The sequence below is a fragment of the Asterias rubens genome, chromosome 3, assembly GCF_902459465.1.
Source record: "Asterias rubens chromosome 3, eAstRub1.3, whole genome shotgun sequence".
Lineage (NCBI taxonomy): Eukaryota > Metazoa > Echinodermata > Asteroidea > Forcipulatida > Asteriidae > Asterias > Asterias rubens.
Window position 1 is genome coordinate 20,954,982 of NC_047064.1, and position 133,636 is coordinate 21,088,617.

Genomic DNA, 133,636 nt, shown 5'->3' on the forward strand with positions numbered 1-133,636 from the left:
TTATAGATGGACATTATTCAAACATGGCATACAGTATAAACATATAGAACTATACAAACAATTAAAGCTATAAAAACACAAAATAGGCATTGTACAGATTTGTTACTTTACGCATGTTGGAATACACCAAGTGAGAATACTGGCCTTTTTTTCTTTTCTTTTTCTTTTTTGACAATAACAGGTGTCTGTTCCTTTAAACAAGATTTGACCTTGATCGTCGAGTGCACGAAGCAACCAAGCAATGGGAAGGTGCGTGTCAGTCAGATCACTAGCTCTATGGTCAGAGAGACTTAAGCATTCACCACAAAAATACCCATGGCTAACAAAAGCAATACTATTATTCAAGTCATTCCGTTACAAATCTACACAGCGGGGAAGTGGGGACTAGCTTCTGCTCGACAATCTGCTTGGTGGGAAAATATTCAATTATACCATGGAGTTAGAAACAGCTCCATGATTTTTAACGGAGTTAAGCTGGTTGGTTGGCGAGTATATGAACACGTTTAGCTCTGCGAGGGTTGTGTGATCCGAGTTGAAGTATTTTAGTTGTGCGGTGTACTGGCGGGAAGGTTAGCAGGGGGTCGGGAGTTTTTTGGAACCACTCGTCTTAACACAGCTAGCTGTTGTAGTAGTAGCTACATTTGGTGATCGGTTACGAACCATCCAAAAGACAGAGTGGAAATAATCAGTTTGGAGAAGATTTTCTGTCGTTAACAACGTGAGTTGACTTGTTATGCAATAAGTCGACCTGGCCGGCAACTTTCAATGATACACAAATCATGAATATACAGACAATTGCGGAGCCCCGTACAACGGAGAAATGAGTTTACAGTGAGAAATAAACAGCAACTCCACGTTGAGTCCAACTGAATCAGACTTCCATTTGACCATCCTAGCTAGTAATCAAGATGCATTTCGACGAGATCCTCAACCATATTGGTACTTTTGGTCGCTACCAAAAGATGATTTTCTTCTTCGTGTGCGTGTTCTCCCTTCCTATGAGTTATCATCAATTCGCCCAGGTGTTTCTCGCTCCAGACACGGCACACTGGTGTGCCACCCCGCAGCTGACCGAGCCGAACTGCAGCCTCTACTCCAAGGTGTCTGATGACTACTCACTGTGCCTCGAAGAAAGGAAGAACTTGAGCATTCCTAGAGATGAGAAAGGAAAGTTTGATGGATGTCTTAGATACCGCCATTTTGGTGAAGAGGATGCTTTACTTTATGAGAATGAGACCGAAGGATTTTGGAATGAAACCATTGGGTGCGATGCGGGATGGGAGTACGATCGCTCACAGTATCACACAACCGTCGTTCAAGATGTGAGTTTTTCTATCTTTAATATTTCCCGCTTCTTTTTCTTTAAAACTCCTACTCATATATATTTATGGTAACGCAAACAAGGATGCCTCATTATAAAGTGAACTTACTTGCAAACCTCAGCAAACCTGTAAACAAGGGTGCGTAAAGATGAATTGTTCAATGATGATACAAGTGTCATGGCACTACCACGTGCATTCTGCTGATCAGAAACACCAGAGCTCGAGTCCTGCATGCGCCCTTTTTCTCAACCACTCGGCTACGACACACCACAAACATCGACTTCAACGCAACATTATTTATAAATATCCCCGATGTCCTAACCTCACAAATACGGAATAGTTTTGGGTTAACAATTTGTACTTGTGCTTTAATGAAGTTGTTAATTTGTCGGCACCTTCGCAATTATGCTTCGTATATCTTTTTAACGGACCACAAGGTAAAACTGGTTGCAACAGCTAAGTCGATTTTCGCATTATTAAAGTTCCTGTTCATGTTCTGCATTTCGTTGGATTTAGGTCATGAATTTTACAAGATTGCATAATGTGACTCGTGTAGAAAGTGTACCTTGTGTGTAAACATAGAGTGTGTAAAAGAGGCATAGAAGTTGATGTAATTGTGTTTGGGGAGGTTGTGACCTCGTGTTTCTTCATATAATGGTTGGGTGGGACACAAAAGGTGGATAAATAGGCTTTAGGAGCAATACGGACCACCACTTTGTATAGATTTAGGATCCATGAGTATGGCCTCGTTGGTTACATCAAGCAATGTTAAATTACTTTGGTAATTACTCAAAATAATTGCTAGCATAAAAACTTACTTGGTACAAGCTATTGAGAGCTCTTGGTAGAATCAAACGTTGTAAGAAACGGCTCCCTCTGAAAATATATTTTTGGAGAAAGAGGCAATTTCTTGCTCAAATATTAAAAGACTTTAGGCCTGAAGTCTTTTGTAAATCTGAAAGCACACAAATTTGTACAACAAGGGTATGTTTTCTTCTTTCAAATTCGACGACCAATTGATTTCCAATTCTCACAGATTTGTTATTGTATGCATATGTTGAGTAGACCAAGTGAGAGTACTGCCGTCGATTTCACAAAGAGTTAGGACTCGTCTTATCTCGAGTTAGGACGAGTAACTCGTCCTAGCTAGCCATAGGTATGCTAGCCATAGGTATGCGCCGTCACAAACATTCTAAAAAGAAGGTGTCCATAACTTTGTTGTTTCTTTCCGTCTGTAACCCTTATCAGCCACTTTGACAAAGTCATGTTCGTTAGAGAATTATTGAAAGGGTCTGACATCGTTTCAGTCTCAAACCAAATAAAAACATTTACCCACCGTCTAATGAAAATAAGAGCATGTGATTGTGAAGTTTTATTTCATTGTGCAGCAGAGAACCAGAAGTGATTCGTCTACCAATATGTGGCGATAATGTTGCCATTTAGAGTTGGACTTGACAAAAATGAACATTCCACTCTCGTGAGACATCTATCATATGCCATATTTTATTGTAAAAAAAGAGTGTGAATTTTGTTCATCGAGTCAACTTCACACCACACCAGGGGGCCGTGGAACGTCAGACCGTAGTAGCGCCAACCCAACAATAGACATTATTGTCACATGGTTATCAAAGGTCGATCCGCATAAATATTCCAGGGTGTCACGCTGAGCTAAATAATTTGAATATATTTTCATAAAAAAGAATATTCTTTTACTCAGAACCGTATACCACTGATAGAGTGGTTTAAGATTGTTATGATTTCCGTTTGAAGTTATATAGCCAACTTGGTTTCAGTTTGCAGTTGCATATATCCACGGTTGACTTTGTAGTAACTTGTCAAGTCTTATTGTATGCACTTCTTGCATAGAAACTTTTTTCCCCCTGCAAACTGGACCTACCAGTTAAACTGGTAGTAACGTTAACAGTCTAAGTAGTTATATTAACAATGCCATAATAAGGGAATCAATGTGTGGTGAAGAGGTTTTAAACTAGTCGTTTAAACCCGCCAAAGCCTGGTTCTTGATAGTTTTACCGAGACGAAGTCGAGGTAAATTATCAAGAACTCGGCGAGTAGTCCACTTTTCAGTCGAGTGCCAAGTAGGGCCTATATAGGATACCAAGCAATAGTACTTGAGTTCGAGTACTAGCTATAGTAAGGGCCAATGACCCTGCTCGACTTACATTGAAGCAGCATATAGTTTGGCCACGTGTGTCTGGCCTACATTTTCAGTGGAGTATCGAGTTGAGGGGAGTACTTCGCACGCCACAAAATCGGAAGAAATCAAACTTGATTAAAAAGTCTTGAGTGTTCAACCTGGGCCCAATTTCATAGAGCTTATGCAGAAATGAGCAGGAAACCAGTCACAATAATTAACATGTGACATTGTAGTTGGGCTGGTGTTCTTAGTCTGGTAAGCATAATTTTGTTGTGCTTACTGCTTTCTGTGCTTAAGCAGCTATCCTGCTGTTGAAACAGCTTGATCCAATAGTCACAGCGCTTATGCATTATATTTCCTGCCAATCCGCAATGGGTCTTGCTCAAGGGCACTGCCGAATTCCTCTCACGCTTGGATCATGAACTCTTCTGACCTTTCTTACTCCATGAAAAGCACCTGGGGCGAAAATCATATCAAGTTGGTGTCAAAGGAAACTAAAGTTAGGACCATTTTTAGACTTGTGGACAAGTCGTAAAAATGTCTGTCGCGGTGATAGCGAAACAGTTCGCTACTGGGAACTATTATGTCGTGTGCGTGCTGCTGCATGCGTGCGAGACTACAACGTTTGAATTAACACACGTCGCGAGCAGCAGTCATGTTCCGGAAGGTTTTTTTGACGAGACTGCTTTACGAAAGTCAGCGTCCATGAGAAATATTTTGTTATTTATTAAAACAAAAACTTAATTATTACCAGTAGAAACTATGAATCCACTCCTGTTTATGTCCATGCCCCTTTGAAATCTGGAACCTTGAAACGTTAAAAGTTATCTGATTAAATGTTGAAATTTATATGCAGCATTATTCAGCCATTTTTACAAGTGCAACGATATGTTTGCCTTCCGGCCACGTCAAACTAGTGCATTGAGCCAATGGCTGAGAAGGGGATCGTTTTATGGGAAAACCTGAAAGTGCACCCCCCCCCCCCCAATACATCCCTCCATAATTATAAAAAAATTAGTCAACCCTTAAAATAAACAGTCAACTCTTTATGACCGAGAACAAAAATGCAATCCAAGTAAAAAGTTTGCCGGTGTGGACAGTACAGTCTGAATTCGAGACTTATAAACATAATTGATATATCATATTTTAAATTTGTAGATTTGCGTCTCTTTAATTTAATTCCTTCCACGGAATGAAAGTTTATTCTGAGATGACTCCGAGCACATTTTTTTGATATGAGAACGCATTGTGCCAACCACGTTTGATTCTTTTGAATTTTCCCGAGGTCATGTTTTGCTGAATAGAATTTAATGCTTTCCCAAGAGACGAGACACAATGCTTATTAAAGGCACTAGGCACTATTTATAATTGTCAAAGACCAGTCCTGTCACTTGGTGTATCTCAACGTATGCATAAAATAACAAACATGTTAAAATTTGAGCTCAATTGGTCGTCGAAGTTGCGAGATGAAAGAAAAAACACCCTTGTCGCATAAGTTTTGTGTTGACAGATGCTTGAATTCAATTCAAAAATTTAAGTGGGAATTTACCTTTTTCTCAAAAACTGCGTTACTTCAGAGAGGGCCGTTTATCACAATGTTTTATACTATCAACAGCTCTCCTTTGCTCGTTTCCAGTAGGTTGTATGCTCACAATTATTTTGAGTAATTACCAATGTGTCTAGCGCCTTTAAAACGATAACTGCACTCTCCTGCTTATTGTTGTGCTAGATTTATGTTGCTGTCATTTCATAATAAAATGACTGGATACTACACAAGCCATAGTGGTATATAGAGTAAATAATATGCTGGCAGTGGCAAAACTCAAAACTACTACCGAGGTTTTTTTTTTTTTTTTATCATTAAAAAAAATATGTTTGTATTTGGTACAAGTTTGACCCTTATGTATTGTTTATTCTGACGAATGTCTTACGTAAAAAAAAAAACCATGAAAATCATTATTTCTTAAAGGAACATATGACAGTCTTGTAAACGTTCTGGTTAGCGAAGAAAGATAAATCGCTTCACTCCTTCCACTTCTATAACTGAAATGTGTTCATTGTCTTCTTTAGAAAAAGTTGGTGCGATGTTTCCAGAAGGATTAACATTCAGATTATGATTAAAATCAACACATTTTGATTCATAACTTTTGTTAAACGTGCTTGAAGATAATTGATTTGATAACAATAATGTCAACAAATATAAACATTTTTTCTTTTTCTGTTGACAGTTCGATGTTGTCTGCGACCAAAAAAACATACCGGAGATGGCCCAGTCGTTGTTCTTTGCCGGTGTGTTGGTCAGTTCTCTCATCAGTGGTTTCTTCGCTGACTGGTAAGGGGTATTTTTTATTCAGGCTTGATGTTCTTCCAACTTTTTTCTGTAATCCCGTTTGTGTTTATCCTTTGAAAAGTTGTTAATTAACAGCCTGAGATGTCTAATGAAGACATTATTGGTAATCACTCAAAATAATGGTCAGCATAAAAACTTACTTGGAAACGAGCAATGGAGAGCGGTTGATAAAATATTATGAGAAGCGACTCCCTCTGGAGTCACGTAGTTTTTTTGAGAAAGAGCTAACTTCTCAAAAAAAGAAAATATACTTCAGGCCTGAAGCCTTTTCGAGGCAATTGAAAGCTCACAAATTAGTAAGCTTGTAAGCTTGTGCATATGTTGGGATACACCAAGTGTTGAAACTGGTTTTTGACGAATTACCAAAGGTGTCCATGCCTTTAAATACACTTTTAAACAAAATCGCATATTGAAATTATTGTCATTCTAAATTTCTTTCAGGTTGGGGCGTCATCGGACATTATTTCTGTGTCTTGGATTCCAGTTTATCTTCAGCTTGGTCACAGTGTTTGCTCCTACGATGTCTGCTTTCATAGTATTGCGTTTCTTTCTGGCTGTATCTAACATGGGGGTCTACATCATGGCGTTTGTTATAGGTAAGGAAGTTTTAAACGAAATGTTTTTAAAGGAACGGTATAAGGTTTGGTTATCACTCTTAAATTAATGGCAATAAAAAACTGTTGGTTTTTGAAGCCCACAACAAAAGCTTTCGATAGTTTAAAGCATGTGGAAAAACTCTTTAGTTCGAAGCTATATGGGGTTAAGGAAAACGATAAGGTTGTTATCCTTAAACATTTGAATTTGAGGAGCGCAACTGTCAGTAATGCTTATCAGATTGTGTATGAATTCTTCATGCGTGGATATTAAACCACTCCGGATTTACGGCGATATCTCAAAAACGCGACCACCTTTTGCAATGAATTTGTGTTCACGTTGTTTATAGTTTTATGGTCAAGGCCTACATCTCGTTTATACAATAATCGAGCGGTTTCAAAACCAAAGGCATGCTTTGCCTTTAATGACAAAGAATCTGAATTGATTTTTGATTTTCTTTGAGTATTATAAAGTTACTTTTACAAAGTAATACCTTTAAATGTTTATTTTCTTGCTACACGTACTGACCTCCACACAAGTTGAAGGAAAACTCATTCAAAGTGATGGTAGATACGGTTTGTGTAGGCCCCTATATATTATTAAACTTAATTTTGACTATGTACAGGAGTAACAAAATGGTCGCAATGTACATGTTACCACAGTCCCACCCGGGGTTATTTTGAAAACCTTTTGGAATCCTACAAACAAACTGTTATCGAACAATATGCCTACTTATAGAATTAGTCTCCATTTCAGTCGGAACCTGAGATCTACTATATACTGGACAGTAATGTATAGGGCCAGTGGATCCATTCCCACGCTCATTCTCAGTAGGTGGGCTATAATGTTTCTCAATTTGTACCCCCAACAAAATGTATATTCATTTGTGTTTTCTATTAGCGAAATATTCAAGGAGATACATGTTCCTCTAATTTGAGTTTGTGGTTTTTCAGGGTAGGTACCACGACCCTGGACAATAATTTTTATTAAAATTTATTAAACACCCCCACTGAAAAATAGCATGGATCAAACATCTGCATGGCCCTTTTCGAAACTACGTTTCGGCTTTGGATTCAGCTTCAGGCTCCTTTCCCTTGTCCGAAGCCCTTAGCACGTATACGCAAAGCACACGCAAAATTTCAAAACGCTCGCTTGGCCAAGCTATCCTGAGCCGAATCTGGAGCCGTATGCCATGGTTTCGAAAAGGGCGCATGATTCAAATAAGACATGTGGTGGTGGTCCAATGCGCTGAATGTGGGGTTCGATTCTCGAAGTAACGGAAACCAAGTCCAATTTACGAATGCTTAGATTCATAATCTAATAAACAATGGATGCACCTTATAGTTGATTTAACCCTCAGGGATCGAGGTTGTTGGTTGTGCAGACGGCGCCGCGTCAAACTGAGAACCTTCCGCGAAATAGTTTCAGAAACCTATGTCAAGGTTATAGTTGACCGTATTTTGTTAAAAGGCACTATATACCCTTGGTAATTTTCAAAGACCAGTGCTCTCACTTAGTGTATCTCAACATTATGCATAACTTAATATCAAATTTTGAATCAATAATTGGTAATCAAAGTTGCAAGTACAAAAATGAAAGAAAAAGGTTACCCCATTGTTGCACAATCTTGTGTGTGTTTCCAGATGCCTGTAAACAATACTGCTTCAGGCCTGAAGTTTTTTGTTCAGTTTTCAACATTTCAGTGAGGAATTACCTTTTTCTCAAAAAAACCACGTTGCTGCAGAGGGAGTTTGTTTCTCACAATGTTGCTCAATATTGTTTAGTCATTACCAGTCCAGTACCATTTAAAGAAACGGTATATTCGTCATTCCATGATTGATGCAGCGTGTTTTCCCGCCAGTTTTAAGCTGGTAGCATCTGTTCATTTTGAGACGGGTTATAAATTTCGAAAAGCACCGGCGTGGGAATTAGGTTCGACCTCTCTGGTGATGAAGGGTTCATGCTCCATTGTGCAGCCCCCCCCCCCCCCAAAAAAAAAAAAAAAAAAAAGGAAATAATAAGAAACTGAAGAAGAATGAACATAATTGTTTTTATATTATTTCAAAGACCCTCTTTCAGCATTATTAAAATATTGGTAATATTTTAAAACAATTGTTATCATAACAATTACTTGGTAACGAGCAATGGAGAGCTGGTGATGTTTTTTTAATTGTAAGAAACGGTTCCCTCTGTTTGAGAAAGAGGTAATTTCTCACTCAAATAATAAAAGACTTCATCCGGAGCCTTTTATTACGCATCTGAAAGCACCTCTTGCAAATTCGATGACCACTTGAGCCCAAGTTTTTCACGGGTTGTTGTTGTACGCATGTTGGTGGGATACACCAAGAGAGAAAACTGGTATTTGACACCTACCAAACGTGTCCAGTGCCTTTAAAGACACTGGACACTATTGGTAATTGTCAAAGACCAGTGTTCAAAGACCAGTGTTATGCATAAAATAACAAACCTGTGAAAATTTGAGCTCAATTGGTCGTCGAAAGTTGCGAGATAATAATGAAAGAAAAACACCCTTGTCACACGAAGTTGTGTGTGTTTAGATGGTTGATTTCGAGACCTAAAATTCTTTATCTGAGGTCTCGAAATCAAATTCGTGGAAAATTACTTCTTTCTCGAAAACTACTCAACTTCAGAGGGAGCCGTTTCTCACAATGTTTTATACCATCAACCTCTCCCCATTACTCGTCACCAAGTAAGGTTTTATGATAATAATTACCAATAGTGTCCAGTGCCTTTTAGACAAAAGAGAATCAAACCCATTTGGAACCACTCCCTGATGACATAATCCAAACCTCACCCTGCCCCCATCCCCCGAATGCCGTTTCCAACATTTCCTTTCTCCATCTCCTCACCAGGTACGGAGCTCGTAGGACCCGAGTGGCGCACCTTTATAGGAGTTTGTGCAGAATGTGCCTTTGCGATGGGTTACATGCTACTAGCCGTCGTTGCCTACTTTGTTCGTGACTGGAGAACATTGCAACTAATCGGAGCCATACCAATTGCAGCCTTCTTTCTTCTCATTCGGTAAATCTTCTTATTATGCATTATTTGTTTTAGTCTGAAAGCTTACTGATAATAAAGTTCAGGTCTGATATTTCTGAGGCGAAAGCAACTACCTCCTTGCCCCCTTGTCGTTGCCTTTGTGCCCTTTAAATGCTCGGGTTTAGAAATTTACAATTATTTCCTCTTAGGGTGCCCTTTACCAAAGGGAAAATGCCTCAGTGCCCTTGCCCTTTCAAAAAAGAAGCAGGCCTGTAAAAAAATCATACTAAAACCAAATGTTCTGTGTCATTGGAGAAAAATGTGTCTTAAAACCTGTTTTAAAAACAGCTGATTTCAGTTTTTATAACTAAATTACGGAATTGATTACATTCTGAAAAAAATATTGCTGTGCATTGTTTTCTCACTATTTTCTCCTGCTCGAAATTGATTAAGCCCAAATTTTCACGGGTTTGTTATTTCATAGTTAACTGAAACATATATCTAGGACTATTTTTGTTACAGGCGCCTCACGTTTCATGCATCATTCAGTCCCAACAGTGACACTAGTATACAAATATTGACTGCTTCGAGTGCTATGGTTAAAACTATGACTCCCGAGGTGATCCCCGGAGCGTTCTATTTTCAACTATGACTCCCGAAGTGATCCCCGGAGCGTTCTGTTTTCCCGAGGCGAAGCTGAGGGAAAATAGAACGCTACGGGGATCACCGAGGGAGTCATAGTTTTAACCATTGCACGAGAGTACAAACAGTCAATATTTTTCTTATAACACCCCAAACATTTCTAAATACTGCAGTACTATTAAGTTACAGACCTGAATGCTACAATCCACGGACGACGGGAATACAGATTGCAAAAACGTTTACTGTGCTGTATGTAGTGTCGTGCAATCCGAAATGGTTACAGACTATTAATTAACCATCCTACTACACGCAACGGACGTCTGGGTACTGCACAAACCAATGCATTATCAAACGGCCGTCGTCTAGCAAAACTAAGACATGTCATGTGACGCGCTCTAAACCAATGAGCAGGCAGAATATTTGTAAGGGGTGTTATAATGTTCAATATTTAGCTACATAAATACATCGCTGTTTGAAAACGAAACAGACCAATCAAATTATGGATCCGTGTCATAGCACACATTGTCTTCAACAATTAACTCCATTATATGGACATAAGGATATTGGTGTTTCAGTACAAGATGCACCTTTAAAGAGTAATTACAAACTAAAGTTAAACTTGAAACCCTTTCCGTGCCAATGAAAGTAGAAACTAGATCTGGACAATGTTTTCTCGATTAATGTTGTTGGGTTTCATTTTCAACTAATTGTTCATTGCAACGACATTTTACAAAAGTTTTTTTAAACCGATTACACAGTGCAGATCGAAGGAATATTTACGGGCAATTTGTGCCTGTAAGAATGCAAGCATGGAATTTGGCATAATACAGAGTGTGATGTCCTGAATGTTATGAACAGCCTCCGGGAAAAACGTCATTCGCGGGTTAGGGTTTCTGTTTAGGATTATGAAAATGCATAAAGGTCGTCAAAATAAAGAGGGGGCCTGAACCATAGGCCTAACTACAATTTTATAAATGGTTGACATTGCTTGTTATTATACCATATTTTTTCTTTCTTGTGACATTTCTGACAGGTTTTGCCAAATTCCATGCTTGCATTAATCATAGGAGGCACACCCCCCATCATGCCGTACTAAAAAGACTAATACAAGTACATAACACAAGGCTCTACTTCTTCATTTATTACAATTTGATCTTTACACAAATATCTCGTTATATACCAAGGACTCCCAGAAAGTAGCTGACCATTACTGCATTTCAAATCCTACTGGTCATGTCTGCTCACCTATGACGTCACTGTCGATTGTCTGTTGCTGCTCCCTTCCTCTTTATAATTCTTTGGTCTTTTTCATATTTTGTGTGTTGTCATTTACTCTTCGAGAAAGACTCTAGGTCGAAACGTCAGACTAACTATATTTTTTATTTGTTTCCATTTTTTTTTTTTGACAGCGTAATTCCTGAGTCTGCCCGTTGGCTGATCACCCAAGGCAGGCTGGCGGAAGCTGAGGTCATTATCCGTAAAATTGCCAAAGTCAACAAGGCCAAACTGCCAGAACAACTCTTTAGTGAGGCAGATCGAATGCAGGTGGGAAAACCTATAGAGAATGTTGCAATAAATATTCAGAAAAAATGAAATTAATAATCAATCTGAAAATGAAAAGTTAAATAAAACAGGCATAATTACACTCGTTTTAAATATTATATAGTCACTTTTTATTGGTTGAAAAGAAACGAAAGACATTGAACATTCTTACATTTTAATGTTTTTACCATGATTTTTACAAAATTTAGAAAACAAAATTAGAATAAAGTAAAACAAATAAATTGTTGAATATGCAAAAGACTTTTTACAGGCATCTTAGAGCACACACAGTCGTGGCAACAAGGGTGTTTTTCTTTCATTATTTCCTTGCAACTTTGATGACCAATAGAGCACTTTTATCCTAAGATTTGTTATTTTATGCAAAAGTTTAGAAACACCGAGCGAGCTTACTGGTTTTTGAAGTCTACCCTGTCTTTAAAGATACATATAGGATTTTGTATTTGTCCGCATCATAACAAATACACTGAGCTTCTATTGGCTGTAAATTACAATAAAATGTAAACACTATGTAGGAAAGGTTAACACACCCTTCACTTTTAAATTAATATTGAAGGTTTTCAAGGCTTGGATTGAAAAGCAATACAAAAAAATATTGAAATCATCTAAGTTAATTTTTTTTCTTTCTATTTTCACCAAATTTTAGGTAGTGGTTAGAAGATCATTTATTGATTTGTTCCGCACTCCAAACCTAAGAAAGAGAACATTTAATGTTATGTTCAACTGGTGAGTAATGTTTCCACCCTCCCCTAAATTGTTGTGGTTATACTGCATTTTGCATGTTTGAAACTTGTTAGTCAACTTTTATTATTAAACAAAGACAGTATGTTTTTCGTTTTGGCAGCATTTCTAATGACCATTTTTTTGTATATACATTATAAATACTGTTTCAAATGTTTATCAACTAAATACATTTATATCGCTTTCGAGTAGCGTTTGTTATAAAAAGAACTGGTGGTTAACGACACAACGTTTCGGTCAGTATGCTCTGATTGTCTTCAGGAAAAGCAAATAACTCTTATAGACATGCAACGTTTAAAATCGTACTTGATTTTAACCTAGAATTGTATTACTCATCGTTCTTGTAACTTCACAGGTTTGTCAATGCTGCAGTTTACTACGGCCTATCGTTGAGCACCTCCAACCTCGGAACCGACGACTACTTAGCGTTTTTTATCGGTGGCTTTGTAGAGATCCCAGCATGCATTGCTGTCTTGTTGACTATCGACAGGTTTGGTCGTCGCTTCATCCTGTTCTTATCTTTACTCCTTGGAGGTATTTCCTGCCTGGCAACCATCTTTATTGGTAAGAAACTAAAATCTTAAGCAAATGGCAAACATTTTTGCAAGATCATCAGACATTCTTATTTCATTGCTGTCCTTCACCAAGTTGAGGTTCGTGACTATGAGGTGAGAAACATCATGAGGTGGGTTCGAATCCCAGAATCACTTTATGTGTCATGGGAAAGACACTCAACTACAATTGCTTCTCTTCACCCATGTTTTTTGTCAGGTAAATGGGCACCTGTGAGGGCAGAGATGGTTCTTGTGATTGATTTAGCTTGGTGCGCTACATATTCCTTAGGGAACTGATGAAATGCTTTTAGTGAATAGCAAAACAAATGGCCCAGTGGCTCTTCAAATTTCCAAAAGGGATATTTTATAAAAAGCAAAAAAAAAAAAAAAAAATGCAAGGCTTGTGATTGATCAAAATGTTATAATGTTTGTAAAGCTTCGAAGTAGGGATATTTTAGTATTTTGTGGGTTTTGACTCAGAGAGAACATTGGTGGTTGAGATTGGGGGGGGGGCAAGACCTAAACGTTTGGAGCACTGAAGTATCTTTGTCATGACGACAAATATATTCTTGTATTAACCAATCATCCAAATGGAATTTATTGCAGAGGCTGGAGCAGGAAGAACGACCGTAGCGATGATTGGAAAGTTTGGTATCTCGGCTTCTTTTCTTCTCATCTACATATTCTCAGCAGAGATCTTCCCTACCCCTGTCAGGTACCATACTCACAAATTATATTTCTATTTTCATTTAAAATTGTAGAGAAAATAGAAATATGTTACTGACATAAGTCTAGCAGTGCTTTAAATAGTTGCGATAATCGTAACCCTCCATCCTCTCCGACCGTCGGGAGGATGGAGGGTTACGATTATCGCAACTATGCTTTAAAATACTCAACCATAGTGTGAAGGTTGCACTCAAAAGGAATAAGAATTAGAAAGTAGGCATTTTTTGGTTGACAGAATTGCACTTTTTTATAAACAACAGGGTTGAAATAAATGCACTCTTCCAAAATTCCATTGCATATACCACGGTAACTTGTATGTAGTACCAGTTGTTCATATACAAACATCACTTATTGATTGGTTACCAAGGATAAAGTCAGTTTCTGATAGTCTGACATTAATGATGACACCAAATTTAAAAGGTCACACTGTTAATTTTTAGGAAACAATAACTATATGTCAGGGCATCAGCCTGAGGCAACACATTAGGGACACACGTAAAGCCTCTCATTTTTAATTAACAACCAGTCAATGGATGGGCTGGTTTTTAAAAGGGCAAAAGGGAAAATCAATGGCTTGCCACCACGCAAAATGCAAAACAAAATCTATAATTCAGCAAAACCGGGCAATTAAAAACAGATACTGATGCCTACAATTCCAGCTGGTTCTTGTTGGGCCCCCGCCCCCTAGCCCTGTCAATGTTGACTCTCAACTTTTTGATATGTGATTGTGAAAATATGCAAAATTCTACCCAATTTCTCCTGGTTTGAGTGACTGACACAAGAAGAATAAAGAAAAACCCAATCCACAGGGACTGAAAACCCAATCCATATGCAAGGCTCTCGTCTGAGGTAGGATTCGAACCGGGGTCAACAGAGGTGAAGGGCCGGGAAAGAAGCCGCTGAGCAAACCTGATCCATCATGAACTCATTATCTGTAGTTAAGTCTGGGAGTCATATTGCTGTGATGCTGTCTTGCCTCGCCTTCCACCTCCGCTATCCAGGTGCGAATCCCACTGTTGGGCACTAAGTGGATTGGGTTTTCAGTCCCTACGTCTGTGTGGGTTGAATTTCTCTGGAATAATTCTCTGGGGTTTTCCTCCCACATATAAAACTAAAATTTCTTCATTGTTTTCACTCTTCTTGTTTTGCTCTAATAAGAGCATTAATGGGAAGGTACACGTTTGGTAATTTATCAAAATTAATATTAACTTAAAAACTGACTTGGTATCGCGCATTGGAGAGCTGTTAATAGTATAAAATATTGTGAGAATTGGCTCCCTCTGAAGTAGCGCAGATTTTGAGAAAGAGGTAATTTCTCACTAAAATAATAAAAGACTTCTAGCCAGAAGTCTTTTATTCCTGTCTGAAAGCACACAAACTTGTCCAACAAGGGCATTTTTTCACTCATCATTTTCTCGCAACTTCAATGACTAATTTAGCTCAAGTTTTCACAGGCTTGTTATTTTATGCTTATGTTGGGATACACCAAGATAGAAGACTGGTCTTTGACAATTACCAAACGTGTTCCTTCCCTTTTAGAAGATTATATCCAAATTAATAAAAATTCTCTGTTTTGTTTTCAGGAGTATTGGTATTGGTCTTTCGTCCATGTGTGCCCGTTTTGGAAGCATCATGGCTCCGCCTCTGTTGGTACTTCGCAGTCTATGGGAACCACTTCCACTCTTAGTATTTGGCTGTCTCGCTGTGCTTGCAAGCTTCTTGAGTCTTTTACTCCCTGAGACGTTGGGTCTTAACATGCCCGAGACCATCAAACAAGGAGAAGAGATGGGAGGTGGGTTAACTTTAAAATACTTTATGTCATCCATTGGGCCATAATGAGGAACTTTCAACTCACACAATTGTTAAAGAATGTTACAGAATTGGTAAGAAACAAAAATCGTGAGGATCACACAGATTTACATAAAACTTACATGGTCTGATGATGATGATAGTAGAAAACATCATTCAGTATTTCTGTATGAAGAGTCAAATTTGATGAGAAACAAATAATCAAATTTCCTGTTTTTGCATCGATGTCATGCAAAATGTGTACCAGATGGCCTATCGCTCTCAAACTTCTACAGGTTTGTCAGTTTATGTATAATATGGTGGATTACAAAAAATGCTTACACTGTTTTGTTTGCAAAACCAATTCTGTAATGTTCCTTTAACCAGTAAAGTAAAGTAAGATTTTTTTTGAACCAGCACAATTTATAATATGATCTTCCAACAATTTGAGTCCTCTTCAAATCAGCAGAGTGCTCTCTAAACCAGTCAAATCACTCAGTTGGAATTCAAACCCTTGACCTTTGCTTTATACTAGAGCCAAGATAGCCTGGTCGTTATAGGCAGTTCGAACAGCGGGTACTGCAAAGATTATTATGTGAAATCATGGATAAGGAAAGTGTTCTGACCCAATTGCAGGCTAGCTCAGTGGTCTAGTGGTAAGACATCTGCTCTAGCATTTTGAAGGTTGTGGGTTCACATCCCACCTGAGTGATTTGCCATGTATTTTCGAGCACATACAGCGCCAGGGCCGGTGCTACCGTCAACGCTTCATGGCGGGACGTGTTGGAGAGGGGGTATTCTGCCTACTGAATACACGTCGGTGTAAGGGTACACAAATAAAATTAAAAAACCTTTATCTTGATTTTCTTTCTATAGCTGGAGTACCATTCAGGCTTCCCCACTGGCGAGGTTGGAAACATGGACAAGGTGTGACCCGTGACGATGACAAGACCTACAAGCCCGTTGATACCAACCAGAACGGAAAGAGTGATGACATCAGCGGCGATGAGAGAGGGAGTAAGGATGATGGATGTAAGGTTGATGAGGACGAAGGTAAAGTTGGTAATGCTTTAGTGTAAATTTAGTTTGCATAGGGGATGAAGAATACCAATCTTGGTTTTTACCCATTATTACACACCGATGTGAATTAGCACTGTATACTCAGTACTTTATGGTTCTCTGTGAAAACAAATTACAGGCTTATTACTCTGGTGGGATTCGAACCCACGACCTTTGCAATTCTAAAGCAGTGTCTTACTGATTAGACCTCTATTAAATTTGCTTGGCTGGATATGATTCAAGCACATAATTTCAATGACTGAAATTCTTGGAGAAATATATCTTATTGGATAGATATTTTACTGCCATAAAACAAAATAGTTAAATGTATATTTTGTTATAGTTAACTTTCTATTAACTATAACTTTTTATATAACACCCAAGCAGATCCTTGCCATTTGATTGGAGGATTGTCCGTCACGTGATAGCAAATAAAAGTACCATTGCACGCTGAGTCACTCGCCGTGCTTTTTCGTTCCATCCGAAAAGTACCATTGCACGCTGGCACGCTGCCAGCGAGCAATGGTACTTTTCGGATGGAACGAAAAAGCTGAGTAAAAACATCACTGCGTGCGCGTGTCTTTGGTAACGCAGCAGGTGTTACTGCAAGAAGGCATAGTAAAATTACTAGCATTCGGCTTCTACAGTTGAAATTGTTTGTTTTGAAAGTTGTTTCTTTCAATCAAAATGACAAAGTTCTACTTGGATGTTATATAAAACAAATAATGAATGTTTTTCATTCGTGCAATGGTGCGAATATGTTCATTCGTTGAAAGCTGGAATGTTCCATTCAACTCGGCTCCGCCTCGTTGAATAGAACATTCCATCTTTCAACTCATGAACATATTCGCACCATTGCACTCATAAACATTCATTATGTGTATAATAATGTTTTTTGGGGGGAATACTTATAATTAATCACACTTTTGACTAACGTAACAACATATGGATTAAAAATCACATTTTGGCAACTTTCTTATTTACAAAGGATTTGCTTGTACGATGTAGACAATACAAATAAGGAATGTTTATGGGTGCAATGGTTAGAACATTTTCATTTGAAATTTGGAATGTTCCATGTGACGAAGTGACGCTCGTTGAAAATTAGTCTAAGTTACCAAGTAGAGACAACTTTAAGATGATTAAGATGGAGCAAGTATCCAAATAAATATTTTGTTTTTATTGTAAACATAACTGTATAGAATTCCTTACAATGAAAATTTGACTTTTGTAGTCTCAACTCATATGTTTGTCTTTGTTACTAATAATGGAGTAGCATTAATCTTTACTATTGCTGAAATCATAATGTCTGAACGTTTTAATAGTTAAAATATAATTTTGAAAAGAGACACTGTTCATTTTTAGTTCAACAAAGTAATGTAGAATGAAGGATATGTTTATAAGTGCATCACAGACGGGAAGACATAACTTGGTTACCATGAAGCCCAACTAACAAGATATTTGATCAGTCTCCTCTGGTATACTTTTACATGTTGACCTTTAAGCTTAGTAGGATTTAAAACTTTGCGACTGTGTCTCAAAACGCTGACACCATCTAGACTCATTGGTAACTTTACATCTGTATTGTTATATTAACAATTTGGATGTCAAGTTCTATTTGCCATTTACTTAAGTACAATTATTGTAACATATCAATTTGGGTATCATGTTTAATGTGTGAAGTATTGTTTAATGACAACTTAGACACCAAAATTCATCAGACATGTACAAGTATTGTAAATGAGCAATTTGGACAAATGTTTTGAAGGTATAATTTAGACACAATGTTTCCAGTTCCTAGTACTTACATGCACTGTACTTTGTTTTAGCCCTCCAGTGTAATTATTTTAAAGACAAAAAGTATGCTGTTAATTTGCTTTCCTTGGCCTAACCAATGATATAGGTCTAAATGTACATATGCAGCCTCAAATACATATCTTAACTTGGATTGTACTACCACTTTACAGTCTGCCATTTTGAGAGTCAAAATGCATAATACATGTACAGATACGGTGTGAGTTTCACTGCATTCTTGGACCCAGAACGAAATTCATAGTAACCCACCAGGGAACAATTTCATACAGCCAGTAAACACAGAAACCTGCTAAGCAAAGAAAAGTATTGCTTAATGACAGAAACAGGTTTACACTGTTGCCCCACTCAATTTTTGCTTGGCAATGACGTTTGTCAAGCAGTATTTTCTGCTAAATAGCTTCATGAAATTTGGACCCTGTGATCTGACTCTCAGAATAGTGCAGCCAAGACATGTCATGAGAAGACTTCAGATGAACTGGTTTAATATTCTGTATAGTTCCGCTATCTGTATAGTTTGTAAGTTTTAAAATGAATATATACCTCAGTTTAGGTGGATACATTGTAGACGATTTAGAGAAAAGTAGTAATGGGTTTACATTTAGTGACATTTTCATATACCATAGTAGTTGTATGAATTAGTTATCTGTTTGAAATATTTTAACAAGTTTGTAACAGGGTATTAAACATCGATTGAATGTGGAAATATTTATGGATTCATAACACTTGGTTAACAATTCTAACTAAAATTTTCATAACCCTCCATGAAAAGTTTGTAAAAAACACAAAGGGTAATTCCAGCTTTTTTATCAAGATTTGGGCCAAAACTTACAAAGAATTGCAGGCAAAAATAGAAAAAAATCACAAGGGGTAAGTCCAGCAATTTTATCACATTTTGGGCCAAAATTGCAAAAGATCACAAGGGGCAAGTCCAGCATTTTTATCAAATTTTGACTTTGAATTGAAAAAATCACAAGGGGTAAGTCCAGCATTTTTATCAAATTTTGGGCCAAAATTGAAAAAATCACAAGGGATAAGTCCAGCATTTTTATCAAATTTTGGCTTTGAATTGAAAAAATCACAAGGGGTAAGTCCAGCATTTTATCAAATTTTTGGCCAAAATTGAAAAAATCACAAGGGTTAAGTCCACATGTTTATCAAATTAAGGGCCAAAATTAAGTCCAGCATTTTTATCAAATTTAAGGCCAAAATTGAAAAAATCACAAGGGTATTTCCAGCATTTTTATCAAATTTAGGGCCAAAATTTAAAAAGAGTCACAAGGGGTTAAGTCAATATTTTTAATCATTTTTTTTTGCCAAAATTGTAAAAAATCATAAGTCTATCTTTTTAATCAAATTTTTGGCCCAAACTTAAAAAAATCACAAAGGGTTAGTCCAGCATTTTTATCAAATTTAGGGCCAAAATTTATGAATTCACTTCAGCAATGCTTCCTTTGCATTTTAAACCATAGTAAAAAATACAAATTGGTCAAAATTGGAAGAAATCACAAGGGATATAATAAGGTCAAAGGGTACAGTGCAAGACGCAACAAAACTTTGTATTTTTCTGATGATATAGCTGAGAAACCAAAAATGCGGATCAGCTGTTTAGAGCCCAATTTCATAGAGCTGCTTAAGCACAAAAAGAAGCTATAAGCACAACAAAATTATGCTTATCAGAATATAAAGGTTACCAGCCAGATTACCATACTGCATGTAAAATTTGTGACAGGTATCCTGCTTATTTTTGCTAAGGAGAAAATGTTAAGCATCATTTTCTGCTTCAGCAGCTCTGTGAAATTGGACCCAGCTGATTAGGGGTATGCCTGGATTCTTAAAAAAAAGCACCTACAATAAAAACATTGCATACATCCGTCACACAGTGGAAACTGACACATGTGTACGCACCACGCACATCTCTCAGCAAATGAGGGCGCTGTTTGCATTGATGACATCAAATACAGGGAGTTTAAACATCAACATTGCTTTCCAGCATCTTCAAGATGTCCTTAAACTGCTTAGCGATGGAATCAGAGAGGAGTTGGCTTGAAGATCGTATCCAAACATGAAGAGACGTACTACTTGGAAGTTTGAGATGAAGAAGACTGATGGACCCGTTGACTAGACTCCCACAAGCTATACCTTCATTACCTGAACAAATAAGAAGAAGACATTGATTGGCTGGATATACATTTGATTTGGTGAGCTGGACCCAATTTCATGGCTCTGCTTACCGCTGAATTCTGCGCTTACGATCACCACTCTAAGCTTAAAGGGCAAGCGCCGAATTTCTGCACTAGCTTTGCGAACGAAGAATGACTAATAACGTGGAGTAAACGCAAACAAACCAAAATTCCCAGTCAAACTGTGAAATAATGATTGACATAAGCACGAAATTCCTAGCTTCCACAAGTGCCGATTCTTTCCTTACGGCGAAGGTAAACAGAGCCATGAAATTAGGCCCCAAGTCTGAATAAATTTGCTCAATAGCCCATATGCAGTTCCCAATGTCCCAACGGATGAAATCAAAGCCCCACCAGTAACCATCATGGCGTGCTGATTTTGAAGCAATGCAGTACACAACTATAAAAGTTGGTTGGCACCTGATGTCACCTCCACCTAAATGTGGAGAGAATCGACGTTCTTGTGAAAATACTGTGACAGTTTTTTGCTAGTTTCTCAATAAGTATACACTGCATTAAGCTGATACCTTCACAAGTAACTTTTGTATTTTCATTCAAAATATTCCCTTTTAATCAGTATAAAGTTAACAAAAACCAATCCATCACCAATAACAAGCATTTTGGGTTGGTGTTAGGGTAAAGTCAGTATTTATACAGTAGTGTAGAGTAAAGGGGTCAAATGTAAGGCAGCAGCAGCAGTCCAGCATTCTCCTGCAGAAGAGCAGAGTTCGCTGTCCGGAATGTCAAAACAACAAGCAATAAATATCATAATTTAAAACGAATAAAACAACATGGTTTGTTGACACAATCAAAAGGAAGATTTAGTTCACATTTACTCACCAATTATTTCAACAAGGTGGAGGTTCAGTTCATGGGTCATCAAGGTCATGACCTTTGACATTGTGACAGCTGGGCTGACATCGGCATCTAACTTGCAATCATGGGTTTGTCGTTGCCACTGCTCACCAAAGTCAGACGTTTGGAGTTTCAGCGGTCTGTCAGAGAAAACAGTCAGAGTTACAGTGAATACAGAAAACAGGTCCCAAATTTGGGGGTGGGGTAAATCAACAAGAACGCAGGAATTGAAGTGCAGAACCTTTACCATGGGCAGCGCGCCGTAACGATACCTCTCGTCACTAACCCCTGGGAGGGATGTACTGGGAAACGACGCTGATTGGCTCAGGAAAATGGGTAAGCATTAGAAGTCAAGTGCGTGCGCGCATAGTTTTAAGATATTTTAATGTTTATCACGACCATGTTTTTTTATGACACAAACACGTTTTTTTAAAACAAAAACAAAAAAATTCTTTAAAACGAAAGACATGCGTGCGCGCGTAGAAAAGACAGAATATACGCTCATTTATGGCTCATGTAAATGTACTAGCATATAGCACATCTAAATTTGCCAATTCCAGGGGGTATGATCGAGCAAGGCATGCTAGGAAAAAAGTGGCGCGACGAGATCGATAACCCTTTTGGAACGAGGTTGGCTTTAGGTTTAATCATGGTTCTATATCCCCTTGAGTAGTGCCCCCTGCAGGATTTGAACCGGACTCTCAGAGCGAGAAAGCAAGGAAAGAAACCAGTACACTAACCCGACCACCCGGATGGATAGTTTTAAGATCATCTTAACAACAACAAACAACAACAACAAACAACAACAACAACAACAACAACAAACAACAACAAACAACAACAACAACAAACAACAACAACACTTGACCTGAGCTGAAGCTTTTTTTGATAAGTAGAAGCCTGGGTTTGGGATCTTCAAAATATTTTTGGTTTTTTTACCTCACGAGGCAGAGTGAAAACTTCAAGGTGACAGTTGATTGGGTCGACAGCCCAAGTAGGGGAGGGCTACACTTACCTGATTTGGACTGTCGACCCAAAATTACTGTCACCTAGGCTGGATTTCACAAAGCACTAAAATTCATCTTGTGATGAGTTGTCAGTATCACCATAGTAATTTGTATTGTGACGTCAGACTTTGCTTAGCAGTTAAGATTGATTCACAGTTAGGATCTTTTTTAAATCAGCCCCAGGGGAACCTGCTCTGTGGGCGGTGCAGGGCGGGCCTACCCAGAACTAAACATTTTCACCCAACACTCTCAGCAAAATACACTGCGCTGCCCAGCACAGATTTGCCCCAGATTGCACTTCAGCAATGATGACCCCATATCTAAACATGAATGGATGGGTTGAACCTCTCACCCTTGGTGGACTGAAACGGACGTAAAGCCCACCACTAAAATTGGTCTAGCTACAACACCGAGGGTTACCCCCCGATGTTCGCTGATTGAGTGCAACACCTACCTTAAGAGGTCACTGACGAGGATGGGAGAACTAAAGAAGAGTCTACGATTTGTCTTGGTGTAATCTTTATAAGATATTTCTCCGCCTAGCCTCATGGTCTGGGCCGAAGAGACACAGTTCAGCTCTGCAGTTAGAATCCCTGTTGTATTTGGCTCGATGGTTTCTTTGGACAGAGAATTGGCCGTAGAATTTGTACATACCTGACGGGGAAAAAAGAAACGGTTTGTTAACAGGGTTTTATGTCTAACACAAAACACAAAGGTTCACAGATTTACATTTGACTTACACGATTTAAAGATAACCGTAACTAAAAAACTTGCTCTCTGATTTTTACTTTTTTTTCTAAAAAACTTGGTCGACTAATGAAGCTGAAACTTCTACAGGTAAATTATATACACTCATTTACAGTGAGTAGGGATTCATGTAATGCCCACAAACTTTATTAACTAAAATGATCCATGGTATAACTGTAGAAAATTGTGAATGGCATCATATTCCAATCCTAGCAGGGCCTTAGTCTACAAAGAACGATGTCAGACTTAAACGTCTATAATTTGCAGCACCAAAGCAAGATTTTTGAAGAATTACTCAGTTATAATAAATTGTTGCCCTACCTTCAAATTAGATGAAATATCAAGTTTAATGTTAACTCCAGTCACCGTCTCTTTGGGATTTGGATTTGTAACGTTAAACACCAAACCCAAAGCATCTGGTTTCCAGACTTTAAGTAGAGTCACACCCAGTGAGGTATCCTGGCATAGATGAATTCTCTCACTAGCTCTTGGGTAGTCCGACCAATCCAGCGGGACGCTGATCGGTAAGTCATCTGCAAGTCTCGTGAAGGGAGAGTCCCCTACGCTTGAGCCCAAGATTGAGATTTCCGTAGTTGTTGGCGTTTTCAAGGTGGGGTTGTCTCCGGGATTCAACTGATCCTTTGACTCCATGAGGTTCAAACCAGATTTATTATTTGATAACGAAGAGAGGTCTCCGTGAGTGGTAAGATTAGGATTGGCGTTACTAGCGAGACATTCCTCCTCGGAAATTTCTGAAGATTGGTTCATCCTTTCTCCATGTCCCTCCTTAGTTTCCGTCACAGAAATATTGTCATTATTTCTTGTTAAACTGTTGGCAGAGTCATCATTGAAATCTTTAAACTCTTCATACATGCTTTGTTGTTTAGCCCCAAGACCCTGTGTCAGCCCCTGAACATTATCAGTTTTCCTCTGTTCTAAATCTTCAGTCCCATTAACGGAAATATTTCCATTGTTTATGTCATGGTGGATGACATTGTCTTTAATGAGTTGATTTTGTTGACATGCGGTTTGTTTTTTTGTGGGTTGATTCAATTCTGTTCGGTTTACAAAGACATTTTCTTGCTCGTCAGAAAAACCTTCTATAAGTTTATTTGTCCCTCCATGGGATGGATTTATATTATTAATTTCCATGTTCTGCACTCCGTGTGATGCCAACTGGACATTCAAAGGATCTGGATGGCGAAATGTGGAGTCCTGTTCTGATAATGTGAGTAAATCAGGCAAACTTTTATCCATATGAAATTGATCTGCATTTGAGGAATGTGACGCTGATGCTTGATGTGTGGCTCCTGAAAGTTGCGGTTTTCTGTCCAGAGGTTGCTAAAAAATTGAAACAAAAATACAAAATATAAATACATCACTGGTGTCACAAACAGGGGTATTCTGTTTTTTGTTTACATACACTAGGCCTACCTTTCCCAGTTTGTTTGTTTGTTTGTTTGTTAACTTGCTTGTAGTACATGGGACCTATAGCTCAATTTTCCATCTAAAGGACAAAGCATCAAAGGTACAGTTTTTTTTTTAAGGTTTTTTTCTATGCAAGGCATGAAGGCCACTTCAAGGTGTGGGCTACAATAGTTGCCACCTACTCCTAGGGCTGAAACAGGGTTACCCCTTTTACAGTCCATACGGATGTAGGCTTGGGTATCATCAGTTCGAAGCCTGGCCGGTAAAACACTACCTCCCCAATTTTCGGAGCAAGTGTCACGACTGGGATATGCACCCACACTCTGCTGATCAAACACTTGAGCTTGAATCCGGTGCTCTTTACCACTCGGCCATGACACACCACAAGATAATAAGTGCTACGTAAGACCTGGACATGAGCACACACTCTGCTGATCAGAAACACCAGAGCTTACGCCTTGTGACAACACAATAACCAGTGATGGTCCTTCAAACTATAACCACAATGTGCTCTAAGGAGGAGGGGGCGGGGCAAGGGGATTGAAGGAAGAGGGTGGCTGTACCTTACTACTGCTTGTTGTCATTGTCTTCTGTAGTCCTCCAAACAAAGCCTTGGCAAGTTCCTTCTTCCGATTTTCTTCCGGTGACCCAACGTCTGCTGCTGATGAGGTTGTTACTCCTACAGCTGTAGCTGAACTTAACTGTGGAAACGAAAATGCATTATACATGAAGACTTCAACTCAATTGGTCATCGAAGTTGCAAGAAAATAATGAAAAAAAAAAACAATTGTTGCACAAACTTGTGTCATGTGTGTGCTTTCAGATGGCTAAAGTCTTTAAATATTTGAGTGAGAAATTACCTCTTTCTCAAAAAATACGTTACCACAGAGGTACCACATTGTTTCTCACAATGTTTTATACTACCAACAGCTCTCCATTACTCATTACCAAGTAAGTTTTTATGCTAATAATTAGTTAGCTTCCCAATAGGCATTGAATTTGAACTTTTGACTGATGCAAAAATTTCTCTTTGGAATGTACAAATCCATTTGGTGTTTTTTTGCTCTGAAAGAGTTATATTTGACACCGTTTCAACAGAGTACAGTTTTGTAACTTTTCTCGTACTTTCCTGAGGACTCTATTCGAGAATGAGTACCTGACAAAACTCAACTTGGCCTTGGAGCCCCTCGTTAAAGTCAGTGGACACTATTGGTAATTGTCAAAGACTAGCCTTCACAGTTGGTGTATCTCAACATAAGCATAAAATAACAAACCTGTGAAAATTTTAGCTCAATCGGTCATCGAACTTGCGAGATAATAATGAAAGAAAAAAACACCCTTGTCACACGAAGTTGTGTGCGTTTAGATGGTTGATTTCAAGACCTCAAGCTCTAAATCTGAGGTCTCTAAATCAAATTTGTGGAAAATTACGTCTTTGTCTAAAACTATGGCACTTCAGAGGGAGCCGTTTCTCACAATGTTTTGTATCATCAACCTCCCCCCATTACTCTTCACCAAGTACGGTTTTATGCTAATAATTACTTTGAGTAATTACCAATAGTGTCCACTGCCTTTAAAACTACAAAAACTGAATTGATCAACCAACCTGGACAGTTGGAGCGACGCCTCTGCTTGGGCTGCTGGGTGTGGCTTGGCTGGATGAGGGGAGTGGCCTGTGACCTCCTTGAGAATGTGGCTGTGTCTTTGCATCCGATGACGTCTTAGTGTACCCTTTCTGTCCCCAGACTCTCTTTACACCCTGTAGCTTCAGACCTGATGAACTTCAAGGAGGATCAATGAGAAGTCAGTCGCAGAGTTAAGATGGAAAAAAGGATTGTTGGTCAGTGGTGCTATGAAATGTTATTTCGAGTTTAACTGGACAAACAAAATACAGTGGAACCAAAGACATGTTTGAGTGAGCTCTTTTAAAGCTGGACACACCACGTGAAACACTTTGCTCCTCTACTCGCCTGCAACCCGTCAACAAAATGAAATGATAATTTTTACCAAATGAAAAGTAGACTGAATACTGGGCACACACACAATCTACAACTTTGTCATAAAATTGTTACAGCAATCCAGAATGTCCTTATACTAGAGGTAAATTGAGTTTGTGTTTTTTAAACATTTTCCCATTTTTTGCCTATTGATCTAATCAGCAAAAGCAACATCCATGTATTTTAAATGTTAAAGCTCCCTTTCATGGTCAGGTTTAACAGATTCATATTCGACCAATCAAAATTGGATGTAGACTGGACTCTGTCCAGCCACAATCGACGGCTTTGGTTGTAGACTGGTCTTGTATGGGGCAATTTTGCAGAATGTTAAACGCCTTATCTTTATAGCCTTTGTAGCCACTGGGGCTGATTTCACAAAACAATCAAATTCATCGCAAGACAAATTGTCTGTATTACCATAGTGATTTGTATTGTGTCATCACACTTTACTTAGCAACTACGATTGATTTGCCGTTACATTCAATCTAAGTTCTTTGTGAAATCGGCCCCCTGCTGAAGTAAACACGGTACAACAATACCTACCTCTCTGACGGTCTGGGCTCAGCACTGTTCCCTGACGCACCAGAGCTCAGTGAAGGTTCTGGGGAGGAGGTTGACTTGATTGTAGTTCTACCCTCTGGGGTAGAGGTTGAGACAGTGTGACCGCTCACCATGGACGATGTCGGGCTTCGGTACGGCACGAAATTGAGTCCAGCGAACTGAGGTTGTAAAACTTAAGGACAACGGATATAATAATCAAATGTATTTGGTTTAATTGGTTAATGATTTATTGTATTTAATTTGTAACAAATACTAATTCTATTTTGGATATTATTTCCTCTAAAGATTTGAGAACTTGAAGAAGAATAAAGGAAGATTTCCAGATATAACTGCAGACGTTACTACTGTAATCTCATTGCACAAACCACACTAAACTTTATCTTTAACTTAACTAAAAGTTCTGATTAAAAACCAGTGATCCACCTTACAGTTTCACAACTGCTATGTTGGGCAGACCCAACAACTTGTCTTGACTTCTCTTTGACCTTATTTCACCAAATAGACTTTGCAATAGACTTTGCAAGTCTCACAGGTGTTCAAATATTTTTGGGACCACTTTTCTCCACGTCCATTGCTTTAAAGGCAAGGTATACTTTTTTTGAGCAGTTTGATTGTCTTAATCTTATATAAATGTATATGTATACAATAAAACTAATGTGGTTTATATTGATATGTGAACATTTCATTACTCAAGGTAGTCACGTTTTTTAGATATCGCTAAAAATCAAGAGCAAATAAGTCCCTGCAGGTAAAATAATCCATAATAGGCAAACAAAAACGGAGAAGCGCTACTGACAGTAACACTTTTCATATTCAAACTTTGGGGCATATATCCATTTATTGTAAGAGTGATTAAAAAACGTATAACTTTCCTAAAAAAGGAGACAAACTCGCACACTTTAACAGGTCCCAATATTTGAATCTGTGAGAGACTTGCACTAGTCTCTGATCTCACATCTGAGTCAGCCAGGAATTCTACTTCACACTGGTGCACAGAGTCTTCGATCTTTACCTTGTGTGGTATCCTGTTTCTCAGCATGGCGTTGCTGTTTAGGTTTGTAAGGTGCCACTCCTTGGGATAAGGCGTCCGAGACGTACTGATCCAAGAATGATAGACTCCAATCAAACTATACACAAAAATCAATCTAGATTGATCAATATTGAGTAATCACTTAATCAATAAAGTATTCAATCAATGTATTGAGTTTTACGGCAATACCCTTTACACAGGTAACAAAGACTTGGTACCATACGAAGTATTAATAATAATTAGAAGACTTGTAATGCGCACGTATTCACCCTGCTGGGTGTTCAAGGCGCAGTAAAAACCAACAGCAAACAAAAAAAAACAGAAAAAGAAAAACAGACACAACAAAATTAGCCCTTGAAAACTTGTGACATAAGATACTAGGCTAGCATTGGGTGCAGGGGCGTCTTCTGTTTGTACATCTCACAGTGGTACTACAGACTGCAACAAACTCCAATTAGCTTTCAGGAATAACCTCATCACCACTTGAGAAGTGGATCAAAGAGCTGGGCCCAATTTCATGGCTCTGCTTACCGTGAGCACGGAATCGGCGCTTACGGAAGCAGGGAATTCTGTGCTTACGGAAGGCGTATTTCACGGGTTAGAGGCGAATTTTGGCTTCTGCGCTTGTGTACTCTGCGTTACTAGACATTCGAGGCTAGCGCAGAAATTCCGCGCTTGCACATAAGCGGGGAATCTAGATTGTAAGCGCAGAATTCGGCGGTAAGCAGAGCCATGAAATTGGGCCAAGGACTCATTTGCATCCTGAGAATATAAACCCTGTTTTTTTTTTCACCAGGCAAACATGAACAAGTCTCAATTCAGATAGATAGGTTCTGAAAATTCTCAACTCGCTTTACCCCTTCCCTAAGAAAACAATCATCAAACAAATATCAACAACAAAAAACATCAAGAAGGAACAAAGTTTAATTTGTCTGCAAAACACTCAAATAAGAAAAACAAATCATAGAACAGTAGCAACAAAAAGGAAATAAATCGATCACTTTATACCTGCAGTTCATCAGATGATGTCCATGGGTGAGCTTCAGTCATCAAGTCTACGCTATTGCACAATTTCTGTAACTCAAATGCTCTCTGTAACCGTGAAGACAAATCGTTATTATTTGGTTTCACTATTTCACCCATGAATGACAAACACTGAATTTACATTTTTTGTACATGTTTCCCAACTGTTACAATAACAACTGTTTCTTGAGAATTGTATCATGTCATATTAAACATTTTCTTCATGCAAGAGTCGACCTCCGATCATCAACAGATATGAAACTGGTAGAGATAAGAACTAAAAGATCATGGGGAATGGGAGACTTTCTGGGACGATAGAGGGCAGCAGACTTACCGGGTAAATCCATTGTTTTCAGAATTATGCGCATGTTCAGAACTACGTAAACAATGGAAATTTACCCGGTATGTCTGCTTCCACCTAGCGTTGGAAAGTCTCCTATAGGGCCTAGTTGCTTTAGCAGCCCCTCATCTCTGCAATTATTTACCATCACCATTGAGGTCATGCTCCAGCATATCAGCATTTAAGAGACAACTTTAAATGGTTTCTTAAATAAAATGTTTGTTTTTTTGTTTTCAGGATTTTCTTGTTGGCACCTTGGAGCATTTGTAATGAATATGTGCGCCCATAAGATGAGAAAATAGAACTAGCTGTTGCAAACAACTTACCAGCCAAACAGACTTATGGTATAAATGCAAACAAAACTTAATGGCCTGAAGTTTCGCCCCTACATGTAGCAGTTTTTCTTGAAGAAAGAAACATCAGGCCAGTAACAACTATTTTTTTTTGTATTGTTATTATTTTTACCTGTCTAAGCTGCATTGATGGTCCTACCAGACACGTCTCGATCACCCTCTGTACATCAGCCGTGACACCGCCACCCCTCCCTACCACCTTGGTCAACGCCCCCATCACCCATATCTCTAAGTCTTCATCTAGTCTCCTCTCAAGGTGTGAACAAAGAGTTGCAAGGATTTCCGAGGCTGGTGGCGCAGTGTCTAGGTCAGAAAACTCACCGAGTATCTGATTCAGAAATAAGAATATAGCTGTAAGAATGTGTCTTTTTAAAAATTTACAAGTACTGCTAAAAGGTTAACTTTTTCGTATTTGTTGCTCACACCTCATGAATAGAACTCTAGAGAAAGCATAAATCAATTTCACATAATATTACATATTTTCATTGGAGACTAATATATCATTATTAATGAATTGAATAAAATGTTCATTTATTCTTTTGATGAACAGAATAATTCTATCAGGTTTTCAGGTTGGTTCAGTGGTTTCTTTCCTGCATTTCTCTAGACCCCGGTTTAGAGTCCCGGACTAGAGCTTTGCAAGTGGAGTGGGTGTACAGTCCCAACCTGATTGGTGGGTGTTCTCTATTTGTGAAAAGCAAAATGTCAACTGTTTGTGTATTGACTTGAAGTGTAACAAAAGTCTGACCATTCAAAATCATCCACTGTCCAGTAGATTTTTTTAAGTTTCAAATCTGACTTACCCAACAGCCAATTTTCAAGAGTTTATGTGAGGTGTTATTCTTGGTGAGGAGTGGCAGGTATAACTGAAGGGCGTGGCTTCCAATGTGAGAGCTACATCTGGATTCTGTAAAATAATAAAACCGAACGGGAGAGTTCAAATGGTGATTGCAAGATGTGTCTAACAATCATGTAACAATAGACCTTATGCATTGATGTCATCCAGCCGCCATCTTTGAGGTCAAACGGTGACAAAACGATCGAAGAGCACATAGATTGGCCAATGAACAACCTCCTTTTGAACTCAAGGTGAGGGCGCCGTACTGAAATGACGTCATGTGCATAAGATCTATTTATTTGTATTATAACATCATACTTTACTTAGCAACTATGATTTTTTTGCAGTTGAGATCAATCTTAGCTCTTTGTGAAGTCTGTCTCTGGACCCTCACTACAAGATGGAGAAGTCTCTGGATGGGTGTTATACAAGGATGCTTGGGGTGGCCCTGAACATCTCATAATGTAGACCTCAATGCTGGCATGCCGAAGATGACAAAAAAGATCCGCCAATACCCTCTCAAGCTTGCAGGGCACTGCGTCCGTAACATTGTAACATGTAGCTAGGCCAACCATAGATTTGATAGCCCTAATGTCGGCAGTCTCCTCTATAGATGAAACATTAAATAATAAGCCTACCTTTTGATATTGCACTAATGATGTGGTTGACGACGTTATCAGGCGCTTCGTCAGTAATAGTAACTAATCGGGTCATGGTGTTCAGATACCACATTACTGACGGCTGAAATGTTTAGAAGTCGTTAAAGAATTCTCATACAATTGTTCATCCTGACATTTACTTTGGGAAAAAAAAGGAAACAAATTATTTCATAGAGCTGCTTTATCACAAAAAATATTGTGCTTCTTGGATACCAAAAAAAAGTATGATTTCAGAGTGGTACAAGAACATCCTCTTGATGGAAGACAATTTTTTCCAAGTTAAGCAGCTCAGATTGCAAGCATCTGACCAAAAGGTGACCATTTTTAAAACTCTCTAAATAAAGCACTTTCTGGGAAAAATTACTTGAAAAAAAATGTAAAACACTTCTAAACAAACAACAAAACTGTTCACAATTGTTTATTATAGTTTCTTTTTGTCCAAGGGTGGACTCCGCCTCAGTTATCTAAACCTCTCCCCCCCCCTCCAAATAAGAAGAACAATACAAACCCTGAACAAACCCCAAGTCAACTTTGGGGACCGACCATTTGACACCCTTAAAACAAACATTTGGGGACCATTATGTATGGGTGAATGCAAACACCCAAACATCCATACAAAACATACAGTTAAACAAAAAAGCAAAAAAAAAACATCCCCACTACACAATTTTTCTTTTTTTTAATAATCCCAGGGGCTTCTTATTTATTACACAATTTCAATCATAACAATTATAACAATAATACCGACATTTATTTCACAAAGGATATCTTTCAGTGAGCTGGATGATTTTTGACAATAGATCCTGCCTGGTAAACATCTCCCTGGTATCCATCAGTACCGTCAACAGCTTCTCACAAATCACTTCAACGTTGGACATGGTTGTCATTTGGAACAAAAGATCTAAAGTCTGTCATAAAATAAAATAAAAAATTAAATGGAACAAGATCACAATAAAACTGTCTACACAAATTAAATCTATAATTAAGAATTTCCCACCTGGGCCCAATTTCATGGTTCTGCTTATCATAAGTAAATAATAAGCCCTTACGGAAGCAGGGAATTCCGCGTTTACGTCAAGCGTATTTCATTGGTTGGCAGGGAATTTGTGCTTGTACGCGTGCTTACTCCACGTAACGAGGCATTCTTCGCTTACACAGCTAGTTCAGACAAATCAGCACTTACACAGTAAGCATAGAATGGTGATTGCAAGTGCAGAATATGGCAGAAAGCAGAGCCATAAAGTAAGGGCCTGATGGTTGACGTGTTGAAAATTTTTGTTTTGGTAAAAAGCAAAAGTTTATAATATCTTTAGAAAAACCAACTTCAAATTGAACATTAAGAACATTCCTGGGATAATCCAAACCAAAGTACAACTGTGTGACCTCAACAGACCTTTAACGCCCCCCTAGTGACCTTCAAAGACCTCCACTGACCTTTAATCGTATAGTATCATCAGCATCCTCCAAGCAGTCGATGACAGTCAGTTGATGCTCTTCCGCACAGCTCGGCAAGACCTTTAAAATTGCACTTAAAGCGCAGATACCTGGATGATAAAATAAGCAGATCCAAAAATGTTCAAACAAACACACAGTTCAGAGAAGGAGGTTGACAAGAATTAGTTTCGCCGCCCCCCCCCCCCACTCCCTCCCCCAAAAAAAATAAAATAAATAAAATAAAATAAAAAAAAGACATGAGGACCTAGGTAAAGCCAATGGCATGGACAAAAAACAGGACCAAGTGTCTTCGTTTCTATAATTTCTTGGCTTTACAGTAATCTGTAAGTACTGGTGGCTAGGTCATCAGGGTGTGGGGTCGAATCCCGGTCATGAAACTTGTGTCCTTGAGCAAAACACTTAACTATAAATACTTCTCATCACCCAGGGGTAAATGGGTACCTGTGAGGGCAGAGTATTTTTTGTGATTGATTTAGCTTCTCGCTCTACAATCTTAGCAGCACAGGCTGTATTCTCCCCAGGGAGCTGAGATGATTTACAAAATGAAACAAATGGCCCAGTAATATGGTTCAAAGTGCACAGATCATTCTTAAGGAATTTCGCTTTATGAGAGTCAACAACTCACACCACTGTAACGAAAGGTTAGAAACTATAAATACTTCTCATCACCCAGGTGTACGGCGGGCAGAAATGGTTCTAGTGATTGATTTAGCTTTGTGGGCTTTACGTGGCAGCATAGGCTGAACACTCTTGAGGGAGCTGAGATGGTTTAAGGAATGAAAAATATGGCCCAGATAATAATGTTTTAAATGCAACGATCATTCTTTTGGAGTGGGCTGTATAAGAGGCATTATCTTTATAACAAAAGGAGGTATTCTTACCCATGTATTTCAGATTATAATTGAAGGATTTGAGGAACTTGCCGATGCACTGAGCGGCTTTTATAAGAAGTGGTTCATTTGGATGAATAGTAGCTACTGTAATGAGACACTCGTATTGCACCGCTGAAAATAATCAAGATATGGAAATATGATAAAATATTGAACAAAAAATCCCATAATCACTACATCATTTGAGAATTAATGATCTTAATATGCGTTTAAGGCCAATGTTTATAACCAAACTATTTTTCCTCTACCATCAGCATGAACATGATCAATCCATTTTTTTTTTAAGTAAAATTAAAATAAAGTGCATGACCAAACCAGAGACCTCACACTGGTATCAGAAGCAATAGCCTTCTTTGCCCCTGGTCATTGCCTTGGTGCCCCTTTATATATTCCGACATGGAAATTGACAATTTCCCCATAGAGGCGTCCTTTCTTCTTGAAGGAGTGTTCAAAAAGCGATTCTTACCGAAAGCAATGTTATGGCTTAGTGAGGCAGACTGCTGGAGAATGTCTTCCAGAATATCGTACATCAAACTGCTGTAGCTAAAAGACAAACATAATAGCGATAATAATCTGCATTCTTTATATTTAAATTCTTCCTGTAATGGGTGCAGTCCATAGCATGTTCCCCAGTTCTCGCCAGTGACCATTAGTACTCAAAATCATTGTTAGCATAAAAACTTACTTGGTAACAGACTATGGAGGACTGTTGATAGTACAAAACATTGTGAGAAACGGCTCCCTCTGAAGTAAAATAGTTTTTGAGAAAGAGGTAATTTTGAAAAAGACTTCAGGCCTGAAGCCTTTTTTAAGGCATCTGAAAGCAAACATATACTGGGATACACCAACTGAGAATACTGGTCTTTGACAATTACTAAACGAGTCCAGTGCCTTTAAGACATCTTTTAAGACTTACTGTATATCTTCAGCACCGAGTCTTGCTAGCATCCTGAGTAGTTTGATTTGCATCCAGGGAGCCGAGACGCCATGGTACTCATACTCAGACGAAAGCTTCCTCTGGAACACCTGTCTGAGTATGGTCACAAGGGGGCGCACTAACTGCTTGTTAGCGGCGGGTTCTTCCTTTAAGATGGAACGAAAAATAAGAACGAGCTTAGGTTCTGTTTCTCACATTTAATTCTGGTGTATATGGGTAATAAACCAAAATGAATATTCTTTATCCCCGATGCAAATTTAACATCAATTAAATGGTTTCCAGTCCCCGCTGCTACAATGTAAACATAGGATTCGAACTGCCTCTATAGTCACCGGGCAATCTCGTTGGTCTAGTTGGTACGCACTGCTCTAGAATTGCAAAGGTCATGGGTTTGAATCTCACCCGAGTAATATGCCTGTGATTTTTTTTCACAGAACTCTGGTAAGTACTGAGTATACAGTGCTAAACACACATTGGTGTGAATGGGTAAAAAAACAAAAAGAATATTCTTTATCCCCGATGCAAATTTAACATTTATTAATTCTAGTTTTGTTAAAAATATTTTTAAAAAATTGGTCAAAAAGCAGGTTTTTACCTTAATAAGATCATTATGAATGTGAAGAGCAGCGCTCATTACTGCCACATCGCGATCACATACTGCCTGCTTAAACAGGTCCTCTGGGTTGGTCACCATGTGTGGAGCTTTCAGGTACAACGAGCGCAGGGCCAAGACTGCCTTCTTCCTCACAAGAGCTCTGTCAAAGGTCAAAGGCAAAAGGTCAGTGGTAAAGAAATGGTCATCAGGTCAACGGTAAAAAGGTGACTCGTAGGGTGAGTTGTACAAGTTCCTAAAACAAAATGAAACCTTTTGCAACTTGGCACTTTCAAACAGTTGTGAAGGTTGGTGTGGAGGTATCTTTCCTTCACCGTCTTCATCTAAGACCCCGGCTCGAATCAGGTCGGGGCACTATGTGGATTGGGTGTTCAGTCCCTACAAGTACCTGCTGACTGTGTGGGTTTTAAATAATAATAATAATAAATAATAACAGTATTTATAAAGCGCCAAATTGCCAAAGGATACAAGGCGCTGAGAAGGAAAGAAGAGGGAAAAAGACAGAACAAAGATAAAGACGACCAGCTACGAAGAGGCAAAAAGGTGGGTTTTGAGAGCACGTTTGAAGGCTGGGACACTGTTAGAGCTTCTGGTTAGGGTAGGTAGAGAATTCCATAGTCGGGGAGCAGCAATTGAAAATGCCCTATCACCTGCAAGTTTATGGGTTTTGTGAACTGATAGGGATTTACCAGTAGTAGAGCGAAGAGAGTATGAAGATGTCTGGAGTGAAAGGAGAGAGGAGAGATAATCTGGGGCACAGTGATTGAGGGATTTATATGTGTGGACCATTGTACGGAATTGAATGCGTTGGGCAACTGGAAGCCAGTGTAATTGCTTGAGAAGTGGAGATGAGTGAGTGAATTTGGGCAGCTTAAAGATAAGTCTGACACAGCGGTTTTGGAGCCGTTGAAGGCGGGAAACATCTTTCTGTGAAACGCCATTCAGGAGGCAGCAGCCATAGTCCAGCTTGGACAGAATTAGGGCACGGACAGCATTATGGCAGGCGCTGAAATCAAGAAACCTCCTGATACGACTTAGGTTGCGTATATGCCAGTTTTCCATGGAACAGTTCTCTGGCGCTTACCACCCACATCTGCAACTTAAACTTCCTTCCTCATCTTCTCTCCATTTGGTTCTAGGCTATTTTTTACAGTGAATAAGTTTTGCTTTTCTGAGAGACTTTGGCTTCACAACCAGAATAAATTAGATTAATCGAAATGTAAAACAATAACGGCATCATGAATAAAAGATAGGAAAGCCCCTGCAAGCATAACTTGAGTCACAACTACTCACTTCGGATGTTTGAGTTTCTCTTCCACCAATGGGAGGACAGCAGGGACCATCTCTGAGCCAATCAGCTTGCAGACGGCGCTCAGCGCCATGCAGTTGTGCAACATGTTGGTGCTGGATAGATCTCGCTGGATTGTGTTGACGAGGAGGAGTATTAACTCATGATCCTCGTGGAGAAACAGGGAGATTGCCAAGTAACCTTCAAGGAGGAAAAAACAAAGATGAAGTGACGAGATGCTAGAGTTTAGATTGGTTGCCTGAAAATTATTCACTCAAACCGTCTCCTCATGAAGACAAGTTTCAATTCAAGAAAATTCTCAAGAGATGACCGCTTTCTTGTTTTTTTTTTTTTTTTGAGGGGGGGTTTCAACCTCTTGTGGTTAAACCAGCCTCCCCCCCCCCCTTCGTCTCCTCCTTCATCCTTCATCATTCATCCCTGGCTTTGTCTGTGTAAATTATGTTGCTGTCTCTTTACATCCTCTTTTGTCTTCACTATTTTGGTTTTACCAGTACACCTGCAATATGTTTGTTGTGTTGTCATCAAGCTTTCAAGAAAAGACTCTGCTGAGGTAAAAAAGGTCAGGACTACTATTATTTTGCATTTGACACATGTGTCACCATAGGTCCCTTTGGTTGGTAAGCAGTTTGCACCAGCTTATTGTATTTCCTTATAAACTTGTTAAAGCCATTACACACTCTCGGTAAACAGTATTTTCCAAGTCCCACACCTCGTGTATCACAACTTCTATATAAAATAACAAACCTGTGAAAATTTAGGCTCAATCGGTCATCGGAGTCGGGAGAAAATAATGGGAAAACCCACTCTTGTTTCCGCACGTTTCGCCGTGTCATGACATGTGTTTAAAATAAATCCGTAATTCTCGCTATCGAGAATTTATATTGTTTTACTGTTTTCTCAAAAAGTAAAGCATTTCATGGACTAATATTTCAAGAGAAGTCTTTTACCATTACCTTCAGTAAAGCCTGTAAGTTATTTGTAAATCTGTGAACTTTTGGGTTTTTTTCTGTACCGAAAGTGTATAATGGCTTTAAGTCTTTAAATTTGTATCCAATGATTCAGTTTGGAGGAATCAAATTTTGCTTCTGCTCCCTTTGTTCTTCATTCTACTTACCGACACGCTTGGTAGCCAGTGAGCCTTGCTGGGCAAGTTTAATGGCGTGAATATAACTGAACGAAGCACTGTAGCCCAGAACCTCACAGTAAATGATCCGAACCAAAAACTCCTTCACTTTGATCTGAAGTGGAAGAATAAAGCACAAGAATGTCTTTCGAGAAATGGTTTCATTCAATTTTGCATTCCACACTGTTTTACAGTATTTATCCGGTAGTTTTCCAGTGCTTTTCGATAGTTTTCCGGTGTAATTTTCTTGTATTTTTTCCTGTGTTTTAATGAATTCACGGTATCCAGGAACACCCTTACCACACTTGTATCTGGTTGTTGAAGTTTTAATTTCAGAAGTTCCAACTCCCTCTGAATGGCTTTCTCTTCCTCCTTAAATGCAAAAAATACAAACAAACAAATTTCATTTAAAACACAACAATACATTTCTGCTTCTTGTCAGTTTTAAGCGACGTCCATCATGTCTGTGTGATTTGGTATTATACAACCTCAGACTGGCTCCCTCAAGCTGGGACTTCAACCAACAAAGGCCTATCCCAACGGTTGTTGATATGTTTACTTTGACCTTAGCTACAAAAACAGTAACCCCTGGGAACATTTTGTCAGATACTGTACAATTTCCATTAACCCAACCCTTCCACATTATACATTTTTTAAGATCTGACCTGATAATTGTAATATATTTCAAAATTGGTGATAATTGTAAACCTCAACCAATTCTTCAGACGCAAACCATACTGTAGATTAAAAATATGATTAAAAGTAAACTTTCACCTTTTCAACATTATGCATGCATCAACTTTTTGTAGATTTTTTTAATGTTGGCAATTGGGACTGTATTAAAAAAAATGGGGGATAATTGGGCGATAATTGTAGCATTATCCCATGCTTTATCACAGCTACATAATGCAGTGGTGCACAAACATGTGAACCACTGGAAGCAATTATTATTAAAATAAATGATGCTGAATCTGCTGACCACAACTTTTTAATTTGATGACAAGAGATGAGAATTTACATAGACAGTACCAGTTCAATATCGAATTAGAAATCTGCCCCTCCTACCCCCTCCCCAAACAATGCAAAAGCCTTCCCCTTTTTACCACTAAGAAAATAAGATTAAAACTAAGCGAGTTAGAGGTAATTAAAATATTCTTACAGTTTTTGAACGGGCTTTTCTGATGCTCCGAATGAGGTTGTGAAATCCAGGCGAAACATCCATGTTCCTGGAGCCGATGCTGTTCATAATGAACCCGGACACCGAGGAAAATGTCTTCTCCATCACGTCTGACATGGTCTAACCTTGCCTTTGCAGAAACGACATCACTCAATTTGCGATTAAGTAGTGAAAACAAAAATAAGTTCTGTCAAGATCCTTGTTTACTATCGATGACTAACATTTTATCATTAGCTCATCGTAGCATGAGGATCCGACTAAAACTGTATTGAGACACGTACAAAACATAGTCTGAACACTAGACTGCAACACTCAGTAAAAATCTATTATGTGAACGCTAAGACCATGCAGTTGAAGGAGTTTTGTTGAGCTGTCACCATTGTATGAATACGGAGGATAAATTTGACCTCCCAAGGAAGGATGGATTTATTTTAGATAAAGAATTTTTTATCATAATTTCAGAGGAAAGCGAAGGAGAAGGATCGATCAGAACCAAAACAAACCTTTGATTTTGTTTTATTTGATTGTAAAGAGAATCGGTTTATCAGATTCTTGAATGGTGAGTAAGTTTTTGATCTGACATAAGAGCAGATAATTTGTAAGACTAACTAAGTAAGAGCAGCCAATAAACCGGCTAGGAGGAAAATGACGAGTAACATTTATTTAATTTAACTATGTTTTTCTTTTTTGTCATGTTTGTCCCTACTACTACTAGTACTAGGCTACATATAAATTAAATAATTATATTAATAATATTTTTGTGTAGCCTGCTGTAACAAATAATGGAAATAAGTTTCTGTATGGCGCCACCACTTTTTCATTTGATATGAAATAATATAGTATATCTAATTTACCTCAATGAGATATCCCTTTTGTTTGGTAAAAATGAGTGAAAAAGTGGTGGCGCCATACGGAAAGTTATCCAAATGACGTATCAGATTGCCACTGTCTCGCTCCTCATGACCAAGACCAAAAGTTGACAGTCGGTAACCAGGTCTCGTTTTTTGCAGAATTAATTTACTCAAATCAAATCAACCTTCAGATGACCTTCAGAATCCTGTAGACAGATTTCTCCATGGGAACACAGTGTGACAACAACTCCAAACCTTGAAAACATTAAGTTCTGATTTTAACTCAGCAAGATCTTCAAGATGGATGCGGGTCTACTGCGAGAGAGGGAAGCGTTCCGCAAACGTGCGTTGGCGCAGCCTGTGGTTGAGAAGAGACCAAAGCCATCATCTCAGCAGCAAGCCAAGAGGAAAAGACTCAATGACTCAAGAGCACAAGGTAACGGGGACAGGTTTTTTTTCCATTACATCACCCAGGGCAGGCTCTGGAATTCACTTCCTGAAAACCTCAGGGAAATACATAACATCTCCAGCTTTCAGCAGCAACTCAAGACACACCTGTTCACACTTGCTTTCCATATCACTTGAAATTTCCCTCCTTTCCATCTTGACCGGCGCCTTTAAAAATGCTGTTCAAATAACATTTATCATCATTTCCATGTCTTCAATGTACATTGAAGAATAGCAAGTAAACAAGCTGTTTTGCCAAACACCAAGTCAAAATAGACTATAGATTACACCCTTGTTCAGTTGTTTTAATTCAGCATGCTTCGGCCAAACTCTCAAAATTTGTGACCAGTATGTCCCTCGGTTTTCTAAAGAGAACCATGAATAGAATTTTTTACTTGAATTTTTGAGAAAAGAAAATACTCTGAGCGCAGCAAGTTTAGGCTTTCATAGATTCCACAAGTTTGACAGTTCAGTTCATAGATTCTGATCGATTCAAAACGTCACTGGAAATGATTCCATGGTAGTCTAAGCTGAAAGAATGATATTTGTCATAATCCCACAGCTCGTAGCCATGGGTCTGCTTCAAGCTCCAGCGGACAAAACTACAGAATGATGCAGGGAAGCTCCAAGTATAAATTTGGAGTACTCGCTAAGATTGTGGATCACATGAAGGTAAAAGTGCTGATCATTTCATATAGAGTTTGAAAACAATTTTTTTTAACCCTCCTACTATTTGACCATTCAATATCAGCCACTGTGATTTGAAACAGTGGATACATTATGTCGACCGCAGGGCCGGCCATCCTATGGGGTCACCAATATTCTATACAAAAGGAGTGAACAAATCTCACAAAGGAACAAAACAGTTATACTTCAGGTAATCCCTCCCCTGCAGCTTCCAAGGTTGTATCAGAAACTTGGGTGTGATCCCTGGCTACATGGCAGTTACATTTTGAATGACTTCTGACTGGCACGCCAAACAAAGCCATTGACAAAAATCGGAGACCGCCAACATAGGGCTAGATAACTCAGTTTGTAGAACACTGACATGTTAATCTGGAGGTCGCAGGTTCAAGTTCACTCTAGTCGATTTTGTTTGTTCATATTTCCTTGTGGTTCTTTTCCTTCACACAGCAACGTCATCAGCAAGGCGATACCTTTCCTCTCAGCATAGAAGAAATCCTAGATGAGACAAAACAACTTGACGCAGCTCCCAAGCAGAAGATGTGGCTCATCAATGAGGTAAACTTAGGGACCTTGCTTAGCACAGAAGAATCCTGCTTAGCAGATACAGGCTACCGGCTAAAATGTCATGCAATGTATACTGTGTTTGTGTACTGTTTGGTTCCCAGCTGAAGTACCAATTAGTTGTGACAAGGACCCTTACAAGATCCACTCGGGGAAGATCGATTGCGAAAATTGTTTCAAACATTGTAGTTTGCTTTGGGATATTTTATAAAGATCTTTGGTTTGGTAAAAAAGATGATTTATTGTAAAGATTAAGAGAGGTTTCTAGTAACGCCAGAACATTGTATGAATTTCTCTTTTGAGTAGTGTTGGTTCTGAAAAGAACCAGCGGTTCAGAAACACCACTACTTGAAAGAGATATTCACATGGTGTTCATGGTGTTACCGCACACCTCTCCAAAGTTATATTTCCACCATGCAAAGTTTCAAATCCTACTTATTATTAAGATCTGTGACCTTTTGATTGGCTTTCACTCAGGCTCTTCCGAACAATCCTAAGATTGGAATCGAAGATGGCAAGTACTTCTACAAAGCAACCTTCCATCTAAGGAATCGTAAAGCTTTACTCCGTCTTCTCACCAAGTATGATCAACAAGGTCTTGGCGGGATAATGATGGACGATATTCAGGAGAGCTTACCAAACTATGAGAATTGTATTAAGGTAATTCTGCCTGTCAAGTCCACTTCACAATCAGTTTTATTTTAGTTTGAACAAAGAAAAAATTGACTGGAGCTGGACTTGAACCTGTTGGCGTAGTGGTGTCTTTTCTCGCCTTCCACCTCTAGGACCCCTGTTCCAACCCCACCAAAGGGCATTATGACGACTGGGCTTTCAGTCCCTTCCTGACTTCATGGGTTTCCCTGGAATAGTTCTCTGGGGTTTTCCTCCCACATCTTAAACTGAACCTTCTTTCCTTGTCTTCTCTCCATTGGGTTCGTGGCTAGTACAGTGATGAAGTTCGTTTTTTTTGAGAGTCCCTAGCTTCACAATCAGAATAGTTGAAATAAAATTAAATAAAATTGATGATCATGGCCTGGTGGCTACGAGTGACTGTTTTCAGCATATCAAATCCATCTAATTCCCACATCCAGCAGAACCCATGACAAGCTGGATTTTATAGGATTTTGGAGGTGAGGGAAAGAATCGCCAGTTTTGATTATTACAGTTTTGGAGCCAACTAAGTAAATTTTCTTTCCTCTCCTAGCGACATAGGCTTTTAACCCAAACCAAAAGTAAAACAGGAGCCGAATGTTTTGACCTGTATCGTAACTGAGGCACCCTTTCCTTTCATTTCAGAATCTTGGTGACTTGGTGATCATTATCACCAGGCAAGATAAGAAGAGAGTAGTCTTCTTTAACGACAAGTCTTGCCAGCTTAATGTAGATGAAGGTATGTCAGTGTATGTAGTAACAAATCCAACAACTGAATGTCCTTTGATACAAAGTAGTAACACTTCAGAAAAGTTTTGAAACATGATTTAAACATTGGGAGACAACGCTTCGATCAAACTTCAACAACTGGCATTAGTTGACATGCGCCCTGACATCAGTTTATTGTTGATCTATGATGTTAAGATCTCAATTGACATAGATTCCTAGTGTGTTGAAAGGCAGTAGATTCCATTGGTCATGTTTTTGAACCCAATAATCAACCCTCCTAATCTTTCGTCTCATTTTCCAGCGAGTTGTTTCTACCATTTTCTTTAACAACACAGGTTGTATCTTGTGGCACAACTGTGCAGAGAGCTTACTTTGGACATGATACTGAATGCAGGCATTGCAAGTTTGCATGTAAAAACAAGTTTCAAAACATGATTTAAAAATTGGGAGGCAATACTAAGATCAAACTTTAACTACTGGCAGTAGCTGACATGCACCGACCTGTGCCACAACATGTGTCTACTGTTAATATTTGGCTTAAAGATCTCAATTGACATAGATTCCCTAGTATTGACAGGCAGTAGATTCCACTCATAGAAATAGAACCCGGAGAACGCTTAGCTCGGCCACCCTCTGTGTCGTCTGTGGACGCGGCGTATCGATACCGCGTGATACATGTGTATGGCAAAATGATCATCGCGTCACACGTGTGTATGGCCAAATGAGCATCACGTGACACGCGTGTATGGCAAAATGGCAAGATGTCAGCGCACATAGACCATTTCTAGTGTGTTCATTGGTCAATGATGATGTCATTGTATGAACAAAAATGGCGTATGCGCGTCCATAAAAATGGTCTCACAACGAAACCGCACGCACAATGAGACACTCGGCGTTCTCCGGGTTGTATTTCTATGATTCCATTCCATAGTGGTTCTTTGTAGGAAGGAGATTTTGAGACGGTCCTTTGTTCCTAATGAAGCAATGTTCTGTTATTTAGAATTGAAGGAATTATGGAACACCACAGCGGTAGACTCCATTGATGAGAGTAAAATTGAAGAACATTTGAAGAAACAAGGAATATCCTCCATGGAAGATCTCAGCTTAAAACATGTGAGTATTCAATCAATCAATCAATCAATCAATCAAAAGTCATTTATAACCAAAATCAACATTTGCTTGAAGACAATGACCCACAGTTGAATAGTTGGTGAGCCGGCTGAAACAGGTGAGCTTTAAGGAGTGTCTTGAATGTAGGTCAGCCCTTGTACTCAATTAAATTTCCCTACTTTTTTCAAAGGAACAAATTCCCTGAAAAAAAACTGAAAACAAAATGAGATGGAATTTGTACGGTATAATTTGTACGGTATAATTTGTCCTCAAAAAAACTATTGCATTGAGTAACAGTAAACTACACTTTCTTATCACCTATTCCCTAAATGTTTTGAGTTTTTTTTTAGTTCAATCATTTTTTTTATTTTTTCGACAGGTGCATCAAAGGAAGAAGAGACTAGGTCGGAAAGGACCCAGGAAATTTAAAACGCACAACGATCATTTATCGGGAGTGCTTCAGGATTATACGCAGGATCCCGCAAAACCAAAGTGAAAACTAAACATCAAGGAATGAAGTGATGACTGGACATCCATCATGAACAATTTGGTTCAACATGACCTTAATGTGTATTGGCAAAGAGAACTCAAGACTGGTCCCCTGTCCTAATCCGCAAGGACTGGTATTAGTTTAACAGAACCAGCTATATATTTGGACAAATGTTGGATACAACATACATGTGTAGCAGTACGTACATCCTTATAAGGATGTTTTATATGTAAACATGTATGTACAATTTGACTCTGAAATGAATGCGAAATCAACAGTACACCCATACCACATGACTGTCGGGACCTTTACATCTAGGCTCAAGGCCACTTTCTTGAGTAATTTACAAGCCTCAAAGTGTGACAACAGACTGATGTTCAGGTTATAAAAACTCAAGTTCTGCTGGAGGCCAAGTCATCGGGGTGTGGGTTCAAGTCCCATCTGCGACACTTGTGACCTTGAGCAAGATGCTGTAATTGCTTCTCTTCAACCAGGGGAACTAAATGGCTACCGGTGAGGGTACAGAATATTGATGTAAAAGAGTGGCACTCTGTATACTGATTTGACTGACGATGCTGCATACTCCTATTAGGAGTTGAGATCCTTTAAAGCCGTTGGACCCTTTCGCTGCAGAAAAAAAGTTCACAGATTTAAAAAATAACTTTCAGGGTTTACATAAGGTAATGGTGGAAGACTTCTCTTGAAATATTATTCCATGCTTTACTTTTTGAGAAAACATTAAAACAATATCAATTCTCGATATCGAGAATTACAGATTTATTTAAAACACATCTCATGACACGGCGAAATGGGCGGAAACAAGGGTGGGTTTTCCGGTATTTTCTCCCGACTCCGATGACCGATTGAGCCTAAATTTTCACAGGTTTGTTATTTTATATAGAAGTTGTGATACATGAAGTGTGTTCCTTGGACATTACTGTTTACCGAAAGGTTCCAATGGCTTTAAGGAATACTTACAGGATTGTAGAATTTCGAGGTCCTTTGAGCCTACTTGGCTCAAATAAATGCTTATTAAATACATATTTGTGTTATTAGTTTTATGAATTGTAAAATGCAACTGCAGACCATAATCCTGAATTACAGTATTTTTATGATCAGAAATGGAGCAAATAAAGTTTTGAATCCCTGACATTGATTTTAGTTTTGATACTTATCAAACATTTTTCAGACATTTTTCTTTTACATAGTCTTATCAGAGATCAGGGATCGATTTCACAAAGAGTTAGGACTAGTCCTAGGAGATATTAAAAACGTATGGCTAGTCCTAAGTTAGGACGAGTAACTCGTCCTAACTTTGTGAAATCCAGGTCCCATTCTTCTGTTCAAGTTGATCTTTATACAGGATTGGTGGAGCTGACAAAAATAGTCGCAGAGAGTGTTTATGTTTTTTTGTGACTGAACATACATGGAATAAACAAACTTGTGAAAAAAATTGATAAACAATGAACAATTTTCATTGACTTCCTTTCAGAGGGAAATATTTCACAGAAAAAAACACGGTTCTTGTATGATCTTTCCAATCAGTCGGCTTTCTTACTCAAATTAAACAATGAATTTATTTTATTCTTACCACTCCTGTGTAACACCTTTTCATTCTCAGTTAAATTTTTCATTGATGTCATGGACTTAGATCCCTTCTCAGAATAATACAAAAACTGTATATAAAAAAAAGGTGATGTGAGATATGTAAATAAACTAGTTTTAGATATTACAAGTTAAATGTGTATTGGAAATCTACTGTCCTGTTGTGTGACTGAATTGATGAAAACTCCTCTGCACCAACTGAAAAACTACCACTGTGCCTTCGAACCAACAAATCATCAGATTACGAACTCTTTTTCATTTGGCTTTAAAAATATAAATTCTTTTAATTTAAGGCAAAGTATACCCCTGGTTTTTTAAACCGCTTTACTGTTTTGATCCTACAAGGTATTATAAGGGTTCAGATTCAGGGGGGGGGGGGCTAAAACCTAAATGTTTCTCCATAACAACATTTCTTTTCCTCTAAGCTATCATGACAAATTTTACACAAAAATAAAAAATTCTTCAAAGTAGTGAAATCTTCAGATTTATTCATCCATGCCATTTGCAGATGATTCATGTACAAAATAAAAAGGTTTAAAACAAACCTTGTTGGGATATTGAAGAACAAAGAGGATCTCAAATTCTTAAACTTGTGCTACATGTAAGTTCCTGAAGTGAGATTAAGTTGGGAGAGCAGAGTAACTATTACTAGTTAATATTGCGGATACAATGCTAGAAACTCAATTCCAGTCTCGGACTCAAGCTGGTTTTGAGTCCATAGTTGTTCACTCAGACTCGGACTCCCTTTCAAACTGCCCTTTGGTACAATGTTTCGCAATGCCTAATAAATGCCTATTAGTATTATTATAATTCATGCTTGAGGTATAATGGAAAACATTCAAATGTTTTAAAGGCGTACATTTGATACAAGATTAGTATAAAAGCTTTTCAGAAGTTAGTTGGCCGAAAAGACTTATAAATAAAACATAGAATACATGGGTGTAATTTTGCATTCATTGTTATGGTTACGGTGTCTTTTAAACCACTGGAAGAAGTATTACTCAAGGGAAAGTTTACTTTAACAAACTGAGTCAAGACATCAAGATACCAAATTATTGAATTTCTCTTTAGAAAAAGAGGAACAGAAAACATGTTATGCATGGACATATTATCTGCAAGGCAGATAGTCATTCATTGAAAGTTAAAATGTAGGCTGAGGTCCATGGATGGTTACCCATGTCATGCATGGATGGATACCCGTCTCATGCATGGACGATTAGGAACAACACAGCCTTGAATACTCATGTCTTAAACTCGGACGGTGTACAGGAACTCCTCTGCACAAAACTGTTAATATATTCCAAAAGGTTTTTATAAACCATGACAAACCGACTCCTAATTTGGCGGAAATTGCTGGGGTTGGATAACTTAATCATCATACGTTGAAGTATAGATGTGACCTCTGACGTCACTCAAACCATAACATGATTTGCGCACATACCGCCGGGCAAAACCTTTGTGTTTCGGCAGCCAGCTAGAAAGTGTATGCAATCTTACCATGACTACGGGTCTATTTGCCCGGCGAAACATGATGTACAGTGTTTTGTCAACAGAGGGCGGTTTGAATGTAAACATAGGTCACATCGTCTATACATGCAGGCATTCTTAGCAAAATGTTGTGGTTCACTGACAACAACAGACAGTATCTTGGACCAAGACTAGAACCAAATACCAGGGCTAAACTTCATAGAGCTGCTAAAGCACAAAAAGTTGCTAAGCACAATAAAATTATGCTTACTAGACTAAGTTTCCCAAGCCAAAATATCATGTCATGTGTACAATTTGTGACTAGTACATGTATATTACTCATTTTCGCTTAACAGCATAAATCAATTTTTTTCTGCCCGAGCAGGTCTATGAAATTGAGCCCAGTTTATTTGTTGGGTCGAGTTCCTCGAACACTCATAATTTATCAAAAACAAAAGAACTAAACTGTTATTTTTACAGAAGCTGATGTTTATAAAAAGGTCCTTGTCTGGAAATTGTTGGCTTTTCAGTGACTCTCTCCTTTCTTGCCAGCGATCTGTAAATAAAAACACAATTAATCATAAAGTCTTGTTGAAATAATATCACTAGCAAAACATCAATGTCTATATTTTGTATGAATAAAAAAGTTTCATCCCCTTAAGGTGATCCCCTGGCTGCCGCCTCCCAGGTTGTATCATAAACTTGGGAGTTATCCCTGGCTACACAACAGTTAACGGTTACATGGCTTCTGACTGGCCCCAAAACAAAGATATTGAAAAAATAGGGAGACTTCCAGCATATGGCTAGATAGCTCATTTGGAAGAGCACCGACACGCTTAAAAATGAATGCACAACAAAACTCAATTTGTAAAGCATGAGTTTATCTTCTACCATAAGTGTCTATTTTTCCACTTACAGTAAGCAGAGCACAGAACTACTACCATCGACACATTATCTTACCCTTTTAAATTCTCCCATGTTGGTTGTGTTGACAGGCATTCCAATAAACGCAAGCTGATTAATCTGAGTTACATCTCCTCCACCCTGGTTGTCTTTCACAAATAACTAATAGAAAAGCAAAGTCAACAAGTTTTAAAGGCAGTGGACACTACTGGTAAGTGTCAAAGACTAGCCTTCACAGTTGGTGTATCTCAACATATGCATAAAATAACAAACCTGTGAAAATTTGAGCTCAATCGGTCATCGAACTTGCGAGATGATAATGAAAGAAAAAACACCCTTGTCACACGAAGTTGTGTGCGCTTAGATGGTTGATTTCGAGACCTCAAGTTCTAAATACGAGTTCTCGAGATCAAATTCGTGGAAAATTACTTCTTTCTCGAAAACTATGGCACTTCAGAGGGAGCCCTTTCTCACAATGTTTTATACCATCAATCCTCTCCCCATTACTCGTCACAAAGAAAGGTTTTATGCTAATAATTATTTTGAGTAATTACCAACAGTGTCCACTGCCTTTAATCTAGAATTGTAAGGTAAAGGTCGTGGGTTCGAATCCCACCCAATTAATATGCCTGTGACGAAGTCAAGTTGCTCAAGACACAAGCCCCGCATCCATGTCTCCTCCAACTGTAAACGATGACAGGAAAAATACTTACTGTGACAGAAGAAACATTCTGGTATTTGACGAAGCGTAGCGGGATTGCGACATCGTCAACCACTTCATCCTTTGTCAGCCTATTACAGAAATAAAAAAAACAGTGATAGGAAATGTTTGATGATTTGCATGATGTGGAAAATACTTGGTAACTATAACATTTGGCAACGTCTTTAAAAAAAACTACCACTTTTTCAAATGACGTTTTCACAGGTTAGTTACAGATAAATAGGATTAAAACAATCTAACAGTTCAAAAAACCCTCTTTCCCTTTAAAGACACTGGACACTATTGGTAATTGTCAAACACCAGTCTTCTCACTCAGTGCATCTCAACATATGCACCTGTGAAAATTTGAGCTCTATTGGTTGTCGAATTTGCGTGATATGAATGAAATAAATAACACCCTTGTCACACAAAGTTGTGTGCTTTCGGATGCTTCATTTCAAGACCTCAAAATCTAATTCTGAGGTCTCAAAATCAAATTCTTGGAAAATTACTTCTTTTTTGAAAATTACTTCTTTTTTGAAAACGTTACTTCAGAGGGAGCCGTTTCTCACAATGTTTTATACTATCAACTTCTCCCCATTACTCGTTACCAAGTAAGTTTTTATGCTAATAATTATTTTGAGTAATTAGTAGTGTCCACTGCATTTAAGCCATTAAACAAAAAATTAATCAAAGGAACACATTCCACTTACACCAATTCTTGAATTGGTTGCATCCTCTCAGCAGAATCAAAGTCCATCGTCTTAAATTGATTGGTGAAGATCTTGATGGTCTTAGGTACAGCGTCTTCAGGTCCGTTGATCTTCAAGGAGTGTAACTTAATGTTCTGATTGAATCCTATATTGATAATAAGCTGGAGGGGAGAAGAAGAAAAAAAAACATTGAGAAAGAATTATTGTAAAGCACATCTTTATGTAATAGTTTATTGTAAACTGCGTTACATAAGAACTATAATTTTTTTTATTTATTATTAACCCTCCTGAAATGGCAAAGGTCATGGGTTCGAATCCCACCAAAGGAATATGCCAGTGGTTTTTTTTTCACAGAACTCAGGATAGTACTGAGTACACAGTGCTAACACACATCGGTGTAAGGGTAAACCAATTTATATTTTTTCTCCGGTTTTCCCTGATGCAAATTTAACATCTATTATCCCAAGTAATGTGCCTTTCCTTTTTTTTTTTTTTTTCAGAACTCAGGAAAGTACAGAGTATAAAAAGCTTTTCACATATCGATTATCTCTAAGAAACATTGTAAAGAATTAGCTATACAGTACTTCACACATCCGTTTGAGGATTAAACCAAATAATACTGTACGAGATGTAGAATCTACTCCTACCTGTTCATCACAGTCCGATTCGAGGTAACCGTCTTCTTTTCTCAGACAAGCTTCCAAGTCGTGCTCGTTACTCTGGTTTAAACATTCCATTGAACGCTTATCAATGAACTGATATAGATCCATCTTGAGGAAGAATAGAAAAGCAAGTAACGATGAAAGTTATCGTCAAGACGTGAGGTAGTTGCGAAGGTGAGTTGCATCCCTACATGGTCATTCCTAATAGACCAACTTAGAATGTGTGACAGCTAATTAGCCTAAGTATTCATTCAGCCCTGTGAAAGTGGGTTCCAATCCTGCCATGACTACTTCTAATAGACCAACTTAACATGTATAGAATTTGCATGGTGCGGTATTGCATGGTGCGGTATCAATGTATATTTGGTTTGCGGTAACACCAGGTAGAGTTTGTTCTTAGAGAATTTTCTTGCTTAATTCTACTACCGCGGAGTAGATTTTTTTGGGTGTTTGGGAGACTTCTCAGTTCTGAAAAGAACTGTCCTGCTTATTAACTATTACCTCGGCGGCTTAGACTAGGACTACTACTTTAGCATAAGGGATCGTAATTAACTGTACTACCGCGCGATAGTACAGTTAATTGTTATTATATAACACCCAAGCAGATCCTTGCCATTTGATTGGAGGATTGTCCATCACGTGATAGCAAATAAAAGTACCATTGCACGCTGAGTCACTCACCGTGCTTTTTCGTTCCATCCGAAAAGTACCATTGCACGCTGGCAGCGTGCAACGGTACTTTTCGGATGGAACGAAAAAGCTGAGTAAAAACATCACTGCGTGCGCGTGTCTTTGGTAACGCAGCAGGTGTTACTGCAAGAAGGCATAGTAAAATTACTAGCATTCGGCTTCTACAGTTGAAATTGTTTGTTTTGAAAGTTGTATCTTTCAATCAAAATGACAAAGATCTACTTGGATGTTATATAAAACAAATAATGAATGTTTTTCATTCGTGCAATGGTGCGAATATGTTCATTCGTTGAAAGCTGGAATGTTCCATTCAACTCGGCTCCGCCTCGTTGAATAGAACATTCCATCTTTCAACTCATGAACATATTCGCGCCATTGCACTCATAAACATTCATTATGTGTATATTATTATTTCAACGGAAATGTTAACAATTATAAAAAAAATTATGCCGGTCGGAGTTTGTTATTTTTGGTCCTACTACTTGTGCCGTCAACTCGCCTTCAACTCGCTTGTGCCGTCTACTCGCCATCAGTTCGATCACTACGCAGATGGCAGGTATGAATTAGTCTTCACCCAAGACGTCAGCAATCAGTTAACATGACGCGAGTAAATAAGACACTATGCGGTACCCGTCATTGACATCTTGGGCCTAGACTAACCATATGCAGGAAGGCGCCCTCTGTTGTCCATATTGTGTAAGGTCTGTAAAAAGCAAAATAGCGCGACGGTTTTGCTGCTTCAAGGTAATTTTTAATGAGAAAAAACTCAATTTTTTATACTGAAATGTAACCTAAAACTTATGAAAATTCTCCTTTAGCTAATACTTTACAGTTCTTTGCCTCTTTTTGTGAATTATAAATGTATTATTGGAGGAGTTGAGGACAAGTTGACGGCACCAAGCGAGTTAAAGGGGAGTTGACGGCAAGTATAAGGACCCCACTTAAAAATGCAAGGCCCCCCTCTCTTTGTGGGCTCGTGACTGCAGTTTATTTGCCGGGCGGTTTAAACGCCGACACTTAAATATTTTGTATCTATATTTTTGGGAAGTGCGGTTTATACGCCGGGCGGTTTATAATCCGAAAATTACGGAATTCTCATTATTGTTTTGCAGTTTGCAAGGGGGTCTAATTAGTCTTATTTCGCTTCTGAATCTGACTTACATATCCGCCTTTTAGTTTGTCGTCCGACTGATCTCCGTCTGTGTTAAGCCACTTCTCAAGTTTGCTTTTCAGCCCATCAAGCTTTGCACCACAAAACTCATCAATCTTTGCCTTGCTTCGGAAAAATACAAAAGTAGGCATGGCAGTGATGCCATATTTGGAACTGGAGTTCTGTGTAGACAAAAAACAAAAAATAAAAAAAAAGCTGAACAGATTATGTGTTGTTAACCACTATGGACACTTTCATTGCCAAGGTAATACATTTACATGTACCGGTACATGTATGATCTACTGTATGTTATGCACTTTTTTTTTCTTTTTTTTTACCCATTTTACCCATACACCGGTGTGTTAGCACTGTATACTCAGTACTTTCCCCAAGTCCTGTGAACAAATATCACAGGCATATTTACTCGGGTCGGATTCAAACCCAAAAGTATTTTATCATTGGTATCGTTGGCATGTCTGCCAACGATACCTAAAAGGTGGTTACCTACCGGGTTATCATCGACATCACATTTAATAAATAAAGCCTTCGGGTAGGTTGAAGCAAGCGTGACAAATTCTGGAGCGATCCGCTGACATGGTCCACACCTATTAAAAATAAATTATTAACGAGTAGAGTAATTAAACAATACAAAATTTCTTTATATATTACCACACATACACATACATGTACACAGGTTATATATATAGTTAAATTATATAGTTTATTTACCAGTGGTTACTACTTACTACTTGAATGACTTAATGGCTAGATTAATTCGGCATAGTCTTTGTGACCCCATACCCTATATTTTCCTCCTTCCAGTGAAAATCCATATTTTTCTTAAATGTTACAGTTTTGGCATCCACTATAGCTTGTGGAAGGGTGTTCCATAATGTTTATCACTCTTTGGGTGAAGAAACTCTTCCTGCATCTAATGTTTTTCTTCAGGGGTGTAGAGTTTAAGAGAGTGACCTCTTGTCCAACAACGTGTGTATGTTGCATTCTGTCAGACTCCAGTCTGTGTACCGTTGGTAACCGCCCAAAATAAAACGCTTTGCTGTAGCCAAGGATTCAACTTAGCGACACAAGTGGGGCTAAGGTGGAGTAGCGAAGTACAGGACTTTGACAACTCTTTGTTAACGATGCTATGTAAGATTTTTGGCCGATTTGACCAAAAAGATTTTGATTTAAAATTCAAAAGGTATTTTGATGGGGGTCGAGAAAGTTACAAGCTTTCATTTGAGCATTTGCTCGAAAAAGTCCGCCAATTATTAGTAGCTGTGAAATAAAGTGCTCCCGACAATACCACGTGACCAATTCTTATGTGTTTTATAAGGGAAGTTTTAAATTTTTGTCATGGTTCCTGACCATTAAAAGTAAAAGTTACACTTTTTTTCGTTAGAGTTGGGTGATAATCTTTGAAATACCTGTCACTCCAAAAAATCTATTTTTTAATGTCTGGGGCCAAAAATCTGACATAGCATCTTTAAATACGGATATCCAGATAGAGTAAACACAATCAATGAACTAGCAATAATACTTTAGGCCTCCTCAAAAATTAAATTTGCCATATTCCTAATTGAGTGATTGTCATAAATGCTTCCTTTTTTCTTATTCCCTTAAAAAAGAAGAAGAAGATCCACCACCACACACTACACAACATTCCCTCGCATACTTCTATGTTCTAGAAAGCAGAAGGCTCCCTGTACCGGCTCCCCATGACTATGAGCTTAAGAGTAAAACATAATGAGCCGTACAATAAAAGTGTTGTTAATGTATGTAAACGGTACTGTAAGTTGTAAGACTGAGTTGACACTGACACTGAAAGTGTAGTGTGTCTGTTGAAAAAGTTTTAGGTGTGAAATACAAAGGACCTATACTATAGGAAAATCATAAAAAATGAAGTGTGAATAACTTTCCGTATGGCGCCACCACTTTTTCACTCATTTTGACATAAAGAAAAACAGGGCCTATATCATTGAGGTAAATTGAGGTAAATTAACTACTATATTATTATTTCATACGGAAACTTTTCCTGAAGTGTTTGCTATCTTAAAAAAATATAAATTAAAAGACCAGACAATATACAGTACACAAGTGAGAACGTGTCATGTCAATGAATAATGAATGACATGTTTGATCTAGTAATAGTATACTATCAATGACCATTTTGACAACGCATTGTGTTACGGAAGCACGACATGAAATGAATGTTGTTGTATAGATAATGAATATGTTTGACTCCTACACGGGGAACCTTAGTTGCTAATTCTAGAAATATCCCTCATGTTTCATCATTGTTTTCAACTCAAATCCCTTGTTTTTGTGTCACCCTCTTGTTGTCACTCGATCAACAACTCCCAACTAACTGCAACTCGACCTGTTTGAAACCTCCTCCCACATTTAGTTGTTTAACTTCCTTTCAAATACATTACCAAGAAGCAGTGAAATCAACAACGACGGGCTTGCTCCCTGCTTTTGTCAGCTCATCATCCAAATCGTCTTTTTCCACGACTTTCATATTACTTGGGAGTTGTTTTTGTGCCATTTTTATTGCTAGACGCGACGTGACTCTCAAATTTCGTTTATTTCGCAGAGACCGAATGTACGTTGAGACCTGGACTTCACAGGAGCTATTTACTTCGTTGATTTCACTACATTGAGAGGCCAGTCTAAAGCACTTGCCTAAAGTGATAGCGCCCTCTCTTGGTCCTTCCTGAATAATTATTGTCGAGTCATAACAAACCTTTGTGGCTAGCTCCAACGCTGAGAATATTGTGGTTGATGTCATGATGACACATGTTTTTTTGCTTCATATAATATGACGCATGAATTTATTTTTGCTACCAGGAATCACAATCCACTCTCGCTCCAAATACCGTCATCCAAGACGACCAAGTGCCACCAGAAGTCGTTTTTCACAAACACGGCAAGAGACTGGTGAAACCACTGAGCTACTACTAGTAATAGGGCGCCTACACTTGTATACTCCACCACCAGTATCACAAACTCTGCTAAATTCCAGTTATCTGCTGGGCACAGAACGGGACACACGACTAACAATCCCCCATGTCAATCTCTAATCACCCATGAGTTTTTCAACTAGCAATCAAAGTAAATCAAATCAAGGGTTCGTTAAGTGTTAGCGTTAACAGATTCCCGAATGCAAGTTTATTATCACAGTTGTTGAATAGTAAAGGAGCTGATTTGTATTAGGCCTAAATGCAGCTTTCTTCGTCATTATTGCAACAATTTGGGTAGTACGATCTCGAATGACATCTTTAACATCTCTAGTGATGCAACTTGAACTTTCAAATTATGACTGACATGACATCAACAAGCTGGAGACGGGACTAATTGGTGGGTTTCTGCATGCTAAAATAGTTTTCATCGCACTGAGACGAGGATTGTGATGTGACTTGTTTTACTCATTTCTCGGGAGCTGTAGCGCCTCAGTGGGTGGTGTTTGCTTTTTTTTTTTTAAAGTTGTTTTAGTCCATTCTTTGTTCTTAATTATTATATTGTTGTCCCTTCCTCTTATTGCTACGGTGTTTTGTTGTGGGTGTAGGTTTTTTTTCAATAGTCTGGTTTTGCTTGTGTTTTAATGTTTTCTTTTGTGTGATTTTTAAATGTTTCAGTGCAATTACCTTTTTGTATTGTATAATTATATTTTTATCGTTGGCAGGGATCTGGTTTTATACATCTTTTGATGACAGTTTCTATACTTTTGTTTTAACCTTGACAGCCCCTGTACAACTTGTAACTATTGTGTATGTCTAAAGATTTAACATAAATAAATTAATAAATAACAACACCAAGGGCGGGTTTTAACGAGAACACTCAAACGATGGTGGTTGCGTGCCGCTGGTAACGAACAATGGAGAGCTGGTGACATTGTTAAAAAACGGTTCCCTCTGAAACAACGGAGTTCTTGAGAAGAAGTAACCTCGCTGAAATTATTTGAATTGATATAATAAATATACATGAATTCGAGACCTCAGCTGGATGAAAACACACATCTTGTTCAACAATGGTGGTTTTTCTTCCATTGTTCTCTCGCAACTTCCACGACCAATTGAGTTCAAAATTTCACAGATTTGTTATTTTATGCATTATATGTTGAGATAAACCAAGTGAGAAGACTGGTCTGCGACAATTACCAAAAGTGACGTGTCCAGTGCTTCTAAACAAAGATGTCCCTTCTATTTCCCGCTGAAAAGGGCATCTTTAAGTTACACTATAGGCCTACACCGTATCATCCTTTTGAGTAATCGAAACAGTCGTGAAAAAATCTCCAGAGATGTTAAGCAATATGATTCTGAATACTCAAAGAGGAAAAGAAACGGAATATGTTTTCATAACACAGATAACAGAGAAGCTGGAGCAACAAATGGGTTATGTCAACTCGTAACACAAGAAGAGTTATCAACATTTGTTATATTTCAAACAACACACATTAAGGACTATATAAATCCACCGATCAGAAATTGATTCCTTCAAATAACCAATTGTTGTAACACAAGATGCAAACATGATGATTCCATCCAGGTTTTTTTTTTTTTCTCTTTTTGATGAGTGGTCTACATCATGCAAAATGCAAGTCAACAATTTGGGGCTTGGGATATGACATGAACCGACTCCTTACCGTCAAGTACGGGGCGAGCAGCGTGATTTCACCTGCTCCGGAAGCCGTCCACTGATGAGAAATCCCCCCATGCCCTGGGCGCTGTTCCAACGACGAAGGCTTAATTCCAGCTCATCATGAAAGAATAATTGCCGATGGGTCGCAGAATGGATATTTTTTTTATTATAAATCTCACTCTGTTTGAGGGGGGAAATTAGGGCTGAGTGCAAGAGAAACATTGGCAGTTTATAGAAGTCTAAGCAATTTGCGTACGGGTTAGTTATCGTGACAAACAGAGTAATAGTGACAATGTGACACTGTGGGGGTTGAAATGTAAACTGCGCGTAACAACAACTACGTGTATTTTGACATCATTTCGACGGCAAAATGGCATCTCATGTTCCAAATAAAATAGTGGGATTTCTTTTTGTACAGTGTTATTAATATACATCGAGACATAATTATAAATGGGGATATCTTTCCACCATTACAATAATGGACGGGGGTGGTTTGGTGTACTCTCTTAATGTAAAAGAATGAAAAACCACTTGTTTTTGGTGTCCGCTATCACTCTCTCTCTCAAAAAGAGTGATACCGAGTGACTTTCAATCTCAAAGGAGCGAAAATGCCACCACTCGGACAGGAAAGTGAAATGTTCACTCTTTTACATTAATTTAGAGAGTATACGGAGGGGGTAATCGATGGTATTTGACACACAATCTCAATTGCATTTCAGCACCCCCCCCCCTGTATATGTCTTCATTGTTTGCTTGAAAATCTATCTCGGGATTTATTGAAAGGGTTTCGGGAGGTGTGTTTCGGAACAAGATGAACGTGGAAACATTTTGGGGGTGTATGTGAGGGGGTACACCCCCGTATCGGGCATGCAGGGTTTAGATTATTGTTGTACATGAACTGACGGGTTGGTTCGAAGTTCGGAATTAAGTCTTAACCTGTGACGAAGAATGAAATTATTCAGTCCATTCGAATATTTGTTTAGTTTCAGGTTATATACATTAGTTTTATTGCATCAATATAATTATTAAATAAACCTTACATTTAGTCACAAGAGGGTACACGAGTTAAGGTTTTTGTGAATATCAATTTTTCTGAACTATGCAGAGATCAGACTTTTGCTCAACATTCAAACAAATTTGTTGCTTAGCAAGAAAATGCTTACTTACTCAAAATCTAACTACATACCACTGCATAATGTGTTATTGGAATGGTGACCCGCTTGTTTTTCGGTCTGTTGCAGTGGAATAATTTGCTGAACAGTTTTGATTTGTGCCAAAATAAGTAACAACTGCAAATGTTGAACGCGTGTGGTATTATCTCTTAGCTTTACATTTTTGCTGTTTTAAAATGTTGAACGAATAAGGCCTATTCTATAATTTATTGGTCTATTGTACATTTCCTTCGATTAATAATCGATATTGCACTGTAAGTATGATACAAATTAATTGACAAACCATCCAAATAAATTGTGTGCGCCCCCTGTTGGCCAAGTACAGAATACTATAGTGGATCCAAAAGGCTTTGACTATTAACGGAGAAACTAAAACGAAAAACATTCAAAGACCTACAGATTGTTTACATTTATACACACAGACCATAATCACACAAACCTCTGAACATGCTACTGTTCTGGAGAAAAGTCTATCACATTTTGTTTTGCAAATGTTCTGAGACAGTAGTTTGTTTTGTTCAATTTAATTATTACAATGACAGACACCATTGTGCTGTTAGCCAAGTTGACACCTCTTGTACATTGACTTACTCTTCCTGTTTAATGATACGCTCTGAACAACCTTTAAGAATGTCAAGGTTAAAATAGACCTGGTTTCAGCTCTTCTTATGTGGCAAGGATGGAAGCCAGGTCAGGTGACCAAAAGGTTGACACTCTTGAGAAATCATTTGCTACGAAGTTTAGCCATTATAAAAAAAAACTCACAATAAACTGAAGGTTCCTGATTCGCGTTCATGTCAGTCAGATCATTAGAGACTTATTGATAAAAATGGTGGCAGCGGTGGGATTAAACTAATAGCTTCATAGGCTTCAGAGACTCCTGTATGGGGCAGAATGTGAACTTCTCTTCTCTGGTTTGAACTAGTGCGCTCCCGGTGGTGGTAGGGTAGGGATGATTCAGGAGCAGTTAAAGGAATGGCAACAGGCCCAACGGTTCATGCCAATCTGAATGACTGCGTGCCATCTAGCACACACTGAGCTCATTATTTGGTGGTGGCAGCGGTGGGATTAATGCCTGAGCTTGAAACGTCATTGAGTCCGAATTATTTTAAACATGTGGTCTGTCCGTTATGCCTATCTGTCAGAGGCTAAGCTGGTATGGCCTTCCAATGGTGGCAGCGGTGGGATTAATGTTGGAGTTCGAAGGATAGTAACAGGCTCCACAGAATCCAGGATATGAGGCGGCATACGTACATCCAGGCGCAGGTAGACCCATACTCCTGTTTGGTAAACCAGAAAAAGCTTCCTAAATTACATTTTGCCAAAAAATAGTTAATGGCCTGACGTTTCGACCATAGCAGAGTATATCTCTTTAGCCTTCGAAAAAGGGAAATTTACAAACACAACAAAATTAAACACCAAACAGCCAAGTTAATTGTTACGATGAGTTTAACAGTCCAAACCACTTATTATTCAAATCTATGAAAAATTTAAGGAAATAATGCATGTTTATTTCACAAAGTCAGTCGAACTGTGTTGTTTTTCTTCTTAAAATCGGCGTTGTGTGATACAAAAAACGGATTAAAAAATATTGGGATAAAACCTACGGTAGCCACGAAACTTGTCAGAGGTCATAAATATCCTGACTTGTTCAGGTAATACTCTGATAATAAGAGATTGTACCCTGAGAAAAATCAGATGAATTTTACGCGGCATGATGACATTTCTAGGCAACCATATAGAAACGCAATGTGCAAATTAGTAGAAGATTAAACTAAATTTTACCTTTCGGGGGGGGGGGGGGGGGGTTCAAATTGTGTAATAGTCATTGCAATTGCGAAATCTACAATTCAACATTCATTCATGGAATAGTGCAATTTCGCAAATTGGACCTGACTAAATGAACTTAATAAAAGTAGAAATGTGACAATCTTTGCATTTTAGTTATTATCTAAACGTATGGCGTATTGTGAAAAAAAAAGTCATACATCGTTTAATTTTCTATTTAGTAGTTTTATTAACGCACTTCCAGAAAATGCTAGGACGATATCATTTGAATGAATAGCTTACAAATCCAATTAGTTTACTTAAAATACCCGTGTATAAATTGAGAAGGAAAAAAACAGGTCACAAAATGGACTACATAATAAATAAAACAAACAAAAAAATACGAAATTGTGCTTCATTGTTCACTCATTATTTTGACATAATAAGAGTAGTAAATATTGGTGCTATCCATTACATGTGACGCTGTTGGCCTATCTGTTGACTGTTGTAGTTTCAAATATATTATTTGTGTGATCACGAGTCCAATAATGGTCACTGCGTTGTGTTCCACTTGAATGTGTTGTCTAAACTGGGAAGTGTGGGCTTTTTTTTGTCGGTGTCATTAGCATTAATTGGTCAGATTAACCCTTTGACTGTGTTAGCCTATTACTAAATAATGTCCAGATGGTTCTGTCTTTTCTTATTGAAGTACGGAAATAAATGTCAAATTTAATCGAATTGAATTGAATTGAAGTGAAATGAATTGAATTTGGGAAATAGATCAACCGAAATGCTGTGACCTTTAACGACCATTTCGGTCAATTATTTACCAGAAAAAAAGAATAATATTTTTAGCAGATCCATTGAGTTGACAATTGCATTTGACTCCTACCTGTATTGCTGGTCGAGTTGTGCTTTCTCAATCCTCTTGTCTTTAGCTCGGCGATTCTGGAACCATATCTTGATTTGCGTCTCGGTGAGATTAAGAAGATCTGCTAGTTCTACTCTCCTCATCCTTGTGATGTACTCAGTGCGATGGTACTCCATCTCAAGCTTGAGGGTCTGGTCACTGGTGAAGGTTGTCCTCTGTCGTCGCTGTCTTGTCTCCTTTCGTCTTCGGCGACTGACTGGAGTACGAGATAATACCAAAACAACATTGATTTTTAAAGGGTTTGGTCCTTTTCTGAACGACACAGAACACAATGTACATTAAACTTACACGGTTTGAAGATGATGGTGGAATAGAAAGCTCCCCTTAGAATATTACTAACTGAGGTGCTGTAGTTGTTTAGAAATTAGTAGAATAGTGAAATGAAAATTGTTTTCGTCTCAGGAGACGAACATTTGTTAGCATGTATTTACCAGTGCTGGTATTTAAGCGACTCTCCTGAAAAAAAAATCGCTCTGTGATTTTCACCCATTTTTCTCAAAAAACTTGACGATTGATTGAACTGAGACTTCTACACGTAATTTATATTACAATTAGTGAGTAGGGTCTCATGTATGGTCAACAACTTGATCTACAAAAGGTATCAAAACCCGATTAGTTAGTTTATGTCGGGTGGTGTCCCCAAACTGTGGCTCTTCACAGGGGTTATGTCCTGTATCGTAGCCCTGTCCATAGCACTGCTGTCTCCAGTCCGGTGTCTTTTCTCAAACATGTAAATACAGGTCAACTTTTGAGCTTTTTTGTTAACAAAATAACTAGGATGCACGTTTTTTTTCCCAAAAAACTTTGTTCTGTGACATTCCTTGAAAGAAATTAGACAGATCGAAAACTGTGGCATTTTCTTTTAAGAAAAGTGGTCGCAATTTTTGAAGTCTATGTGAAAGAAGTTTCAATATAAAACACTGCTCTTCGGTAAAAAAAATCAGTTTCCAAAAACTTTAAGCCAAGATATTTGACAATAGGCCTAGCTGTCAAGTTTTCTACTTAATGAGTATAATATAATTTAAGAAAGTACAACAACTTCAAATTTTAATTTTTTGGTTTTACCCATATACACCGATGTGTGTAGCACTGTATACTCAGTACTTTCCCCGAGTCCTGTGAAAAAAATCACAGGCATTTTACTCGGGTGGGATTAGAACCCACGACCTTTGCAATTCTAGAGCAGTGTCATACCAACTAGACCACCGAGATTGCCCGGTAGCTAGAGGCAGTTCGAATCCTATGTTTAGCAGCGGGTACTGCAAACGATTTAAAAGATGTTAAGTACTGAGTATACAGTGCTACACACATCGGTGTATATGGGTAAAACCAAATCAATAAATAATATTCTTTATCCCGATGCAAATTTAACATCTATTAAACTTCAAATTTATTGTTACCACTGCATACTTACATAGACTATTTGACGATCCAAATGATAACGTTGGTGATCTGTTACAATTTAAAGTTGAAATGCCTGACGTAAGTTCTCCATATCGCAGTGTTGCAGCATTTGAAGCAACTGCCGCTGTGGCAGAGTCTAATAGTTTAGAATACACATGAAAACTACTGGCATGACTGTGGAGTGATGATGGGGGTAGGGCACCGTCTAGTATCCCTCTGCTTGCTTCAGCTGCAGTAGGCTCTCGTTTTACCGGACTCTCACAACTAGCGGGAGACACCAGCGATTTGAAGGCCGATAAACGCGGCTCTACACCCAGCGAAATGTTCGTGCCGATCAGCAGCGGGGACGGACAGCTCGGAGACCCGGGAGATTTCGATTTCTTCTCCGCGTCGCAAACTGATAGATTCGCCATCTCTAACACAAAACTATTCTGCTAAAACCGTTCACAAGGAATGAAACCGTTACAAAATAAAACTGTCGTGAATCTGCACCCTTGAATTTTAAAGTCTCGCAGTCCTTGCTCGCCGAACACATGAGTGAAAATCTGTTTGACAATATGTAATAACTGCGTGTAATTTGTTTCTTTCGCCTCTCTGCCCCGCCCACCATTTTCACAGTAGTGTTAGTCTCGTCACAAGTTGTGGGTCGCGCGCTCACAAATTGCTTGATTGAACTATTAGCATACAGTCAATAACAATACGACAGACGAGCGGCGATGATTGACGGTGCATCGCGCGCCAACTTGCTTTCCCATTGGTGCAAAGTGCATCCGGCACGCGTGGCTTGTTTGCATATGAAAGAAATGGCAGGTGTCTTTTTGTGTCATGGCTAAATGGCGTTTTCGGTTTGCGCGGGAGAGCTTGGTTGTTTTTATAGTCATTTCACTTGTGTAAGTACAGGGGCGCAAAACGACGAGTTATTTCGTCCGTGCCTGATGCACCGGAAGTGCTTAGGCCGATAAATGCATGAGGCCATCCTACCCTAATAAAAGAGTTTAAAACACAAATTATTAAATTTAGTGAGATTGAAACCGCTAACCGCGCTAAATGACCCTCTCACCACTTGGGCCATGAATAATGAAACACAACAAGAGAGTATCCGTGGTTATTGGTTAAAGAGATTGTTACATTAAGATGTTATGAAAGCTTGATAGATGTTTGCTGGAATAAATATGTCTGCTTTTTTCCCACCTCCCCTTCTGGGCAAAAAAAGTTCACCTCCGCAATGACATTCTCGAAAGAAGAGAAAAAAATAATAATAATAATGGTGAGAAGCAGGTTTCTTATTCGCCATTGCGGCGTATGGAACCACTGATAATGTCCCATTCAGCTATTGACAAATTGAAATAGCTTCAAGACATAGCATTAGACAGCTCGATTTGTTTTCTGACTCGGTGGGTTTCAATAAAAGACGCTTGTACAATATCGACCGCCAGGAAGCCGCGGATGCTGCGCCGGTGATGTAGCGAGCTAGTGGGGAGCGTGTGTTGCAGTTAACGGTACAGTCATGGCCCGGAGTGCCCGGCCAAAGAACGCTATAAAGTACGCTCGCTTTGGTTTAGCTATCAGGAGGCCGGGGCAATGCCAGGTGTTTTTACGTCGTTCGCGCCTGAAATTCCCCGTCTATCAGCCCAAGAGAAGGAAACGAGAGGTAATTTCATTACAGACCAATAAAATAAAGGCATCGATTTTCTTAAATTTTCGCTCTCCCTCCATTATATGGCTCAACTGTACGGTTAAGAGCATAAGCGGATAGCCCTCCAGGCAGTAAATTACTATTAGAGAAAATGTATAATCGCAAATTGCTTCAGAAACGTCTCTGGAGCAAAATGAAAAGAGAGACACATCTCTTGATTTGAAACGGTGCACCCTGAATAGTGGCCCATCGCTCAAAATATTTGCAAACTATTTTCAGCTGTACCGTTTAGAAATGACTGGATTTGTGTTTATTTACATCCTCTATATGATGTTTACTCTTAATTTAAAGGTATATGTACACTGTGGATAAGCCCTAAAATAAATGTACAGACATTTTCACTGACCGCTTTATAAGGCACTGCTCTCTATAGTAAAATAATGAAAAACACCACTCTTTACATGGAGTTGTCCCTCAAATGGCTCTTTAAAAAGAGTGGTGACTATTTTACTCTTTTAGAGGGGTTTCACTCCAGGACAGAGTGAATCACTCAAAAAGAAGGAAACCTCAATTCTAAAAGACACAAGACACTGCCGTACGAGCCTGGACGCACGACGGTGTTGAAGGTAGTTCCAGAGCCTGCAAGGCAAAGCAATTCAGGGTCTAGCAGGTGGAAGTGATGGGTGGGTTGAGGGAGCGGGTCCCCAAACCCATGTCTTTCTTTGTTAACAGATAGTTTTAAGCTTAACGTACTGTCTACTAAAGACAGTGGACACTATTGGTATTTACTAAAAAGTAATTATCAGCGTAAAACCTCACTTGGTAACGAGTAATATGGGGAGAGGTTGATAGTATAACACATTGTGAGAAACGGCTCCCTCTGAAGTAACGTAGTTTTCGAGAAAGAAGTAATTTCCCACGAATTTGATTTCGAGTCCTCATATTTAGAATTTGAGTTCTCGAAATCAAGCATCTGAAAGCACACAACTTCGTGTGACAAGGGCGTTTTTTCTTTCATTATTATCTCGCAACTTCGACGACCAATTGAGTTCAAATTTTCACAGTTTTTTTATTGTTATATGTATAATGTTGAGATACACATAGTGAGAAGACTGGTCTTTGATAATTACCAATAGTGTCCGATGTCTTCAATCAATATAAAGCGCATTAATGCGAGTGATAAAACAAAGCTCCTTCTGCTGTGCTGTCTCTCTTCGGATTGAAAGTGTCGGATTGAAAGTGTCGCATTTCCATTTGTTTACCAAGTTGCTGCACCTTTTTACTCTCTAAGAATCAAGGTAGAGTGCGGTATTTGTAATTTTGCTCAAACATTTTGCGTCCGGAGTGCTTTACTAGCCTCAAATATAAGTATTTGTTCTCTAAAATATCTGCCTGAGCCAAAAATATAATTACAATCTTTTATTGGTGAAATCGAATTTGACTTTTTAAAATTATTTCTCCTATATTATAAATCAATGGATTTAACCAGTTATGTTTTAAACAACCCGACCCCATCTTGTTTTAAACAATAAACAATTAAACACTGAATGTCACAGTTAACATTGATAATATTTTATATGTATATATGCAGTACTAACGAAGTCATTAATCAAAATCAAGCTTTAATGCATGTTGACAAATAATCAATTAAAAACCACTAATCACTGGGCCGGTTCCAGCTGTTAAAAAACAAACCATTGACTTGTTTCACAAAGCATACAGGATCTATCCCTCGCTGACGTGCTTTGTATATCGTGGAGAGGTTTAGTTTATAATGAGTGGGGGTAATTAATATGAGTTAAGCTAAGACCCAATCTGTCAAGGCTAGAACGTCAATAATCATTAGTTAGGAGCCACCTTTGGGGGATTTGTGGTCGATAGTTGTGGCGTTATTGGACACTTAACTCTACCGATTGCTGCAGTGTAAGTTTAATGGTGACAATGACAGTGTGGCCATTGATGAGTGGTTTAGTCGGTTGGCTCATGGTTTGTCTTGGGGCCAATTTCATAGAGTTGCCCATGGCTCCATGAGTTGCCTAAGCACAAAAGTTAGCTAAGTGAAAAAAAAACGCTTACCATAATAAGGTAACCGGCCAAAGTACCATGTTAAAGGTACAATCATGGCTCCATGAGTTGCCTAAGCACAAAAGTTAGCTAAGTGAAAAAAAACGCTTACCATAATAAGGTAACCGGCCAAAGTACCATGTTAAAGGTACAATGTGACTGTGATGTTTTGCTTATTTTTGCTGCTAAACATAATTCTCTACTTTTGTAAGCAGCTCTATGAATTTGGGCCCAGGTTGGACCCCTCAGCTACGGTTGCACTGCCGTCCTACCAGGGCTTTATCGTACACTTCTCTACCGATTGCTGCAGTGTGAGGTTATAATGGTGACAATGACAGTGTGGCCACCGAGTGGTATGAGTCGTTCGCTAGCCCAGTCCCCAATTTCATTATAGAGTTGCTTTTAACCCCAAAAGTGGCTAAGCACAACAAAAATATACTTGCCAGAATAAGGTTAACAGCCCAAAGTACAATGTCACGTGTATAATATGTGACTGGTGTCCTGCTTGTTACTTTTTGCTAAGCAGGAAAGCTGCTAAATAGAAATCTCTGGTTAAAGCCACTGGCAACTATTTGTAATAATAACTCAACATAATTGTTAGCATAAATTACTTGCTTGTAACAAGTACTCTACAGATGTTGATGGTAAACATCGTGAAAAACGGTAACGTAGTTGCATTGTTGAGAACGAGGCAGTTTCTCCCTCAAATATTAAACGACTTCTGGCCTGAAGCCTTTTGTTAGTCAAAAACCACACAAATTTGTGCAACGAGGATATTTTTTTAATTCCTTTTTCATTATTCTCTTGCAACTTCTCTTGACCAATTGAGTCCAAATATTCACAGGTTTGTTATTTTATGCATAGGCCTATGTTGAGATACACCGAGTGAGGATACTGGTCTTTGACAATTACCAAAGGTGTCCATGGACTGTCCCTTTAACCTTTTTACGACGTCTCCACTGGTTTGGAGATACTTTGAACCGAGAACGTCTTGGTGTCTGTCTCACCAAGTGAGAAGACTGATATTTGATAATTACCAATAGTGCCCAGTGTCTTTAAAGTCGAATTCTGCGTCAGTTTGACCCTTTTCTGTGGTCGACACAGACTCCGGGTCAATCGTGACCAAGATTCGCGTCCCATAAACAAAAAAGTAAAATAGTTTAGATAATGTGAAACAACTTTCACTTCTACTCTAAGTTTGGCTCCTAATAATTGACTCTGGAAAGGGCTTTCCTTGTTCAATATACAGGGCCTTTTCCAAAACTTCGGCTTAGGTTGTCTCCAGGCTCCGTTTGGGGTTCAGAAACAGCGTACACGATGTACACTGCTCCAAAATTGATGACGGGTCCAGTAAACCGAAGCCAAAGCCGAGGCTAGAAAAATGCCCCGAGACCCTTTAATTCCACTGCTAACGCGTGTATACACAATCTTTCACAATGTGAAAGTCCTCCGGGCTGTGTTTCTTGCTTTCTTCAATACGTATAAGTATATAAGGACATGAATAATTGGAATTTCTGTTCAATATCTGGTGGCCTAAAAATTGGCTCAATTTATGAGCCCGGAGTGACACACTGAAACATCAAGCATGGTGGTATGCACTATGCAATGATGAAAAACTGAATGTCAGATAACTCGTCCAAACAAAAACGAATATTGATTGAAACATATAGAATTCAAAGTCACGACTTGAACTCCAGCTCGGGCTATGGCTTACTGCACCCTTATATTTTGTTTTTAAAAACACGATTAAAAAACCTGTCGGTGTAGCAGGAGATTCTGTCCCCGGAGAGTCTGTGTCCCTTACCCCCCACCCACCACCCATCGGGCGAACTGTGTACAAACTTCTTCTTGAATAGCGCACTCTTTACCCCCTATAGCCCACTTCCCACATGGGGGGGGGGGGGCATACTCTCCGGGGAAAGTATTTCCCTAAGACACCGGAGCTTGTAGCCCAAGCCTTGGTTTCGATAAAGAGCCAAAGTACATACTTCAGGAGCGTGACAATATGGGGTACCGCCCTCTTGTGAGCTGATTTTATATTGCATCTATTGCTAAACAAAAAGGGGGCGCCCTGACTCAGAAGTATGGGTCCGGATTTTAACAGGGAGAGGTGCATGCACTTTAACCCAAGGTACATGTACCGTGGGGGAGCCATAATGTTTTACGAGGTTTCCTTCCCTGTTGTCCTTTCTCTGTGCTTCTACGTAGCCCCTAATAGAGGCATGCATTAAGGTGATTAATTGTCGAATTTGCACAGGTCTGGTTTTGTATAGAGGTTGATTTTGTTTTATAGTTGGATTTCTAAAAGGGGCTTCAGACATGAAGTCTTTTAATTTTGAGTGAGAAATTAGCTCTTTTTTAAAAACAACGTTACTTCATTAAAAGGAGCCGTTTTTTACAATGTTTTATTACTCAACAGCTCTCCAACGGTTCTTTTCAGAACCACCCCAACTCATTAGAGAGTCATTACATGGTGTTACTGCAAACCTTTCCATATCGTGTTTCCACCATGCAAAGTTTCAAATCCTACCCAGCTCTCCATTGCTTGTTACCAAGTACAGTTTATGTAAAAAAAAATTATGTATAGCAATTACCAACAAGGTCCAGTGCCTTTAACGAGGCTACGCACAAAGGTTTCTCTCTAATTAGTGCGGTGACCCAAAGCTATGTGTCACAAAATTATAAATCGAGTACAGACATGTTTTGAAAGAGAAAACTTGTTGTTCACAGTAAGGCTTCGGGACAGAAACCTTTAACCCTCGAAACATTATTACATAACAATGCAGGTAATTGGATAAAATCAGTTATATAAAAAGTGTTTTGTTGATAATACTTTGCAAAAAAAAATCAATTTGAAGCTCGTCAAAAACGAAAGGCCATTTTTGAAATATATTTTTTTACCAGAGGCCTATGTTACAGAACGTCACTCGCTAAAAGTTTATTTTAGTCGAAAACGATCGGTGAAAATAATGCTCACTTTAAACATCCAACTTCTACAAAAGTTAATTACATTCATGCTTTGTTTGATTGGTTCCCTTGTGGTTTTATTTGATGTGTTGTTGAATTGATCTAATTTATACTCGGTATGTTTAGGCATAGATTATTATTGTGTACTGCATGTGAGCATGTAAATTTTCCTCCATGAGGAACAGTAAACTAAAAAACTGAATTTAATTGATTTAATCTGCAATTATCATGGAAGTCGTACGTCATCGAACATGTTGGTACATTTAAAACACGTCATTTTGTTTCTTTCTGTATGGTAATGGGACGTGGGAACCAACGGTTCCAAAGACTTTCGAAAACGCACGGAGAGTTTCGTAAACACTGCCCTCATGCGGCTCCCGTAGTCCAGCAAATCGGGCAATCGATGATCAACATTACCCGGATGCAAACGCCAACTTTGCAATAATAAATACAGCGAGCAACAACACAATCACATCTACCTCCATGAGCACATCAAAACCTCAAAAATATATCCTTGTGGAGCATTCTTTTGTTCTTTCATTTGGCTCTGCACTGAAAGGCACTAGACACTCTTGGTAATTACTCAAAATATTTATTAGCACCAATTTTGTCTTGGTTACAAGTAATGGGGAGAGGTTGAAAGTATAAAACATTGTGAGAAACGGCTCCCTCTGAAGTGACGTAGTGTTCGAGAAAGAAGTAATTTTTCACGAATTTGATTTCAAGAGACCTCAAGTTTAGAATTTGAGGTCTCGAAATCAAGCATCTGAAAGCACACAACTTCATGCGACAAAGGTGTTTTATTCTCTCGCAACTTCGAAGTCCAATTGAGCTCAAACTTTCACAAGTTGGTAATTTAAGGAAATTATGTTTACATAAACCAACTATGAAGGCTAGTCTTTGACAATTACCAACAGTGTCCAGTGTATTTAATATTTTTTATGTAAGAAAAAACATATTTTTCTCACAAACTCAGTGGGGGTCGTTTCTCACAATGTTTCATACTATCAACAGCTCTCCATTACTCATTACCAAGTGAGGTTTTATGCTAACAATTATTTTGAGTAAAAAACCAATAGTCTGGTGTCCTTGGCATTTAAAGTCCTCAGTTAGAGTATAAAGATGCTCGTGTACCCTGTTACAACAAACAAATAAACAGACACTCGGTCTACATCAAACAAAAAAGGCCTACAATAATATACAAACAAGCAATCAAACAAGCACACATTCTGAAGGGAAAAAATAGAAAACAAAATAAGGGTCTACAACAAAGATTACGATCTCACCCAATTAGTATTCATTTCAGTTCCCACAGTGCCATAATAATTACGGCTGTGAGAGCCACAAGCTTTTCAGGAGCAATCGCGTTGAGAGATTGACAAAAATGGTCTGCTGACACCAATAGTCGAATCGACCGGCTTGCTGGAGACAAAGTAGGTCTAATCAACGACACACATCCCCCGCGGAAAGATCGAGCCGGGGATGACCTCGCCCCGTAACCCGACATCTTCGCTGCTTTTGGGACCCGGGACAAAATATTTTTATTAAGTCAAATTATTAGTTGGGGGAAATGAGGGCATGGTGGTTGAGAAATTGAGTTGAAATCTGAGAGAGATGTGTGGTTTGGATGATTGAGTAGTTGAAGAAGAGGGTGCATTTGTTGTGGGTTTTTTTCTAGATGATTTTATTGTGATAGATTGATATGTAACAGACGTTGAACGCTGTTAGCTCAATTACTGATTGAAATAAAGATGGTGTATACATCTTTATTTCAATCAGTAACTCTTAGCAACACTGTGTTAAGGTGAATAAGGAATATGTAAATAAAAGACACCCACACCACGATCAAACAAACTCAGATGAAATTGAATTAAAATAGGTTTACTTTTTGCAGATCAAGTTTTTGGCCAAGCATGACATGAATCCCTACTCACTGTAAATAAGGGAATAAAAGGGTATAGCGACGGGTTGTTACTGCCGCTTAAAACCGGCAGGGTCGTGGCCGTGCGATAAAGGCCCGGGCCGAAGGCTGGTCTTCATCAACCGTTGAAACACCCCACGTGACGCGCTCCCTCCACCAATAGGAATAGCGAAACTGTCTGAGGTATTTATGAATGAAGATTCATTAATCGTCAAGTTTTTGAGAAACAAGGTTAAAATCACAGAGCACTGTTTTCAAGAGGGTTGCTTACATCCGTTTGGCTAAATAATTTTTGTCTTACTGAGACGAAAATTATTTTCGTGAAGTTGGTTTACTCATTTTTCAAAAACTACAGGACCTCAACAAGTCATTATAAGGGAAGCTTTCTAACATCCATATCTTCAGACCGTGTAAGTTTAATGTTATAAGCAATGTTAAACGTATACACGCTTATATCTGACATCTTTGGTAATTGTCAAAAACCAGTATTCTCACTTGGTGTATCCCAACATGTGCATAAAAACACAACCTCTTAAAATGTGGGCTCAATTGGTCATCGAAGTCGCCAGAGAATAATGAAAGAAAAGAACGATGTTGCATAACTTTGTGTGCTTACAGATCGCAATAAAGAGCTTCAGCTGAAATCATATTATTTGAGTGAGAAATTATCTTTTTCAAAAACGTTTCTCACAATGTTTTACACTGTCAACAGCTCTCCAATGCTCGTTATTATATACCAAGTAAGTTTTTATGCTAACAACTACTTTGAGTAATTACCAACGGTGCCTTCAAAGAGTACATTAAAGGGAACAAGGTACATGTTTGGTAATTACTAAAAACAAATATTCATATGAGCATTGGAGAGCTGTTGATGGTATAAAACATTGTGATAAACGGCTCCCTCTGAAGTAGCTTAGATTTTGAGAAAGAGGTAACTTCTCACTAAAATAATAAAAGACTTCTAGCCAGAAGTCGTTTATTCCTATCGTAAAGCACACAAATTCGTCCAACAAGGGTGTTTTTCCTCTCCTTTCTTGCAACTTCGATGACCAATTTAGCTCAAATTTTTAATAGCTTAATTGTTATTTTATGCTTATGTTGGGATACACAGAGTGAGAAGACAATGTATTTGACAATAACCAAACGGTCGTGTACCTTCCCTTTAAGCGGTTGTGGGGAGGGGGGGGGGACATGAGATCCTCTCATAATCAACGACATCTTCTTCGAAAACATTGATTAGTTGAATGTGTTCCTATTAACGAGTCATGTGAAATAATAATGTACTTGCTCTCCGAGTGAAGCTCAAACAATAGCCCAGTGTATATCAATTATTAAGTCAACTACTATCTGTAATTTCCGTAATCATTTTAATGCGTAGGTCATGAGAGGGGGTGTTGCCAGGGAACGGTTGAGAATATAATGATAGGCTCGGTGGTCAAATCACCGGCCATGACGTAACTAACATTGAATTAAAAATTACTTACAATGATTGTCCACTTTGTTGTAGAACAACAAGTATGTAATGAGGTTTTTTGAGGTTCGGTTTGTGGGGGTTGCAGTGATAACGCTGGTGTGTGGTGTACTTTGCAGGTGTTTTTGATTCAGAAACAAAGGAAAACCTCAGTTCTTGGAAATTTTGTTTTCGTTTTAGGTTTTTCTTTTTTTAGATGCTCTTTCTGTAATATCCCCAAAACGCCCACTGATACTAACACGGTTTGAAGGTAATGATGGTAGAAACCTTCTCTTAAAATTAATATTACTTTTTTAAGGGGCTACTGTTTTTGAGAAAATGAGTAAAACGATTTCACGAAAAAAAATGGTCGTCGCAGGGAGTCGAACATTGTATGTACAACGGATTTTACGCGACTCTATTGAAAGCATTGCTCTGTAATGTTCGCCTTTCCACACAAACTTTACACTTAACAATAGTGTACATCTTCATTAACGGTGAGTAGGGATTCATGTCATGGCCAAAAACGTGATCTACAAAAGGTATCAAACCATTTATTAAAAGCAACGGCATCAACATTAAGGCATTAACGGCAAGGATTCCGAATCCACCTTTTAACAGAAGCCATAGATGTATTTTAACATTTCTTCTATTTAAGGAAGGGACAGCTTCATGCGTCATGAAATGTCCATTCATGTTTTGCAATGATTGAACGAATTTACAATTTGTCTAAACATGGGCCTTGAAGTTTGTGTGGTTATGGAGGAATTTCTTCCTCCATGGTGTGGTGCAATGAATATTTCCACAGTTTCTTTGTTGTAAGTTGTTTCCTTTTTCGACGTTGGCAGAAAACAACCGATACCCTTTCGTAAAAACTAAAAAGCGCAATTGATCTAGTACAAAATCACAAACAAAGGTCCATAATGCGAACAGATTTTCACATTATTTTGATTGTTTTGTTGTTGGCTGATTTTTAATACCATTTTCGGATTAATAAAAAGGCAGCGGTCATCGCCACGGATGACTCCCGGGACGAACGGTCCGCCACGGCCCATTGGTTGGTGCCGGTGAAAAGTCATGGTCCCCGTATGTTTACGCGGCCATAGTTCGAGGCGTATCAACCCCCCCCCCCCCCCCCCCCCATCATCAGCTCTATCTAAATCCATGCTGAGCTCTTACTGATTGCGGGAATTGATCCAACCCCTGCATCAAAGACACCGCTGTTAATACATCCAAGCGTAATCACTTAATTGCCAGTAATACTTAAGATTTGAGATACCCGTGGCCGCGTGTGTCCACATTATCCACCAAACTAGAGAGATTGCTCGTGAGCATGTAATCGCTACATAAATTCCATGGCCGTTGGATTAACACCTCTTGCCATGGCGCTTATTATACGACCCCTTCACTATGATTAGTAATGACCAATGTTGTTATCGTATGTCTCATTAAACAACATGAGGGATGGTGGAGTTACGCTCACCTTTAATGACCGGAGCTATCGACACTTGAGTTATCAACTTTATACAAAAATCAATTAATACTGCGTGAAGGTAGCAGTTTTACCATCCAACAGCTCTTAACGTTGACAGCTCTAAATGGGTATTCAACTTTCACACACGTGATTTATCCTCAATTTTGTATATAATTAACCACAACAAAACAACCAGTGAAAATTTCATCAATATTACTTTGCTAAATGTCTTTGTACTGTTACGAGACCTCTCCATTTTGACGTTGACAGCTCTAAATAGGTATTCAACTTTCACAGAAGTGATTTTCCTCTATTTTCTATAGAATAAATCATTACAAAACAACCAATGAAAACTTCATCCAAATTGTTTTGCTAATATCTGATCTATGTTGTAATGTGTTCCTATAAAGTAACGAAACAAACACTTGTAATGCGCACATTTCTACCCTGCTGGGCGTTCAAGGCGCAGTAAACCCAAAACAAACGAAAGAAAATACACACCAACATTAGTCCTTGAAAACCTGTGACAAAAGAGAGAGGAGAGATTTGAATTGTGTGGTACACAAACAATATCAATGTATACAGCTTTAGGTGTTTAAATGAGTGTTGAAAATCTGTCATATTCATACATTATATTTCAGAACCACCCCAACTCAATAGAGATAGTCATTACAAGATGTTATCGCAAACCTTTCTATATCGTATTTACACCATGCAAAGTTTCAAATCCTACTTATATATTTAATGTTATGAGCATGTTTTGACATAGCAAAATTAATTTTAATTTCAAGAAAAATTGTATTGTATTGAATTGAATTCTAGATTTTTTATTTGCAACCTAATAAATAAAATACGTACAGAACAATGAGAAAGCGACTAGTACACAAAGTCTAAAGGCACAATGGGCAAGGAATATACAACTAGCAATTGTAACACAGAGAAAACGATACAATTAAAACTCCTTATTTGTGTCATATACGAGAGTGGTTGTTCTTTAAGCAAGTGGCAGTACACCAGCCTTGAGTCCCTAATTCCACACAATATAATATTTTTTAATTAAAGGCAATTTCATCTCATCGTGGACCGAGACGCGGGTATTTTGTTTGCAGACGATCAAAGAGGCATTAAAGCGCCATCTCTGGGTCCGAACTCCACACATTATAAAAAAAAAAACGCGGAAAAAAAAATCTCAAGAATTCGACGAGTGTATTGTTGCCTGTTGCTAAGGAAGAGTCACTAAGACTGCTGTCTCAACTAAACACGGCTGCTCTTTCATGATTAGATACAATTTTGTTTTTAAAGGGACTGGACACTAGAGGTAAATACTCAAAATAATTGTTAGCAAAAAAAAACTACTTGGTAACGAGCAAATTAAGGAGAGATGTTTTGGAGAAGGAGGTAAATTCTCACTCAAATAATATTAAAAGACTTCAAGGCTGCAGCCTTTTTAAGGCATCTGAAAGAACACAGATTGGTTCAACAAGGGTGTTGTTTCTTTCATTATTCTCTTGCATATCGATGACCAATTGAGTCAAAATGTTCACAGATTTGTTATGTAATGCATAAAAATATGTTGGGATACACCAAGTGAGAATACTGGTCTTTGACGAGTGTCTTTGAACTGCTATGAGTTCTGCTGAGAATTAGTCTTTGTGACATAATACTATTTGCTTATCTAATAATTATAATCTGACTCGAGACAAAGACCTGCGTCAAATCCAACGAAGAGAAGTTTTATAATGTCAGATGCTCTGTCAGATTATTATTCAGATTATTATTGTTTTTAATTTAGTCAGTAAATATTCATCTCTGCCATTGTTGAGTTTGTTTCTTTCCACTGCAGAGAGATGGCCACATCAATCTTGCAACCTCTATCCCATGACTGCTCTCTGCCCAATTGTAATGCCACAGTTCTCACTACTCAATACACATTAGGGTGGACAATTCGTCGATATTGCAACCTATATCCCTTGACTGTTCCCTGCTTTTTCAGTGTGGTGCTACAGTATGCACTGTAGTTTGTATTATTAACATACATGACACTGGAAGAAGGGTGGACAATTCACCATCTTGCAACCTCTATCCCATGGCTGCTCTTTGCTTTCTCGGTGTAGTGTTACACTGATATTTGTATATTTATTACTCGATACATATGAAGAAGGGTGAGCGATTCACTAATGATATTGCACTCCTCTATCCCAAGGGATTTCCTCTCCCACGTAATACCATCGATGTCGTCTGCTTGATCTCCCGCCCTTTCTGAGGTGTTCTTGTTGTCGTGTACTAATAAGCATTGCTAAAGGTGATGCAATGTTACTTTCTCCACAGAAACTGATCCAATACTTCCTTGTGAGATATGTTCGCTTTCGGTTAAGTGTCTACCGTTATTCTTCACCAGAAATAAATAAATAAATAAACCTTTTGGAAACATCATCTGTATAATAGCAAGACAAGTTCTCATAAGAACATAATCTACCCAGCAAGTAGATACACAGATGGTGTTACCGCAAACCAAATTGATACCTCACCATGCAATGCCTCAAATCTAGTGTATATTTTTGGGGAAACATAAAAATGTTCTAATGTTGAAGCTGATGCACCAAATCCATGAAAGAGTTTCCAGTGTGCGGTTTTACATTATAGCGCAGGCAGGCACTGATTATGGTATCCTGCCCAATTCTCAATCTGGCCACAAGTGTTCATCTTCAACGACAGATTCTTTTTGTCGCTCCGTAAGCACTGCTCAAACAGCCGCAGTGTCGACTTATCAAACATGGCGACGCTGAAATCATCTTCTTTTGTCGTGTGTGATCCCACCAAACACAACTGTTCCCCCCAAGATTAAAAAAAAACAGTGAAAAATGTTTGGTGAGGACCATCAGCAATCATCGTATAATGATGCTCCTGTCAAATGCTGAAGTGGTTAATTTTAGCACTCTACTGTTGAGATACTGTTATAGTGGGCTTGGGTTGGGGTTATTTGCGCGATTTCGCCGGGTGGACATAACTTCGTGTGTAGCTACGTCGCTCGATGATTTCATTAATTTATCTTGGCATGAGTGCCGGTTATGAAGGGAACGGGGACAACCAATTAGTGGTGCTGGGGCTCTGCAAGAAGGCCGGCGATGTCATCCAACTTGGATTTCTCTTTCCTGTGAGAAGAAGCTTCATTCTACACAGTGCCACGCCCCTTATTGAGGGGGAGGGTGGTGGATTGTATTGCAACCAGCTTTAATTAAGAACAATCCTTTGTCTGCTAATATTGTTCTCTAAGGGTTTGGGTGCTTTTTGTATGCCACAAAACAACGTGGCTACAGATTGAAGATAATGATAGTGGAAAGCTTCCCTTCAAATATTATTTACTGAGGTGCTGAAGTTTCTGAGAAATTAGTAAAACAATGTCGCGAAAATAATGTTCGTCTTTAGAGACGAACATTATTTTAGCGTGCACAACGTAGTTTTGCAACTCTCCTCATGGAAACATTGCTCTGTGATCTTTACTATTAAAAAAAAAAGACGACTAATGAAGCTGAAACTTTTACATGTAAATCAAATATTACGTACATCTTCCTTCACAGTGAGTAGGGATTCATGTCATGACCACAAACGTTATTTACAAAAAGTATCAAATAACGCATTCATCACAACATACACCGATTGTGTTTTAAACTAGTATGGTGATATATTACGCATATCACACCGATGTGTGTTAGCACTGTATACTCGGAATACTTTCCCAGGTTCTGTGAACAAAATCGCAGGCATATTACTCGGGTGGGATTTGAACCCACGACCTTTGCAATTCTAGAGCAGTGTCTTACCAACTAGACCACTGAGATTGCCCGGTGACTAAAGAGGCAGTTCGAATCCTATGTTTTAGCAGCGGATACCGCAACGATTTACTAGATGTTAAATTTGCAACGGGGATAAAGAATATTATTATTAGTTTTGGTTTTTACCCATATGCACCGATGTGTGTTATCACTGTATATTCAGTACTTTCCCGAGTTCTGCGAAAAAAATCAGAGCCATATTACTCGTTGGGATACGATGTAAACGATGGTGTCCTTCCTTCGTTACTAACGAACATTTGCATCTTGAGGCCCCAACCGAAGAATGTTTTTCCTAATGTTTTCCCAGCGATCGTTAGTGGCAATAAAACTCATCACTGCATCAAGAATGAACAAGAAATAATCATAAGGCTTACTGTGTGTTTTGATAAATGAGGTCTTTATTCGATTACGTTGGAGGTTAACAACAGAAGGGTTTCATTTTTGTAAGTGTTTCTTTTGATGATGAGCGGATGCGAAGTCAAAGTTTTGAAGATGGATTGACGCCTATATACATGAATATTTGTGAGTTAAAGATCAAAGAATCTTCATTATGATTAATATTTATTTTGACCCGAACCGAAAAAAAATGAACAATGTAAATATTCAACAAGACAAAATGTTAAAGGCACTGGACACTATTGGTACTTACTCAAAACATTTCTTAGCATAAAACCTTACTTGGTAATGAGTAACAGGGAGATGTTGAAACATTGTGAGAAACGGCTCCCTCTAAAGTGGCGTAGTTTTCTAGAAAGAAGTAATTTTCCACGAATTTGATTTCGAGACCTCATATTTAGAATTCGAGGTCTCGAAATCAAGCATCAGAAAGCACATAACTCTGGTGACAAGGGTGATTTTTCTTCCATTATTATCTCGCAACTCCGACGACCAACTGAGTTCAAAATTTCAAAGGTTTTTATTTTGTGCATATGTTGAGATACACCAAGTGAGAAGACTGGTCTTTGACAATTACCAAAAGGTGTCCACCACTGTCCAGTGTCTTTAAGAATGATGACATAAAGTGAAGTTTAGCATTTATTATGGATATGTGACGCATGAGTAATCGTACGAAACTACACTTACTCCAGAGAAATCAAATTAATTGGAACTATTACATTATCAATGGCTTTTGGAGAAATAGTTTGACTCAGTGATTTGACTCTCAAGTGTAGATTCGTGACGACAATGACCTCGCCTCCGGCTCGTACATTCTGTCAATGAATCTACATTTTTTACCAATCAACACTTGAAGCCAGTGGACACTATTGGTAATTGTCAAATATCAGTCTCCTCACTTGCTGTATCTCAACATACCTGTGAAAATTTGAGCTCGATTGGTCGTTGGAGTTGCGAGATAACTAAGAAAGAAAAAAACACCCTTGTCACATGAAGTTGTGTGCCTTCAGATGCTTGATTTCGAGACCTCAAATTCTAAACTTGAGGTCTCGAAATCAAATTCGTGGAAAATTACTTCTTTCTCGAAAACTACTCCACTTCAGAGGGAGCCGTTTCTCACCATGTTTTATACTACCAATCTCTCCCCATTACTCGCTACCAAGTAAGGTTTCATGCTAATAATTATTTTGAGTAATCACCAATAGTGTCCACTGCCTTTAATTGTAGATTCGTTACGAAACTCCGTTACGAATCGACACTTAACTGTAGATTCGTTACGAAACTCCGTTACGAATCTACACTTAACTGTAGATTCGTTACGAAACTCCGTTACGAATCGACACCTAACTGTAGATTCGTTACGAAACTCCGTTACGAATCGACACTTAACTGTAGATTCGTTACAAACTGAAGTGAAAGTTCAACAAGAAAATGGCTGTCTTTGCAAATTGAAAGATACCGTGATATACAAAATACAGCTGAAAACATGTCATAATTTCAATTCAAGCCACATCGCTGCATGACATGAACTTAAAGGCAGTGGACACTATTGGTAATTACTCAAAATATATATTAGCATAAAACCTTACTTGGTAACGAGTAATGGAGAGAGCTTGATAGTATAAAACATTGTGAGAAAGGGCTCCCTCTGAAGTGCCATAGTTTTCGAGAAAGAAGTAAGTTTCCACGAATTTGATTTCGAGACCTCAGATTTAGAACTTGAGGTCTCGAAATTAACCATCTAAACGCACACAACTTCGTGTGACAATGGTGTTTTTCTTTCATTATTATCTCGCAAGTTTGATGACCGATTGAGCTAAAATTTTCACAGGTTTGTTATTTTATGCATATGTTGAGATACATTAACTGTGAAGGCTAGTCTTTGACAATTACCAATAGTGTCCACTGCCTTTAAACCACCAGTATTATTCACATGACATTCCCAACACAAACTGAAAAATCCTTCCATTTACAACTTCATAATTTCAAGAGATTGAATCCTAGATGTGTTTTGACGGCTTCGTCAAACGGTTTTACAGCCTATTAAGAGTACACAGGTGGCTCAATGGGTTTTGAATCGGTTGTAAAACATCAATGGTGTATGTAAATACAAAGGAATGAGAATAGGACCCGGTTTCACTGACGGTTCGGTGTTTATGGGCTCTCAAGAAGCGCTGAGTGGTAGCCGAGGATGACACTCCCATTGTAAACAATTGTCTCTGGGTGTCATTGCTCAGTGGCCCGCGTTATTATAATCGAGGTGTCATCAGGAAGTCATCAAGGGGTTATTTGGAGGAGATAACTTGAAAAGATGTTTGGTTTTAGTAGCTGGATGGTTATAAAACTATCGCACTTAGCTGACAATTGCTGGTTATATACCCGTCTCGGCTGATGATAACATAGAGGTCGAAATAGATTGCCTCCTCTTCGGTGGTTGTTTTAGACCTAGCCAAAATAGTTAAGGTGACAATGATGGACTTAATTGTCTGTCACAACTTAAAGACACTGGACATCTTTGTATCAAAGACCAGTTTTCTCACTTGGTGTATCCCAAACAAACCACGCCCAAAAAAAAACCAAGCCTGTGAAAATTTGGACCCAATGGTTATCAAAGTTGCAAGAGAATGACGAAAGGAAAAACACCCGTGTTGCACAAGTTTGTGTGCTTTCAGATGCCTAAAAAGGCTTCAGGCCTGAAGTATTTTAATGGTTGAGTAAGAAGTTACCCCTTTCTAAAACACTACAGAGGGAGACGTTTCTCACAGTGTTTTATACTATAACAACAGCTCTCCATTGCGTGTTGCCAAGTAAGTTGTTTATGCTAACAATTATTTGAAATATTTACCAGTGCCCAGTACCAGTGTCCAGCAAATTAAACCTTAACAACTTGCTCTAAAACACAAACGACAATCGGCAGAAGATTTAGTCTGTTCTAGTTTTGAAAACAATAATATCTCAAAAAATTGCCTGAGCTGCATATGAAGAGAACAAAGTGCTGCTGTAAGTTAATAATTTGATGGAAACAAGTTAATGAAATAAATCTCAATCTAGAGTAATGCTGGTCTTTTGAGTAAAGACTTCTTCATTTAAGGAGAAACACTTTAAGGAGAAACACCATCACACCATTCCTTCCTACATGATCAAACTTACTTGGGAAAAATAGTTAAATGTAATTCTCTTCGTGAAATTTGAAAGCTTGGAAAGAGCCTGAAAGCCAGAAATGGGTCAACTGTGAAAATTAATCAAACACCTTTTGCGATATAGGCTTACAATTGTTCATGCGTGAGTAATTCGAACAATCACTCAGGTAAGCCAAATCCAAGATGGGAAAAACTGTCATTTTCGTTTCATTGTTAAACCATAAAAACTGCAAGACTCAAGACATATCGGCCATGAAATCTAACCAAGACAATTAAGTAAACTTTAACTGATTTTCAGATGCCATTTTCTCAAAATTTAAGACAATGGCTGAACGGAGGTTACGCTTCAAAGGATTCCTTACTGTTTTATTTTTTAGTATAAGGGTAAAAAACACATACACAAAACCCCGATTCGCGCAACACCAAAAAATCGAGAAAAAAAATCAATGTGACCAATTTCAATCCCTTAAGGAACTTGATCTTAATCTTGATATTTTTACTGCACAAATCGCCTCAGAATTGAGCTGTTAACGTGCAGTCCCACATGCATCTCTGAACGTTTCAGCATGTTACAATTTGCAATGTTATGTTCGGAATAGTCTACACAGGTGTCTAAAACTCTGAACACCTAAAGAGCATGATTGTAAACAGAACCATTGTGTGTGTTGACTATTAAGACTATAATATCCAAAGTTCTAGAGCACTTGTCAGTATCATATACTCAGTTGTTAGCGACGCAAGTAAATTTTAAGTGGTCTTTTTTACAACTTCACGACGGCCACTAAACGTAGGTACAAGTTGTAAAGTTGTTACAATAAAACACCTTTGTTGAAAACAAGCATTGTGATGTGAAGTTATGACCAAACGTAATATACTATCTCTGTCTGAATAGTCATTTCAGTTATGTCATGTAATGTATTTTATTTCAAAATGTTAACATCTAAATCTGATCGGAGTTACCGCAAAACAAAATAAAAATTTTGTAATAATTATTGTTTATCCTGACAATAAAATTGTCCCAAAATTTGAAGAAAAAAAACAATTCCAATGCAATTTCTTGACACATAGCAAAGCCATCACCTCCAATATAAATCCACGCAAACCATAACGAGGCAGGGATGACAACCAGACTGGTTCCCTTACACGAACCAATTTTCTTAATTGCTATGGCAAAATGGGAACACGACTGAGATGAGGCAGCTTGTTAACCGACTAAAAAGTAGAGAGATGCAAGTTCGTGCAACCTGCAGCTCAAGTTCATCATCAAGTATAAGATGCGTTAAGGTAGATCTACATCTTCATTTAATTGGAGACAGAAATAAGTTAAGAGGAACCTCGGATTTTAAGATTGTTGACAGCTCCTTGTTAATTTAAATCGCATCACTGAGCTTGCAAGAAACACCTCTTGCTTCTCTCACGGTTAGGCCAAACAAACAAATAACATGTTTAGCGTCCTCCCTTTTTGAAAAAAGGTAGGGGGAGGGCCTTTTTTATTTATTTTTTTGTTTTCACTATAGCAGCCTGACACATTTTTCAAGACAAGCGGCAGGACTATTTTTCATAAATTTTGTGGGTTTTTTTTTTTCTGAGATCGCTAAAATATTTCCGTTTTTCTTTTTTTAAATTTCAGTTAAACAAAAAAAATAAGCGGCCTTAAAAAGGAAGCGGGCGGGGACACTGAACATGTTTTTGTTTTTATTTGGCCTAACATATCTCTTCCTCAACCGACAATCCCTTTTAGCGTTGAGTTCTCTTAAACAAGGTCGCCACTAATGACAATTATTTTGGACTACTTGAAGGGAATAATCTCATTTCTGGATGAGTTTCGCGCCCTTTTCAAGGCTACCTGGACTACTGGCCCTAAACAGAGAGTCGATTTGAAACCATTTGGGGAGAGGTTGCACAGTAATCCAGAGGTATCCTGCCACCTTTTCTCACTCCTCCTCACCGGGGAAGAGGTTGTAAAAGACGGCAAGTGCCAGCAGTAATACGGTTTACCTGTCGGCTAGGCTCCTTTGATCTATAATGGAAAACAACTTGGGCTTCTTCCACCGGAATGTGGGATGGGGAGGAGGGGATGGTGTCTGCTGGTGGTGTCTTGTCTAGCTAGAACCTTTCGGTGATAATGGCTATATGCTACCCGGCGTCCGCAATTTGGGCCTTAATCTGCCGCCGTGTATAACGCCAAAGTTTCCCCATGGCTCCCTCCCTTATAACCACGACAGGTGTCCCGGTGTGTGGTGTACATCAGCCGGTATGATGCGATATTATACCCCAAGCTGATTAGTGCGGACTGGCACTCTAGAGCCACGTCGGAATAGCTTTAATGATGCGAGTATTAAAGCATGGTTGTAGTCCTTAACTTAGTTAGCCAATATGACTAATGGAAAGGGTGTATTATTCGAACGAGCGAGAGTGAAGTGGAGAAAGTAAAAACATTGGGTAGTGAGACGGTCTGATCCCAAAGCTAGTCCCATTCTGAAGCTTTTTTCTGTAATCAGTATTATTCCAGGCAATTACACATCACTTGGAACATTGCTTTAATGTTTTTACGCCGGACTGAAAACATGCCTTTGACAAATTTAGCGAGGCTTGCTTGACTTTGGGAATGAAATGGCCTCTTTTTTTTCAAACCAGCGTGTGAGTTTCTCTCCTTGGAACGGGTACTTTATCAAATTGTGCAATTAAATTGGGAGGTGTTAATGAAATAAGAAGATGTGGAGGGTTCTCAGTAACGATTATGTTGACAGCTATCGGTGATTCTTTTTTTCTTCTTTCTTTTTTCAATGTTTGCCTCAAAGGAAAGACATGTGGTTAGAGACAATTTTTTTAAATTAAAGCGCTCTAGAATTTTAAGATAAAGTCTGTGAGGGGATTAGTTTTATAATTAGTAAAAATAGCGCGGCTTTTCTCAGGGGAAAAAATTATTTTACTGGTTTTAAAATAATACATTTATGTGATGATTTCCTCTGCTCAGAGCTAAGGTCATTAATGGCAAAAATTATACGTAATGATCAAAAGGTCCTTAAATGAAAAAGGAACAATAAATATTGGATAACAAACAAAATCAAAATCAAACAAAATTAATGTATAACTTGGAAAACAAATCTTTTTGCTAGTATTCTTTGAAAACAACTCGTGATAAATCATCCCAAATTACTAGCAGCTCCAAAATATGCAAATAGCAGATTTGGGGAGCTCCATAGAAATTGCTTTAAGAACCTTTACAGTTCTGAGCAGACGATTTATACTTTTATAATACATAACTTTATGTGCAATTTCTTCGCCAGAAAAATGAAACAGTGAAAAAAAACGTAAAAATCTCATACTGTTTACGGGAGGAAACTCGCAGTGGGTTCACTTGACGAAGGAGCCAGGTCACAGCAGCCCGACCCCACCCACTCCATTCTCGCTGCCGTTAAAACCACCACCCGGACCCACAGTCCAGAGCCCGTTCTTCCCCCCGTGGCAAATCAGCGACGAGGGGAAACAAATCCACAAAAACATGTTTACTTGACTAACTTCTTGAGCTCATATTTCCATTTAAGATTCCGCAAATCTGATAAAGTGGCTTTAATTTTGGACAAAGAGTGATATTTATTAGATTTTTGTGTCCGGAAAGATTTTCTTTTCCCTCGCGGAGGAGTTTCTTGACTGTTTGTGGAAATCTTTGGCAGAGCCAGGCCCGGGGCTATAGTTCTCTAAAGCCGATGATCTGCCAGTGCAAATACCATCACAACTTCTCCTAATAGGATGTCGGTAGAGGTTCAGTCGAGAGGTGATAGCATTATCCATATATAATCAGTAATGATCGCTGCCAACTGTAATCTGTATTTCTCATTACTCGAAAAGTAATTGGATTGAAAACGAAATCAGCCAAGATAAAAGATTCTTACTGGTATCTCTCTACACAAACCAATGATATGCAGAGTTCATCGTGGATATCATCTTTCGCAGTGTGTTAAATTCGTTCGTCGAGTGACACTTTCTTCCCTTGAAACTTCGTCAAACTCAGATTCATTCGCGTTTTAGACATAGGCCATTGTCACTACGGTAGCCACAATACAATACCTTTTTGCCGTGTTGTTTAGTTATACGTGATTGGTATGAAGATGTACTTGTAGGTCTATTGCACTCCTACGCTGGCAAAAGATAGTCTGGCTCCTTTTTAATGAAGTGGAAGTTATAACTGTATATATACGGGGAACCTAGACAAAGATGGCTGCGACAGGTTCACACAAACGGTAGCTAGATTTGCAAACTCCAAAATGATTCAAAACAACCTCGGGATTGATCACAGAGGGTTCGTTTAAAACCCAGATGCAGAGAAAAATTTCCTATTTTTTCAACAACTAGAGCCTATGTCAAAAGAGCGCTTATATTAAAGTCAGTAATCCACACGGCAGCCATTTTGTATGCCGGTTGGCATGACTGGATCCAAGCATGTACTCTACGCGCGTGGGTACTTCATTAACAAAATAATCTGATTTGCTGATTTTCCATTTTTTGGCGGGAAAATAAAGTTGAGCTGGATTTGGCGGGAAATCCGCTATAAGTGCAACGACGCGTGGGTTCGGTCGATCAAAATACAGCTTATGTAAGGCAATGTGTACTATTTCCTTACTTCTTCCTCCTCCTTGGGAAAAACTTGAATGATTATTAGGCCTATCATCTGATTTCAATATCAGCGAATACTATTTAAAGACAGTGGACACTATTGGTAATTGTCAAAGACCAGTCTTCTCACTTGGTGTATCTGAACATATGCATAAAATAACAAACCTGTGAAAATTTGAGCTCAATTGGTCGTCAAAGTTGCGAGATATGAATGAAATAAAAAATACCCTTGTCACACGAAGTTGTGTGCTTTCAAATGCTTGACTTCGAGACCTAAAATTCTGAACTTGAGGTCTCGAAATCAAATTCGTGAAAAATTACGCCACTTCAGAGGGGGCCGTTTCTCACAATGTTTGATGCTATCAACCTCTCCCCATTGCTCGTTACCAAGTGAGGTTTTATGCTGATAATTATTTTGAGTAATTACCAATAGTGTCCACTGCCTATAAATCAGTTCTTTTTATATAATACACATACTGACATATCAGGAATCTATAACTCATTTTCTTTCATGTTCTTGAGAGCGTGAAAGCAATTTTAGTTATATTGTAATTCTTTGGAGATTTGCTTAGTGAAATGGTTCTTGAGAACTGTGTATTTTAATGTATTACTTCAGAATGTTAATGTGCTTTCTCTGTTACAAGAAACTGTAAAATATCTGCTTTTGATGGTTCCGTGTAATTATACTGAATACATAAAGTCTCGTCAAGGAAAAGGAATAGTTTTTGTTTGTTTTCTTCTTCTTCTTTTTTGTATTTGAGTGTTATATTGTAGACTTCTTTCCTAAACGTTTACTTTTTTACAACTAACGGTTTAAATATTCAACTAGCTGAATAGCAAGCGAACTTTATTGACCAATCCAACTATATATATTATGGAAATATTGAATGCTATTAGGTGCACAGTTAAAATTATAGGCCCTCTGTGATGTTAAAACCATAGCCTTGGTTTTGACATCACCGAGGGCCTTTAATTTTAAATGTGCCCCTAATAGCAGTCAATATTTTTTTTGTTTTACCGAATATAAGCAACAACCCCGAATACGGTGAAAGGTCGTCTGCAAAGATGACACGGAATGCTAGTCGTACATGTACATGTACATGTACATGTACATGTACATCATTCAGTACACACGAACGACCTATTTGCGACTGTTATTTTCAGGTCGGGCATAATCGACTGACTATGCCCCGGGCATAGTCAACTATGACGTCATCTTGATAGAAAAGGGGGGCATAGCTATTTCCATGACTCAATTTTTAACCAATCAGATTAGAGGATTCTATATAGGAGGGATATAATGCTAACTATTAACACAGTGAACTACCAGCACAAGAACGAACTATCTACACAGGCAGCATGAGATGCAATAAGAGTTCAAGATAATAATTAACCAGCATTAACCACTCAGCTAACCATACCTAACTGATGATTTAACTATAGAGGCGGAAGATGCAGAGTTCAAATTCATAATAACTAGCACACGCCAACTCAGCTAACCATAACTATAACCAAAATAACTAACGAGAGGCAGTCATGCATATTGTATACAGACCTTTTTGAGTATCAGTATCTTTTTTCAGAAAGAAAAATGGTTACTCAAAGTTAAAATCTTTGTAAAACTAATGATTATTAGCACAAAGTAAAATAATAGTTTAATCGCAATAGTTAGCATTTATTAGCATGATATTAAAATATATGAAAACATTCTCAACAAATTTTGAAAATCAAAAACATTTTGTTTTCATGACCACCTACGCAAGAAAGCTGTTATGAAATTTATAAAGCCCTTGGAAATACCAACGTACATTATAATGCTCTTCAGGAAACCATAATCCTGCAAACTCATCAAAACATCAAAATAACACAACAAGAATAAACATCCTTGCATCAGCACGAAGAAAACTTTTTTCCCCCAAAGCGGGAAAAGCTAAACTTGCTTTGTATTGTCCCCGAATCGTAACAACAGAAAATAAAAGGCATTAATTGCCTCATTTAAAAAGAAAAGTCATTATGCCATGACGACCAGTGACAATGTAAAGCTAATAACCTGTTTCCGCTAAGCACGATGTTCATGTTAAGCAAATTTGTGTCTCTGATACTTAGCAGCTCTGATGAAACTAGCCTCCAGATACTGTGTAAAGGATTGACCGAGTAAAATACAACTCACAACTCCCATTGGCGGATCAACCTAGTTAAAACAACACATCACCGGGGGTCGTTTGAACCATGAGATTCTCCACCCAAACCCGGGTTATAATAATCCATCTATCTCACCACCTCTTCAGATATCACCTGTTTGTCTGTAACAACTCCATTTACCAGTATCCGTCACTACTCATCCATTTCTGTTAATTGAAATTAAAGTCAAAAAACAAAATCTCCTTTCAATATTATTTTCCCCCAAAGTATTAATCAAGTACATTGGTCTGGAAAGATATAGATCTACGACGACGAAGCAGCGATACATAATTCTATCCAATTGGGATGTAGGCCTATTGGGAGTCGCTCTAGTGGAAAAAAACCCGCCTCTGCAAAACCAAACAGAGTCTGGTTTTGACAATAAACTTTAACTTAACCAAGTGGACTGATCGAGATTTCCATCAAATTTCTCTTCCCCGGATTGAGATAACATCTTTTATTTTCAACACCGAAGGGCGTGGAGCTAGGTTATAGCTTCCGCGCCCGCGCCATTTTCAATTTATCATTCTCCACACATGTATTCCGTCTTGTTCCCAAACCACTAAATTGTCATGCCGTAACAACCCCACGGGGTATTGGAGTCTTTGTAGTGTATTTGTGATTGACCCGACGTTTATGGAATGAAATTATACCCCTCAACGTTCTTATTATGACTAGCGGGTAGATGATACTCAAATTAAAGACAGAAGAAAGACTAGGCTTGTATTAAAACAAACTAAATTTTCCGGGCATGCAATCTTTAAAAGTGAAATAATTATTTATGATTTTCGAAGGTCTTTGGTGATTCTTTTTGTGTTTTCGGGTTTTTTTTCCCGCGCGCTTTTGCGCTCGGAGCATAATCAGAGGGACTTCTTAAGACGATTTGCTGTAGAAGCCATGCCATATGGGGAGGTTGCATTCAAATCACACCCTTAAACGGCGGGTTGTTAGCCTAAAGAGACGTCTCATTCATACAACTGTACAATGTCAATAACGCATCGGGTTCCGGGAGTCTCATATTTGGTTAGCTTGACGCAATGAGCAGTAACTCAACACTGTGAGTTCAGCCATTACTCTCCTATTGGTGTTTGTTGTTAAGATAAAAACTATGGCAGACAGACAAAAGAAAAAAGAAAATGCTTTTTGGGTGGCTTCTTTGCTACACAGAGTTTGACGGCGGAAGGAAAGCGATAGGGGAGACTTGATGACAAAATGAATGAGGCGGGATCCAAGTGAATAGAAAAGGATTCAAGGATTAACAAGGGGATGGGTGGTGTGGGTAAGTCATCCAATTTCTCTTCCCCCCCCCCCCCCCCCTCTCTTTACACCTTCGTATAACCTACATATTTTCTTAAGATATTGTTAATCTAGCTCGGGAATGAAAACCTGTTGTGATAAGAATACCAGCTTTTGTACATCTTTTTTTTCTAAACAACTGAGAAAACAAAATGGAACAATGAAACGCTCGAGGCGATCGAACCCCCTTGGCAAGGTTTTGTTCATTTTTGTTTTCAAAACTCAGTAAAAGTATACCAACCGGTCAACTTTCAGAATCCAACTTTAAAACATAGTTTACTACTAATAAAGGTAAACACAGACAATGAGCTTCTTAAGCAGAACGAGGGCTTACTGCTTACAACGTCCCTCTAAGCAATATTTAGCAGGGTACCACTCACAAATTGTCCACATAACATGGCAGTTTGACTGGTAACCTTATTTCGGTTAGCGTTATTTTGTTTTGCTTAGCTTATTATTGTGCTTAATCAGCTGTATGAAAATGGACCCAGTGTACGATTTCAAAGTATAGAAACGTAGCTTTCATGATTTCGCAACAACCTTTTCAAAAAGAGTCATGAAATTGGACGGTAAGGGTTTTCGTCTGTTATGGTCAAAATTTGATTTGTTGATGAACGGTAAAATATCACCAGTTTGTTGTGTTGTTATTGAAAGTCGTTTCCTAAACTGCTAACGGCGAGTATTGATTTCATTTAAAACTTAATCCCAGAATTGATCCCCTTCTCAATTTTTTTTTTAAAGGGCTCAAAATCCATCCAAATATCCCGAGGGTTCGAACCGCGCATGCCCGGCACGTGATTTCATAAAGTCTAACAATCAACCCGGTTGTGATATGTTTTTCTTTCCACTTATTTCCAGACGGGTTGTCAAATTGTGCCAGTCTGTCGGTACAGGTGGGTGGTGGGGGGGGGGGGAGGAACAATTTCCTTCGGAGAAGAAAATTTGATCGAACGTTTATATGGTTATCACAAATCATGTATCCGTCAAATACAAAACAAGTCATAATTGAGTGCACCGTTTTGTTTAGTAAATCTGAGAAGGAGTGCGAGGAGGAGGCGAGGGTGGGGGGGGGGGGTTCCTTCGAAATCATTCTCCCCGACCATTGCCCCTACTCTCTCGATGCCTTTAATATGAAAATCGTTTTCTAAGAAATGCATACACTCCTCTCATCCACAAGTTGTTCAGAATAGGTCGGGAGATTTTATTCAATTTCCTCCACAAAGGTGCATCAATACTCATTGAAAGCTCCTTGCACGCTGTAAACGTAACATGATAGGTTTCCCGTGCTAAGTAGGTCTTTTCATGCTAAGCAAATCGGTAGGCGTATTGTGAGAGTGGTAATTTAATATTCGTCACAGTGAGTGGCCAACTCGCCACAGTATGGGATAAACGCTGCTGCGGTACGTGCGTATAGTGTTTACAGATGGACTGGCATGTATAATAATGGTGTACATTGACTACACACCGTGGATGATCACTTCATTTTGTGTAATTAATTTTATTGGAGGTCTCTCTCTCTGCGGATGTAAAGGAGGGGTTCATCAGTGGAAGAGGGGGCAAGTGGTTCCTCCACCCGGCAATGCTTCGCTTCCCTCACGGTGTGTTTAGCTAGCTCAGCCGTGCGTTTAGCTCGCAGCACCTCTCAGCACTCACGGCACTCTGGCTTCACAATAGCACACCGTACTATGACGAGGAAGGCGTATATCTTTTAGTACAATATTATTATCAACGGGTACTCAGGCTGCGTTTACCATTCGGCTCTACTCTATTGACTTCGCTATTACCGTTTAGTGATAGAACAAGTTAAGGGAGCTAGAGTCACCAGAGAGCTGCCGTATAGTTCACACTCATGTGTGGTTGCGGCTGCTGACTGTCTAAACCAAAGCCAGAGAAAATAAAAACCTTAGATTGCGGCGAGTGGATCGATTGAAGCCAAGGAATTACTACGATCTTGTCAACACGTAATTAAAACTCGTAATTGCACAGTCGCCTATCAACAACAGATTATGACTGCCTTCACAAGATATTCCAATGAGATTGGCAGCGATTGACCAATCACGGCGCTCGTTGGCTTGATGACGTCGTTAAGTGGATGGGCCTATAATAATCAAAGGATATGGGCATGGCCGACGGAGTTTATCATCTGTAGATGATAGTTAAAAAACCACATAAATCTGCACTACTCACGTTCAATAAGTATTGCTCAGTTATTATATTATAGGCAGTGTATACGCGTGTCATCTGCTCGCATACTTCAGTTGACTGGGGACGTACTGACTCATTAGCACCAGCAGTCAATGATTTCTCTGCCGGTGGGATATAAATCGCAAGATTTTAGTCCCAACTACCGCATTACAGTAGAAGCTCATTCTTGACCAAATCGGACAATACAAACCGAGAGAGAAAAAAATGGAAGGCCACAAATCCTTCTCAATCGACGCTCTTCTTTCTAAAGATCCACCGTGTTCGGCGAGGGTGGTCAAGCCCCGGAGTCCGACCGCAGCGACCACTGCCAGCACGCTGACTGCCGTCCAATACGCCGGTTTGCAGGGGCAGCTTCACGCTGCGTTGAGTGAGAGGCTAGCGTACCTCCACGCTCACGTACCGACCAGCCAGGGTGCTAACTCGGCCAGGATGCTCGCAGCTACCGGTAGCATCATCCCCAAGCCGGGGTTATTAAACCTCCAGCCTCCCACGATCCACGGTGGTGCCGTGGTCTCCAAGCAGTGCTCGGTAAGCGGAGGGATGCCCGTGCCGGCAATCTACGCTCATCCCCTGTATGCTGGGTATCTGAACGGTCAGCACCACGGAGTAGCCCACCTGAGTGCGTTTCATGCTGCTGCATCTGAACACATGTTGATGAAGGCTGCTTCACATGGAGCAGGTCTACCCGGTGGGATCCCGATGGATTTCATTCGGGGCAGTATGATGATGCCTCGAATGGGAGACTATCCTGGTAAGTTCATTTCAATAACTTGTAACTTTTCCATTTCCTTAAACACCAAAACCGCCATCGAACCCCTAAACCACTTCTCTGCCGGTCTACTCTTGCATTTCCAGTTACAAACATGTTTATAAAAGTGTCTGACACTTTGATAATAAACGCACAAATCACTCATAAATTCTTCCGTGCACTGAAGGGGGAGATATTGGGTTCGAGTCCCACCTTAGTCTGAAGATGAGCTGCAGTTGTTTTGTTACTTTATTAAGTTGCTGGCGATGAGGCGGTGGAATCAAAATCAACACTCAACAGAACGGTTTTCACGGTTTCCTTGAAATTGCATTTTGCAAGTTTATCTATGTATAGTAATTTATGGCCCTACGGAACCAAAACGCAGAATGAAACTATGTTGTTTTACACCATTACTTCTTCTGGGTTTATGAGTCCTGTTTATTTATTTGTTTATATATTTTTTTATTTTATTTTTACATACATACACTTGGCTTTTATATAGCGCCGTCCCATTCAGACTTTTGTGCTTTAGCAAACAAACACTAGCATTGAAAATAACAAATTAATTAACACAATGACAAAAATGCACAACACAGTAGATGCCATAATGATTTCCAAGAAAAACGCATAAGTTGTTAGCTTGTTGAAAATTTTCTATTCAAAAATGACAACGCAGATAATTATATGTTTTCCAAAAAAGTTGTTAAAGTGTTGTGCCTTTTACCAAAGGCTTGTTGCATTGGCATTGAGAACCTTAGCTTTCCACGATCTAAGGACTGTGTTAAGCATCGTTACGCCAGATTTCATACGGAAAATGTTTTCTAGCGATTTACATATTTTGCATTAAAAGACAATTTCCTTCAGTAAAGTATGTAGCTATCGCTGTTTAAAAACTAACATAATTTTAGACGACTTTATTTCTCTGCGACTTGGGATTCGTATTCGAGTTTGGGGAGCCATGTACGAATAGCTTACCAATCATGGATTTGCAGTGAACTTTTTACTTCATGGTGTGATGGTATTCGTCAACATCTTCTTTTAAAATTGGTTTCGCTTTGCATTTTTGTATTTATGCCACAAACATAAATTTTTGTTTTGATGTACATTTACATCCAAAGCAAATAAACCCATGCCAATATGTATAGGTGCACATTCATGTTTATTTATGAAGAATTGGACGGGCCACACTTCGGTGCTGCAGATAATAATATTTGTTAGTAATACTATTTATTCGGGATGGAAGAATTGCATTGCACGATCTCAAGCATAAGTGCAAATTAAACAATAAACTATGAAAAATCAATTGTGTTTACAATGAAATTGACTATTATTATACAGAGTGGTGGATGCACTAACTCTGTTTGCAATTAGGAAAGAAAACAGGATAAAACGAGAACAACTTTCTCATTCGAATTGGTTTGAAGTCTGACACAGTACTTACGAATAGTGGTCGTTTTATGCCGACGTATTACACTACAAGCATTCTCTGAGCAACATTTGTAAATTAAGGTAGTTTGTGGAACTAAAGTGTAAAAACAAGACAAGTTCGGAAAGTCTACTCAGCAAATAGAATACCGCGAACCAATATGCGAGTCAACGAGGTAAAGGATACAATCAAAACAACAATTCACCGAAAATGTTGTTTTAAAATTGTGCCACAAAATACGTTATTTCCTTGGCATATTTCTTCCTTTCAAATGAAGCATTTGAGAATTATTATACACCATTCTTTTTGTTTATAAATACAATTTTTTTAGCTGCCGAAAACTTGTCTTTGATCCTGGCAAACTCTATTCATTAAAACATTCTTCTGCCAATTTCTAGTTCGCAGTTACTTGTCTCGAAAGCCTGTTCTGTTGGGTTGTTAATTTGGCACTGGCAAACAAAGTTATTCTAGAAAATTTGAAGCTATTACCGGTGTATGACCATTTCGAACCTTCAGGCTCTCTCATCAAAGCATACTAATATGTCTTCAAACATCAAAATGAACATTGTCTAAAAACACACCAAAACATCTATGGGTATTAAGTGTTTTCCTCAAAAATAAGCGTTTGTTTCTAAATTCGGCTGTTATTATGAAATTGGTGTTTGACAGCAATCGTTGAATAACATCATACTCATATATTGGTGTATTTCTGCCCCCCCCCCCTTCCCTCAACATTCCTACGCCACACCACCGAAACCATACAGCCTACCGCGTTGCAATTCTATTTGTCTTGCGGTGGATGTGTATTGACATCAATTCGAGTGTAAACTGAAATTGGTGTCAGTGAATGTTTTGGTCTTTCAACACAAAGCAAAGAGTTGTTATGTGTGTGTTTACTGTTACCCAAACACTTTGGTGTGTTCCATTGCAACTCTTTATGACAATGCACACAGTAATTTGTACCTACATACAATGACGAAGAGCCACATGGCATTAATTGCTGTTTATTCGCAAACATCTTTACTTAGAAAGAAAAAAATGTTGAATGAACTTTTGCTAAAACCCTGCTCTAGGACTAACAGCTTGTCTTTTCGAGATTTTGTTTCAAGCACATTCCGGGCCTGACTTTTCACGGTGGCAACGAAGTCGATTGCTTCCATGCCCGCTGGTCGATGCCTTGGTGCCCTTGAAATGCTCCAGCAGATTTTTTACAATGTCCGACCCTCATAGGGTGCCCTCTATCAAGAAGAAAATGCCTTGGTGTCCTTGCCCTTTCAAAAAACGAAGCATACAGGCCTGCAATAATAGTATATACATTTTTCCATCTCTCAAACATCATAACGTAGCTATTACACATGACGTGGTTACTAAACCTTTACCCTCTCACCAGGTTTTTTTAATTATAAGACCTACTTACAATAGTCCGCCAGAATCCATGGCAACCGAAAAACGCACACAAAAAGCTCTTCCTCCGTGTCCTATTGATGAGAGCATCCTACATCCATGGCGCCCATCATTCTAAAAAAGAAACTATAACTTCTGGGATGGCGACGTTCAGAAACCCAGTTAAGTGTAAAATTTGGTCCGCCATGTCGTGGACAGTGGGGATGTTATCATTATTGACGCACACTAAAATCAATACTTGGTATTTTGAGCGCCAATCAGTGGGTGATTTTTGACAATTAACGGTTACCGCTAGTCCAACGCTTGCTTCGTTTATAACGTGTGCACACGACCGTTTGGCCACATCCGGCAATGGTATTACATGCTAGGCCCCCAAATGACTTGATGGACAAAATATTAATTGGTTACTACAGGAAAAATGATACAGTTCTTTTGATATTGTTTGGTTGACAGAGGACTCAACCGCATTGCGAGGTTGTACAAACTTCACAGTCTGGTATCAGCTTGATTGGTGTGTAATGTAAATTAATTAAGTCTGGTTTACAAACAACTCCGCCTACTGGATACACGAACATGTAGAGACAGGAAATTAAACTGCAATACCAAGATATGATGTGACACCTAAAGCGGGATGCGGTGCGTTAAGCGGTCATAATGTATAACATTTTCATCCATATTAATTTTGATGACCTCAAACAAATCATAATTATTAAAGCACAATCTAAATATGCCATTGTTACGGTGGCAATGAAGGGACACCCACAACCTAAACATTGACGTCACATCTCACAACTTTTCCACCACAGTCGCAAAATTTCACGTCCAATTTAGCGACTCAGTCGAGAGAAAATCGTGAAATTGTCTACGAAATGTTGACGTCAATTTTTAGGCCATGCATGTCCCCCCCCCTCCCCTTCCAGGCCACCATACAGTTCTCTATTTGTTGTCACGGGTCTCCGTAATGAACACTGTTCCATTTCGACGTTTCGACCATAGTCGTCCATGGTCTTCTGGGAATAAAGACCAACGTACCAGTTGATGAAGACCGGACATGAAACGTCGGGTAATATCAATAATCGGCCAAATATTACACCTAGCATAAGCCTACATTTCTTCGTTCATACCTAAACAGTACTAAATTGCTTGCCCCTGTGTTTAGCAACAGGGCGCCATTACACTCCCCGGCAATTTGAATTTGTGTGACGTCATCTGAAGCAATTTAGAAAAATCACCCATACCACATCTTTATATTTATTTTCCTAACATTAATTTTCAAATTAAAAGATTTAACATCAAAGCACCCTAATCCGCCTGACCTTTTCAGATGATCGATGGATACCACCTTTTCCTTTGATAGTCTTAAAAAACTGAGAAACACTAATTATTTGAACTAAGAATTGCCAAAGCTCTTGGCAACGAGTAATGGGGAATAGTATAAAACATTGTAAGAAACGGCTCCTACTGTAGTGACGTAGTTTTCGAGAAAGAAGTAATTTTCCACGAATTTGATTTCGAGACCTCAGATTTTAGAATTTGAGGTCTAGAAATCAAGCATCTGAAAGCACACAACGTCGTGTGACAAGTCAGTTTTTTTCTTCTTTCATTATTATCTCGTAACTTCGATGACCAACTCAAATTTTAACAGGTTGATTCATTTATGCATATGTTGGGTTACACCAAGTGAAAAGACTGGTCTTTGACAATTACCAATAGTGTCAAGTGTCTTTAATGATGATACAAAATTAAAGAGCCCTCGACCCTCAAGTGAGCAATGTGATACGTATATACAATTGTCAATGTGATGTTCACTTTGTGGTGTAGACATCATGACTGCACTTTGTTCAATATCTAAACTTTAAATGTCTTCTACAGCCCGAAGGGATTCGGCAATATTTGGGGTCTCAAAATACTGGGAGACAAAAGATTGAACTTTCTCCTAACTCCTCTTTCGAATTGATTGGACAATCTTTGTTGAATGGTGTGTTTCTATTGCACAGTTTTGATGTTTTCTTTTGACACAAAACATGACAAGATTAGTAACATATGGAATAAAGCGGATTGTTATTTTCAACCTGAGTGCTGACTTATTATAAAGTTCCTACCAGAATAAAACCTTAAGAAAAAAAATGTCTGTGAGAATAGCATTGAACGGCCCCAAAATCACCATCGCCTATTTTTACATTTGTTTTGCCGCAACTGAAATAAGGAAATAGGGATGACCAACAAACCTTCAAAAGGAAGAAAATAGTTTGCTTTTAAGTCTCAAATCTTCAACAAAAATAAAAGAGTTGCAAATTACTTTAGGTGTCACAGTTGTTTTTGAAATATCCAATTATTTATCGGAACATTCACTTTTGCTGAGATTAGGGGAGAGATTTTATTTGTTTCTGTTAAGGCCCGTCGTGGTATAATTCTAGCTTTACTGACGTCGGTGGGATTATAGCAAAGAGATGATTATTAAAATGACTCAGTAATAACGGACATAATTCTGCATTAATGAAGTATCGTGATTCGTCGATGAGTAAATCGTGAGTAATTATTTTCAGGTAATTAGGGGGTCCACTTCCCCTTTCCAGAGACTTAAACCGTATCATAAGTCACCGGTCGTTTCAAATAAAGCCCCGGGCAAACTAGTAATTAGTAGCTTCAACCCGTGGTGATAGTTCCGTTTTCCCAGCTTCTGACTTCTTATGATTGTAATTTGTTAATTTTTTTGAAAACGTGAGAACTATAATCATGGGTTTCTTGTAAATGAGAAGGAGTTTGAATGATGTCCTCTGTCAGAAACGGATTGTGGGATCCACAATTGGTTTTGTAAACTTAAAAAAGGCGATAAAAAAAAGATAGTATAAAAGTAAGCGATGTGCTTCACAGCCAAGAACAAAAACTAGTTCATAAAATTGTTGAGGACTGACTGTTGCAGTAATAAACCCGGAAACATAACTTTGTCTTTCACACGTAAAGTTGAAATCTCAAAGTTAAAGATTCAAAATATTGATTGAGTTATTGATTGATTGATTGTTATATATTGGCACCCTCCTTATAAGTCAAGTCAACATCATTCCCATGGAAACTAAAAGAAGTTATTTTACAGTTAACCCAAAGAGCAAAGTCGATGAACAAAGCAACATTTTGTTTGTAACCTTCATCCCAAAGTTGGACAGGTTCAAGCACCTTTATTCGTGTTATTTGCTCTGCGGCTTCAACCTGTTCGTTTCAATTCTAACAAGCACAAACCCCTCAAAGTGGTCTTTCGTACCAGAAATTACCCAATCCATCTCATCAAGTGCGTGTGGAAATTGATCTAATGAATTCCTATTTAGTCAGACGTTTGTCAGAGTTAGTGGCCACTCGAAAAGACCTTTTAGTTTCTGCTGCAAAAACAAAAAGGTTGGATAGATTTATCTAGCCCTGGGGCGAACGAAGAGGCACCCTCCTTTCCACACTGCTCCACCGACGGGATAGATGTGTCTCAACACTACTCCCAGTGTTTTCATTTCTAATTACAGATTCATAAACTCAAATTAGGAGATTTCAGCGGTAAGGGTGGGTGAAGTCGACCGGTGTATTGCCGATGTTACACTTTGGACTGTGATGGCGGTGTGTTGTGTGGATAACACCGTCTGTTATTGCTTAATAGCACTGTAATAAATTACCAATGGCTTATGATATTATGGTTCCAAAACAAATTGCTATAAATTCGGCTCCCGTTTGTGCTGTGCTGTTTACTTGCTAACTGTTCTGTTGGCCGGTTCGTGTGGGTAGCAACATGTACAGAAGAGATCGTTCAGGGGGTGATATTGAGGGGGCGGATCCGAGATGACAAAAAGGGAGGGAGGTATGAGATCACCGCCTTGGAAATTGTTGAGTCGTTTTTGAAAGTCTACTTTTAAGCACATTATGCAGGGCCGGAACTTCGACAGCAATGATTCGGAGAAACGCACTTTCCTTCATCAAATAAGCGGTTTCAAGTAGTCTGAGCTTTTTCCACATGACAACTTTTTGCAAATGTACGATCAGAACTATTGTTTATTTATGTGGACCTTAATTTCACTTTACCGAGAAACAGTGTGTGTTAAAATGCTGGTATATGCGTCATTGATGTAATTTAATGTCCCCTTGACAATGACTTGGGAAGTCAAACGGCCATTTTGTTTCCTACTGTATAAATTGCAATGTTCAAAACGAGGCTCGTACGAAAACTGACTGATATCATAAGAGTAATTGATAACACACTGACTGCAAAGATCAGCCGTTGGCAATCCCCCCCCCCCCCCCCCCCCCAGAAGTCTTTAATTCCATCACGACAATTTCGTGACTGCGACCGGTGGCTACAGCCTCGCCGGTAACGCCACGCTTAAGCACCCATGCCCCTCGTCGTCATGAATACGCAATTAAGAGTCTCATCGGTAGTCAGGAGCGAATCTACCGGGGGAGACACCGCGCCCATATAGACCCCTCTCGATGCCCCAATTTGCCGGCGATTTGTAACTAGATAAAATCCATTAATATTATAAAGGCAAATGAATTCAGCCGGACTTATTGAGTGAAAGTTCTTGTTAAGGGGATAACAGAATGGAGGGGGAAACAGCATTGAACATCACTGGTGTCATTATGCTGATGGTTGACCAATCTGCAACGCATCGGGTGGTGTTCTGATTGGGGTTGGGCTGGGTCGCGTGTCAACCCCCTGAAGGGTGGGTCTGGCGCACGGCAGGAGGGTTGTTGTGGTCCACGATTGGCACAATTCTTCATAATAGAGACCCCAAGAGATCTTGGGATATAGAGGGCAAGGACAAAAGGATGAGGAGAGGAACGTTACATAGCCCATGGCGATAACCCGTGTGAGATTTTTTTAGTGAAGAAATTTTCCTCTTGTGTGTGTGTTAAGGGGTGTTATTTTCCAGACAATTACAATGGATTGGATTATTGATGGGGGAAACAATTTAGATGGGAAATTACTTTAAAAATCTGAACTTTATAGACTGATTGTCATGTTGATGAGATTGGTTGGAAACGTTATGAGCAGACTGGTATATATTTGGAAGATTATGGGTTTTGAAGGGTGCTATTATTAAGTTGATGGGTGGTCTCGGGTGTTTATATGGGTTTTGCTATGGGCGGCTATGGGTAACAATGGGTGCTGTATATAGGAGGAATGGGTGATGATGGGTAGTACGACTTAATTAAGACGGATAAGGGTTGTTGATAATGCCCTTAAGTGACAATAAAAACAACTGACAGTGTACTTAATAGCAAATCCATAAAACCAATTCAAAACATACACTAAAAAAAAGCAAAGTCAGTCCAAACTGTCCTTACTCTATGGTCCAAATTACAAGAAAAATATCACCTCTGCTCACTTCCCAGTTGTAAAAATTCTAATCAAATTTGCTCAGGTTTCTTGTATAGTAAGCTCGTTAATGTCATCACAGAAATCAATTAGCGAACGACAAAATGGCACCGGGCCCATCTGCCCTGCGTTGTAGTCACACCGTAGGCTCGCTATACACTATTAATAAGAACGCTCAGTCCTGCATCACTGCGGAGCCTCCTAATCACATTACAAAATGGCTTTCATGGGCAGTTAGGATCATCTCTTTATACACGCTGGTGTCTCCTTCAGCACGGTGACGCCATCTTGGATTTATAGACACCCTTGCAGTGGCAGCCATCTTTGATGAACGAGCACGCGTGAAAGCTTATCATTGGCTGAGAGTGGTGCACAGCGCACTTTTCCCCATTGTTTTACATCAAAGATGGTGATCAATGACGTCGCGTGCAATCAAGCTATTCATATTAACGTGATCAAAGCGAGGTTGGAAGTTAATGATCTGCCTCCTTCGCATTAAACCATGGAGGAAGAAAATATTTTCTTCCCTCCACGATTAAACGTACTGCATCTCTGCTAGGGTCAAAATGTCAGGCCAGTAACTATTTCGTGCACTTATTGCTATCGCATGTAAAAATAATCCTTTACAGCTTTCATGCCTACTGGAGTTTGTGATAATTGGATTTAAAAAAAAAGAGGTCAACAGTTAAAATTGAGGTCGAGGTTGAGGTCATTGTGACGTAGGCACGTCAGACTTTCATCAATTGGTTCATTTATAGTATTTGGTGACGTGATTAAGCATTCTGTTTTTTGGGAATTAAGGTATTCCTGAAAAAATTGATAATGAGGCTTTGTACTACCATGAGGCTTGGTCCACACATTATGGCCAATCCATTGTACAACGCAGACTAAGACATGCAAACGGTTTAACAACATTAACAGTCTTGCAAAGAGTGTGCACTCTTAATATTGATTTCGGATAAAATATTTGAATATTTGCCACCGTTAGTCAAACAAAGACCGCATAAAAATGAGCAACTTATCTGCTCCAACACTAATCAAAGCGTACGGATTGCAGCACTGACTAGAACTGTATAATGGCGGCGATGATAAACGAGAAATGATTTGCCAAATTAACTTCTAAACGACCCTCAGTGCCGTCTGTGTTGTCATTGATTAATTTGACTAAATAGCAAAGGGATATCGAAGACTTCCTCAATAACTAGCCACTTGGCCGTGCCCGTAATGCCCCATAACGATGCCAATTACGCACTGAACACCAAACCCTCGCCTGTGTAATGAGTGGTGAGTTACTGGCTTGCTTCCTTGCCGTGTGTGTCCTAGCAGTCTCACTGGGGATTTCTCCAGCGATATTGCTCTTAAGTACAACCCAAACATGGCCATTATTGCCAGACTTTCCCCCCAGCTTCTTCATTCATCCATTCCCCAGGTAGACAATGATGTGGAGGAGAGACATTTTAATAAAGAGAGGGCGAACGAAGAAAAACGCCATTGAGATTGCACTCGATGATAAAAAAAAAAGAGTTGGATAATTTTTTTTCTTCATCCGGCTTGAATGTATAGCCGTGGCGCAGCACTGTTGTCAGGATAGTGCAAACTGGAAGGCGATACCGGTTGCCGTGTGGTTTCCGCTGGTTTCCGCTTAACACAGCACATCGAAGCCCGCTGGCCCTTTCGCTACCATACGCTGCCAGCCAGAACCACAAGCCTGAAAGGAGGAAGTGCGTTTTATTTTGTTTTCTGCCAATCCATCTTTTTTTTTCTGTCGCCCTCCTCTATCTCTCTAGACTGGGGTTTGGTAATGATGAAGTAAGTCCTGTCTCCAGAGTCTCTTCACTTTATCAAGACATGACTCGAAATTTATTGAATATACGCTGCTCGGATTTCGCGTGTTGATTTCAGCAAACTTTCACCCGGTGAGCGGGAAGGGAGGGACGGGAGGTTGATGCTCAGCCCGCCCGCTTCTCCCAGCTCCCATCCTCTCAAAATGTTATTAATTTGCAGCGATCGGAGATACAAAATGCAACCAGGTACTGATCATGACTAAGATCCGATTCGATTTGGGCCCCCGTTTAAATTACCACAAATTGCCGAAATTGGTTTGGTTGGAGTGCTCGGGTTGTCCATAAAGGCGTACGGCATCGCTAGTAGTGCTGGGGTTAACACAGTGACAACTGAACCCCATCTTGACGACAAGGGAACCGAAGTACTGGAATCACTTTATATTTACATGTAATAAAGAGTTAACCCGCCCAAATCTCAGTGTAGTTGGTAAACTCGTTCGTCCCCGCGCGATGTACAAGCTGTTGCTGATAAACTCCATGCTTTGCAAAACGAGCCGGACTTGGTATGTACACATTATATTTGTCTCACTATCAAATAACGTAACAGGCTTTGACTGTAACTTATCGTTATTAGGACGTGTACATTGAGGTAAATTTATCCAATATTGTCAATATCCATCAATCACTGTAAGGACCGTAGAGGGACGATCGTAAATCCATGACAAAAAACACTGCTTGTGCAATTATGTAAAGGTGTGGTACGTCGCTGTTTTGGGGGAGGTATAAAATTCTATCATATCCTTTAGTTTCAAAAAAACACACAGGTCCAACCTGTTTGTGCAAATTATAGGCACATATATACTCATTATTATGTTTAGACCTGGGCCCATGCTTACTGGAAAAGGGTTACTAGCCAAAACACATGTTAAGTGCACAGTTTGTGACTGGTTCACTATTTTTGCTAAACAGAAATGTTTCGGCTAATAATTTCTGCTAAAGCAACTCTCTGAAATTGTACCCAGGTTTCTCATTGGGTCCATATGGGGAACGTTGTATCGCTATAGACCGGGCACTACAGTTTGTTATCAAAACAACAACCAAATGCGAAGCTTAGACTTTAAACTTAGAGCTAGATTTAGTCTACAACTGAAGAATTTAAATGATATTTGAAAGATGTCTCCATAACAATCATAAATACATTGTCATGTGACATACACTCTTCGCATTTGTATGGATCATCATTAGTTTTTGTTTGTAAAAAAAAAAAAAACAATTACAAAAACAGGAGTCTCGTAAACTTCTTTTAGCTAAAAAAAAAATGCCAGTTTTTCTTGGAAGAATGTTGACCTTTTAAGAACCACGACTACTTTCCCAAATAATGGATTCAGAAAAAAATGTTGCAACATGAACCTTTCCCGCTCTATTCCAACTAGATGTCTATTTTGAATCGTTTGACCTAGATGTTAAAAGCAATAAAGTGCAGCGTGTTCAAATATTCCATTTTACATTCGCCGATATTAAGTCTCAATTTACCATCTTTTTTCCCCTTCATACGATTACTATCGTCCACCGGACTTTCCGAATATAAATTATGCATTTTCGACTTGAAATCTTCTCCAACTTTGATTTGTTAAAACCACCTCACCTAACACCTTTAACTGGTCGCAGAGGAAGCATTATCCCGCTTAGATTATCACCTATTGCAGTCAAGGCATCTCAAGCAAAGCAAAAACGGCGGGAAAAAAAGAGAAATAATATTTGTCATGGATAATGAGGCCTCGACCGTTTCGCGCCAATAATTTTGTTTGACGTGCATCCGCTACTCCGGCAGTCTCTTGTCCTACTCGGTACAAATTGGAAAGATGCGTCACGGTGGCGGACGGTGCTAACTTGTTTGGGTCTAGATCGATCCCCGTCACTTCGAGTGAGCATTAAAGAAAATTCCCTGCCTACGATTACTACAAATTACCATGAAATTCGACACAGTAGAAGCCCATTTGGTTAATTTGATTTTGTACGTTGGTAAGCATTATATGTGGCAGGCCCGAAACGGCCCAGTGAAATTTGTTTCCCTCCGCCGAACTGATTTGGTAAGCGATACTGCAGTGTTGAAGATTATTGAAAGTTTTAATCAATTCATGCGAACTCAAATGGTATGATTACTCCATATTTTACGGGGGACCCTATCTTCCTTATGTAGCTGTGTGTGTGCGTAGCTCTTGGAGCGTTAAATTGTGTAATAACATTATCTCCCATTCCGATACTGTACGAAAGTGATGGAGGCCTTCGAGCCATTTTTAATTTTACAAATTGATAGTGCTAGAATTTCAATCGAGAAGCTGGTATGGGAAAGGAGGATGGCGCCATTATTACCCCTCAAGACATACAGAGGGGGACCAAATCACTCACAATCTGAAGTGTTGACTCGTTTTGCCTGCTCCGGTCCAGTATGTGAGCCGAGCCATCAGCCCGCGTAGGCCTTGATTACAACCTATAACGATTTCTAAATGCCGCCAAATTTGTCCTGTGTATCTGACAGCCATGAGGCAGACGACAGACGTCTTCCTAATAACTATCGCAATAAATGAATACAGGTTGGTTGTTTCTGTCACTCTGCTTTGATAATTGTTTGTCTGTACGAGATGAAAGACATAACAATCGTTCGTCTGCCAGCAATAAACCTTTCCTGATCCTGTGCAGACGGTTTTTCCAGATTGGAACTTTTTTTCTTTCTCGGGTGTCGTAAAAAAAATTCTATTTTGTGAAATCTGAAAATGGCGCGAACTTGGCCGACACATTTTGGTGTGTTGATAGCAATTTGTCAAAGTTGTGACAGTGTAGTAAGAAATGTTGATTTGATGAACAGGCGTACATCAGACTAATTATGCTATAACATACACAATTACAACAACTGTAGACATTTAAAGTAATTATGAAAAATGTCCTTTCTTTTTTTAGAAGACCGAATGTGAAATACTACCCATAACAGGTCCATTGTAATCCTACAAAACAGATGTGCAGCTCAATATTCTCATGAAATTCATCAAATAATGTCATCATTAATTTATGAAAACACCTTACAATCTGCATGGTATACAGTTGTTTGTATCAAATCAGTCTTACATGGTTTCGTTTTTTTCTAGTTTGCGAGAATTCATAATGAGAGATAAAAATTGTTGCGTCATAAGAATTCTAAATAAATGGATAGAGGTAACACTCAAAAACAAAAACAAAGACAGACATTTCAAGGCGGTGGATGGACACTATTGGTAACTACTCAAAATAATTATTAGCATAAAACCTTACTTGGTAACGAGTAATGGTTGATAGTATAAAACATTGTGAGACACGGCTCCCTCCGAAGTGACGTAGTTTTCGAGAAAGAAGTAATTTTCCACGAATTTGATTTCGATACCTCAGATTTAGAATTTGAGGTCTCGAAATCAAGCATCCGAAAGCACACACAACTTCGTGTGACAAGGGTGTTTTTTCTTTCATAGTTATCTCGCAACTTCGACGACCAATTGAGCTCAAATGTTCACAGGTTTGTTATTGTATGCATATGTTGAGATACACCAAGTGAGAAGACTGGTCTTTGACAATTACCAATAGTGTCCACTGTCTTTTAACAGATTACACAAACAATTATCGGGTTGGTGTCAAGCTAAACGTGAATTCAGATGGTCTTTAATGGTGTCAATGTTTTAATTAAAGTCAATAAGCTATGGTATATACTGGTACGCGGGTATCAATGACAACTCATGCATAATAGCCATTGGGACCAGAGAGTCGTCTCAATCAATATAAAATCTCGATGTAGGAATCAACCTCGAGGCTTGACACTCCTGTCACGACAGAGGGCCAAAAGGTAGAAGTGGAAATACACGTTTTAAATATGTATGTTTTCAATCTCTATTTCCGGAGGAAACAACAATGATTTAGAATACAAATCGTTACCTTCTGGTTTGGCTTAGAGAGATTATTGTCTAAAGAGTTATGGTAAATGGTTATATTTTGGTATCTTAAGAAAACTGTGGCTCCCAAGTCTTCTCTGTAGGCGATAGAAATATCATAGAAGTCAATCAACTTAATCAATGGATTAAGCGAAAAACTACATTATTTCCATTGTGGGACATGCTGAACGAATCTTTTGAACGTTTTTCACTGAGCCTTTTGAAACTTGCAGCGCATAAAATCTCCAACTTGCATTAATAGCCCATTTTTACGAGCGCCATCTTGGAAAATACTGCAATGCATCTCATAATGACTACAGATCAACTCGTTACGAAAGAAATGTTAATAAAAAATACATGAGTTTCCTTGAAGCTCATAGATGGTCTTTGCACGAAAGCAAAACATAAAGCAACTGACTTGTACCACCCGAGCTGCTTTACTACCTCGTGTTTGCAAATCCAATGCTCGGCATTCTTTTCTATAAAAATATTTGAATCTTGTTAAGTGCTTTCAGAGGTTTCACTCTGGAGGGGAAGAGAGACATAACCCCTAAATTATATTTAGCTACTTATGGTTCAACGTGACAGGTAGCACATCAAGAACCTGCAGTAAATTGACTCCCCAAAACTGGTGGTAGGTCGCCATTAGTGTAATTATTTTTTTGACGAGTTGCGGCTCAACTCAACACAAACGCCTTTTTAGTGCCCGGTTTTGCATGAGGGTTGGCCACAAATTGATGAGTGGTATTGGTATGTATGTCATTAGATTTGTTAAGGTTATCATTTATAATTCTAAATTAGATTTCATGGCATTGTTCGGTACACGAGGCTCGGGTGGCATGCGGTTGGTTGGGGCTAGACGCTCCCAAACAACACTCACTCTACAAACTGATTGACTCATGTACACAAGACCTCGATTCTACCTCATCATTCACCGATTGCATGGCCTCAATTTCTGTTCTCTCCAAACTCTCTTCCAACTCCCTCTCTCTTATTTTCACCGCTCTGATTTGCCGCAGATTAAAAAGTTTTCAGCAAACACGATTACTGGTACCAACGGCAATTATGAACCCACTGTGAGCGTTTCCTCTTGCCTGATTACGCGGTGGTGATTGCCCCCCGAGTCGGTGGACATTTTCCAGCCCGCCAATCATTCTCATTAGGCTCTCGGAGTTCGTATAATATGAGATTTAAGATGAAAACTACTGTCAGAGTCACGTATGTAAATGATGGGGCTCAGTTATTGAACAACCCGGTGATATTCAACTCCGACTCGTAGCAATACAAACCTCCCTTCGCAGGCTCCCCTCGCAGTCCTATATGCCGTAGCTCTCTCTCATCATATAGCTAAATGAGATGAGAAAAGCAAAGAAACAACAATTTGCATTTCTGGGCAAACCGTTTATTGAAATAGACGGACAAAAGATTGTGTTATTTATCTGCGATCTCGTTACTTTAATCTGTTTCTTGGCAATGCTCCTCTATCCAGGCTCTTTTGACGGGTAGATCGATCGACGGAAACTGAAGCTACGTGCCCCACTAAATAGACGCGATCTCAAGCCTAAACCCACCAAATTTATCAATGTGTGTCGAGTGAAGGGAAAAAAACGCGAGAAAACGATGGGGTCAAAGTTCACTGTGAGCCGACGATGATGACGAAGTTCAATTGATTTTTCTACGGCGCCGTTAATAGTTGTTAACGGTTGATTGTGGATGAAGAAATCAATAAAAAAGGGATGAATTTCTCTCGACCTCTGCGACGAGCTTCGCCCTCGATAAGTCGAAATGTTCTCGTCTGGGTTTTAAAGTGAGCATTGAATAACAAATATTGCTCGGAACTACGAGTTTTTAAGTCAACATTTACATCCGCATAATAATCTGGTCCCGAGAGCTTTCCCTGCACTTTTTTTCTTGCCATAATTACGGACTGTAACCTGCGGGCATTTATAGCAAGACTCCGAGTCAACTGCAGGCGAGTGACACGGTGAAATGAAATTCTAGTTATTGTGTACTTCCTTATTATGAAATCATCAGGTGTAGCCCGCCCTCAATAGTCCCTGTTATGTCACCAGTTTGTGTTTTTTGAGAGCTGTTATTAAAGCCGAATCAAGGTTGTGTTTTTGCGGCTGTAATCAATAAGTGTTTCAGTCAACAGCAAGTGATCAACCAATGGCAAGTTCAACCGAAACAATTATTGGTTATGACCGCGAAAACGTACCTAGAACGCCTGTCGCGCAAAAAGCAATGAGGGGAAGTTTCGGGCGCCATTTTGCCACTCGAAATCAGTCCAAAGCAGATCACACATTATTAGAACCCAAACGGTATCAAGCCTTAAGCGGGTATTTGATGCATTATTTCTTTTAGTGGTAACATGTCACCCATTGTGGCTACATTATACCCAGCCAGTATTACAATGATCTATGGACAAAGAAAAATAGCCTCACACTGTCTTGTATTCCCAAAGTCTACCTGATCTCTTTGCAACATTAAGCGGGAAATCATTGTTATACGGCACAAGGGTTTAATACACACAGCGTTCCGACCGTGAACAAAACAACCTTATCCATGTCCTTGCTCGATGTCCTTAGCAAGCTCAGTATATTTGACACCAACTATCTGAAATCAGACATTGTTCTCAAAACTCTGCAAACCCGAAGAGCCACTGGCACTATTCCTGTTGAATATCCCCACCTACATATTTTTTTATTTAGAACTTCGCTGAAAACATCATTCTCATCATAGTAATATCTCGGTTCAGTCGTTGACTCTAAAGTGGATCAGGCTAATAATATTGATTCGAGAACGCTCTAAAATAATAGCAAAACATGTCAGACTGTGTCCCCGATGATGACTCGGCACAGTTGTAATTAATCAGCTTAGACTAAACGGTCCCTTACACTCAATCCCTTGTGGTTAGTTTTTATCACCACCTCGGATCCAATCAGCTAATGTGCGCCCCCTGGGGACGACCCCGTCTCTGGGTAAAGGACCCCCTGTGGTGTACGCGCGGCTTGCTTGATCAGACCTAAACGCACACAGCTTAGATAGCGAAAGACTCTCTCTCCATTCCCGCTAGATTTTCCAAACATATGAATACTTGATCGTGAAAATTTCCTCCACCATAGGGAGGGAAGGAGTAAGGTAATCCGGTCCTTGAGCCCTTTTTTCTTGCTCTTTTTGTCGCCTCAGAGTTAAGGATTCTCGACACAACTAAACCAATTAAGTTGCCGTAGTAGTTGGCAGATCTCAGATTGCCCATACAGACATTTTTTTATCGCTGTACGAGCCATGTGTCGTTTTATCTTTTTCATGAAGCTAATGGTTGGGTTACTGGGGAGAAAATTGAGCCTGGCTCATCCTCAACAAATCTTCCACGATTAACATCATCGCGGATTCTTCAGTCCTGTCGCACATCAACACGGCACGAATGAAGACTACGATAATTGGGCGGGCTTGACGCGAGGGCACGAGCGGAGGGTTGGGCGTCGAGTTTTTGCTTGCACATGGAAACAAAATACGGTGCTTTTCTTCGAGAGGACTTTGGCAAAAATTTCCTGGAGCAATGAAAAGTTCGTTGACGTAGACGAATGGCATTTGTAATCCATCTCTAGTTTGAATTTCGAAGACCGAGGTTTTTAAAATGGACACCGAGTATTTGCCACCATATGTTGTTGATGTGAACTGAATCTTTTAAAATATTTTGGTTCGGAAATATCACCCCAAAACCTCTCTTTTTCGGGGTGGGGGATGTCAGCACTCATCAAATTATCGGTCTAGGCATTCAAAACGTTTCCATAAAGCTAAAACTCATCCTAGAAAACAAGCTACAGTATATTGTTATTTTTTGACAGGTTCTTATTGTACACTAATTATGTTACTGTAATATATTTCAAATGTTCTGTCAATTTAAGTTCAAAATAAATCAGAAACATTTCAATTAATTGTCAGTGTATCTCGATTAGTGAGTTTGATAATATTAATTATAATAGATCATGGCGCTCAATCAATGACTGAGGACATGGTTGAATTTCCCTCTCTCGGATCGTTTTAATACGAAGTGGTTAATTTACAAACGTGACTTCAATGGTATATCGCGACCCATACAAAAACAAATTAATGAAACAAGGGTAACTTGACAAGCGTGCGGACCTAAAAAGAGATTCTCTCGGTGATTATAAACCGACAAGGCAGACAAAACCTCTCTTAATTACTCCACGGATAAATTAAATCAGTCCCTCTTTTAAACAGACAAGAGTCCGATCGTGCATCCGGTTCCTGCTCAATCCGGTTTACTCCGGTGGCTCCGTCAGCAGGCAACCTCGGAACGCGCTCCACTCCACAGTGAAAGACGACTCCTCCGAGTCAGTAAAACCTTGTTTGCCAATTGGTGTATCGTTTTATAGCGCGAGGTCTTTTCGGTCTATAAACTCTTGACGGGGAGGGAAACTGACGACGGACATTAATTGATGGCACTACACTCCAAGGCAATCTTCCACCCGGCGATTGCCTGCGATTTACCCGTCGAGAGAACTAATTGTTGACCGCGCCCCATTTGTTAAACCTCTTATTTCTAGAATGGTTAAACGGAGCAACTTTAATCACCGACTTCGAACAAGGTAAACTTAACACAAATTGGTTCCCCGGTAGACGTTGACATGGATACCAGTATAGTTAACTAAGTTTTGAGTTTTTAGAGAGTGGTGATATTATTTTGGGGAAAGTAAGACTGAAACAGGCCTTTTCGAGTTTTAGATATGGTCAGTGAAGCATATACAATATCATTGCAACTGGTTTGAAGACACCGAGCTCCGACTCCTGAAACGTCGGGTAAAAACACAAACTTTCAACAATGAGCAAGAAGAGATTATTGCATAGCTTTCAAATGCAACCTCAAAACTTATTTATTCATTGTATTATTTGCTATTGTTTTTTGTGTGTAAAGCGCATTAATCATTTTTTTTATTATTTTTTATTGCGCTATAACAGAGCTGGTTTTATTGGTATTATTATTTATTATTTGATCAAACTCGTTGCAATATGGAAACAGTTCTCGTTGAAATGAGAGTGTTCAGTCCTTTTGGACTATGAACATAATATATTTGTGGATTCCGTGCTGCAATATTATAATAGAAAACGCTCACTGCTAATGTTTCAATGATGTGTATACAATAAGACAAAACCCAGTGCACTAACGTTTCACAAAACCATTTCGGCTTTGGGAGACAACACAAAATCTACTAATTAGATCAAAGTAGAAAATTTTGCTTTGTCAAATTGACATTGTCCCGCTGATGGTTATCGGGGCGCTATTTCCACCATTATCGTCCTTAATTTCGTTTACCTTCGCCAATAAAGTGCCGTACCCCGAGTGTAAAAAAAACATTAGCGGGGTTGTCACGCATCGAGCGTGCTCAGCGTCAAACATCACCGGGGTCTAGCGAGCCTTGCGACCGGTGAGACCACAGTGATTCCATGCCTAATGCCGAAGCATCAGGATCTACCTAGACGTGCCTGAACGCCGTATCTGTCAAATCACTGCAGCAAATGAAATTTAATTGAGGATAGATGGCCCTTGTTTAGTTGTTTCTTTCCATCGCCGAAGATCGTGGCGGGGGAAATTGGGCAAACAATATCTTACTCACGGCGGTCTTTTCATTCTTTTGACTTGTTTTTATATGATCTATAATTTATATTAAATTCATTACCGTCCATACACGTTTATTAAGTATACACACAAAAAATGTCCGTAGTTTATACATTGCGTGTGTATAGAAGACACGTTTTTGTTACGTGCCAAGTGCAAAAGGGATGAAAGTGCACGAATGGGTTACTGCTGACAATTGATACAACTCTATTGTAGTCGAGATTAATATAAAATCCTTGAAAATTAAGGAAAAAAATCCAATACAAACAAAAAAATATGTCCAGGAAAGTTTCAGAGATTTGAGTGAACGAAAGCTGATAAAGTCATTTCAATTAACGAGGAATTATGAAAATGAAATCTGTTGTTGGTGTTGAACATCACGCTTGATTGATTACGAAGACATGGATTATACGTTGATGGATCTTCGTCTTGTACCCCGTATTCAATAACAATTATGGCTAGAGGTTTGCATTGTAGCGAAAAGGTGTCAGACTAGTTTGTCCTTCAGCCTAAGTATGGCGTACATTGATTTAGTGGTATGAAACAAGATGGCCTGGCAGAATTTGCAAGCTGGTTGTCCAACCTCTACAGGTTGTGGTGTTTGAAGCTTCGCTCGGTGTGGGAAAATAAGGGAAGAATTAAAGAATTAAAGAATTAAAGGGAAGGTACACGTTTGGTAATTACTCAAAACAAATATTAACTTAAAAGCTGACTTGGTAACGAGCATTGTTGATAGTATAAAACATCCTGAGAAACGGCTCCCTCTGAAGTAGCATAGATTTATTAAATAATAAAAGACTTCTAGCTAGAAGTATTCTATTCCTATCTGAAAGCACACAAATTCGTCCAACAAGGGTGTTTTTTCTTTCATCATTTTTTCCCCAACTCCGATGACCAATTGAGCTCAAATTTTCACAGGTTTGTTATTTTATGCATATGTTGAGATACACCTAGTGAGAACACTGGTCTTTGATAATTACCAATAGTGTGCTTTCCCTTTAACTATAATAATTTTAACCAACTGTTCTTTTTAGAACTACTCCCAACTCATTTAGAGATTCACACCTTTACTTTATTATCATTTTATAGTAAACTTGCGGGTACTCCATGTTGTGTTGTGTGTAAAATCTACTTTGTTGGAGTGTTGGCTCTGAACGGAGCGGGTGTGGTCTCGACGTTTCGAACAGTGTACTCTGCCTGTCTTCAGGAGAAAAGACAGCAGAGTATTTCTCCAGTTAAAGACACTGGACACTACTGGTAATTGTCAAAGACTAGTCTTCTCACTTGGTGTATCTCAACATATGCACACAATAACAAACCTGTGAAAATTTGAGCTCAATTGATCTTCGAAGTTGCGAAATGATCATGAAAGAAAAAACACCCTTGTAAAACGAAGCTGTGTGCGTTTAGATGGTTGATTTCGAGACCTCAAAATTCTTAATCTGAGGTCTCAAAATCAAATTCATGGAAAAATACTTCTTGTATCGAAAAATACTTCAGAGGGAGCCGTTTCTCACAATGTTTTATACTATCAACCGCTCCCTATAAATCGTTACCAAGTAAAGGTTTTATGCTAACAATTATTTTGAGTAATTACCAATAGTGTCCACTCTAGTTGACAAACTGGTCCTTGTACAAACTTAGCCATTTTGTCCCCAAAACTTGTTCGGGAAAATAGTTCGAGAACTCTCTTAATGAAGTCTTCAAAAAAATGCACATTGTTGTTAAATTAATTTATTGGACCATTGAGCAATTGTGATCGATCTACATTTTGAGTAAAACCTTTTCCCTTCTCCTTGATCTTGGTTACGATTTGAACTTTTCTGCAAAATTCTTTACAAATTAATTCCTCCCAACCTTCCTGTAAACATTGGCTTTAATTTGGGGAACGTGATGGAACAAATCAAAATAAAGAAATCATCTCAACGGATTTGCTCTCTCTAAAATCAATTTACTTTGATCTAGAAAACATGCATTGTTTGCGAGTCTATTGTTCTCTCTGGGATACGTGCGGAATAAGCCGCGCTTTGAACATTTGGCTGAAGATCAAACGATCCGTTAAGCTGGAATTCCAGTCTTCGTGATGTATATCAGTGCTTTCATGGGATGGACATTTAGTATTTGAGGCTACCTTTAGAATTCATTAGGTCTGGAACTTTTAATTCGTACATAATCAAAAGGTTGAACAGAAAAGCAGGACTTCGATTTGATGATGATAATAACACAAGTCAATTGTACAAGTTTCAAATGAAAAGCCGTTTTCTAAGAGTGACCGAGAAAGAAAAAAAAGGAGAAGTTAAAAATATTATTGATGTTTAAATTGATGAGTTTAAATTGTAGTCTCAATAAACCGGTTTTTGTGTGCAGTAAGTGTAGGGAACAACAGATGAGGTTCGAATCTCACTCTTGATTTTCCACACCCGCCAGTCTCTGTATAATTTAAGATCCACTTCAGCTGTTGTATTGAATGCCCCACGATCACTACCAATGTAGGATCTAAAGCTTTTGCTGCAACTGGGCCAAAATGCTGGAATCGTCTCCCTCAATCTGTTCGTTTAGCCAATTCCCTGAGTTCCTTCAAATCCCAATTAAAAACCCATCTCTATAATAAGTTACTCTAGATTGTATCATTGTTAATTGCATTGTTTTGTCTGTAAAGCATGTAGTTTATCTTTTGTTTTGTTGCTATTGTATTTTGTTAGCGCTTTGTATCGCTGGGTTTCAGTTCTGATTTTTCTCCCGGGACCGTACTTCGGGCAACTCACCCCCCATAAACGTTTTCTGCTCAAAATTGCATTTGTTTTTTGCCAAAAATCTCCAGTGTTCCTTGGTTTAGGTTCTTTGGGCTCCGACGTTGGCTGCGGATTAAGTCCAAGTTTAGGCCTCTGCTGAGCCTACGGATTAACGCTCGGCTTAGGCAACGGATAAAGATTCAAAGCTTGTTTTAGTGAAGAAAACTTAGCCTATGTTCTACCCTGATTGTCAACAAACATCGCAATTGACACTCACTTAAACAGAAACATTCTTTCGACCACCCACCTTTATCGCAAACACAAGCTTTAAGGTTTGTTTTCTTCTATTTTTAAATTTCCAAGAACCTTGCAGGATTCGGGGTGAACGATCTTTTTTTCTAAAAAGAAAAAAACAATTTTTTTTATGATAACAAGTTTCACTTTACCTCTCCAAATGTTGAGATTATCTCAGTTCCTTTAAATAATCGTGTGTGGGGGTCGGAATTTTTGAGTAATTGCGGGTGGGCGATGAGAGTTTTAGGCCCCTTCAATTCTACTCCCAAAATACGCTAAAACACAATTTAATCGGCCGAGAAAAGACTCGGCATGATCAAGTCCAATTATTAGAGAATACTCCCACCTATACATATTATTCTTGTTCTCTTGTGTCGGGTTTTGTTGATGTTTTATCTCGGACAGGGAGAGAGCGAGGTAGTGAATGAATTGCCTGGTAATTTTTTCAAGGAACCGATTATCGTGTATTTTGGGGTCTTACACATGTACGATCACTTTTTTTCTTTGACTTGACCTGAACTATTTTAAATGTTTATATATACATGGCCTCTAAGAACTTATTATTTTAAAATATAAAAATGAGTACACAGATACAGGGTGTAAGACGTATACACAATCGGTTTCGTCAATGAGTGAAAACATTCAAAAAGTTTTCAAAGTAAGACCTACATCTCAAAGTAATTTTCGATTACAAAACCTGAACTCTTCACGAGGAAACATTTTCAGAGGTTTTATTTGTAGATCGAGATCAAAGAAACACGATGTGGTTTACGACTCGACACACAACTACGCGGTTGCAAGACATCCTAGCATCTTCCTTTTTTTTCCTTTCCTTTTTTTCTAATGACAGTATAGATGTCATATAGATGTCATCAATAAGTGAAGACGAGTTTGACTTGTCAAGCTAGCGGGTGATGATGCGGCGAGCTGCCATAGAAACCCTCCTACTCGACCCTCTTTGATATCATCGTCCAGTTCATCGTCTCTTAGCATTCAATTAGGCGGAAAAATGACCGGGGACCTGAGCCACAATCTTTCGCTCCTCATACACGGCGAGCTTAATCCTCCCATCTCGCCCCTCTACAACGCCAAGTCCATCAGCCCTAACGCAATTATAACCTCTCACAGACCCTCATTGGTTATATCGTTCAGATAAAAACTAACCCTCTTCGCGGAGTCCCTGTCAAGTTTAGGCACCGAAAATTAATTTCACGTTGCCCTAGATCTCGCCTACATGAAACCGTATGCCCTTTTTCCTGCTGCGAACCAAGTCACATCAGTCCACGTCGTTTACATTAATTCCTAATTGTATTACGCGCTCCCATTTATATTTTGTTTTTGCACGAGCTTCGTTCTTTGGCCTATTTCATTAAGCTGACATGTACTTCTTTTCATGTTTTTTTTTTCTTCTCCTCTAAACGATTAAATCATGATTCTTGTTGTCAACCAGGTAGAATAATCGAAATTAATTCGGTCTCGTTTGGTGTCAAATCAATATTTGGGATGGTTATTGGGTTTGTGGAAACAGTGATCCTTTTTTAGAAAGGGGGTTTTGAAAACGGTTATACAAGAACAAGAATGAAAACGTTTTTGCTTCTTCTTCATAACCTGTTTTTTTTTAGCAGACAATTAATTTTATCGAAGTACACTCTTAGATTTCTGCTCGCTTCTAATTGACGATGAATAACAGTTCAGCCTGTAGACATGTAAAACATGTCGCTTTTACCAATATAATTTTAACGGTCCTCAATTGAAGAACTTTTACAAATATCGTTCCCATCACAAAAAGTGTTTTTGTTGTATGTGGTTTAAAAACAAATTATGATACAGCAAAAGAACAAAAACAAAACCGTGTTTGATGGTTTTAAGTTTACGTTTTCTGTGTTGTCATTTAGCCTTCCAGAAAGACTCTACTCGTCTTGAAGATGTAAACAACCTTCACCAATTATTTCGCGAAAGTCTTGAAGGTTTTTACACATCATACAAACATCCATTCAATGTCTATAAAATGAAGCTACCACTAACTATCTACTGACTATAGCCCCACAAGAAGAAGCGACAAGGGAATTGGCGGCTTACATAAGATCCGCAAACTGACATGTTTCCTAAATCCTTTAATGCGTCTTTTCCAGATGTTTAGCCTCATTTCCCGTTCGGTCCCTTTGGAATATGAAGACACGGGCTTACTGCCGGTGTGGGTTGAAGAGGGAAGGAGGGGAGATTGACGGCAAGGAGGCAGTAGGGAGGAGAGAAGATGCAGGTCGAAGACAGCTTCCGTCAACAGTTTGTGAGATGCTCATGAAACGTCTTAAACCTTATCTTGGTTGATTTAAGATGGATGCAAACAAAGGGTTGTAGATACAATGTGGTCAACAAAACGAAAAGGAGTCATAACAAGTTGCCTCTTTATTAAAGAAATATATTTAATCCTGATTTTTACGAAACTAAACAGGCTGGTGTTGACTATCATAACATTGTACAGGGGAGAGACCGCACATTGATGAGGTTGTCAGGAGGGAGACGAGGTTGAACTAAAGTGACTTAAAAAGGGGCAAGAGAAAAATAACAGTGGGGTTTTAGATATATAAATACCTAACAGATTTAAGTAATGGATGATATACAGTTCTGAGATGGCGATATTTAAGATTGAAAATAGGAAAGCTACTCCTCGACTCATCCGTAACTCGAGTAAGTGATTTTTTTTTATGAAACAGATAATACGATGGTGTGTACCTCACGAGTAAATACCGTCTCGAGCTTCGAGCTAGCATGCCCTACGAAGTCAATGGACACTTATAACGTGTTGAACCAATTTATTATAGGCATTGGACGCTTGACAGCCTATCATTTCGTTAGATTAAAACCTCTAAAATTCGCTGCGATTTCCTCCCTCGGTGCAAGCCGAAACGCGGCCCCGGTATCAAATGACATTAGGTAGTGTACTTATTAGATTCGGTGCTGTTGGTTTTAGGTGACCCGCTGTGGAGAGCGTCTTCTTATTCGCCGGCAGTATAATTATTGGCGATAGAAAGAAGAAGACGAAGAAGAAGGAAAAAAATCTGGACTATATGATCGCGTTTTTTTTTTTTTCGTCCGCTGTTTCTTGGTGACCGGGTTTGCTTGCTTGCTTGTTGTTCATGGTTTTTATGGATGATTATTATTCAGTCGACGAGACGGCTCAAGTGGTTTAGATTGTTTGTATCATTTCCAATAATAATTACAGGCTGGCTTGTCAGTGTCCATTTCTAAGCACGAGTCATTAGTCAGCGCGTAATCGATGGGGTAGGGTTTGTAAGCGGGACTGATTAAGATCAGACTGAATCACAGTTAAATCAGTCGTGCAATTGCAATCGTGCTGATCATATTACCTCACGCTAACATGTGTCGTCTGATTCCATTTAAGTGAAACACAGATATTCTTACTTCAACTCATCGGGAAAATATGATGTTTCAGTTTCACAAATGTTGTTGTTAATTAGAGAAACAATTAAACAAACATAATCAATAGGTATTTAATTTTGGTTTTACCTAACACCGATGTGTGTTTACTGTTCTTTCCCGAGTTCTGTGGAAAAACAAAATCACAGGCATATTACTCGGGCGGGATTCAAAACGGAATGAATATTTTTTATCCCCTATGCAAATTTAACATCTATTAAATAATTAGGTTATTAAAAAATATGACTATCGTGACCCAATTTCACAGAGCTGCTTATAAGCAGAAACGATTGCTTGTAACAACTTTCTCCTTAGCTAGATTGAGCAGGATACCAGTCACATGGCTATGACATTGTATTTTGGCTTGTGAGCTCATCTGGTAAGCATAATTTGATTGTGCTTAGCAACCTTTGTGTTTAAGCAGCTCTATACAAATAAGCGATGTTTCTATTTATTAAAGTGAAAGTGAAATACAAGCTTCTTGATACGTCTTCTAACAATGGCGAAGTGATATCAAGTAGTAAAATGGAAGATGTGAAGAGAGTGTACAATCTAAGACGTAAAAAGTACATTGAACACTTCAGGTTCGAAGTCTCGTCTTACAGACATCAACAAGCAAGTTTAACTCGTCGAAATGTTATTCAGAACACACAGTACACTTGTTGTTCAAGACAAACAGTGTATTTTTGTTGTTCCATTTTTTCTCTTTTGTTCAATTCAAAACATCTCAATCAGCACCCCATCTGAGGTCTGAATAACTCCTATTTGAACTGAAAGCTCCTGTCGGGGAAACTTTCTTGTTAAAAAAGAAGAAAAGTGGTAATTTAAAAAAAGGACTTGGACAATTTCATTAAAAAGCTTTTCGGAAGATCTAAATCATTGAGTGTGGGCCCGCCCTGGGGTCACCGTTTCATTACAGACATGAGAACGTGCCCCGCTGTTCACGGCGCGTCACGAACTCTCTAGTGCCCGTCCATTCGACTAATGCCAGAATTACAAACTGAAAAATCTATTAAACGGCGACAGTAATACCCAGGTTTTCTTACCCTCTCCAGAAGAAAAAAAAAGACATCTATTTTGGTAACCGAAGAACTGAAGCCCGGGGGAACCCAATACACAAATTTAATATCTCCTGGCCGCGAGGGGGCAGAAACTTCACTACAGATAGCGCTTAATGTACTTTATTGCAAACTTGATTCAAACAAATTGGGCGTGATGGCTTGGCCGCCGTGTTTTGTTTGTCTTGAAAGTTAAACGGGGTGTCACCATGCGCATTCTCTCTGCTGATCAGTGGGAGTCGAGACGCTGCAGGCCCCCGCTAGCATCCCGGACTCGGCCACCACAAAATGTCAGGTTTCATACACAAGGAAATGGAAACGACAAACAACACTACTAGAGCTTTCGGGTGTCTACGTGATTTTAATCAATACAAAATTGAAAACAATTTTTCATTTAGAGGAACGGAAACATGTCAACTGCTAAATCCCGTAAGTTGTCATTGTAATAAATTGATAGGCCTCAGCGATTGGATATAATAGGGGTTATCCAGTTTAGTTCGCGTGCTCAATTTCTCTGTTTTGATTATCTTTAAGACTATACTTGGCCCACACAAAATGTTGAGTGATGAGTCGACTGCAATTAATTTACAAAAGTGTTTTTCAAGACCTAGACTAATTCTTGAAACAAACAAATCATTTATGTTATCACTATTTGCTGGAATACAAAGTGAAAACAAAGCTACTGACGCCATACACAATACTTGACAAACAAAGTGTAAAATGTTCTAGATAGGCAGATTATCAATTCAATTTTTTTACCACGCAGCTTTGAAGTGTTTTTTGTTTTGCGTCAGCCATTTTTGTTTTGCGTCAGCCATTATTGTCGTGTTCCCTGTATCTACCTGTGTCAAAATAGCCAGTATTGTCGTGTTCCCTGTATCTACCTGTGTCAAAACGACACCTGCCTCTTAATTTATCGCAAGAAACCAGACTGTTCCATTATTTTCTATTCCAATATCGCTATGGAAACTTAATTTTTGGTTGCTAGAAATTATCTTCGCATGGTATGATTAAAGGTTGTGTAACCTAACCGCATACCATGTATCAATTTACACTTAACATCATAATGCAATTTAATTGATAAATAATTATGTTGGAAGTCTACCCCAGACACGGGTTGTGATGAAATAATTAGATGAGTTCCCACCGGGCCAGCCTGTGAAATATATAAAAAAAAAATTCCTTTTATGCTATACATATTTTGTTATTGATAAAACTCATGCACTTATATTGCCATAGCTGCACTTCAGGGAATGAGTCCATGCAATAAAAGTTACCTCGTCGTTTTTGAATGCAAAACACACACGGATCCTAAACTGTCTCTAATTTAATCCGTTTGCATTCAAACCGATGGGATTCTTTATCAGAGCAGAGGAAAAGCAAAGGTAGTTTCACTTGGGTGTTTCTATAGAAGCAATCTAACGGATGTTTTAATAAGGTTCGGCCATTATCAAGCCTTTTCAAATCCTGACTGTATCCAAGAGTCTTGCGTTACGTCGAGTGAGAGGACACCCCACAAAGACTTGCTCTGAAAGGAGACTCAGTCAACAAAAGGTATATGGGTTGGAGAATGACGTAGCCGGGGTTTAGTGTTAATAGTCGTGGGTGGGAGAAAGGATTCCTGCAAACTGCAGTTCACTCCTTGTTGTTCCATGATTTCTTTTCGAGGGAAAAAAATTATCACAATTATTCCCCAGGTATGATGAGCGATTTGCTGGTGCCGATAGCCGTTTAGCACGCGCTACCCTCGATGTCTATACCCCATTCAACCAACCCACCCACACCTCTTCTACGCATGTCGAGCCCATTCAGATGTCCTTATGAAATGTACACACACAGAAATCCACCATTGTGCCAATTCTTGGCAAGATTTTCAAATTAGCGATGAGTCACCATAATATTATCTAATCATACAAAAATCTTGTCCCCCTCTTATTTGTTGCATTTTTAAAGGGTTCGGGTACTTTTTATACGACAAATTAATGTCCACAGATTTACATTTAACGTTAATACACAGTTGATAATGATGGTAAACAAGCTTCCCTTAAAAATATTCGTTTTGAGGTGCTGTAGTTTTTGAGAAATGAGTAAAACAATGTCACGAAAATAATTTTTGTTTCATTGAGACGAAAATATTATGCGATTCTCCTGAAAACATTGCTCTGTGATGTTTCCTTTTTTTCTCAAGACGACAACTTTTACATACATATTCATTCACAGTGAGTAGGGATTCATACATGGCCAAAAACTTGAACTACAAAAGGTATCACAACCTGTTAAGAGAGCATATATGGTGCAGTACGACTGGTTTTAAATATGTTAATATTACCAAGAGTTAGGGTTTGCTTACTGTCAACCCTTTCGTAAAAACAAAGAGAGAAAGGTATTTGAAATTATGAAAACAAAACAATTATCACTATGCGTCCACTTTAAGCAAGCAGAAATTATACATAACACATTAACAGTAATCATAAATCAGACGAGATTTCAACCCGCACATCTCCTCACAATACCCCCGTCTGTCTGTCCAGGTAGTGAGAGATAAAACAGTGGTCCCATAAAACCATATTTCATCACCCGACCCATCGCATTCAGACGGGGCAATTTTCTTAATGAATGCCCGTCATCGTTTGTGTTTACGGGCGCTTACAATGCACCCCATCCCAAAGTGATGATGCAGAGCCAAGGAAGATAAACCAAGAGAAGACAAGAGATGACCAGTTATGTTATCATTGGCTTCAAGTTAACAACAAGTACTTTAATTTAATCAGAGTAATTGAGTGTTGTATGTCGCTGTGATAACATGACCCTTATGAGTATATGACAACAATCGACCTTGCCAGCAGTGAAAGCTAACGGGTGACTGAGGAGGTGCTAACCCGCTGAAACCACCGCTCTGCATGCCAGCTCGGTCGATAATTTTTTCTCTTTTTTTCCCCTTTTTGCGAAACAAAACTGTAGTTGAGGTGGTGGGAATATTTGAAGATGGGGATGGAAACATGTCAGGCAATGGCTGAAACCTGTTAAAAAATAAAATAGGATTAAAACTATTAGGTAATCGATATTAATTGAAATAATAACATAAGCAAATTAGTATGAAAATGTACTCTGAATAATACAAAATTGACAACTAAGTAAGTTAATAACTATACAAATGTATTTTATAATATAAAATATGAATTTCAATCAATCAATCCAAATCTAATTAGTCAATAAATCAACCACAAAAAAATCCCCCATTCAACCAATATTGTTTAACAATCAACACACAAAATATGTACAGCGTATCAACCCCTGAAAGGGTTCATCCATTTTTGCATACGTGTACTTTTTACATCTTAATGCATGGGTCGAGTTAACGTTAATGGACTCTTTGTGCTCTTTTCTCTTTTACCTTTGTGTGGGTCGAGATGACCCGATATGGCCTCTTTTTTTTGGTCTTTGCCCTTTCTACATCTACATGCATTCATGGGTCGAGTTGACTCAATTGCGTATTGTTCGTTTTTGCTCTTTGCTTCTCATACGTCAACAAGTCTTTAAAGGCAATTCTCAAATTAAGTCTCAAGTCTTCCAGACAGGTCACTGGACAGCCGACCGGTTTGCCAACAAGTGACCCCTCTCACCAACACGTGACTGTCACGTGATGACAAGCTTGCTCCAAAAATGTTGTTTATCCACATTACCTTTTATATGAAACTTTATTCTCAATTTCTTGGTATTTTCACTTCCTCGTGTTCTCCCAGGTCACCAACATCCTACCATCCTCGGCAAGACCAGGCGACCAAGGACCGCCTTCACCAGTCAGCAACTCTTAGAATTAGAGTTACAGTTCAAGAAGAATAAGTACCTGTCACGACCGAAGCGCTTTGAAGTTGCCACGTCCCTCATGCTGACTGAGACACAGGTAAAAATGGAGTAACATGAACCATTCACTGACGTGTAAGAGACGTCATTACATTGTACTAGCCGGCTCTTTCTGATGAAGAGCGGCTTATGTGCAACACGACACCCGTTGTATTTCTCATTGTATGCCTTGGTCATTTATGACATACCTTTGGGAATATATAGTGAATAGGATTGACGTGCTTAAGTACAGGTAATTATCATCCGAAACCCTACAGGGGTATACGCTCCGATCTTCACTCTCAAAGTAACAATTCTTTTGAATCGATTATCCGCGGAATCATATTCTGTTTTTGTGGACTTTTGTGAACTCACGGCCAGTTCCTGCCAATTGAAATGAAATGACATTTTCTAAGGATGGTTTCTTTCACAAGTATCTTGTTCGAGACTGTGTACGTCTCCGATAAGATAATGGCCACACAACGCTTCCCGTGTGATTTAATAGTAATTGAAACTTGGGTACCTCAGGATTCAATCTTTGAATGGTGTTTCCAGACTCAAGACATATTCATTTACTTCACATTCCTTTTACTCCGAAGCCGTTTCTTAAAGTTCATTCGGTCACGAGCTTGTTTTGATTTTTGTCCACGTGTTTACAGAAAAAGCGGCCCTCTAGTGGTGGGCTCAAGATAGTTTTGTTGTGTCATACTTCTATTGGCGTGTTTTGTGGGGCACTTTCATTAGCCTTGTTTTCAGGTATGGGAGACTCTATAGTATTGCACTGTTTGGTTTGAGTGTCTATCGACACATTAACCCAAACATAATACATGTAGTGCCATAATGTGGTCCAGCACACCTCACAATGGGAGACTTTTGGGACGCTTGGTGGCAGCAGACTTTCCAGGTAAAATCCATTGTTCTCGGTCATGTGCGCACGCTCAGAACTACGTAAACAATGGAAATTTACCTGGTAAGTCTGCTGCCGCCTAGCGTCCCAAAGTCTCCCATCGCTTACGTAGTCCACTTCGCTATACGTCGTATCAAAGTTGCATGAAATTACAAAAATATATACAGCATTGACAAATATTCTAAAAATCTAAGATAGCTCCATCTTTTGCAGAGGATGATTAGAGAACTCAACTTCATATCCTTATTTTACAGGTGAAAATCTGGTTCCAGAACCGACGAATGAAATGGAAGAGAGGAAAGAAAGTAAAGGAACCCCAGAGCAACGATGGAGAAAAAGAAGTATCGACTGGTCCCGATGACGTCAGACCTGACGGTCCAACGCCACTGGAACCCGTGGTAGACACCGAGGCGCGCATCACAGTTGGACTACAAGGGGACGAGTGCAGTGAAGTCGGGGTACACGACGACGATGATGACGACATAGATGACGACATGGATGAGGACATGTTGGCGGAGGGATACATGAACGACAGCTCGTCCGACGAACGAGTGAACAACCCATCGGACGATAATGAGAGCTATGGTAGAAACCAGTACCCATCCGCCAATGAGCGTGGGGGTCTCGACTGTCATCCAGTGGAACCAGTACATTAACCGTCACATCATAATGAACTCAGATAAAACTCAGACCAAATAATAACGACCAAACCTACCCAGGGTCTGACCTCTATATCAACCGCCATGTGATTGGCCGAAAGAGAACGCCCTTCTGTTAAACTTGTCGTCCATGAAGACTTCTTGTTGTAAATACTTGATATTCAAAGTGTCCACAATTTGTCCACAATTTGTTGTTAAAGTCCATTTTATTGTTTGAAATACTTGTATAGTCTGTTTGGTGTACATTCTAATGAAACATAAAAATAGTGCATAAAGTGAAGCTATTATGTCATGGTTTTGAATCGTTTTTTTTTTTAACTAATTTTAATATTCACAATACAACAGAAGAACAGTTTTTACAAAGTGGACCAAAATAACTACTACAATCATTGACTTTGGGAAACCTTTACGTTGTGAAGCCATCTTTACTTTTATTTCATCCTCCAAACCGAGGCTGGGATGCAAACAAGTATGGCACCCTGTTTATCAAACGAGTATGTCAAGAATGTTAAATGTGCACGGCATGAGCATGTTCAAACATGGAGTCATGATGACAAACACTAGATGATGTTTCTCAAAAGTTATCAAAATTGGGTCAATTTTTATTTTATTTTATTTTCTGGTAAAAAATGTCAGGACCAAAACGTTGTGCTTGTGATTCTGCAATTGAGTAAGGATTATATTTAACTTATTTATGTTTATAATAATTTTTTGTATTTCTATTATTAACATGGCCCATGCATTTTGTTGTTGTCATGGTAAGTTTCACACACCGGAAATGCAAAAAGATAATGAATATTGTTGTCCATATTGTACTAATTAATGTTAACCGAAACATTGCTAAAAGCAAAATTACGGTGGCGGGTAAAGAGACCAAAATAGTTTAAATCTCTGTTTAACTTACATGTATAACCAATGGACCAAAATCATTACAGTGTTTACGGGATGTAAAATCAATGCAAGACAAACAATACCGGTGTTTTCATTATTAGCATCTAATCCATATTCATCACCGGTTTATAAATATTCATCAATGGCGTATGGGGTATGCGTTACCTTGTTATGAATATTGACCGTATTAGACTATAACGTTCGTCATTAACACATACTATGGGCATTCGTCACCCGTTTATAATTATTCATCGTGACGTTAGGTATGCGTCACGAATATTGAGCCAATAGACTGAATGCTCACCAGGGGCGTATCATGAATATTCATCATTCGTTTGAATGACTGAAGTCAACGAACCGTATCCGTTGCATGTGTTGTAGCATCTGTTACCATAGTTTGTATGTATCACGTCAAAGCAGCTAGATTATTAATTATTAAAAATCATAATTTTAAGAAAACATATTAAGGGATACGAATCCAGTTTGAGTTCAATTTTTACGCAAATGAGGATCAAATTATATACCAGGGGTTTTGAATGCTACACTTCAAAAACTCCCGGCTGAGAAATTGACCCGAGTTCTTGGTCCCATTTCTGGGCCAGGCTGACCCCGAAAAGTGGTTAGAATGGGATTTAAAGACATTGGACACTATTGTTAATTACTCAAAAAAATTATTAGCAGTAAACCTTACTTGGTAACGAGTAATGGGGAGAGGTTGATGGTATAAAACATTATAAAAAAGGGCTCCCTCTGAAGTGGAGTAGTTTTCGAGAAAGAAGTTATTTTCCACGAATTTGATGTCGAGACCTCAGATTAGAATTTGAGATATCGAAATCAGGATCAGAAAGCACACAACTTCGTGTGACAAGGTTGTTTTTCCTTTCATTTTTATCTCATCTCGCAACTTCGATACCGATTGAGCTCAAATTTTCCTAGGTTTGTTATTTTTATGCTTATGTTGAGATACAGCAAGTGAGAAGACTGGTCTGTGACAATTACCAATAGTGTCCACTGTCTTAAAACTCAGCTTGTGCGTCATTGTGACCCCTTTTGGGGTCGTTATGACGGGTTCCGGGTCAGAAATTACCATTTTCTGACCCGGATGTTTTTAAAATATATTTCCGGTAATCACTTTTTTTTTTACAGTCCTATCAAAAAGACGCAGGATGTTTAAATGTTGATGTTTCATTTTGATTTTTTTTTAAATCACGAGGACTTGACTGTGTGTGTTTTCCTCAATTTTGAGTTCCATAATACGCAATTTTAAGAACGTCAAATTCTAGTTAATTAATTTGGAGGTCGAGTCTTGTTTAAGTGTTATAATTTGTATATTGGGGCCAAAGAAATCTGAAATCTCCGAAATAGTTCGGTATATTAAGTAAAGTTTTTAAAAAGTTACATAATATTATATTATACTATTTGTTTACTGTTAACCATGTACGTGTAAATATAAACCTATTTAAAAATTCATCTGGATTGAAGTTGCAGTACCTCTGTATGGTGGCTTTAAAGGGACATCGCAAATATATATTGGCGTCAATATTGGCGTCAATATATATTTGCGATGTCCCTTTAAAGCCACCATACCTCTGCCACATTTCTGATGTCAATCTACGCATTTTTATTAACCTTTGTGTTGCAACTTTTAAACATCAACCATTGGTACAGTATTGGTGACTACATTTTCAGCGGCAAACACTTTATTATTTGGTGACATCTGGATTTGAATAAGGTATAACAAGAACAAAGCAAACTTTACCAGTTTATTATTAGCCCGTAATGCATGTCGCAATTGCTGTACATAACTACAAAACCTTGCACAGTCATATATAAACCAACACCATGGCGTCCATCTTGGAATTGTAATTTCCTCTTCAACTGTGGACGGACCTACCCGGTTTCCAAAGATGCATTGCGCAACATTTCCAAGATGGCGCCTGTGCACGTGGGCTATTCTGTATTAATCCTTTCTTGGAGACTTCTGTGATTAGAAGAAGCCTATCTTAAACAGATTAATTTGAACAATATATTATTTCATTTTGATTGTTGGATATCTCAAAATACCATCTGTAAAGATCTATGTAATATAACCAAATGTACATAAATGTGTATGGTGTATCTCTATTTAACGAAACATCTGTTTCTATTTCCAAAGGACCAATGTCATGCTATACGCAACTTGTAAAGCAGTAAACTCATGAACACAAAATAAAACATAACTCAAACAATGTGATATTCTTATGAAAACATTCTTGTTATGTTGGAAACAATAAAAACAGTTTATGCACAATTCAGAAGATAGTATTATTCTTTGCTTTAATTCATTTGTAGTTTGTCTGATATTGAAAAACCGCCAACCGGCCCCAAACAAGAGGTATAATTAACGGTTTTTAAAGGCTCTGCAGCCGATTTCACGAAACGCTGGGATTAATCCTAACTCGAGTTAGGAAGGGTTCAATGCGTCCTACGTAATAATATCCGTATTTGGATACGGAACTGAACCCGTCCTAAGTCCTAAGATTAATCCTAAGTTAGGAAGAGTTTGGTGAAATCGACGGCTGGACACGTTTGGTAATCACTCAAACTATATAATTAGCATGAAATCTTACTTGGTATCAAGCTATGGAGAGATATTGATAGTATAACACATAATGAGAAACGACTCCCCTCTGAAGTGACGTAGTTTTTGAGAAAGGGGTAATTTCTCACTAGTAATTTATTTGCATCTGAGAAAGACGTCAGGCTTGAAGTCTGCCTCATGCATGAAAGCACACAAACTTTCTGTCATTGTTTTCTTGCAACTTAGAAGACCAATTGAGCTCAAATTTCCACGGATTTGTTATTAATGCATTCGGATACATCAAGTTCGAATACTGATCTTTGACAATACCAAACGTGTCCAGTGCCTTTAAGGAGGGAAAATTTTCTCTTTAAATTCGAAAGATCTGCAGCTGGATTGTTAAATCATTTTGCTCTTATCCCTTGTATTTACTAGGCCCTTTAGATAAAAACACTGGTATCTCTTCAAAGAGAAATCCTTTAAAGAAATAAATCCACGTTTTTACCAAGTGCATGCAAGAGAAATGAACGACAAGGTGGAAAGTAAAAAAAAAAGACACAGTAGAAGGTTTCTAGAAGTACGAGATGATTTTCTAAGTATATTAAGCGACGGCGCCGTGAGGGTTAGACTTTTTTGTACATTTTCATAAAGATCAAATCCGAACCAGGTTTTATTGGGAAGCTTTCCTTCTGGATTAAGATCACCTCAGCGAACAGGGAAAATACATCTCAATGCGATATTGTCACGTCTTCTTAGAGTCATTCGCTTAATGGATGTGTACATGACGCGGGGGTTTAGTGAGCAGAAGACACTATCGCCTGCTCGCACGCGGTCACAACATTTTGGCGGGAAAGTGGCTCCACGTTGCTAGGGCGAGTTTGGGGGAGTCCTGCAAGGTCAGAATTTAGAACGAGTAGACCGTGTGTTCAACACCTTTTAAGGGGGTTCGAATCTGATTGGAGATGTACTCAGGGCGGTATTTAAGAATGAATTCAGAATAATGAAATTGGAATTCGGTCTAATCATCGACAATGTATAAAATGGTTTTTTTATTTTTACATCTTGGGACATGTTCAAGGCGGTTTTGGGTAGAGTGGGGGAGGAGACACGAAAAATCGAAAGTTGGAAACCGATTTATTTTCAATTCTGCTGATGTGATGTTGTGTAGATTTCATTATGGTACTGGGAAGTCTGATGGACGATTTGAACTGTGACCTCTGACTAAGCGCCATGGGTGAAGATCATGAAAGTTCAACCTCGTAACCACGTAAGATGAAATCATGAAGAACACTGTGAAGCCAGATTGTTGCGGACTGAGAAAGAGCCTACTAAAAATGTTTTAGATGGCCTGACGTTTCGACCCTATCGTAAAGTCTGTCTCGAAGGCTTTAATGACATCACATCAAACAGTAACATAGCCCAATTTCATAGAGCTGCTAAGCACCAAAATTTGCTTAGCATGAAATTTCATCCATGATAAAAACGTGATTTCCGACAAAATTTCCATTTGTTTCATGTTGCTTGTTACTGGTCTTCAGCTGTTGTTTGCTTATCCTATAAATCACGTGGAAAATTGGTTGGTAATCCTGTTTTTATCAAGGAAGAAATTTCATGTTAAGCAATTTTTGTCTGCTTAGCAGCGCTATGAAAATGTACACTGGTAACTAAATGAAACATAAGCAGTGAAGTGATACATGACAAGACAGAGATAGAAAGCACACAGACAAAAGCAAGGGGTAAACAACGGAGATGGAAATAATGGGTGGGGAAGGGGCTAGTGTCACCGCAAGAAGATCGAAACACAGTTTTAAGCTTAAAGGTAATGCATATTTAGTTTCAATCTTTCCAAACAACAATAATGTTTAGAATAAAAATGGTTTGCGCATTTCTAATTGGTTTATATTCTTGCTTTATTGTAGGTAGGTAAAACGTAAAAGTCCCTTTTATTCGATGGATTTGAATGGGTTCGTGCAAACAGGCCTCATTTCACCACTTCAAAAAAGAAAAATACACATCAATCGGTTAAAAAGCAACATCTCTACACTTTTGATTCATTTACAACATCTAGAATAGAATTGTGAAAATACTCCGTTACAGCTTCTTCAGAATGTCTACGTAGATGGATTAAGTCCCAGAGCGGAGGAAAAGTATACAACTACAACTCTGTAGAGCGGAATGAAAGGGAGGAGGGGGCGATGTTGTGCATGGGCGAAGAGACCGAATGAATTGAGAACTCCAAACAACAGTAAGAAACTGATGTAAAAAAATCGATAGTTTTTTCACCTAACTTTTTTAAATAATAATAATAATATCAAAATTGTATGGGGATATTTTATTTGGGTGAACAAAATAAGTTGTACAAATCGGGAATTCTAACGGGATCTTCTTAAGAGAGGACTTTTTTTTTAATTTTTTTGTCAAATTTAAATTACCTTGGATTTGTGTAAGTAAACTTCGTGTTGCACTTTTTAGAGCCATGTGCTACTCTTGGGGTTTCTTAAACGGGCGATCACAGGTACTGGTCAAAAGAAGTATTTTTGGACACTTGCCAAGAGCTGAATAAATAAGAAGAAACCCAAGGCAAACATTTTACACTTGTGATCATTGTGGTCATTTACAAATCTGTAGCTAGCCTCACATGTGAATATTTTCTGTAATTGCGTGGGTTTGCATTACTTTGGGTTTTCCTCCTACATCTAAAATTCATTTGCATTGTTCGTCATAAAATCCTCTGCACACGTATATTCAGACCTTGGTTTGATAACACGAAGAAGAAAACATAAACATAAAAAACTAGTGTTACTTGCATAATGTATAAACTGCCGTTTAAAACCGGCAGGGTCGTGGCCGTGCTATAAAGGCACTCACCTTCGGCTCGGGCCTCTATCACACGGCCACGACCCTGCAAGGTTTTAAACGCCAGTTCAAGAACGAGTCACTACACTTTTATTCACATTTATTCCCCTTTTTGGTTAAAATGCGCAATAAAGTATGAAACTCTGTAAAAGTTTGTAAAATCCGTTTTCCGACGTCCTTGAGCTCTGTATACGTGTGTTGCATTTTTATGACGGAGACAGTTTTCGGATATGCATTCGTGCGCGTAGTAGTATGCATCTGAACGTATCCGAAAACAACCGGTTATAAACAGCTCCAGCTGGTCATTATCAACCATTTAAACACCCCCAGGTGACGTGCTCTCGACCAATAGGAATAGTGAAACTGTCGGGGGTATTCATGAATGCAGATCAATGTATAAATTATTGTTAAATTTTGTAAAACGAACCGTGTTATTCATGCGTGTCAACAATCTACATAAACTTATTTAAAGACACAGGAAACTATTGGCAATCGTCAAAGACCAGTCTACTCACTTGGTGTATCTATGCATAAAATAAAAAATCTGTGAAAATTTGAGCTCGATTGGTCGTCGGAGTTGCGAGATAACTATGAAAGAAAAAAACACCCTTGTCACACGAAGTTGTGTGCTTTCAGGTGCTTGATTTCGAGACATCAAATTCTAAACTTGAGGTCTCGAAATCAAATTCGTGGAAAATTACTTCTTTCTCGAAAACTACGTCACTTCAGAGGGAGCCGTTTCTCACAATGTTTTATACTATCAACCTCTCCCCATAACTCATTACCAAGTGAGGTTTTATGCTGATAATTTTTTTGATTAATTACCAATAGTGTCAACTGCATTTAATGATGATACGAAATGATTGAATATTTTATTCAAGAAAACTGATATAAGATACGTATTCGAACCAATGCCTCATCAATTGGAAGATACAGCTAAAAAATTATTAAATTCCTTTTTAAATAGAGGGCCTAGTTCGGAGGTGGGAGACCCGTGGCGTGACACTAGCGTGGAGTCGTCTCAACTCAATAAACAGGGAGGCGATTGTTAGCTTGCTATTCAATCCGTGAAGTCGAGGACTCTTTTTAAAAAGCGCGGGAGCTTGGCTACACTGGAGGTTTTTTTTTTTCTTTTTTTTTCTTTCTCAAACAGTTGTTGATTTAAGTCAGATTTTCCGCGGGCTTTAGATGTAAATACCAATCGAGAAGTCCGTCTCCATTTCGATCGATCGAGGCAACCTATTCAGAGGGATTTTTTTAGTGGGGCGAAATGATTCAAATTACAGCCTACAGAATACTGGGGCTGCTCGGTTTACTGGAGAGACCACATCTTGAGTGTCTGTGATCAAGGGATGATGGAGTAGAAAGTGGAATTGGTGAAAATTAGAAATGTTAGTGTAAGTGACTGACTTATAATTATTATTTTTTTTTTTGGATAAAGTCTTTGTCTCTGCCAGGGTTTTTTTCCCAATAAAGAGAGTAGTTTGCCTGCTTTCAAATTTCTATTAGAAGGCTTCAGGCCTGAAGTCTTTTAGTATTCGAGTGAAAAAATACCTCTTCCTAAAAAACACTACGTTACCTCAGAGGGAGTTTTTTCACAATGCGTTATACCATCAACAGCTCCCCATTGCTCATTACCAAGTAAGTTTGTATGCTAACAATTATTTTGAGTAATTACCAATAGTGTCCAGTGCCTGGATGTTGTGACAGTTTGTAGATGGGGATCGATGTCTTGGGACAGTTATTTCTCATTAATTGCACCCGGAATGTCGACAACCTTCCAGCTCATACCCACTAAGAATACATCATCGATAATCGATAACATATCACACAGCAATACAGACACTCTACACCGCTAATTAAGCCTTTATTTTTACAGTCTTCTGTGGTACTAAAGCCGCTAATTAAGAAATTATGGTAATGACGGGATTTGTTTAGACGTGTTAGTTTCGATTTGGGTGCATTTGCGATCATTACAAAATTGTTCAGGGTAATGGCTTGGGGATAAAACAAACCATGTCTACCGAGAGTGGAAAAGGAGTGGTTGAATAACACGCTGGGAAAATAATTTCAAACAAAAAGTTACCCGGTCGTAGCAATGATTGTATAAAGCGTTGTTACAATTATTTAAATTTAATTTATTTACAGGGTGTATAGGTGTCAAATTCATCCTGAAAAGTGAAGTTTGGAGTGTTCTAAATTTATTTAATTGAGTAGAAATACACAAGTAGAAATATCCTGTCAAATAGTAATCTGTGCTTGCAATACAAAATTGTAAAGGGACATGATATAAAAAAAAAAATCACAAAGTGTTACCCGTTTAAGATTTTTTAATAAACCAAATCTCTCTATACCATTTTCAGACATTTTTGGACACTAGATTATTAAACCAATGCACTATTTTCTAAAACCAATAAATATGGGTTTCCTTTGACGTTTCTCTCTCGGCATATCACTGTAAAACAAAATGTCAAAATTCATTACTTCGTATCTGAACTGATTCGATTAACGAACACACAGCGCTGTGAGTACATGACATTTATATTCATGGTTGTACAGATAAGGTGGATAAACTTCCCACCCCCGTTTAATTCGGTCCGACCCCGCTCCGGCCGTTCACGACGGGGGGGGGGGGTCGTCGCTGGAGACGGTGGATGGAGGAGAGAGCTCTGATCGATGGTAGCCAATGGAAATCTCGGACGAACATGGACCGTTTAGCTTAATTGATTAGACTGGGTCTGTGCGGA

The 133,636-nt window shown here is 38.8% G+C and overlaps 7 protein-coding genes across 8 annotated transcripts; 4 read left to right on the forward strand and 3 right to left on the reverse strand.

The window, feature by feature from the left end:
• Positions 1-290: 290 nt before the first annotated feature.
• LOC117288541 (organic cation transporter protein-like) lies at positions 291-16,622 on the forward strand. The gene is made up of 10 exons (XM_033769438.1): positions 291-1,322; positions 5,706-5,809; positions 6,269-6,423; positions 9,295-9,463; positions 11,473-11,608; positions 12,270-12,349; positions 12,720-12,928; positions 13,525-13,633; positions 15,228-15,436; positions 16,309-16,622. Exons 1-10 carry the CDS (start codon positions 909-911, stop codon positions 16,509-16,511), a joined length of 1,788 nt encoding a protein of 595 aa, XP_033625329.1. The 5' UTR covers positions 291-908; the 3' UTR covers positions 16,512-16,622.
• A 2,791-nt stretch (positions 16,623-19,413) lies between these two features.
• LOC117288566 (AP-4 complex subunit epsilon-1-like) lies at positions 19,414-39,036 on the reverse strand. The gene is made up of 22 exons (XM_033769473.1): positions 38,811-39,036; positions 37,952-38,023; positions 37,643-37,766; positions 36,513-36,708; positions 35,202-35,361; positions 34,586-34,752; positions 34,136-34,212; positions 33,661-33,783; positions 32,759-32,868; positions 32,093-32,232; positions 31,304-31,413; positions 30,631-30,734; positions 29,940-30,155; positions 29,120-29,203; positions 28,094-28,208; positions 27,064-27,253; positions 26,130-26,304; positions 25,087-25,224; positions 23,417-24,436; positions 22,803-23,002; positions 21,327-21,481; positions 19,414-20,454 (listed from the first exon to the last, which is right to left on the reverse strand). The coding sequence occupies exons 1-22, from the start codon at positions 38,943-38,945 to the stop codon at positions 20,273-20,275; spliced, it is 3,993 nt and encodes a 1,330-aa protein (XP_033625364.1). The 5' UTR covers positions 38,946-39,036; the 3' UTR covers positions 19,414-20,272.
• Positions 39,037-39,206: 170 nt separating this feature from the next.
• LOC117288166 (general transcription factor IIE subunit 2-like) lies at positions 39,207-44,994 on the forward strand. 2 transcript variants are annotated; one of them, XM_033768889.1, is made up of 8 exons: positions 39,207-39,387; positions 39,839-40,115; positions 40,689-40,798; positions 41,261-41,368; positions 41,852-42,034; positions 42,671-42,764; positions 43,755-43,867; positions 44,244-44,994. In XM_033768889.1, exons 2-8 carry the CDS (start codon positions 39,980-39,982, stop codon positions 44,358-44,360), a joined length of 861 nt encoding a protein of 286 aa, XP_033624780.1. In that variant the 5' UTR covers positions 39,207-39,387; positions 39,839-39,979; the 3' UTR covers positions 44,361-44,994. The 2 variants fall into 2 exon arrangements, with proteins under 2 accessions (XP_033624780.1, XP_033624781.1); XM_033768890.1 differs by having other exon boundaries at positions 39,871-40,115.
• Positions 44,995-47,755: 2,761 nt separating this feature from the next.
• Positions 47,756-54,832, reverse strand: LOC117288274 (thioredoxin-like protein 1). The gene is made up of 8 exons (XM_033769060.1): positions 54,680-54,832; positions 52,753-52,849; positions 52,256-52,426; positions 50,390-50,512; positions 49,743-49,903; positions 49,043-49,121; positions 48,387-48,491; positions 47,756-47,982 (listed from the first exon to the last, which is right to left on the reverse strand). Exons 1-8 carry the CDS (start codon positions 54,790-54,792, stop codon positions 47,953-47,955), a joined length of 879 nt encoding a protein of 292 aa, XP_033624951.1. The 5' UTR covers positions 54,793-54,832; the 3' UTR covers positions 47,756-47,952.
• A 3,077-nt stretch (positions 54,833-57,909) lies between these two features.
• On the reverse strand, positions 57,910-62,572 carry LOC117288482 (homeobox protein Hox-B7-A-like). The gene is made up of 3 exons (XM_033769360.1): positions 62,170-62,572; positions 60,717-60,951; positions 57,910-59,337 (listed from the first exon to the last, which is right to left on the reverse strand). Exons 1-3 carry the CDS (start codon positions 62,570-62,572, stop codon positions 59,199-59,201), a joined length of 777 nt encoding a protein of 258 aa, XP_033625251.1. The 3' UTR covers positions 57,910-59,198.
• Positions 62,573-90,912: 28,340 nt separating this feature from the next.
• On the forward strand, positions 90,913-117,005 carry LOC117288483. Its single transcript, XM_033769361.1, has 2 exons — positions 90,913-92,090; positions 116,818-117,005. Exons 1-2 carry the CDS (start codon positions 91,544-91,546, stop codon positions 117,003-117,005), a joined length of 735 nt encoding a protein of 244 aa, XP_033625252.1. The 5' UTR covers positions 90,913-91,543.
• A 302-nt stretch (positions 117,006-117,307) lies between these two features.
• LOC117288484 (motor neuron and pancreas homeobox protein 1-like) lies at positions 117,308-124,926 on the forward strand. The gene is made up of 3 exons (XM_033769362.1): positions 117,308-117,365; positions 122,917-123,077; positions 124,178-124,926. Exons 1-3 carry the CDS (start codon positions 117,308-117,310, stop codon positions 124,577-124,579), a joined length of 621 nt encoding a protein of 206 aa, XP_033625253.1. The 3' UTR covers positions 124,580-124,926.
• Positions 124,927-133,636: the final 8,710 nt, after the last annotated feature.

What these genes read in the sequence shown, in the direction of transcription:
- LOC117288482 (XM_033769360.1), bottom strand. Translation starts at nt 62,572, where the DNA reads ATGGCGAATCTATCAGTTTGCGACGCGGAGAAGAAATCGAAATCTCCC. An exon ending in TGGATCGTCAAATAGTCTAT is followed by an intron (nt 60,952 to 62,169) that starts GTAAGTATGCAG and finishes CTCGTACTCCAG; the next exon opens with TCAGTCGCCGAAGACGAAAG. An exon ending in CAACTCGACCAGCAATACAG is followed by an intron (nt 59,338 to 60,716) that starts GTAGGAGTCAAA and finishes TTTACCAAACAG; the next exon opens with GAGTATGGGTCTACCTGCGC.
- LOC117288484 (XM_033769362.1), top strand. Translation starts at nt 117,308, where the DNA reads ATGGCGATATTTAAGATTGAAAATAGGAAAGCTACTCCTCGACTCATC. An exon ending in TCGACTCATCCGTAACTCGA is followed by an intron (nt 117,366 to 122,916) that starts GTAAGTGATTTT and finishes GTGTTCTCCCAG; the next exon opens with GTCACCAACATCCTACCATC. An exon ending in TCATGCTGACTGAGACACAG is followed by an intron (nt 123,078 to 124,177) that starts GTAAAAATGGAG and finishes CTTATTTTACAG; the next exon opens with GTGAAAATCTGGTTCCAGAA.
- LOC117288566 (XM_033769473.1), bottom strand. Translation starts at nt 38,945, where the DNA reads ATGTCAGACGTGATGGAGAAGACATTTTCCTCGGTGTCCGGGTTCATT. An exon ending in CTCGGTGCTGAAGATATACA is followed by an intron (nt 34,213 to 34,585) that starts GTAAGTCTTAAA and finishes TTTGTCTTTTAG; the next exon opens with CTACAGCAGTTTGATGTACG. An exon ending in CATCAATGCAGCTTAGACAG is followed by an intron (nt 29,204 to 29,939) that starts GTAAAAATAATA and finishes TCACGGTTACAG; the next exon opens with AGAGCATTTGAGTTACAGAA.
- LOC117288166 (XM_033768889.1), top strand. Translation starts at nt 39,980, where the DNA reads ATGGATGCGGGTCTACTGCGAGAGAGGGAAGCGTTCCGCAAACGTGCG. An exon ending in AGATTGTGGATCACATGAAG is followed by an intron (nt 40,799 to 41,260) that starts GTAAAAGTGCTG and finishes TCCTTCACACAG; the next exon opens with CAACGTCATCAGCAAGGCGA. An exon ending in CCAGCTTAATGTAGATGAAG is followed by an intron (nt 42,765 to 43,754) that starts GTATGTCAGTGT and finishes TCTGTTATTTAG; the next exon opens with AATTGAAGGAATTATGGAAC.
- LOC117288274 (XM_033769060.1), bottom strand. Translation starts at nt 54,792, where the DNA reads ATGGCACAAAAACAACTCCCAAGTAATATGAAAGTCGTGGAAAAAGAC. An exon ending in GTTGATTTCACTGCTTCTTG is followed by an intron (nt 52,850 to 54,679) that starts GTAATGTATTTG and finishes TATTTTTAATAG; the next exon opens with GTGTGGACCATGTCAGCGGA. An exon ending in CAACCAATTCAAGAATTGGT is followed by an intron (nt 49,122 to 49,742) that starts GTAAGTGGAATG and finishes TTTCTGTAATAG; the next exon opens with GCTGACAAAGGATGAAGTGG.
- LOC117288483 (XM_033769361.1), top strand. Translation starts at nt 91,544, where the DNA reads ATGGAAGGCCACAAATCCTTCTCAATCGACGCTCTTCTTTCTAAAGAT. An exon ending in TCGAATGGGAGACTATCCTG is followed by an intron (nt 92,091 to 116,817) that starts GTAAGTTCATTT and finishes CCAGATGTTTAG; the next exon opens with CCTCATTTCCCGTTCGGTCC.
- LOC117288541 (XM_033769438.1), top strand. Translation starts at nt 909, where the DNA reads ATGCATTTCGACGAGATCCTCAACCATATTGGTACTTTTGGTCGCTAC. An exon ending in ACACAACCGTCGTTCAAGAT is followed by an intron (nt 1,323 to 5,705) that starts GTGAGTTTTTCT and finishes TTCTGTTGACAG; the next exon opens with TTCGATGTTGTCTGCGACCA. An exon ending in GCCTTCTTTCTTCTCATTCG is followed by an intron (nt 9,464 to 11,472) that starts GTAAATCTTCTT and finishes TTTTTTTGACAG; the next exon opens with CGTAATTCCTGAGTCTGCCC.